This window comes from Vipera berus (genome assembly GCF_964194415.1).
Source record: "Vipera berus genome assembly, chromosome: Z".
Classification (NCBI taxonomy): Eukaryota; Metazoa; Chordata; class Lepidosauria; order Squamata; family Viperidae; genus Vipera; species Vipera berus.
In genome coordinates, this window is record NC_138205.1 from 106,954,027 (window position 1) to 107,098,205 (window position 144,179).

General features: G+C 40.6%; 1 protein-coding gene across 1 annotated transcript; it reads right to left on the reverse strand.

Moving 5' to 3' along the window:
• Nucleotides 1-20,960: 20,960 nt before the first annotated feature.
• LOC308679030 (macrophage mannose receptor 1-like) lies at nt 20,961-91,314 on the reverse strand (the record flags this gene model as incomplete). The annotated part of the gene is made up of 28 exons (XM_081346265.1): nt 20,961-23,448; nt 28,502-28,540; nt 29,919-30,137; nt 38,085-38,195; nt 40,762-40,914; nt 41,150-41,315; nt 43,124-43,353; nt 51,245-51,347; nt 52,897-53,042; nt 55,839-55,953; nt 57,502-57,644; nt 59,909-60,009; nt 61,625-61,692; nt 62,258-62,427; nt 66,548-66,583; nt 74,954-75,041; nt 80,499-80,698; nt 80,808-80,956; nt 82,266-82,381; nt 83,056-83,169; nt 84,154-84,311; nt 84,652-84,834; nt 86,696-86,835; nt 87,801-87,918; nt 88,663-88,827; nt 89,901-90,074; nt 90,436-90,837; nt 91,251-91,314. The coding sequence occupies 28 exons, from the start codon at nt 91,312-91,314 to the stop codon at nt 23,213-23,215; spliced, it is 4,107 nt and encodes a 1,368-aa protein (XP_081202391.1). The 3' UTR covers nt 20,961-23,212.
• Nucleotides 91,315-144,179: the final 52,865 nt, after the last annotated feature.

The window sequence follows — 144,179 nt, forward strand, 5'->3', positions numbered from 1 at the left end:
CTTCTGGAGTATTGGCTATTCCTGCCAGCTTGGTGTTATCTGTAAATCTGATGAGTTCCCCATCTATCCCCTCATCCAAATCATTAATGAAGATGTTGAAGAACACTGGGCCCAGAACAGAGCCCTGGGGCACCCCACTACACACTTCCTTCCATGTAGATGCAGTTCCATTGAGGACCACATGCTGAGTACGGCTGGCTAGTCAGCTACAAATCCATCTGGTGGTGATGCTGTCTAACCCACATTTTTCTATCTTATTAAGTAGTAAGTTATAGTCTACTTTATCAAATACCTTACTGAAGTCCAAGTAAATTATATCCACAGCATTCTTCTGGTCCTCTGAACTATATTTGAAGCACTGAACTATATTTTTCAAAGATCCTGGAGCACTGGGGAATTACCAGACTAAAAGCCAACATGGGTTTGTCAAAAACAGATCATGCCAGACAAATCTTATTGCATTCTTTGACCAAGTGACAAAATTAGTGGACCAGACGTATAACTTTGTTTGCCTCTAGATGTTTGCTGATTCGTTGCTTAATTATCTTTTCCAGAATCTTCCCAGGTACTGAGATCAGGCTGATAGGTCTGTAACTTCCTGGATCCATTTTTTTCCTTTTTGAAGATGGGAACTACTTCAGCTCTTTTCCAGTCCTCTGGTAGTTCCACAGTGCTCCAGGATCTTTAAAATATATAGTTCAGTGGTTCTGAGATCACATCTGCCAGTTCCTTCAGAACCTTGGGGTGTAGTCCATTTGGTCCTAGTGATTCGAACTCATCTAGGGTGGACAGGTGCTCACTTACCATTTTCTTGCCTATCTTAACTTGTGTTTCTAATCTGTATTTTTCGATACTGTTTTTTTATAGGTTGGACTACTTTTTTCCCTTTTTGTAAGTACAGATGCAAAAAACAAGTTAAGTAGTTCTGCTTTCTCCCTGTTGCTTGTGACTTTCTTGCCACTTTCTCTCACTAATGGACCAATCATTTTCTCAACTTTTGTCTTGTTTTTTACATGTTGAAAGAAGCTTTTTTCGTTTGTTGCAAGCCTTAGTTCATTTTGAGCCTTAGCTTACCTCACTTCATCTTTGCAGGCTTGGGTTATTTGCTGATATTCTGCCTTAGTTACGTGTCCCTCATTCCACTTTTTATAGTTGTCCTTTTTGTCTTTCAATTTATCTGAGAGTTCTTTATGCAGCCACGCTGGTTTCTTTTGAGAGCTGTTATTTTTCTTCTTCGTTGGTATTGTGCTAGACTGGGCTTTTATAATCTCACTTAACCTTTTTCATTCCACAATCTTATAGACAAATCAATTGATCAAATTAATTTTCAATCCAATACTTTATATAGTACATATCACATGACCAATCAATTAGAATCCAGGTTTCCTTCAAACTGCAGGCACCAATCCAGTCAGTCTTCAAAAATTGGACACTATTGAAGGAAAAGAAAAAAAATAGGCCAAGCGAGTGAGTTAAATTGTCTTATTGAGATTCAGTTTCTGTTCATACCATGAAAGTCAATGGGTGTCCTTGGGATAGTAATCATTTTTTAGCCCAAGCTACTTTCACAGGTTGTAATTTTATGAATATAAATGAGGAGAGAACCTGTGCATATAAATAAATGCATACCTATGTAATACGGTACATATATTTGTCTATTTTTGTTCCTTGGTAGAAGTTTCCATATATCTGTATTTGCAAATGTTGCCAAATTATGATGGCATTCAAACTGTTCTAATTCCAACAAAATACGTAAGTCAATTGGCAACTGGTTACTATTTAGGATATGTTACAACCAGTTCTTTTTTTAATGTAAATTTTATTTTATTTCCAAAGTTAAAATACAAGTGCTAAAAAAATAATCCAAGAAAAAAACAAAACAGGACCAAAAAAAGTGTAGAAAAAGTACATATATATTATGCCCTTTAGTTGAATACTGATAAATAAGTTTCAACAATAGTGGTGTCCCTCCCTTGTGAAACGGGACCACAATTTATAAACTACAACTCTGTTTATCTAACCAGTTTGAGCTACCTTGTATCTACTGTAAGAAAAAAGCAATTAACAGGTAAACCCAACAGCAAAGCTAAACTTCAAAGCACTCTGTTGACAATCTATTGTTGTATTTAACTTTCAGAAAGTAAGAACAGTTTCTAATCTAACTTAGCCCATTTTAGTCATTACCTCTGATCTATCCAGGATCAAATATCCTTGACTGATTCTTAATAAAAAAAACTTTTCCATAGAACTATAACTGTTATCTTTACATAGAATTTCATTTCATACCCCAGAATCCTAGATCTCTCTTTAAATATCTCCACAGTTTTTGTTGTAAAAAAAAGTTTTCCTACAAGTTGAAACACAGCATCTATTGTCTTCTAATTGAATATAGTAGGTCTATTCCACAATTTCCATAAGATTTTTTAAAGAAAGTCCAATTCACCACTGATCTATTCCACCATTTCTAAGCCCTTTAAATTCAAACCGCTTTCAGCCCTTTCCAGCAAGCCTGCAATTCTCAAACAAAGCTTCTTTTCTTTCAGTTCCGTCAGCCACAAATTGACTTCCAAGCTACCCAATTGCAAGTCTGATTTAGCTGCTGTTAGTTATATCTGAGTGTCATCCTTAGGTTGATTTATAACTGTTGTTAATTCATCAAAACTTTTATCTAAATTTTCATTCAGACCTTGTAATTTGAAAAGTGTTTTTCCCCAAAGCTTCCAACAAGGCTTTGACAGTAAGTTGATCTGATTTTCACCGTTCCTTTGTATCTCTTTTTGTGGGCATTATAAACAAGTATATGATACAGCCAATCATATGCTACAGACGATCCTGGGGCTTCACTTAGCAAGCAGCATTTTTTCTGCAAGCGAGCTGGGCAGGAACCCAGGATCAGTGCCAGGCTACAGCTGATACAGGCGCCCTTCCTTCCTTCCTTCCTTCCTTCCTTCCTTCCTTCCTTCCTTCCTTTCTTCCTTCCTTCTTTGTCCCTTCCTTTCTGCCCTCCTTCCCATTGTCCTGCGCTATGCCACCCAGACCCCAGCTTGGTTTTGGCAGGCACTGGTGCATTCTCACCACATGGAGCAGCCAGGCGAAGTGAACCGGTGACATCACGGCCCTCCCTGTGCACACGCAGAGGCAGAGGAGAGTGCATGCTTGAAGGTAGCCACACACCCGCCCCTCCTTTGCCCGGGGTTGCTGCTTGACCTGCCATGGGCAGGCATGTCGCGTGGCTGGCAGCTTTGCAGTAAATGAGTGAGCAAGCAAGTGGCATTTGGAAGCAACGGGGCAGTAAATGAGCAAGCAAGCAAGTGGCCTTTGAAAGAGATGGAGTGAGTAGGGGAGAGAGACTGAGAGAGATGCCTTTAAAAGAGATGGAGGAGTGAGTGAGAGCGAGTGGAGGCTTTTGTGAGCAAAGTGTTAGTGAGGGGGGGGCTTTTGCAAGCAAAGAGTGAGAGAAAAAGGGAAAAGTGAGGAGGAGAAGGGAAAAAGAAAAGGCACTTACTTCTGACTTCCTCTGTTGCAGGAGTAGAAGGAAGCATTAACATTGAAGCTCAACTTTTTACTTTTCCATAATATTATAAACTAGCCATTTCTATAACAACAAATGATTCTAACCAATAAAACCCCAAATACCCCCCCCCCTTTCTTTTTACTCATCAAGTTTCTGACACTTTGTTAAGCACTGGTGGTACTCAAATATTGTCATGTCCTAAAAGTGGTACAATTTCTGAAAAAGTTGAAAAGCCCTGATCTAGATTTCTGTTCTAAGGCAAATAGATGGTTGTCTGAGGATCATCCAGGGTCGTTCCTAGTTGCTTTTATTCAAATCGAGGGAGCGTGCTGCCAAACAACCAGCCTTGGCAGCAAAATCAGCTGTTTGTCAGTAGAAAAAAAATGTCCCACCACTAGCATGCCATTTTTGGGATAATTCCTTTATAAGTTCTTATATTTTTCATTTAAAAAGCTGTATTATTGTTACAGTTGTTGCATAGTCAGACAGATGTTAGGACTGAAATTGACATTTTTGTCCATGTATCAAGTCCTTCCCAAGGACATGAGATAAGCAACCGGTCCGCACAAACAAGAAAAGCCCCACCCACAGGATGCAGGCAGCACACAAAACCATGCGCCCTCCAGTCTGCGGAAAAACCTCTCTCCACGTAACTGGACCCTGGTGCCTAAAGGTTTGGGGACCTCTGCACTAAGGTACTCTAGGGTTCTGTCCTGCATGCAGGATTCTTCAAAATTTTCATAAGCGACTTAGAAGGGGATAGAAGTGATGGTCAGCAAACCTGTAATCAGACTAACCTGATTGCTAATTATGTCAAGATAAATTGGAAGTTCAAAAGAACTTGATCAAACTTGAAAATGTGGACATAATTAACAATATGCAGATTAGTAGTAAGAAATGTAGGAAAATGTAGGAAAAACAGATATACAGCTACAGCTACAAGATCCATTGGATCTTATGAGAATATCCTAATAAACTATTCTAGTCTAGGGTATCATGAAGATGACTTTTGATAAACTATTCAGAAACCATTATAAAAACAAAATGTGTAAAAGCATGCTTTGAGCTGAAAACAAAATGAAAGGAACTCAGACTGGTTTTTCTCTGGTGTATAAGAAAGGAGGAAGAGAAAATCCAGTCAGACTGGCATAATTTCATTACATTAATCTGTCAAAATAAAAAATAGCCCTAATGTTCTTTTGGAAACCTTTTCTTGATCTGAACAACCTTGAAAATCTGACATTGATAGATGAAGAGATAGAAGGCTGAAATAGTTTTACTCTGTGCTGCACTTGTCAGACTACACCTGTTATGATGTCCACTTTTAGTCATTATAACAAGAAGGATACTAAGAAATTGAAAAAAGTGCAGAGAAGATTGGTAAAGATGATGAAGAGCTTGAAAACTCAATACTATGAAGAATTGTCTTTTTAAAAAAACAAGGTATATTAGTCCAGAAAAGAAAAACTGTAGTGGGGTGGGGCAGTGGTGGGATTCAGATATGTGAACAACTGGTTCTCTGTGTGGATGCCGCTTCCGGAAACCTGTTCTGGGCCTGGGCAACAAAACATTAGCTACCAGTTCTGCCAAAGTGGTGCAAACTGGCTGAATTCCACCACTGGGGGGAAGGAGAATGATAGCAGTCTTCTGGTCTGCCACAAGGAAGAGAATGTAAATTTATTCTCCATTGCATCCTAGGGAGGGATAAGAACAAAAGATTGAAAGCTTTACAGAGACAGATCCAAACTCAAAATCAGGCAGAATTTCCTGACTCAGAGCTATTAGGTAGTAGAATAGCTTATCTCCTGGACTCATAAATGCTACATCTCTAAAGGTTTTCAAAGTTTGGACATTTGTCTGGAATGGCCTGAAGATTCTTGCCCTAGGCAGGAGAAGACATAGAAGAATTGCAAAAGCCTTTCCATTTCTATGATTTTATGAAATCATATGAAAATATGATCTTATGAAAACAAAGATTCCATATTTTTATGCTGTATATGGGATTGCTTTGGAAAAGTATTCAGAAACCTCAGGGGGTATAAAATGCAATGAGAGCAGTAATGTCTGCCTCTAAAATGGCATACGTTAGATTCTGCTACTCAAGATATATTGCTCAATAGTTTTGCTTCCAGCTCAATTCAGGATACTGGTTTGGCCTTTTAAGCCCTTCATGTGTCTGAGGGATCATCTCTTCCAAATTACGTCTCAGATCCAATAGAAAGGATATGCTATGGGTGCCATCTGTCAAGACGTTACATCTGGTCTGAGCCAGAAAATGCGGTCTTTCTAGGATGGCATGTAATCTGTGGAACAACATCGCCCCTGAGGTGAGATCAGTCCCCTCCTTAAAATGCAGCTATGTCAGGAAAAATGGAGAGCTAGTGAAATGGCTGCATCACACATAATATTAAAGATGCTCTCTCCTGGTTTTTTAACCTAATACAAATGTTTGTGTTACAAGTGTTAATATTTTTTTTATAGTTGTTTATTATTTCATGCTGCCCAGAGTTGCCTCTGGTGAGATGGCAGCTATATAAATGGGATGATTAAATAAATAAATATTTTACTCTTCTCCCTTATACTTTAAGAGATATATGGTAACTATAATTACATAAAGTTAGCTTGTGAATTGGTAATCTAATTTCTTAAGATTCCAAAGGGAAGAATAACAGGGATAGTGCACTCAGTTAAAAGAACACTGCTGCCCTCTCCTTCCTTCTCTGTTTGAATCTCTGAAATAAAACTGGATTGCCCCTGATAATTTAAGCCACCTACATCCCATCTGCCTCATGATTCATCAGAATGGCCTTGAAAAGTTCAACAAATAAATAAAATAAAATTTGTCATCAAATTTTGCTCCCCCTCATTTGTAAACTAAGATTCCAGTACCAGATGAATCAAATCCTAGGCTTTAAAACATTGCTTCTAGAATTAAATGACCTAAATCAAGAGGGGTTTTTATCTTTTTTTGATGCATGGCTGTAACTGATTACTGAAATCATATCTATCATGTGTGGCTCTAGTTATCTTCTATGTCAGCCTGTTCTCCAACTATGGTTGGAATGGTTTATTTGATAATATATACATATATTTAAGGAAAGTTTACACTGCATGGAGCAAATATACGGTAATTTAAATGCAATTTCAAGTACTCTATCTGCTTACTGCCCAATTATCAACAAAACAAATGACATAGTTGGGATTATTATTATGATGTAAATATTAAGAAATTGCCATTGTTGATCTAAGGTATACTGCCCTGGCAAGCTAATAAATATAGATCGGGCAGACAGATCAGACATGGAGGTTCACAATAAGATCAAATATACATGTGATAGGATCCCTAGATTAGAAAAATTGAATTTAACTCATATTTTGATCCCACATGGCAGAAATAGTATTCCATATTTTTAATAACTTGAAAAATGCTTTAATCTAGTTTATATAGGTCAATTACAACTTCCCAGTGGTGTGAAGTTGTATTTTCAATATATTTTTTATTTCTTCTATTTCTTTCTTCCCTTCCTTTCCCTTTTCTTTTTATTTCACTCTTCTCTCTTCAGCTTTGTCTTAATTTTCAGGCTATGTCTATCAATTATCTACTTCTTAAGAAGAATCAGTTTGCGCTATAAAGAGGAACAGCTTTATGAGATTGCATGACAAATTCCTGCAATTTTAATTATTTTAAATTCAAAGGAAAAGTAACTTTTGAATTGGATTTGAAAATGTACCTGTTACATGTAATTCATTTGTACTATTGAATGTCATGAAAATGTATTTCACAAAGAATCCTGGTGAGAGTAAATTGCTGCATCCAGACAAACTTTTTGCAGTCTTCTGGTAAGAAGAGCAACTGTTAGCTACTGCAAAGCATATTCATCAGCATCATTACTATTCAGTATGCTACTTCCTTCACCAGAACACTTTGGGAAAAAAAAAGATATTTAACAGACATAATGATCTTCCTGCACAATAAGGAAAATGGAAAGATAAAGAGAAGACTTTATCAGTGTGAATGTAAAGAAGGGTTGTTAAAATTAAAATTAACATACTGCCATATTGCCAGGTTAGCAACAGTGCAGTTGGGTTTGGAAAAATGTCCCCGTATTGAATGTTCAGTGTAGTGAAAGCCAAATGTAAGCAACACTGAAGTTTGGATTTTCTTTTTGATGTCTCTGGAATTCTACCTCGATCATTTCTGTAAACATATATTTAGGGCAAAAATTAAAGAACTGCTGGTAATAGCAACAGCCTAACCAGTATTCAGTTTTGTTTTGTGTTGTTCTGTTTTAACTTTTGCATGATTTACATAACAGACAGACAGACAGACAGACAGACAGACAGACAGACAGATAGATAGATAGATAGATAGATAGATAACCTTTATTGTCATTTTTTACTGTGGCCAGAATGGCACACATTAAAAATGATATTTATTTGCTTGCTCTCCAAGTGTACACATATATAACACACATTTAAACATACTATATACAACATATTTACACCCTTATAAATAAGTAACATATAAATATTAATCACTGTCCATCTTGAATACATAATACATAAATAAATAAATAATAAATAATGAAAGGAGGAAGCTTTAGAGTTTAGAAGGTTAATACTGTATGGAACAAAACTGACTGAATCTGGATGTTCTGCTTCGGATACCACGGAGCCTCCTCCCAGAAGGTAACAAAGAAAATAGGCTACGAAGAGGATGTGTGGTGTCCCAGACAATCTTGGGGACCCTGCTCAATCAACTCTTGTATGCTATGTCCTGGATGGAAGGGAGGGAACTGCCAATAATCTTTTTTGCCATCCTCACCACTCTCTGCACCACCTTCCTGTCTGAAGCAGTGATGTTTCCAAACCAGACTTGATGCTGTATGACAGGATGCTCTCGATTGTCCTTCTGTAGAAAGTGGTAATGCAAGGGGAAGGAAGATTTTTTATTTTTTATTTATTTTAATTCCATTTATATCCCGCCCTTCTCCGAAGACTCAGGGCGGCTTTACAAACTTAGCAGTAGCCTTCATTCTATGTATATGCCTGCTTATTAGGGCTTTTGCCCCCCCCAAGCGGCATTATTACAAAGTCAGCTTAATTGCCCCCAACAATCTGGGTCCTCATTTTACCTACCTCGGAAGGATGGAAGGCTGAGTCAACCTTGAGCCTGGTGGGATGCGAACCTGCACTCATTGCAGGCAGCTGGTGTTACTTAAGGAGGCATTAGCCCACTGCTCCACCAAGGCTCTTTTATTTAGATGTGTTTTAAGATGTGTTTTATTTATTATTTATTATTTTATTTATTTAAGATGTGTTTTATTTATGCAATGCAGAAAATGCAGGCACTGCTGTGCCCGCTTCACCAGTGTCTCGCTGTTGGGCGATCAAGCCAGCCTACTTGTTAACTGCACACTCAGGAATTTGATGCTGGTAACCATGTCCACAGGTGAATCATTAATGCACAGAGGAGTGTGGCTGTGCCTGCTTTTGTCTTTACTGAAAGATATAAAAAGTACAGTAGAGTATATGAATACTGAACTAATCTTTATAGGAATCTAGAATTAATTCCTAATCTTTGTATGTTTTCTCTGAGTGCTTCTATACATCAACCATCTTCAGCCCCAAAACTCTGAGAACATTTTTGCCCCATCCTGACGAGCAAGTGCTAAGTTTTGATATCACCTCTGTCTTAGAAAACACTGCAGAAAGTTAATATTCAGAAAGCAGCAGGCCCAGATAACATCCCTGGACGTGTCCTTAGGGAATGCGCAGATGAGCTGGCTTATGTTCTCACAGATAGGTTCAATCTCTCATTGCAGCAGACAGTGGTCCCATCGTGCTTTAAGACGGCCATCATCTTGCCAGTGATAATCATTGCCAATGATAATAAAGATTATCTTGTCTTGTCTTGTCTTGTGTCTTGTGTCTTGTGTCTTGTCTTACCTTACCTTACCTTACCTTACCTTACCTTACCTTACCTTACCTTACCTTATCTTAATAAGAAAAAAAATAAACACATTATAAAGAAGCACAACTTCGATAGCATGTAGGGGTGTGTGCACGTACATTACTGTACACATTTGTGTAAATAGGAGTTGGCAATACAGCACCCGTAGACACCAGGTTATCCACCAATATCGTCCTCAGTATTGTATTTTTCCATCTCTAGCCCTTTTCTGGTTGCAGGATTGTGCATGCAAGCATGACAATGGACCTTCCTCTTGGGTCATGTCTACGAGTCTAATCCCCAGTTAGTTATATATCTAAAGATATATAGGTCAGTCTTCTATTTCAGCATACAGGACAAAATAAGGGTGCAAGAGATTTGAAATTTCCCATAAATATTTGATGCCTAGAGTTTAATTTAAACCCTTCACATTAGGCACATAACTCTGTGCTGTCCATATGCAATTTGCACAATAGCATATTATAAGAGATTATAGATTTTATTTCATAATAAAACTATGCTGAAAGGCTATAAAAGTAGAACCAGTTCATAGTGGTTGCCAAATAGGAGTATAGAAAGTTAACTCTCTGTTGATATTGCAAAGCACACGGGATGGTTAAATTTGGTTTTTTTAAGGCTTTAAGATAATACAAAGAGATTAACACCAAAAAAATAGATCCCTCCCCTGTGCTGAATTCTTACCTTTAGTTAAAATAAAAAAGGAGGATTGTATATGACTCTGTGGCCTTTTGAATATCACAAAGCATTTAGCTGCCAGGAAATACAAAGTTTTTTAAAATCTTTGATGGTGCTCAGCCACCCAGAGAGGATTAGTTTATTTCTGTCTTGAAAAGTTTCTGGTTGCTATGGAAAGAAGAGCACTTAACTAAATGTAACAATGGAGGTGGACAGACATCTGTACAAGTTCTTCTTGGCAGGTTTCAGAATTCACATAATAAAATAAGTATTGCCATCTATTTTAAGTATCTTTGGTATTCAAACATATACTAGTTTATATCATCCCTAAGATAAAGAGACTGCTAAACAGCTTAACTCAAAGAGCTGAGAAAGTAATCGAGAACCACTGCTTTTCTATCCAGTTGTGCAGTTTTTATATGACATTCTTCTGCCACCCCCCCACCCCCAAATGGGAGAAATTTAACCTTTCTGATTTTATCTGCAGAATAAAGAGGAGGGTAACTGAAGGAACAAAAGTTTATCACTTGCTTTAAATCCTTATATTTAATTCGGATAGTGCTGGGAGATAAATTTTCAAGGAGAGGATATATTCTTTAATTGGAAAATAACAGTTTAGTTTCTATTAAGACAATGTTTATAATGAATCTCAATTGTGCTGAGATACTGAGGAATTATTATTTCTCCAGTTTTTCTTATCAACAAATTAACATCTTAGTTTTGGAGAACTGAATGTCCCAGTAGTCCTTGATGCAAAACAAAATATAGTGTTGCAGCTTCCAGAGTGCTTTTCAAAGAAACTTTTCCAAATACATTCTATTTGTCCAGTCCAGATAATCAAGGAACATCTGCTACAGGTTCTTTCTCTTCCAAGGTTTAATTCAAGCAGGCCACTGGCAAGTATCCTGTTTGTAGACTCCCCTCCTTTGAGACAGAGTCCCTTTCAGTAAGGCTAGTTCCCATTCTCTTGGCTTTCTGAAAACTGATAAAAGTTTGTGGTTTTTAAAAGTTCTTTGGAAATTATGTGGCTAATTATGTGGATTAGCAACTGTATTTTTTAAAATAAAGTTGGTAGGTTTAAGACTGGTATGTTGCTTAGATCACTATGGATCAAAGCAATCAATACATTCTACAGGTAAATATATACTGTATTGTATTACTACCTTTAGCAAACATGAAACAACAGCTTTGAGAATTTGCAGCCCATGGCCAGCTCCATAACTACAGTAAGCCTTCTGTTATTGCTATGTTTACTATCCAGTGTGAAGATATTTTAAGAAATCCTGAAGGCTTGTTGTGCTTTTGTACATTACAGTATGCTAATGAGGTATATTTATATATTAATAATAATAATTTATTAAACTTCTTTATTAAACTGTCCCTCGGTTCTCAACCACAAATATTCTTTGACACCAAGATTTTTTTATTTTCATTTTTTAAAATAGTTTTTGTTGACAATTCTGATTACAGTACTAAAAGCAAATACAAACTAAAATCAGAGAGAGAGAGAGAGAGAGAGAGAGAGAGAGAGAGAGAGAGAGGGAGGGAGGGAGGGAGGGAGGGAGGGAGGGAGGGAGAGAGAGAGAGAGAGAGAGAGAGAGAGAGAGAGAGAGAGAGAGAGAGAGAGAGAGAGAGAGAGAGAGAGAGAGGTGCCAGGAAAGAAAAGAAAAGGAAGAAAGTAAGATAAATGAAAAGGACAATATTTAAAGAAATGACTTTCAATGTTCATCATAACATATAAACAAACTTAGTATTTCTTCAGCACCATCAAAGTTTACAAACAAATATCGCTTCTTCCCACAACCTATTCCTAATCTATATAAATCGTTAATGTTTCCTGGTGTTGGCATAAACTCTGTAAAGGGTTGCTGTAGCTTTATAGATTTTTTTAAAATTTGTCACACAAACCAACTTTATAGTTCTTCCTTTATCTCTAACAGTCTTGATGTTTAATTCATCTAATGCAGTTTCAAATCACCCAACTGTGAGATTGTCTTTGGAGGGTATCAGAATAAGGCGAAAAATTAGTCTCAATTCTGTACATTCAAAGATGACTTAAGTCTGTCTCGAGTTTAATTGACAGAGTCTCCTCTCCTCCTCTAGGGGACAAAACTGTAACACTCCTGTGAATCCTAGACTCAGTTTTGTACTTCCAGAACAGACAAGGTGGTAGCATCCCACAAAGTATTTTTGATACATCTTTAGCTGGTCAATTGTATTGGCCTAAATCAGGGGTCGGCAACCTGAAAAAGCAACAGAGCCACTGGGAACCGGTTCCATCACACATAAAAAAGTGGGAGCCGTGCGCGTGCATCCACGCACGCGCATGCGCATAAAACAAAATGTTTTGCGCATGCGAAAAATGTTTTTTGCACATGTGCGTGTGTGGATACACGTGCGTGGTTCCACTTTTTTTTATGTGGACGCACCTGCACGCCAGTGGCGACGGGTCTCCGTGGTGATGGGCACTGGGTTGCGGCACCGCCTTCAGCCCGGGCGTCGCCGGAGCCACCCCCGGAACCTCCAAACTGCCGCCCAAACACCCGTTTGGAGACCTGCTGGTGCCGGTTTAGAAAGCTTTCTAAACCGGCACCAGCAGGTCTCCAAACCGCACCTCCGCCCGAACACCAGCAGGTCTCGACACGGGTGTTCGGGCGGAGGTGTGCGTGCACCTCTCCAAAGGTTTGGAGAGCTGCGCGTGCAGGTCTCCTGCGCGTGCAGCTCCGCCTGAACAGCGGTTTGGAGACCTGCTGGTGCCGGTTTAGAAAGCTGCTGCGGGCCGCGTCAACTTTCTAAACCGGCACCAGCAGGTCTCCAAACCGCACCTCCGCCTGAACACCAGCAGGTCTCGACACGAGTGTTCAGGCGGAGGTGTGTGCGCACCTCTCCAAAGGTTTGGAGAGCTGCGCGCACCTCCGCCTGAACAGCGGTTTGGAGACCTGCTGGTGCCGGTTTAGAAAGCTGCTGCTGGCCGCGGCAACTTTCTAAACCAGCACCAGCAGGTCTCCAAACCTCACCTCCGCCTGAACACCAGCAGGTCTCCAAACGGGTGTTCGGGCGGAGGTGCGAGAGAGGTGCGCGCGCAGCTCTCCAAACCTTTGGAGTGGTGCACGCACCTCCTCCCGTTCAGAGAGGTGCGTGCGCACCGGGCGACTGGGAGCCGCAGGAGACGGCTCAAAGAGCCGCATGCGGCTCCGGAGCCGCGGGTTGCCGACCCATGGCCTAAATAATGAACTGATCAAATTGGTAGTTTTATTTTCTTTATCTGCATTGACAATCAGCCTTCAGTTTAGGAATCAGATCTTGTTGTTTGGGATGCCTGGAACTTTAGTGTTTCTCTCCTCAACTTGGTCATGAGTGTTCTGTTCCAGCCTACGACCGGCCCTGTTGGAATGTCAGGGACAACCCCTTTTTATAAACAATAGGCTGGAACTAATCCAACCAAATTTATTTGCAAAAGCTAAACGAAAAAGTTCAAGCAAAAGTTAAACAAATACAGACCAAGACTTTATCAGAAGCTCTTCAAACGGTTGCCTTCAGCAACCAGCACCTCCCACACATTCCCCTTTTAAACAGCAGTCTCAAGTTGTGGCTTCTCATTGCCTTCTCCCGAGTTGCCTCATTGCTTTCCTTTGCTCAGTTCTGCTGGATTGCCTCCTGCTCCTAGCATCCCTGAAGAGAGCCAGCTGTGGACTGTCTTCTTCCAATCTTTCAGGCTCACACAGCTGGGTCTGAGGAGGAACAAGATGGGAGGGGCCTGGCTGAGAGTTCTGTGGTGTGTTGAGCCCCGCAACCTGACACTTCATGGGGGGACCACTACATGTATCGGCCCTGTGTATGGCACCCAACGGGTCTCGGGTGGCCTGCACCCTGCCTCCGACCCGTCGCGTCACCGGCCTGACCTTCTTGCTGCTGCAGGCCTTCCCAGATGCCTCCGTGTGCTGGTTGGCTTCCAGTCGCCTCCGGAGGCCATGCCTGCGCAGACGGGCCTTCCGGCCAGGCCTGCCAACTCCCAGCTGGTCCTGTCGCCCTCGGTTGCTCATCAGCTGGTCCCGGGCATGCTGGCAGCTGTGGACATGCGAACGGACCCATTGGCTGAGCTTGTAAGCTGTCAGACAACGTCTGGGGTCCCTGTTGCCAGCGGACTGCTTTCCAGGACCCAGGCAGACGTGGCTAAATGCCTGGGCCCACCTGGCCAGTTCGGCATTGGACAGCTGTTTGGCAGTGAGGCCCAGGAGGTTCCGGATGCTTTGGGGGGTCGTGGGAGTTAATTCGGGTTATAGGATACCTGGTGTGGCCAGATGTGGTGGGGTTGGATGTATGGGGTTCAGGGTGGGGGTTACCTGGGAGTACTTACATTATGAAGAGCAGTATGCCGGAGAGGGGAAAGGCGGACTAACGCACGCACATGGAGACTCAGAAAGGAACTGAAGGGGAGGGGAAATGTATATATGGCTGTGTGGGCGGATGTTGGCTTGTGATGTGGGGGTGGGGCTTTTGTGCCTGCTGGCCATTTATATGCGTTGGGAGCGATGTGCTGCCAACACTGACTTTATTTCCCTTTAAAGCTGAATAAAGCGACTTTTGGTTCCTGCTGACTGCTGTGTGCTTCCTCATGCGGACGTGGGTGTGACAGTAAGTCAGCATTGGCAGCATATCACTCCCAACGGGTATGCCTCCAAGAAGCTGACCACCACCAAGCAAGCCTGGGCGATCTGGAAGAAAGAGGCCTTTGCCGTTCGCTAGGCCCTGGAGACATGGCGACATCTCCTGGAGGGGGCGAACCACCCATTTGAAGTGTGGACTGACCATAAGAACCTGGAGGCCTTACAGACGCCTCGAAGGCTGTCACCCAAACATTTTCGATGGGCTCAGTACTTCCGCCGTTTCCAGTTCACAGTGAAATACATCCTGGGGGGAAGAAACCTCTTGGCGGACACACTGTTGTGTCTACCACAATATGACAGCAAGAGGGAGGAGGTGGTACAAGTGCTCATGCTCTCATATCGTTCGGAGGTGGCTGGGGATGTGGCCTGTATAGCAACAGACGAACTGCTCCATGACCTGAGGGAAGCACTCAAAGGGGATGACTGGTTGGTTGCAAGACCATCCACACTTTCTGATGACACGGGATGGTCTGGCTTGGCATGGGGATAGGATGTATGCGCCCTTGACGCTGAGACAAAAGGTGTTGTATCAGTGTCACGACGCCAGGCAGGCAGGGCACTTTGGGTTCCTGAAGACTCTGCATCTGGCATGCTGGCAATTCTGGTGGCCGCATATGAAGCGTGAAATTGAGGACTACGTACGGGGCTGTCATGTCTGTGCAACCACGAAACCCCATGTGGGAAAACCATTGGGGCTCCTCCAGCCGGTGGCTAACCCCACCAGGCCCTGGCAGGATATAGCACTGGACTTCATTGTTGACTTACTGGAGAGCCGTGGCTACAACGTCATTTGGACAGTCATTGACCTGTTTTCCAAGCAGGCACATTTTATGCCATGTAAGGGATTGCCATCAGCCCGGCAGTTGGCCTGGATGTTTATCACCCATGTCTACCGCTTGCATGGGGTGCCCCAACGTATCATCTCGGACTGAGGGGTGCAATTTACAGCCCGATTCTGGAGGGAGTTTGTCCACTTCATAGGATCCTCCCAGGGTCTTAGTTCGGCATACCATCCTTGCACCAACGGGGCGGTGGAGTGGGCAAATGCCATGGTGGAGTGATATTTACAGTGCTACATGTCTTATCAACAATCAAATTGGGTGGACCTGTTAGCGTTTGCCGAAGTGGCACATAACAACGTGGTCCATAGTAGCACAGGGTTCTCCCCTTTCAGGGTGGTGTCAGGTCATGACTTCGTTCCCATCGCTGAGTATGACCAGGGGAAGCCTCTCCCTGTTCACCCCAGGGAATGGATGGAACAACTGGGGGAGGTGTGGGGAGCAGTGAAGAAGGCATTGGAGAGAGCCGCAATGACGAACAAAGAGCAGGCAGATAGGAAACGGAGTCCCTTTGAACCCCCAAGGTGGGGGACCTAGTATACCTGTCCACCAAATATCTATGGCTCCAGGTACCATGTAAGAAACTCGGTCCCAAGTTCCTAGGGCCCTTCCAGGTGGTACAAGTAATCAACCCTGTGACAGTGCGGCTCCAGCTGCCGAAGTTCCTGGGTAAGATCCACCCGGTTTTCCACAGCAGCCTGCTGAAGCCTGCCAGAGTGACACCTCATGGGTTGGGGGAAGGGGCCCCTGGACCTGTTCATGGTGATCACTTTGAGGTATAGGAAGTCCTTGACTCAAGGGTAAGGAGGGGGAGAGTACAGTACCTACTCTTGTGGAAGGGTTATCCTATGATGGAGGCCTCATGGGTGACTGAGGTGGACGTTCATGTGCCCCACCTGGTCTGGGCATTCCACCGCAAGTTTCCGGGGAAGCTGGGTGGGGGATGGGCGGAGCCCTCCGGTTGGGTGGCCGGTCACTCAGATACAACCTCTTGTCTTCCAGGTGGAGCCTTGGTAGGGGGAGCTGCCTGTTGAGCCCCACGGGCCCAACACGTCATGGGGGGACCACTACATGCATCGGCCCTGCGTATGGCACCCAACAGGCCTCGGGTGGCCTGCGCCCTGCCTCCGACCCGTTGCGTCACCGGCCTGACCTTCTTGCTGCTGCAGGCCTTCCCGGATGCCTCCGTGTGCTGGTTGGCTTCCAGTCACATCCGGAGGCCACACCTGCGCAGACGGGCCTTCCGGCCGGGCTTGCCGACTCCCAGCTGGTCTTGTTGTCCTCTTTCGCTTGCCAGCTGGTCGCCACACCTGCACAGATGGTTGCTCCAGCTGGGCCTGCCGACTCCCAGCTGGTCCTGTCACCCTCGGTCACTCGCCAGCTGGTCCCAGGCATGCTGGCAGCTGTGGACATGCGAACGGACCCACTGACTGAGCTTGTTGGTTGTCAGACGGTGTCTGGGGTCCCCGTTGCCAGCAGACGGCTTTCCAGGATGCAGGCAGATGTGGCTAAATGCCTGGGCCCTCCTGGCCGGTTGGGCGTTGGACGGCTGTTTGGCGGTGAGGCCCAGGAGGTTACGGATGCTTTGGGGGTCATGGGAGTTAATTTGGGGTGTAGGATACCTGGTGTGGCCAGATGTGGTGGGGTTGGATGTATGGGGTTCAGGGTGGGGGTTACCTGGGAGTACTTACATTATGAAGAGCAGTATGCCGGAGAGGGGAAAGGTGGACTAACACACGCACGTGGAGATGCAGCAAAGGAACTGAAGGGGAGGGGAAATGTATATATGGCTGTGTGGGCGGATGTTGGCTTGTGATGTGGGGGTGGGGCTTTTGTGCCTGCTGGCTATTTATACGTGTTGGGAGCGATGTGCTGCCAACGCTGACTTTATTTCCCTTTGAAGCTGAATAAAACAACTTTTGGTTTGTCACCCGTTCCTGCTGACTGCTGTGTGCTTCCTCATGCGGACGTGGGTTTGACATGGTGCATCAGAACCTTCCTCTGACACCAAAGGCTCTCTAAACCCCTCCTCCTCCTCCTCTTCAAAATTGTCCGACTCAGCTGCCGAATCCACAGGCTGACGCTGAATCACAATAATGAGTGGTCATTCAAAAGTGGAATGCCAAGGCATAGGAAATATGAACAACTGTTTATTCACTGGAATATAATCTAAGCAATAAAAAACAAAACACCAAAATACCTTTGAAAATGAAATGTCTGTAAGTATACATATAGCAAATGAACAAAGATGCCTCATGAGTTTAGCACAATACATTTTTGCAATCTCACACTTCTGTTGGTTAAAAAAAATGCAGCCATGAATAAGCCTGAATTTTTCTATTGGGCATTTCTTTCAATATTCCTTTCTGAAACTCTTCTGTTGGCTGAGAATAGAAAGCATTCCCTATGTGCCATTTTCTCAGCAAAAGAATTTTGCTTTATTTATTAGCAACATGGGAGATTATTTCTAATGATACCTCTCCATAACATGCAGCTTTTTGATAGACTCATGATTACTTTGCAAGCGCCACTGAGAAACCAGAGAACAACTCATTTTGATGAACTTAGGATATGAGCTCTGAGCTTTCTTACTAAGCATAGCAATTATGATGAACAAGAGAGAGCCTGCCCACTTCAAATTTCCACTATGTTGTCAGTCTCATGTGCATATCTTTCATAATTAGATGCATGGGGATGCATTGCTTGTAACAGGATTTTACTTACTGCAGAAAACAAAATGATGGTGGAGTATAGGAGAAAAGTCTGCCAACCCTAATGATGCTATTTGAAGGAAATACAATTGGTTCTGAGCCAGGACAAGAACAAGAATGTAGAACATGGGCAGTTGCTTGAAAAAGAAGTGAAGTTTATTTCTGACAGCAGAATACAAGCAGAGTACCAGATCAGCAATCAAAAGTGAGTATACTGAGCCTTTCCACACAAGCTCCTTATATAGAAAAATCTTGGCTTTAAGAAATGCTTAGAAGGTGTAATTTATCAGTTCTCCAAAAGGGGGCACTCTGGGGTCAATTACAGAGCTATAATTTTCCATTTTATTTCCTGCTGGATTAACATTATAGATAAAAGTAGCAGTCTCATGGAGGAAAGGATCTTTTGTTTTATTAATGGGTGGAGTCTCTGACAACCTGAAAGGAATGTTTACCTGCCACCTTTGGCCAATTGCAGCCTCTTGGTCATGTTCGTTACCTTGTTATCTTTTTTTAAGTGTAATTTGTCAGCTTTTGCCCTGAAAATGGCAATAAGGTTGAGACTAAAGAACAAGGGAAGACTGAATGGCAAAATGTCTGTGCAGAGCATAAGAGGACTTAATTTCTCAATGCTTCTTAATTCAGACTATCCTGTAAGAATGTAATGAAGGTTTTCCTTCTTTATTCATACATATATCTTTCTTCCCTAACTAAGAATGAAAAGACATAATATTGAAATGGGATTTATCCATCTAAAAAGCAACATGCATTCCGGATTGTTTTTATAACATTTATACCTTTTCTTTTAGGGCAAGTGTTCCCAACCCCCGGTCCATGGACAATTATTAGTCAGCGGCATGCCAGCAACCAGTCCGCACAAACAAGTAAAGCTCCATCTGCGGGATTCAGACAGCACACAAAACCACGCCCCCTCCAGTCCACAGAAAAACTTCTCTCCATGGAACCGGTCCCTGGTGCCCAAAAGGTTGGGGACCTCTGTTTTAGGGTTTGGGTTTTTTTGCAGGGATGTGTTTGCCCCCTTTTTAAATTTAGAATATTTACCTCCTTTCAGAGAGTACTTTGATTGGGCAATCTTGTCATGTATTTAACATACTAAACAGTCACAGAGGCAGTATAATGGTGCAGTTAAATCTCTGCCTAATTTTTTACCTAATACAGGTAAAAAAACCATGGAGTTTTAATTGCATTGCCACAGCCACCATCTTAATTTTTTTTACTATACTTTACGGATATCCCTCTGGCTTCTTTTTTCCCTTGTTCATCCATATCTTTTAATTGTGTGTCTCATTCCCATTCCCTAAAGTTATACTATTAGTCGTTACTTCCTACTGATTGACAGAGAAGTAATGCAAATACCTACACATGCCTTATTGCAGTGGTGTCAAACTGTCAGCCCACAGGCCAGATGTATCATGCAGAAGCCGCACCCACCCCATTGCTGGCAATGGCAAAATCGTCCCGATATGTTGTGCAAAGTAATGTGACATCGTGAATTTGTCTGCCTTATTGCTTGTGTTAGTTTGTTTTAATGTCTCTCAAGGAAAAAAAGAACAAATCCTGACTTAAATTTTGTACTTTTTAATTGCTTAAACCAAAAGAGCCAAATTTTCAGTAAAGAATGTAAACTCAAATGGTTTCCCATATGTCTTAATCATTTCTTAATGAGTGGATGTTTTCTTTACTGAGTGAGTATTTTAACAGCATATTATGCTGGTTTCTAATATATTAAACCTGTTGCCAGAAAGCACAAAAGACCACCATGTCTCATATCCTTTCTCTGGCTTTGATCAGATAGTAAATGTATAAATGACTGTCATGTTGCTTTGCTCATACTAAGGTCCCAAATAGCTAAATCAAACTGATAATAAATTAACTGATGTTTGATATTTGAACTGTCCTGGAGTCATGTGATCATCTTTTGCAACCTTCTGGCAATAAAAATCAATGGGGAAGAGAGATTCACTTAACAACCATGCTACTAATTTAACACCTGCAGTGATTCACTTAACAACTGTGGCAAGAAAAGGTCATAAAATAGGACAAAATTCACTTAACAACTGTCTTGCTTAGCTACAGAAATTTTGGGCTTGATTGTGGTTGTACGTTGAGCACTACCTGTACTTGACATACTATTGTGATGTTTGTTATTAGTTGAACAATGCAGTGACCTTCAGAGTTCCTTTTTGAAGTTTCAAACTTCTGTGTCCTTGGTTCTGATAGAAAGGTCTACTGATCAAACTTCAGTAAACAGAAGATAACTGGTAGCCTTTTAGCTAGTTTTGCGGAATTGAGATCCTATTACACATTCAAATGCAAAGGTCACTATATCATATTAAACTAAACTAACCTTTCATTACCCAAATAAATGGCTTGTACAGTTTGCACCATTTGTAGCTTTCTTTTCTCTGGAACTCTATTATGGCTTCAATAAATTACAACCCAGTTGTTGTTCATAAGGTCATTTGTTGTGGAATGAAAGAAAGATGAAAGAAGAGCCTCTGATCTCGTCAGAGATTGTTGATACTCTTTCAACTCATTTTAATCTCTGATTTGTATCTTGAACATATCAACAAACAAATAAGTAGGTTGGAAATAAATGCAGATTACTATGTCAGGCTAACAGATAATCTAAATATTTTCATAATAAAATATCATCATTCAGCATTCTATTCAGCTTAGTCAGGTAGTACAGACCTTATTTTAAACCACGAAAATTTATAATGGCCAGCTTTGTTATTCTCCTAAATCAGAATATGTTTCATTTGATTTAGTATTTTGTGATAATCCTACTATTGTGAGTTGTAAACCAGACATGTCAATTTTGCGATGTCACGTGACATCGCGCAACATATCGGGACAGTTTTGCCATTGCTGGCAATGGGGTGGGCGTGGCTTCCATGTGACGCATCTGGCCGGCAGTTTGACACCCCTGTAACTGTAACTCAGGGCTCAAGAGTTTGTGCTATGCAAATAAATAATAGTTTACCTAATATGGTTAAACCATGCCCTTGGCCAGTTAATTTGATGATCATGAAGAAGTACACTCTAGATAAAAAGAAATGATGATGATAACAAACAGATGTTTGTTCCAGAAGATAGGGAAATGGAATTGGTCCATAAACAGAATTCTGGGAGTAACAAAGAGATGATGTTTGCATAAATATATCATTTACAGCATCTGTTGAATGACCTTGCAATCCCTTTTTGTCACTAGTCTCCCTCTCTCCAACAGCAATGGCCTTGTCCTGACCCCATCACGATTTATGCTGCCTTGAGTGCTTTTCTTCTGCATCCAAAAGATAAGAGGAATGCAGCAAGAGCCACAACAGTGCATCATTGTGTTCCTATTTGCAAGTTTCTATTTACCTCAAAAACAGCCAGGTCCTAAGAAGACCACTCATAAAGAAAGGCTCAGATATTGAGCATCAGCAGAATGTCTCCTAGCTCGTAAATATATATATTTACAATAACTCAAGGCAGTGAACATAACCAACACACCTTCTTCCTATCCCTCACAACAACAACCCTATGAAGTGGGTTGGGCTGAACCTAAGAAAGCGCTAGTTCTAGGACCAGAGTTTGTCTTCCCTGACAACCTGAAAATGTATGGACTTCATGTTCAAGCTTACTGGCTGTGAGGTAGAAGAAGGCTTTATCTAGGCATTAAGGTGGGCTATTCTTGGAAATTTCTTGACTCTCACATAAGGGAAACGTTAGAGACATAGAGGCTTTGACACACTAGTACTTGTGATTTCATATTTCAAACACTGATTTAGATGGCATAACATTTCATTTTGAAATCTTATATAAAGTTGGTTTGATGGGGCCAACTAAAGGAATCATAACTGATTTAATGAACCATTTGCAATTCATTGTAGTAGAAGATCCTTTAATAAAAACATTTGTATACTGTGTATGTCAGGGGAGGGAATTAATTTTCCCAAGGGACAAAATCAGAAACTAGGACTGTTGTGAGGGCTCAGTCTTAATTCTGCCACTGGCATCCAAGTGTTGGGAGATGAGGGAGTGTGGAGCCTTGCCACACCTCACCTCACCTTGCCTCAGCCTGACTGCTGCTCTCCTGGTGCAGGCACACAAAAAAGCTTTCACCAGCTGACTAAAGGAGTGAACTTGGCTTCTTCTCCCACATCTATTTACATTTCATTTTCTAAATTCCAATTGACCAAACATGAGCCAGACAGGGACAATCAAAGTTCAGCTGTAACCCAGGGTCTATAAAATGCAGTGTACAAAAGAAAAGCTTCTATGTTTTTCTTTTTAAAAAAATTGACAAAAGGTAAGCCTAAGCTTAAACTATCTGCTGAATTCTCACAGCTCCTTGGTTTCCAGTAAATTAAAAAAATATCCTTTTTTTTTAAAAAAATCTCTAATTTGAAAGTACACTATTCAGAATATTTTTAATCAGTAACAGTAATAAATTCATTTTTTTAATATCAGCAATGTGGCCAATTCACATTGTTGATAGGATCTAAACTTTTTCAAATACTGCAAAGTATAAATTTATAAACAGTGTAATTCAGTATTTTAAATTTTGAATGTATAGCATCCAATGGATCTTATCCTTGGATAGGGTGCCAACTGTATTTGTTAATTTAATTATTTGTTTTGTATAAGAGATTGTGAATCATTCTGAAGAATAACCATCTTGTCACTTTACAAACAATTGTCAAATCCAGCATAAACATGTGGTCTATTTCTTCTTTTGTACAAAATATAGGCTGAAAATTCTGTACAGCACCGATGAATATGAAGATAACTGAGAAAATGTTCACCACAACTGTGCCATTTGCCAGTTATATTTGTTCATTTAATTCTTGTTTGTCTCCAGGAGATTGTGAATCCTTATGTAGAATAACCACATTGTCACTATACAAAGAATTGTCAAACCCAGCGGAGACTTCTTGTGGTCGGTTTCTTCTTCTGTAGAAAATATAGGCTGCGATTCCTGCACCGATGGCTATGAAGATAATTGGCACAACTACCACCACCGCCGTCCCATGAGCTGATTGAAGTGCCACTCCTTTCTGCACTGAAATACCAGAGAGAAGAAAAAGGGGTTGAATACAGTTATGTTATGATAAAACTCTGACATTTCTTGTTTACATTGAGAAAGAAGCCAAGAGAGATTGCGTCCTGTCTAGTCGTCTAATAAAGGCAGAGCCAACAAGAGTCAACTACCAATCCCAGGAATTTACAAACTGTAATTCTGTAAAAGGGAGTAACTGCAATGCATTGTCTTTTCCCATTCATTACAGATCCCAAAGGAAATTGATACATATTGCCTGTGGAAGATAAGTCTTTGATGTAGAGATCAAGGCTAGGAAATGTGAGTTCTGCCACAGCAAAAATAATTATGAATTGCTATGGCTATTGCTTTTTGCTAATTATTTATTTGGGAACTGAAAATAATCAAAATTAATTGAAAACAATCACAGTTATTCAATCACATTAAGTGAAGAAGGAAGACTTTCAAGACTTGGTTTCATAAATATGATGAGATCACCCAAGTCAGACATGTCAAACTCGTGATGTCACGTGATGTTGCACAAGGTATTGGGACAGTTTTACTATTGCCAACAATGGGGTGGGCACAGCTTCCATGTGATGCGTCCAACCTGTGGACTGGCAGTTTGACACCCCTGATCCAAGTGATCTCATCTATGGCAGGGGAAGTTAGGGATACAGTTTTGGGCTTTGACACTGACTAGAACAAAAATTCTTAGAGATTTAATTAGATTTTTATACAGTATTATCTCTAGCTGGCTTATTTTTTTAAAAGTCTTTTCTCTCTCTCTGTCTCTCTTTAATTTCTGTGCTGCAATAAAACATGTTAGAGGTGACATTTATTTTTTGTGAAATATAAAAAGGTAAGGTAATTTGATGATATATCTCTAAAAATGTGATGGTTTATCATTGAAAACTGTGATATTTGGCAGCAGCTACCAAAATTTCAAGGTTGTCTACAATGATATTATTTCCAGTACATTCTGGGGGAAAAAAGAAAAGAAAGGTAATCCCCCAGATACGAGCATTTATTTAGCGATATTTCACAAAACTGAGGTTATTCAGAAAGAGTACTTACGTTAAAAATTCAAAATTGCAATCAAAACATGTGACCTGGATTCAGTCTTGGCTGCTGTGGTGCCATTTTAACTCTGTGACTTGCCTGGGCCTGTTTGGGCCTACCAAAAGCACACCTGGTGCGCCAGTTGCGGCCCTATCTAAGCCGGGATGATTTATGCACGGTCACTCACGCGCTCGTGACCTCTCGTCTAGACTACTGCAACGCCCTCTACATGGGGCTTCCCTTGAGGACCACCCGGAGGCTCCAACTGGTACAGAATGCAGCCGCGAGAGTTGTGTTGGGAGTTTCCCGATACTCCCACGTGACACCTCTGCTCCGTGAGCTGCATTGGTTGCCAGTTGTCTTCCGGGTGAGATTCAAGGTGCTAGTAATGGCGTTCAAAGCCCTCCATGGCATGGGGCCGGAGTACCTCAGGGAACATCTGCTGCCGGCATCAAGCTCCCTGCGCCCTGTGCGTTCCCACAGAGAGGGCCTCCTCAGGGTGCCACCGGTCAGAGAATGCCGTCTGGTGGCCCCCAGGGGGAGATCCTTCTCTGTGGGCGCCCCGGAGCTATGGAACCAGTTACCGGTTGAGCTCCGGACGGCGCCCGATCTGCGCTCCTTTCGCCGCGATCTGAAAACATACTTGTTCGAGCAAGCCGGCCTGGCCTGAGGGGGGATTGGTGGGGTTTTTATCATTTTTATTGGGGTTTTTATTATGTATCAATTGTATTTTAATCGGGCATGCATTTAATTATTTTTTAATTTTTGTAAATTTCTGTGTTTTATTCTTGCCCTGTACACCGCCCTGAGTCCTTCGGGAGAAGGGCGGTATAGAAATGATAATAAATTAAAAAATTAAATTAAATTTTTGTGTGCCTGTTCACATGGCCAAACAAGATCAGTTGATTTTTGTAGCCAGCACTGACCATTTGTTTTTGTTTTTCTGGAGCTGCATGGAAGATCTGCTGCTTGCTGGGCTTGAGACTACAGTACTGTAGAGAGCTAGAATTACCTCTGTAAGTATTTTAAAATATTCTTTTTTACTACTGTATAGTACTGTATTGTTTGTAATCTACTCTGCTTTTTATTGTTTGTAAGTACAATATTTTGCAAGATTGTTTGTTTGCATTTGCCTGAAACTTATAGCATGTGGCTGCTGCTGCTTCTCTCCCTAACATAGACCCACCAGAGATTCTGCTGACACTTACTGGAAGGAAATCTCCATCCCATTTTTGATTTTGCCTGGAGAGGCTTGTGCTGGTAAAAGGCAGTGGTTTTTTTTAAAGGTTTTAAATTTAAATTGCCTCCAGAAGTTGTTGGTATTCTCTCACTGGAGGCTTTTAAGAAGAGACTGGATAGGCATTTATCAGAAATATAGTACAGTACTGTGAGAGCAGTGGGTTAGACTAGATAAGTGATGGTGAACCTTTTAGAGACTGAGTGCCCAAACTGCAACCCAAAACTCACTTATGTATCACTGGGTGCGGGGTGAACATGGCCCATTGGGTGGGCGTGGCTGTGGTGATCACGGCAGACTGGGTAGGTATGGCCACCTTGATGTTGTTCATGGGGAGAGACACCTGTGGGGACCAGGCAGGGTTGGGGGGGATCCAGGGGGTCTCTGGTGGGTGGGATGGTGGGCAGGAGGCTCGTCCTGCAAGGCGAGCTAGGGAGGCAGGGCAGAGGTGCCATTGCTGCAGGGCAAGGCGAGGCAGGGGCCAGAGCGGCTGCTGCCTGACACCATCCCCCCCTGCACACAGCAAGCGCATTGGGGCCAACTGTGTCCATCAGCAGCCACAGCCTGCCGGCCCCTAGGTTTTGCCGTAACATGGCTGTTTGCCACCTTGCATGTTGCACCCAATGTGGCTGCCATGAGGCTGCGGAACAAGCTGGGTGGAGGTAAGAAGCCTGTATACTGGTTTCTTGCCACCGCCTGGCTTGTTCCATGGGCTCATGGCAGCAGCATTGGACAGCAGGTGGCAAACAGCTGGTTTCGGTGGGATGCAACTATTTGCCATCTCATGTAATGTGTCCAATGCTGCTGCAATGCAGCTCAGCTGAAAGTGGGCATGAAACAAGTGGGGCAGGTTTTCCCCCACCCGCTACGTGGATCGCGCTGCTGCTGCAGCCTTTCCCCCCACCTGCTACGTGGATCGCACTGCTACCACCACTGTTACCTCCTACCTGCCATGCGGATCGTGCTGCTGCCGCTACTCCCCACTCACCATGCAGATTGCTCTGCCACTGCTGCCTCCCACCCACCACACGGATCACACTGCTGTGCCCCCCCACCATATGGATCACACTGCCACCATCATTCCCCCCTACATATCATGCAGATCATGCTGCCACTGCTTGGAAAAGGCCTTTTCCAAGCTCCGGAGCTCACATCCATGGTTGCGGGTTGATTTTGCGGTGCGCCAGGGGCCCAGTCTGGGCTCCAGAGACCTGGGAAATGCTTCTGCCACCCGGATCTAGGGCTGCAAAGCAATTTTGCACCCCCCACATGGCCAATCCAAGCGGCAGAAACATTTTCCAGGTCTTTGGAGCCCGGATCTGGCCCCTGGCATGCTGTAAAATCGCCCCACAGCCATGGATGTGAGCTCTGGAGCTTTGGAAAAGCCTCTGACACCCAGATTGGCTGTGGAAAGGGTGCAAAATCACTCTGCATCCCTAGATCTGGGTGGTGGGTGGGGCCTTTTTAAAGTGGCGGTGGCGGCAGCACGATCTGTGTGGTGAGTGGGTGGGTGGGAACGGCGGTAGTGGCAGCACGATGCGCACAGCGGGGGGATGGCAGCAGTGTGATGCATGCAGTGGGTGGGGGGTTGGCAGTAGTGCGATCCATGTGGTGGGTGGGGGGAACAGCGGTGGCAGCACAATCCGTGCAGTGGGTGGGGGGAACGGCGGTGGTGGCAGCATGATCCACATGGCAGGTAGGGGAGAAAGGTGGTGGTGGTAGGGCGATCTGTGTGGCGGGTGGGGGATTTTGTGCCCCCTACGGCTGATCTGGGCAGCACAGGCCTTTTTCAGGCCTCCAGAGCCCAGACCAGGCCGCTGAGGCACCGCTAAAATCACTCCGGAAGCTTACCTGAACTCGTGCTGGCAGCTGCCTCTGCCATCCAGCCTGGATCCACCCAGTTCTTGCAGCTACTCCCTGACTCTCAGTGCAGAGAGAAAGAGACTGATAGCACAGGTGCACATGGAGAGGCGGAGGGGAGCAGCCAGGTCCCGCCTCCCTCCGGGGTGATGGCACACATGCCCACAGGGACGGCTCTGTGTGCCACCTGTGGCATGCGTGCCATAGGTTCACCACCATGGGACTAGATGATTTCAAGGTCCCTTCCATCTCAGTTACTGTTGCAAGCCAACAGTTCTGTAAACTCCACCACATCTCCCTCTGCATGCTTGCCTGGAGACGCTTAAAGCTAAAGCTACTTATTTAGTGGCAACTGCAATTTGGAGAGTTCTCCACCCCCCTCTGAAGAAGCTTGAGCTGCCTAGCAACAAATGGTGTTTGTTTTTTGTTTTTTTTTAAAAGCCTACTGCCTGCTTGGGAGGCATTTTACAATACTGTAATTCCTGAAACCTGAAACAGCTGATTTGTGGTAGAAACAGCCTGCAGCAGTGGAGGGAAAAGTCTCTCAGTTCAGGCAGCCATCAGAGGAAATGATAAGTCAAATTTCGTTAATTTAACAACCCATTTAATTCAATTAATGAGTTTGATTTAAAAATGTTGTAATATTGAAACTGATTCTTTTGATGATTACGAGCCTAATGGGCAGGCTCTGTTAGGCCATATACCTGTATAACTATTGTAACTTAACAATTCAGTGCAAATAAAGTAAGTCTTCATAACAACACTAAATATATTTTATCATCTAAATCTTTTAATCTACAAAAATATGTTCCTCCATATTTGAGTTATATATTTAGAATTTTCATGTCACAGCTATAGAAAATTTATTACTGAATTTTAAAAATAACATTCTTACCTCTTTTAAAATTACTTTCTTACCTGGTATTTCTGCAGGCTCTGCAGTTGATTCTTCAATAACTATAAAATAATCAAATATGTTTTCAGTATGCAATTACTGTATAAGCCTTACTGCACACTCTTAATTTAACAATAAACAAGGATATGCAAGGCAATTTTAAAAAAACGAATTCTCAATTACAGCAGATTTTTATACTGAATCATAGATTTTATGAAATGAAAAGAGACAATGATACACATTAAGACAACATTCAAAAATTTCTTAAAAGTTTATATTGTTTGATATGAATCTGAGTTTATAGTATATTCACATTCTAGACTGTGTTTAAAGTATCTACCAGGAATGGTTTAAGATACAAAAGGTGACAATAATATTTGAGTCTATGGGTAGAATAGACAACTAGAAATATAAAATTTCAGAGATAATAACAGATTAAAAGCAATCCAAAGTCTCCTACATTAGACATATGTCTAAAATGCTATGAAACAACATTGGGTAGCATTATCCTTGGCTGTTGATACTCTTTTTATTCAGTTCTGGGTCCTGGGAGTAATAGATCATTAATCTCATAAAACAGTTGATCTAATGATTAAGGAACAACAAATGATGGAAATTAATATTTGTTTATTAAAACTATACTGTTAAGAATATAACAATAGAAATAGCACCTATTGCTTCATAGTGCTTTACAGTCTTCTCTAAATGGTTTACAGAGTCAGTATATTGCCCCAAACAATCTGGGTCCTCACTTTGCCGACTTTGGAAGGATGGAAGGCTGACCCAGTTAGACTCAAACTGCCAAACTGCCAAACTGCAGTCAGCTGGCAGTCAGCAGAAGTCTGCAGTACTGCATTCTTAACTACTACGCCACCATGCCATCATATATATTATATAGATAATATACTTATCTGTATTAAAATGTCATTCAATAACTGGAAGCAAAAATCAATATATCTTGCCATTGATTCTGTTCTTACTCCTATTATATTTCACAGAATGCATTATTTGAAAAATAAACTAAGCAGAACTAATGTCTACTCACTAGAACTGAATAACAGAGTTGGAAGGGACCTTGAAGATCTTCTAGTCCAACCCCCTACTCAACTCTATACCATTTCAGACAAATGGTTGTCTAGTCTCTTCTTATAAACTTCCAGTGTTGGAGCATTCACAACTTCTGGAGGCCGGTTGTTCCATTGATTAATTATTCTACCTGTCAGGAAATTTCTTCTTAGTTCTAGGTTGCTTCTCTCTTTCATTAGTTTCTATCCATTGCTTTTTGTCCCTAACCCTAACCCAATTCTAGGAATCATTCTTTATATGTTTTAGCCTTCAGTCCCCTAACCACCTTGGTTGCTCTTCTCTGCATTCTTTCCAGAGTCACACACAAATATTATTTTCAATCTAATATTATGATAATTATCATGAGAAACTTACTTTTATTGCTTTTACATATAAATGATTTCAGTTGATGATGGCAGTGCCCCATGAACCATTTTCCAGAATGACCATTCATGTAAACGCACTTATCAAAAAAGCCATCGTTAACCTCTTCGCTATATTCATAGTCGTCATTATCAGACTGTAGAGATTTTAATTCATCTTCATTCCAGTTGACAAAAGCAATGTTATTATTATCTTGCCATAGCCATTCTCCTAATAAAAGAAAAAAATAACGTAATGATTAAAAAGGGAAAGAACTGCACTGTGATGAAAAGGTATATGCTATGGAAATACATTAACACTCACATTGGTGATTTTACCTAGTTGGAAACATCTGCAAGCAAACAACCAAGTTCAGAGAGCACTGTGGACTCTGCAGTTCAACCCTGAACTATAGTTACTGACTTCTATCAGAACCACGTATGGACATTAAATGCTTTACAAAACTTTGCAAATGGGAAGGCAAATCTCCACCAAGCAACAATTATTCCTTCTGCATGAATCTCTTTGACACCGTGGTGTCCAGTACACATTTACAATTGATCTTGGTCAAAATACAAACCTCCAATGAACTGCACACCTACATAGAAAATAGCTAAAACAAGTGGCTGAAAAATGATACATCTAATAACCATGGTTGCTCACCTCACACTGAACAAATACTAACACAGCATAGGTAACCTTAAAAACCAACAGGGAAAAACATGGCCCCAGAACACACAAAAATGCTGACAATCATCATTTGATATAGTTGTTTTATTTCTATTTGCACATCCACTACCAAAGCTTTTTTTTGTCCTTTTAAGTAACAATTGTTAAGACAGGAGTGTTATGTGGCAAGTGATTGTCTGCTTACATTCTAAGGTCTCAGAACATTTTAACTTCATCACTGTCTATTACTTTGTCTATTTTGCGATCCCACCAGCAATTGCTTGCAAATGGTATTTCTTGCAGATCTTCCAATGCAGCATTGCTGTTCCTTTGTCATGCCATTGTTTGTAATCAGTCTGTGATGTTCTTATAGCTGTTAATCAGATGGTCCATGTTTTTTTTCAGCTTTTTGCGTAGGCAGCATTTTCTCTGTGTTACTGTCTTTTAAATTCTGGCTTTGTTTGAATTTGTCCCTAAGGCTTGGTCTTGTGCAGTCAGAATTAGCCCCTCAGTATCTTTCTTCAACTTTCCTGCTCACAGACATTGCCAGATCTTGTTATTATCTACTTTGCCTGCATATTGGACATCCAGCACTTTGCTTTTCATGTCTCTTTTCTGTTCTTTGCTTGGTCTTTCTTGTATGCTATTTAAGTCTTTCCAGGATTCAGTAAGCCTTCATGGTATATTAGTTTCAATGTATCTTCCTTACTGTCCTTCAGATACTCTTCCAATGCCATTTTCTTTTCTTCAGTTGTATGAAACATTCCATGGCTGCCTATTTTCTTCAATAAATAAAGTCTGTCAACATGATGATGAGAATGAAGGGCATGATATACTGTAATTATTTTAATGGTTTTCCTATCCATGGCTTCTAGTTCGGCTTGAGTTTAGTCCACTATTCCAGCTGTGTATCTAATGACTAGAATTGCCCGGGTGTTGATTGCCTTCATGGTATTTCCTCCATTGAGTTTGGACTTTGAGTTCTTTTTAACTCTCTTGATGTATTAACCTCTAATCTTTTTCTTGACTTCAGTGTGCTTGATGTTGTCAACTTGAAGGATGCCCAGGTATTTATAATTATTTTCTTCATCTAAACTCTTGATATTATATCTATAGAGCATCTTCATTCCTTAACATTTTCAGGAATGAATTAGTTTTTCCTAATGATGGTGGCACATCTGTCTAGCAAAAGGTAGAAAGAGCTTTTTTACCACTATGTGCTATTAGACTGTATTACCATACTAGTTACCAATTTGAAAGTTAACAGATAATTGGTCTGTAGTTCCCTTTTGTTGGATCTTTCATTATCAGTTAGGTTTTGCCAGATGTTAATCAATATCCCATTTCAATTCCTTGCAGTATGTTGTTAGCTTGCTTAGTAATAAAGTCAGATGTTTCAATCAAAACCCATGCAATTCATCTTCACCTTGGGCTAACCAATCCTTGATTTTCCATCTCCCTTTCTCCACCATTTCTCTTGTTATTAAAAGTTCTTTCATGTAACCTTTTTATTCTTATCCTCCTCCTTTATCAAGCTGCATTCTTGTCAGGTGCAAAGAATCAGAACCATTTGTAAGTTAGCAGTATAGAAGATTTATTCACAATAAATACACAATAATCTGGACAATTAAATTTCAACACTAAATTGGTGTCAAATAAGAGTCAATGGAATTAAGGAGGGTTTGGACTTTGAGGGCTTGTGTGAATACAATGACTCCAAACTTTTACCTTCAATAATTTTTATTTGTTTATCAAAATACAAAGAGAAAAAAGTAATCACAAACTAGAAAAAGAGAGAGGGAAAAGAAAAAAGATAGTGTGAGAAAAGAAGAGAAAAGAAAATGGCACCAACTTCTGAGTCTCTTTAGCACAGTAGAAGATAATAACATTACAGCCACAACTTTTTGCTTTTAAACAACAAAATGTACAAACCATTTCTATAACAATAAACCTAACTAATTAATAAAAAAATCAAGTTTTAATTTTCTTTTTCATTGCAAGCACAAAATCTGGAAGCAATTTCAAAATAGATACTAGCTTAAATATATTCTCATATTTGGATAAAAGAGTCAGTTTCACCATCTCTGCTTCTTAAGAGCCTTGGTGGAGCAGTGGGCTAATGCCTCCTTAAGTAACACCAGCTGCCTGCAATTAGTGCAGGTTCGCATCCCACCAGGCTCAAGGTTGACTCAGCCTTCCATCCTTCCGAGGTAGGTAAAATGAGGACCCAGATTGTTGGGGGCAATAAGCTGACTTTGTAATAATGCCGCTTGGGGTGTATGTGAAAGCCCTAATAAGCAGGCATATACATAGAATGAAGGCTACTGCTAAGCTTGTAAGCCGCCCTGAGTCTTCGGAGAAGGGCGGGATATAAATGGAATTAAAATTTTAAAAAAAATATTGCTGTGGGGAATAATATATACCTCTATTGATTCATTAATCTTTATCCTAATTCATATTAAACTTCTCTACAGAAATTCAATCTTTTTTTTAATCCTAAAGGGAAAACAACTTTCCCTAGTTTTGATATTTTATTAACTTTAAGCAATACTCAAATATTATATATATAAAAAGGAAAACAAAACAAAACAAAGCAACAACAACAAAACCTTCTTTATTAAACCCAAACCCAAAACACAAAACTACATTAGGGATTTCACAGTATTACAAAAAGAACAAACAAACAAAAATAGAGAATACATTTACCAACTTATTGTATACATATGAAGCTCCCTTAATACTTTGTTTCAATACATATGTCAAAGCTTATAAAAATCTATCTTAACTAATTAGATCATTAAATTTAAGTCACTCCTTCCAACTTGTCTTCATGGAATGAATTTTTTTTTCTTCTCAAGGGTGACACTTTTCTTCAAGGAGTTCTCAGTCTGTAAAGTTTCCATCTCTAAAATGTCAATCATATCTTTTTTCCCCTCAAATAATTCTCGACCTTGTTGATGTCCATAAGAAACCCCACCAGACTTGACCTCTTAAGAGTTGTGAATTTACTTGACACTCTTGTTTTGGTTGCACTGGATTTTATTCAAACCATCATCATAATAAAAACTGATGTCAGATTTATATTCCAAAGGTGTTGTTGTTAGCTGCGAAGTCGTGTCCGACCCATCGCGACCCTATGGACAACATTCCTCCAGGCCTTCCTGTCCTCTACCATCTTCTGGAGTCCATTTAAGCTCACGCCTACTGCTTCAGTGACTCCATCCAGCCACCTCATTCTCTGTCGTCCCCTTCTTCTATTGCCCTCGATCTTTCCCAGCATTAGGCTTTTCTCCAGTGAGTCCTTCCTTCTCATTAGGTGGCCAAAGTATTTGAGTTTTAGCTTCAGGATCTGGCCTTCTAAAGAGCAGTCAGGATTGATCTCCTCTAGGACTGACCGGTTTGATCGCCTTGCAGTCCAAGGGACTCGCAGGAGTCTTCTCCAGCACCATAGTTCAAAGGCCTCAATTCTTTGGCGCTCAGCCTTTCTTATGGTCCAACTTTCACTGCCATACATTGCAACTGGGAAGACCATAGCCTTGACTATACGCACTTTTGTTGACAGGGTGATGTCTCTGCTTTTTAGTGTGCTGTCTAGATTTGCCATGGCTTTCCTCCCCAGGAGCAAGCGTCTTTTAATTTCTTGGCTACAGTCCCCATCTGCAGTGATCTTGGAGCCCAGGAAAATAAAATCTGTCACTACCTCCATTTCTTCCCCATCTATTTGCCAGGAATTGAGAGGGCCAGATGCCATGATCTTGGTTTTCTTAATGTTAAGTTTCAACCCAAGTTTTGCACTCTCCTTCTTCACCCGCAACAAGAGGCTCTTTAGTTCTTCTTCACTTTCTGCCATTAGAGTGGTATCATCTGCGTATCTTAGGTTGTTGATATTTCTTCCGGCAATCTTAATTCCAACTTTTGATTCATCTAGCCCTGCCTTTCTCATGATGTGCTCTGCATATAAGTTAAATAGGCAGGGCGACAGTATACAGCCTTGCCGGACTCCTTTCCCAATTTTGAACCAATCAGTGGTTCCGTGTCCAGTTCTCACTGTTGCTTCTTGACCCGCATATAGGTTTCTCAAGAGACAAATAAGATGGTCTGGTACTCCCATCTCTTTAAGAACTTGCCACAGTTTGTTATGATCCACACAATCAAAGGCTTTAGCATAGTCAATGAAGCAGAAGTAGATGTTTTTCTGGAACTCCCTAGCTTTCTCCATGATCCAGCGTATGTTGGCAATTTGATCTCTAGTTCCTCTGCCTCTTCGAAATCCTGCCTGTACTTCTGGTAGTTCTCGATCCACATACTGCTGAAGTCTAGCTTGTAGGATTTTAAGCATGACTTTACTAGCATGAGAAATGAGTGCAATGGTGCGATAGTTTGAACATTCTTTGGCACTGCCTTTCTTTGGAATTGGAATGTAAACTGATCTTTTCCAATCCTGTGGCCACTGTTGAGTTTTCCAAATTTGCTGGCAAATTGAGTGTAGCACTTTTACTGTACTGTCTTTTAAGATTTTGAATAGCTCAGCTGGAATACTGTCACCTCCACTAGCTTTGTTGTTGCTCAGCTTTTCTAAGGCCCACTTCACTTCACATTCTAGGATGTCTGGCTCGAGGTCAGTGACCACCTCATTGTGATTATCAGGGACATTAAGCTCATTCTTGTATAGTTCTTCTGTGTAATTTTGCCACCTCTTCTTAATCTCTTCTGCCTCTGTTAGGTCCCTGCCATTTTGGTCCTTTATCATGCCCATTTTTGCATTAAACGTTCCCTTCATCTCTCCAATTTTCTTGAAAAGATCTCTGGTCCTCCCTATTCTATTGTTTTCTTCTATTTCTTTGCACTGTTCATTTAAGAAGGCATTCTTATCTCTTCTAGCTATTCTCTGGAATTCTGCATTCAATTGGGCATATCTATGTTTTTCTCCCTTGCCTTTCGCTTCCCTCCTTTCCTTAGCTATTTGCAAAGCTTCCTCAGACAGCCATTTTGCTTTCTTGCATTTCTTTTTCTTTGGGATGGTTTTGGTTGCTACCTGTTGTACAATGTCGCGAACCTCTGTCCATAGTTCTTCAGGCACTCTGTCTATCAGATCTAATTCCTTAAATCTATTTGTCACCTCTACTGTATATTCAACAGGGATATGATTTAATTCATATCTGAGTGGCCTAGTGCTTTTCCCTACTTTCTTCAGTTTAAGCTTAAACTTTGCAAGGAGAAGCTCATGGTCTGAGCCACAGTCAGCTCCTGGTCTTGTTTTTACTGACTGTATAGAGCTTCTCCATCTTTGGCTGCAGAGCATATAGTCAATCTGATTTCTGTGATGACCGTCTGGTGATGTCCATGTGTAGAGCCGTGGTACAGATAGGTTATTTGCGTTATTCAGCAGTTGTAGCTTAATAGTTGATTATCAACAGTGAGTTGATAATCTTTTTTAATCTCCTCTGTATCACTAACAGCTTTAAACCCTAGGGAGTTTATTGTATATTTGAACATTAAATGTCTTTAATGTCTTTAATAACAGATTCCAGCTCAGTGTTAGATGTCTTCATGTTTAACTTCAGCTCCCTCTAGTAGTCAACAAATGTTATTTCTTTTTTTTTCCTCCTTTCCTTTTTCTGCCCAATCAGAGTTCATGAAAATCAGAAAATTTCATCCACCCACAGCACATGCTGCTAGACTACAACTTATTTTAAAAGTAGTAAATTAAAAGCCATGACTTTTATCCTTGTATTTCAAAAGAAAAAGTAATCAGGCTTCCTTCTTTTGGCTGCCTTCAGAAACCCTCTTCCTTGTCATTTTACAACAAAGGAGCCTCAAAGATGGTGTATAGCTTCAAAAAGGAGTATTAGGGCCTATGCCAGGGGTAGGCAACCTCGGCTCTTTTATGACTCATGGACTTCAATTCCCAGAATTCCTGAGTCAGCTGACTCAGGAATTCTGGGAGTTGAAGTCCATGAGTCATAAAAGAGCCGAGGTTGCCTACCCCTGGCCTATGCGATAGGTAAAGAGAGCCCCTTTTAGCTCATAAAGGTAATAATCTCATAAACTGATTAAGAAATAAAGGGCACAGCTTATTGTCCATTTGAAAAATAAACTCCAAAACGGCTGTTTTATCCAACTCCGATGTGATTTCTGCCCTGCCCTCCAGCTTCAGCTCACCGGCTGTTCTGAAGCTCGGCTTCTAAAATTGCTTGCAGACTGGGGCTGTTACAGAGGATCTTGAGGGATGATTCTGGGACACTCCCTAATCCAGGCGGGTCAGATAAACAAGAGAAGCCTGTTCCTTCTGTTGCTGAGTGAGAAAAATGGCAATCCAGAGAGAGGAGGTTTTCTGGGTGTGTCAGCTGCTGGCCATGTCTCTACCAGAGGTCAACAAAGATATTTAACTGTTGATCTCTTAATTCTTCCCCACAGCTGTGCATGCTCTTTTTCTACATATTTGTATATTTTTTAGTTGTGCTATAGCTGTGCACAGAACTGTAATGTACTATAGTTCGCTTATGTACTGTAATGTACTGTAGTTGCCTTATTTCTTGCAGTGAGCTGATGTTTATATCTGATTTTACAGTGTTGGCAGTTTTACTACTTATGCTATCTGTTTCTTTGTAAACTTAAATGCAGACAGCCTTAATCTGTTGCTTTTTTGTTGTTCTAGATGCTCATTTATTTCTGGTTTTAATTTTTCCTTTTTAGTTAGAGAGCTTTGTTTTTGCTGTGGAAAAAACAGAAGAGAGTGTGCCTGGTTTGTGAATAAAAGCAATTTACTAGTTATACTGACTTCCTCTACAGCTCATTCTCTCTGTTTGCCTCTATAGTCTGAGAGGCAATACTTCTGGCAAACAGCTACAGTGAATATATTAAATTGTATTATAAATCTGTGTTGATCTGATAACATCTGTTCTGTTATATCTGATTCTGGATGTTCTTTTTAAATTTGTACATTCTTTTTAGATAGCCTCTATTCTTGGAATTGATTTGTAATAACAGACATTATTTCTTTGTTTTTATTCTTTGTATATTTGCAATGGGTAAACAAATGTTATCTGACAATCCTGCATCTACTGGTCTTGGTTGTTCAGCCAACAGTTCTGGACCCTGTAGTCCAGGGATGTCAAACTGCCGGCCCATAGGCCAGACGCGACATCCGGAAGTCGCACCCACCCCATTGCCGGCAATGGCAAAACTGTCCCGATACATTGTGCAATGTCATGTGACATTGCAAGTTTGACATGTCTGCTGTAGTCCATTTATCCAGGAACTCTACGCCTAAATGTGATCCTTTTTGTCCAAGGTGATGTCTGATCCGGTATGAATCACATCTCACCATATTGTTTTTGGAGAGACACTCTTCATCCAGCATCTTTAATGAGACCTGTCTGGTATGCCTCTCATCTTCCCCAGGGCAAACAAGCCCCACAACGATGTCAAGATAGTGTTTCAATGTGTGTGTGTATGTGGGGGGTTATTATTATTAGCTATATAGATAAATATTAGTTATATAATTACCATCCAGATTTTTGAACAAGCCTATCCAATATTCTGCATCTCCAAGTTTTTCCATTTGTTCCTGTAAAAATTGTAATTCAGCTGAGTCTTCAATTGAAGTCAAGGTGCCACCTATGAAAGATAAAATGAATCAAAGAAGTTCACTAACAGGTTTGATTTCCACCCCGCCAAATAAGGGCCATTTCACAAGGCATGACCAATTATTTTGTCTAGCATAGGCAATAATTTTAGTTTTGAGTATTGTAAAGAAGCAAATAGTTCTGTTTCTAAAACTGATTAGATCTGTATTGCTTAATATGTGTAGGACAAAACCCATGGCAACTTACCGTATTTTCCGGCGTATAAGACAACTTTTTACCCCATGAAAATTCTCAAAAGTTGGGGGGTCGTCTTATACGCCGGGTCGTCTTATATGCCGGAAAAAAAAAACAAATCAGTCGAGCATCCCCGTTCTTGTAAAGCCGGGCTGCCCCGCGCAACCGAGCTATCTCCGGCGCGGCTCTGGGACACAGCTGGGCGGGAGCGTCGGGTGGCTCTCCCCACGCGAAGGCAGCGCTGCCCATCGGCTCTTGGCCCAAGGGGAGGGCCTCGCGCCCACCGGACTCACCTGTCACCAGCACTGCTCTCCCCCCCGCGGGGATGCGCTTCCGCCGGGCGGTGCTGGCCGAGACAAGCCAGCAGGCAGCCGCCGTGAGCACGGCGCTGAGGGGCAAAGGCAGGACGGCCTGGCCCAGTGCCTGCAGGACGGCCAGCAGCCCCATGCGCAGCAGCAGCCGCCAGCTCAGCAACAGGTCCGAGCGCAGGAGCCGCACCGCCAGGCTGCCCAGGAAAAGCAGCCACACCGAGAGGCTGCATGCCCAGTCCAGCTCCATGAGGGGCAGGGCGGGAAGCCGGCTGGGAAGAGGGACCGGGAGCACGGGCTGAGCGCACCTCGGCCGACAGTGAGAGGGAAGCGGCACGAGTTCTAAAAAAGAGGCTGTGGGCGGAGCTGCCCCGCCCTGTGCCCAATGGGAGAAGTTCAAGGCCTGGGGGGGAAGCAGGAGAGGCGCCAGCCGTGGCGGGGTGGCGGCTGCCCTCCGGCGCTACCTGCCGCCCAGGAAACGCTGCACCTCGGGGGCTGGCAGAAGTGTGGGAGGGCCGGCGGGGCCAGTCGGGCCTTCGCCTCCTCTGCGACGGACAGGGAGGGCAGGGCATGTAAGTATTTTCCGGCGTATAAGACGAAAAACCTTGAAAATCTTCTTAAAAGTCGGGGGTCATCTTATACGCCGGGTCGTCTTATACGCCGGAAAATACGGTATTCTTTGTGAATAATGATACTAAAAGTTAAAGCTGATAATTTAAGCAAACATCTGCAAAAATATATTTTGTACAATGTAATGAAAAGAAGGGAGCTTGGTGCTCTCTTGAGTTTGACTGTTTTCTTGCAGATGTTTCATTACCAAAATTTGATAACATCTTCAATGAAGCACTGATGATATTATCCGGTTTGGGTAATGAAATATCTGCAAAAAAAACCAACCAGGTTGAGAGAGCACAAGGAGCCCTCATTTCAACCCTGAGTTACAAATATTTATTGGAAAGACAAATTTATTTTGTTCTAAATTCTCCATAGTATTTGAGATGCCCCACCTCAAAGAATAAAAAGAATAAGGAAAACTATCAAGTCTTCCAAAGTAGCTGATATTTCAAAATATTCTATATTTATAAGATGCTTTTAAAAAAGCTTCAAAAGGACTAGAATTATTGCTTTCCAATATCATATATTCTATTGTTCTATAAAAGAGAATATATTAGAATGAATTTGTTATTATATCACATGCAATTTGATGAGTTCATGTGTCATTAGCCATAGAAACAGAATAAAATGATGGCAAAAAATAAATGACAAGCACTCAGGCACACTCTGTGTTTTTATGACCAAAGTATCTCTCTTGATTCACTCCCTGAAGCTGAACAGCACAAATGCATCATAGAATCATGGGCTGGTTCTAGTCCAACTCTCTGGTCAAGACAGGAGTCCTTATTTCAACCTGGACAAACGAATGCCTAAACTTTTCTTGAAAACCTCCAGCAAAGAAGCACCCAGAACTCTGAGAGGTAAGCTATTCCATTGGTTAATTGTTCTCACTTTCAGGAAATTTCTCCTTAGTTCTAGGTAGGATCTCTCTTTAATGAGCTTTCATCCATTGCTTCTTCGACTCTGGCATCTCCTGGTACAGCAATATCAATCAACTGTACACTTCGGTTCTCTATGACTGCGATATCTGGCGTGTTGTGTTCCAAATGGCAATCTGTATTATTATTATTATTATTATTATTATTATTATTATTATTATTATTATTATTCCTTCAATATTTCTATGTCAATTTTTATATGTCATTTTCCATCCCACCAGAAGGTTTTGCTTAGTGGAAATATTTCTTTTAGTAATTATTTTCAGTGGATGTATAAAATAGATATTTATTTCTCTTTATATTATTCTCATTATATGTGGCATCTTCCTACATCCTCATGCTCCTCTTTCAAGAGCTTTGTAAGGTAGAATATGATACGATAAAACTTGGGGTTGCTGGCTGAAGATTTCTGTATTTAAAATAATTGTAAATGTAGACACTAGCGAGATTTCTGTAAGCATGGAAAATTACTGTTTGTTATGTAGCTCAAAATGATACTAACCTATCTGACTACACTTCATGGACGCTTTTGGCCAATATTCCATTGAAGCATATAATTTATAACAATGACCTCTAAAAGGAATCCAAGATATATGGCTGTTTTTGGAGTTTGGGCATTTTCCTGGCAATTGTGGAATCTCAGTTGGCACCACACCTGTTATAAAACAATAAGTTTTCTTTATTAAAGGAAACACATATGTTTTAACAATTAGCCACTTACAAAATTATTAATAATAGTAATAATACACAGTGTAATGAAAAAATACAGTAAGATAAAATAAATTTCATATGTTTTTTAAAAAATATCTTGTTGATATAAGCCACTTTATGTACTAACTGAAAATTAGTGCAATGCACAAATTCTATTAAAATAGACTTAATTTGCTTACCATTGTATCTTTCGCAAACAGAGAAGTATTTTTCACTGCAATTTCCTGTTTTCCAATAACCATCAATGCCTAGGTAGACACAGGCTGTTTTATGCATTGGTTCCTCAGCAGCCCAGTTAGTGTACACCAGCCTCCAGTTACTTACCCACTTGTACACACCATCACTCTAAAACCAAAGTGCATAAGGAAATGCAAGAAAACATTTTATTTATTTATTTATTTATTTATTTGTTTTTTGTTTTTGTTTTAATTTAATTTAATTTAATTTTAATTTCAGTATCAATAATCCTCACTTAATATCTAACTGTGACAAGAATTTACACTGCTAAAGAAAGCACTCATTTAGTGAAACATGGTGTGACACACATTTAGCAACAGTAGTTCTGGCAGTCCTGGTTGTGGAATGAGCCAGCAGTGTGTGGCAGCACCCAAAAAAGCTAATGAAATCCTTGGTTGTATAAACAGAAGCATAGAATCAAAATTATGTGAAGTATTAGTACAGCTTTAGTACCGCCTTAGTAAGATGACACCTGGAATGACACCAATTTTGGTCAGTACATTACAAAAAAGATGTTGAGACTTTGGAAAAAGTGCAAAGAAGAGCAACTAAGATGACTAAAGGCCTAGAGACTAAAACATATGAAGAATGATTACAGGATTTGGGTTTGGCTGGTCTGGAGAAAAGAAGGACTAGGGGAGACATGATAGCGGTATTCCAGTATTTGAGCGGCTGCCACAAAGAGGAGGGGATCAACTTACAGTATTTTCCAAAACACCAGAAGGCAAGACAAGAAACAACAGAGGGAAATTAAGCAAGGAGAGAAGCAACCTGGAATTAAGGAGAAACTTCCTAACAGTGAGCACAGTTAACCAGTGGAACAGCTTGCCTTCAGACATTGTGGGTGCTTCATCACTAGAGGTTTTTAAGAAGAGACTAGATAGTCACCTATCTGAAATGGTAGAGGGTCTCCCGCTTGAGCAGGGGGTTGAACTAGAAGAACTCCAAGGTCCCTCCCAACTCTATTCTGATTGATGGTGATCATTAGGCAATGACTGAACCATCATTAGGCAACAACCTCGCATTTTTTTCTACTCTGCCACACACAGCTTTGCTTCAACTTCCCCTACACTCTCCCCCCCCACTGCAATTTTGGCTACTTCCCACTCTACCACTGCCCCATCACCTACCCCACCACCTCTCCACAACAACCTTGCAGAAGGCCAGCAGCTGTTTCAACCAGATGTGCCTTGTCAGCCACCGAATGAAAAAACAGGGAGAGTCAGCTCAGGACAGTGAGGAATGGCAGGGTAGGCATGGGCAGGGATGGAGTCCAGGCCAAAAGGGCAGGGGGGAGTTAAAGAGGTAGGGGGAGCTGATGCGCTTTCTGCCACCCTGAAAGTGGTCAGGCTGCCAAAAACCTGAATTTTGATCACCTGGCGCCAGGAGTATTACAATTGGAAGACCATCCATAGCTACCATTCAGCACTATCATAACTTCAAGTGACCACTAAATGAATGCTTGTTAAGTGAAAACTACCTGTACCCCTTTTTCATTGCCAACTGGACTCCATGTCCTCTTCCTTAACTGTGAGAAAAGCCACTCAGAGTTACTTAAATAGGAACAATATAAATCTTTTACAGAAATAAATCAATTCTGCGAAAGCATTTAGTCTTCAAGGTCCATGCAGAACATTGTCACATATATGTCATGTCAGGTGCCTCATTTATAACAATGATAAACGAGTAAATGCAATTTTTGCATTTATCACCTTAAGATCACAACCACAGTTGCAGTTTCACTTAGTGATCTCTTTGTTTAACAATTCAGTTGCCAATCCCAAATATAATTGCTAAACAGAGACCACTTGTAGTCATTCCACTTTCTAGTCTCACAAAATCCTGTTCTTGAGTTCCTTATCTATGTGACAATTTTTTCAAGTATGCAATTGTGAATATATAGATTCTGTTCTTACCTCTTTGCTGCTTAGTCCAATCCATACAGGCTCCTTATATTTGAGCACCTGCAGCCATATGAATGATTCTGTGTAGGGATCTACAATGCTGGCAAGTTTTAAATTTTCAGATTCACATTTCTTCCTTGCTTCTTCCCAGGTCATCTTGGGGCTAACCATAGAATAGCTGCTATTTCCATAACTGATATAGTGAGATGCTGGAACTGTTGGTTCAGAGTAAGGTGATGGACCTATTTTTAAATGTATATATAAATATATATTAGTCAAGACTGCCCCCAGTTCTAAAAATGAATACTGCTTTTGTTTGTTTCTGAAAACCCTTAATATTTAATTTTTATCCTTTCTTAAAATATCCTCCCAGTTCCACACCATGACAACACTTCATGCAAAAAAAAAAAAATCAAGAGCACATTAAATAAATAGATACAGTGAGTCTCTTTAAAGAGATCTTCTTGAGATATAATATTAAATGTATATCTTTAGTTAGCTCAAATATGTGAACTCATGAACTCAGGCCATCCGTTGAATACCAGTAAAAATATATTTAAATATTCAGGCTATAAGAACTTTTAATCTAATCTAATCTAATCTAATCTAATCTAATCTAATCTAATCTAATCTAATCTAATCTAATCTAATCTAATCTCTTCTTTAAATCTCTTGATTGTTTCATTAAATCTCTAATCTAGGCTTCCGGTTCTGCGCAGCTAGTGCACCAGCCGAGGGATTGAGACAAACCGATCCCTATGGCTGATTTCTCTCTATTTGGGGACCTTAAATGGGCCCAAAGCCACCTCGGAGAGGTGGCAAGGAAGGAGGGAAGCCCCGTCTATCCTGGGGAAATGGCAGTCAATCTGGATGTCTGGGAAAGCTCTCCAAAAAACGACAGAAAAAAGGCTAGCATCATTCATGAATCTAGCCCAAGCTACATGCAGCTGAAGCCAAAAAGCATTAAACTAGGAATGACTGTAAACAGCGTGACTGAACTGGGGAATAATATTGATTTTCTCTCTTCTACCTGACTGATTTCATGAGGAAAAAAACCAGAAGTAAAAATCCTCCGAAAGTGAGGTTGTGTGTGTTTGTCCCACCCTTCTCTAAACCATTGCTTTTCAATCAGTGGTACATGTACCACTACTGGTATGCGAGCACCTGGCTGGTGGTACATGGCGTCGCCTGCCTCCCCCTGCCTCCCCCACCTCCTCTCCACCCCCACCCCCATGCTCCGTTCCTTCCCAGATCACTTGCTGCTGGAAAGCATGCTGCTTGGCAGCGGCCTGCAGGAACCCTACAGAGGGTGGGCGCAGGCACAGAGCAAGACCCTGTCCTCCACAGAGACTTGTGCAGCAACCGGATTGACTTCTGATCGGCGCTTCTTCGGGTCACACATGGCCGGGAAGGCACGTCGGAATCCCAGGTACCAGTAAAGTGATCGGTCCACTCCTCCCCCATCGCCTCGCCAGCCACCAAACCCTGCCTTTCGAGCAGGAGCGGCCTTGCCCTGTTTGCCCTTGGCCACCTCCGTGGGTGCTGCTTTAGCACGGAGAGGGCAAGGCCGGTCCCCATTCGGCCTGCCATCCCCGGGAGAGCCCCACACAATCGCCTCGCCAGCTGCCGAACCCTGCCTTTCGAGCAGGAGTGGCTGTCAAGCCCCGGGCTCAACAATCAACTGGGTTGAGGGGGGGAAATCTGTGCAGCAGCCCAGCTACCTGGCCTGCCAGCCAATCAGCTGGGAGGCTGAGACTCCGGATTTGAGCCACCAATAGAGCGCACTGCAGGGAAGATGTGCCAAAGCTCGCCCCAGAGCCTCTGCTTCTGGAAGCCTGCTTGCAAAAAGCGGGGCAGGCGGCAGCAGCTGCTCACAGCGCCGGGCAAGAGCAAGCAGGGCAAGGCCGCTATGAAGCCCCAGGCTCGACAATCAACTGGTTGTGGGGAGGGAATCTGTGCAGCAACCCGGCTACCTGGCCTGCCAGCCACTCATTGCTCCGACGATCAGCTGGGAGGCTGAGACTCTGGATTTGAGCTGCCGACAGAGTGCAGTGCAGGGAAGACACACCAAAGCCAGCCGCTCATTGCTCTGCCGATCAGCTGGTTTGCTGCCTTGTCCTGTTTGCTTTTGGCCAGGACCATGAGTAGCTGCCGCCACCTGCCCCACTTTTTGCAAGCCCCATTATGCTGTGGTCACAGGCTTCCGGCAGTGGAGGCTCCGGGATGAGCTTTGGCGTGTCTTCCTTGCACTGTGCTCTGTCAGCGGCTCAAATCCGGAGTCTCAGCCTCCCAGCTGATCGGCGGAGCAACGAGCTGCTGGCAGGCCAGGTAGCCGGGTTGCTGCATGGATTCCCCCCCACACCCGGTTGATTGTTGTGCCCGGGGCTTGATAGTGGCCTTGCCTTGCTTGCTTTTGGGTGGTGCAGTGAGCAGCTGCCGCCGCCCACCCCACTTTTTGCAAGCAGGCTTCCAGCAGTGGGAGGCTCCACCTGCTTGCTTTTGCCCTGTTTGCTTTTGGGCAGCACTGTGAGCAGCTGTCGCTGCCCGCCCCACTTTTTGCAAGCTATGTGATGCTGCTGCCGCAGGCTTCTGGCAGTGGGAGGCTCCAGGACAAGCTTTGGCGCATCTTCCCTGTGCTGTACTCTGTCTGTGGGGGCCGCCTTGGGAAAGGTGGAAGCGCAGCTGTGTGTTGTGATTCAGGGTCAGCCTGTGGGTTCGGCAGTTGGGTCGGACGATTCAGAGGAGGAGGAGGGGTGTGTTGGAGAGCTTGCTGAGAATAATATTGAGGCTTCACAGAGCCCTCAGCCAGGCCCCTCCCATCTGGTCACGACACAGACCCAGCTGTGTGAGCCTTACAGCGTGGATGAAGATGACCCACAGCTGGTCCTGTTCAAGGACACCCGATGCAGAAGGCAGTCAATCAGGAGTAAACAGAGGAAGGCAATGGGGCACCTCGGAAGGAGGCAGAGAGAACCCACGCCCTGAACTGTTTAAAAGGGGAATGTGTGGGAGGGTTAGTTTGCTGAAGGCAACCGTTTGAATAGCTCCTGTTTCATGGTTCGTGTTTGCTCTCTTTGCTCTGTTTGCTGTTTTATGTTAATAAATTTGGCAGGCTTAGTTCCAGCCTCTTGCCTTCTTGTAAAGGGGTTGTCCCTGCCTTTTCTGCAGGGCCGGTAGCAGGCTGGTACAGAACACTGTGGTCTGGGACAGTCAACCACTCTGAGCCCTGTTTGGCCGGCTTTGTGCCTCCGTCCCCCAAGAGCAGCAGATTGTGATTTGCTGTCGTGTGCTTCCCCGAGTGTGCCTCAGCCCCGGATCTCCCCCCACCCAGGACTCCAGCTGCGTCTGCAGAAGGCAGCAGGGCGAAAGGCACTTTGGAGTGTTTTCCATCCATTCCGTGTGAAGGGCACCTTTCTGCCCCGCGGTCCACAGCAGCATTGTTGGCGTGCATGGATTGACTGTGAGCGAATGTGAGGTGTTTCTGTTACTGGAATAAAGCTTATTAAATGAGCTAGCAACCTCCGAGTATCGTTGATAGATCTTCCCTAACTTTCCTTGGGTGCTGCATAAAGAGTTAAAGTGGGCATCAGGTTTCTTGGTAAAAATGGATAAGGAAGGAAGGAAGGAAGGAAGGAAGGAAGGAAGGAAGGAAGGAAGGAAGGAAGGAAGGAAGGAAGGAAGGAAGGAAGGAAGGAAGGAAGGAAGGATGGATGGAAGGGAGGGAGGGACGGAGGAAGGAAGGAAGGAAGGAAGGAAGGAAGGAAGGAAGGAAGGAAGGAAGGAAGGAAGGAAGGAACAATGGTAGGGAGGGAAGGAGGAAAGGACAAAGAGGGAGGGAAGGAAGAAAGGAAGGAAAGAAGGAAGGGACAATGGGAGAGAGAGAGAAATAGAGGGAAAGAAAGAGGGAGAAAAAGAGAAAGAGGGAGAGAAAGAGGGAGGGAGAGAGAGAAGGAGAGAAAGGGAGGGAGAGAGAAAAAGAAAGGGAGAGAAAGAGAAATAGAGGGAGAAAAAGAGGGAGAAGGAGGAAGAGAGAGAGAAAGGAGAAAGAAAGGGAGGGAGAGAGAAATAGAGAGGGAGAGAGAGAAATAGGGAGAGGGGGAGAGAGAAAGGGAGAGAGAGAGATTAAATTAGTAACGTGGTTAAGTGCTTGTCACAAGGTTGCAAAAGGTGATCACATGACCCTGGAACAATGTGACCATCATAAATATGAATTTGTTGCCAAGCATCTGAATGTAAATCACATGACCCTGGGGATGCTGCAATGGTCATAGTTGTGAAAAATGGTCATAAGTCACTTTTTTCAGTGCTGTCGTAACTTTGAACAGTCACTAAGCAAATTGTTTTTTCTTTTTTCTTTTTGGTCAAGTTTTTGACACCTTGCTGGGCGACTGGTGGTACTCGGACATTGCCTTATCCTAAAAGTGGTACAATGAGTGAAAAGTTTGAAAAGCCCTGCTCTAAACGGAAGCAGCGAATTAAGTTTAGGGGGGGAATGAAAGGTGGACTGGTGCTGACATCTAGAGGTGGATGAAAATACTGCCCTAAATATACAGCCCAGAAAGAGAAGCCGGTTGTCATGACCTTCAAGGTGTTGATTAAACAAAGAACAGCTGGACTAGCTACAAAGTGAGAACTACAAAACTTAGAAAAAATTGACCTTCCTGGATTATAAATATTTTTTTAATTGCAACTTTAAAGTGATTGGCAGAGAAAGGACTTTGGTCATTATGGAGCATCAGATATCTGCCGAAATAACATACCAAGAAAAAATAAACATTTACCAGGAGGAAATGTTTGTTCTGTTACAACAAATGCAAATAATATTAACATTAAACCATGAGGAAATTAAAAATTAATTTGAAAATTTAAATGAATGCATTCTCAATTTAGCGTCACAACAATCAAATGATCAGAAAACAAAAAATGAGAGAGATCATGTAAAGCAGGCAACTGAACATAAGCTAGTGGAGACTCAAGTGGAGAAGGACTTACATGAATCATTGAAAATTGAAAAGATAACTCTAAAATCACAAAATAAATTTGAGGATAAGGAAAAAGATTTGACAAAATGGATTACTGAGCTGCTGGGAGTACCACAAGAAATGGGGAGACAAGGAATGATGAGAGAAATCTTCAACGAATATGAAGGGACAAAATCTTTTTACAAAGACATGATGTTTGATTTGTCTACTATATCCACTATAACATTTACAAGATTATGGAAAGACTCTTTGATGCAACAGAATATTAATTAATTAATTAATTAATTAATTAAACTTATATACTGCCTTTCTCTCGTAGGACTCACAAGGTTTATTAAAAAAACAATACAACAATTACAAAAATTAAAAACAATTAAAATGATTACATTAACCTTGAATAAATAAAAATCCCAATTAGCCAGGTCTTCAGGTCCCGGCGGAATGAGCGAAGGTCAGGGGCAGTCCTAAGCTCTACAGGCAGCTGGTTCCAAAGGGCAGGTGCACCCACAGAGAAGGCTCTCCCCCTGGGTATTGTCCACCGGCAATCTTTTACCGGCGGTACCCTGAGAAGACCCTCCCTGTGGGAGCGCACAGGACGAAGGGAGCTTGATGCCGGCAGCAGGTGCTCCCTCAGATATCCCAGACCCAAGCCATTTAGGGCTTTATAGGTCATCACCAGCACCTATTGATTGGGAGAGATGCTTGGCAAAAAAGAGGGCTAAAGTGAGAATTGAGGAATTAGATGATGGGGTTTATCAGAGGGAATATTTAAAAATTAAACACTTGTTTGAATATGGCTGAAGAAATCGAAAGATTTTAGTTTAAGAGGGATGAACTCTCTAAGTAAGACAGTATTTTTTTTCTTTTGTTTTTCAATATGGGAACTATAAAAATCTGTGGGATAATTAGCATAAAGGAAATGTTTTAGATATTTAAATGTAATTGATTTTAAGAAAATTCCAACGGTTAACTAAAAAAGGGAAAAATGTTTTGAACACAGTTAAAAGATTAGATGATTGGAGTTATTAAATGGAACATTTAAAGATTAAACATAGGTTTAATGATGGGTAAAAAGAACCAAAAAAATTGGAAATGTGTATATTAATTCAAGAGGGATACATATTTTAAGTAGTATATTACTTTCTTTTTTCTCCTTTTTTCTCTTTTTTTCTCTTTCTTTTTCTCTCGGGTCTTTTCTTTTTCTATGTCTTTTCTATGTCTTTTTCTTATTTTTTAAGATATGAAAATAGATTTAAATACTTTAAGGTAATTAATTGTGGGAAAATTTTAACCAGTAGAAATGTTTTGAACATTGTAGAGAAAATAAATTTAAATAAGAATTGTAAACAGGATTTGTGATGAGGCAACCAAGATGACCAGATAGAAAAGAAGCATGATATTGATGAGATTATTATTGGTAGAAATTTTAGAAAAATCTTTATATTTAATTGTTACTTATGAAATTAATAAGAATTGTATTAATTTAGGTTGCAAAGAGAATATTGTTGGAAGAAGAGAAAATCAAGCAAAGCTATAATGTAGAATTTGGAATATAGAAATTAAGCGATAGTGATTACTTTGTAAATATAAACCCAGGCAACACGCTGTTTACCAAATATCAAGATGTTTATATTAAAAAATCAATAAAATATTTTTTAAAAAAACTTTTAATCTAATCTAATGTAATCTAATCTAATTTAATGACCTTTAAATCTTTTGATTGTTTCATTAAATCTTTAATCTAACAGCAGGAGGAAGCTTTTGTGGAAATAGTTTTGGCCTTTTGGCCAAATAACTGATTCAATGCTACTAAAAGCCTTTGCTTCAGATATTTGGTATCATGATTATGTTTATTAGTTCACTTTATTTAAATACTTCCTGAGGTTGATGGTACTGTGATTTAAGTTTACAATTTCTATACATTCCTTCACTATGGACTTTCTTGGTTAGCATATTTGACTTATTGCAATCTTATTTGCCTCAAACGTGTTTGTTCATGTAGGTTTTTCTTTTTATATATATAATTTTTATTAAAACTTTTAAAAAAGAAGATAAAAAAATACAAACTAAAATAAAGTATGGAAGAGAAAATAAAAGTAAAGTAATCAAAGAAAAATAAAAAGTTCAATAAAAAACGATAAGAAAAAGGTAAAATAGATAATGGCTTCCAATATTTTTTACAAAAGTTATAATTACATATATATGCTTAACTTCTCTGTCTCTTTCAAGTTGCATTATATTATTCCACTTTCTAAGATCTATCCCTTCTAATCATCAAAAACATAGATCAGAAATTCTCTTTGTTCAAATTCTGATAGTGATCTGTACAAGATAATCTAAATTAAATGTTTAATTTAATTTAATTTCAGGTAGAGTAGTAGCCATTAACATTTATTACAAGATGCCTGTGCAAAATGCAAGGAAAAAAATTAAAAAAGAAGGTATACAACCAACTATTTAGCGTACCCTTCCAACATTTGGAAGCAGTAGAACTGCATTTTCTGAGATCTGCAAGTGGGCATCGCATATTGCCAGAGGTTACCATATGAGGACAAATCATGCTTTGCTAAGATTACTTGAAGGTGGGAGATACTTCTAATGTAATCTACCATATCCCCTGAATGGATCGCCCCATGATTAAGACAGATGGAGAGGAAGCTAAGTACTAGATTGCAAGAACACAAGTAAGACAAGGAGATCCGAACTTGTTGGTAACCTCATGTAATTAACAAGGATATTCAATTTTGTAGCTACTAAGATTGTTGGCCATGGAGGCAGAAAGATAGACAAGAAAATGATTGAAGCCTGGGAAATAGGTCCCTTGTCAGACAACAGGAGTGCTGATTTACCATCAGCTTATCAGGTACTTTGGAACCAAGGATGTGGCAGCACAAGGAAACAACAGCCAATAGCTGTCTATCAACATACTAATCAACCAATAGGAAGCCACACCCAACCACATACAACATAAATATGATGCAGACAGCAGCCTAAAGCACAAATTCTAGTAGAGAGAAGTTCCCTGAGGATAAACTCCAGTCTGAAAGCTTGGAAGACTAAACCTCTGGTCCCAGTGTCCAGTCCAGATTGGATTCTATAAATGAAATGTTCCTATTTTCTGAAATTGAATTATTGACTTTTATAAACTTACCAGTATTTTTTTGGCAGATGTAGTTCCTCTGAGATGAACAGGATCCAACTCTCCAATATCCTGCAAGCCTTTCAGGTTTTCTCAGCATAAAAACACAGTCACCCTACAATATTTAGGCATACCAAGAAAGCCAAACACAATCACTGGTTTCATGACTGGAACAGTCTTTCTGGAACCTTCCTTTATAATGTCCAAAGAGGGGGGAAAAAGTGTTTTTTGTTTCTGGTAACTACATAACATGATACCTATATAAGTTTCTTGTCATTATGTCCTATAGAGTCTAACACAGAAGCATCTGGAAGCATACAATAGAAGCACATTGAGCCTTCATCATCAAAGGAAGATGCTGCCACTGGCTATAGTGAAAAGGAAGTCAGTAGTCTCTAACAGCAGTCTTTAATAAATCTTTACAGTCAGGGTACTTCATGAACAATAATGGGTTGTGCAGAACATGCTATCTTAGGCAAAGGAACCATTTAGACAGTCATCTCTTCCCAAAAGTCCCAGTGTGCATGTTCACTCGGGACCACTATGTTTCTTTGACAACCCCAGCGAAAGTGATATCTGCATATGCACAATCATGTAGAGAAACTGGAGAAGCCTTCAAGGATATCACACTGGGCCTAGGCCCCAAGGTGGAAAAGGAGTTCTTTGCTCATGTCGCCACGCTTTGCCTTTTGGGATACTGTGCACAGCTTATTGGATATATCAAAGGTAAGCAACTATGATAATAAAAAAATGCCTGTGTATCTGAAGGCTGTAGCAATCTTTATGAATCATGCATTCTAAACTTGGCAGGGCCATTTATTCTCCATAATTATTTTAATTTAATATCTTTTAATTTTTTATTCTATAGTTTTTTATTTTCATTTTACTGGATCTTTTTTTTCTTTAAGCAAGTGTTGGCTATAATAAAATTCTCCCCAAAATAATATGCAATGCATATTTTTCATTCATACCTAGAAAGACAGGAGTAACATTGAATTTTTTTCCAGTATTATATCACCCCCTGTTGATGAGGAGAAATCATAGCAAACTTTATTTAACAAACAGAAAAGATCTGAAGTATCACCCTAAAGGGTAGAATTCAAGAACTTCTTATTTTATACTTGCATTTTGCCTCTGAAAATCCCATAGAAGGTTTCAGACGGAGTGCTCCTAAGCGGCACATTCTGCCTCCTTTGCCTAGGACAAGCTAAGCACTTGTGGTAAACAGAACTTTAGTGTAGACAGTTGCAGGAAAGTTGGGTCAAAGGAGTTAAATCTGAAACTTGATACATTCTCCTAGTGAAACTCTTATCCCATTGGCAATTTGGAGAAAAAGATAGAAAGGAAAACTCTCCCAGAGACTTTTAAGAGCAACTTTGCACTTTAACCACCTGGTTTAATTACTGTGTTTTGATGCTTAGATCATATTCTGAGCGCAATTGTTTTAAATTACTTTTCCCCCCAATAAGGGCTCTTTATAATCTCTTCACAATCATAATGCTTATTCTAGATCCTATTTATTCATTAAATTTATATAGCCAGACATCTCATAAAAAGAATCTCTTTATATATTTTCTGTATCATTACAGGAATTTAGCGTCAAGGATATTAACTACACCTTTGCATGGAAATAGAACAGAAAAACAAAAATGAACTGGACTTACATTGTATGAACGAGGTGACCCTTTGGCCCAGTTTGTAAAATAGACTCCACTTCCATCAGTCCAGAGAAAAAGTCCTTCCCAATTCTTGTCACTGAGTCCAATCCAAGCATCACCAGCAGCATTTTTCAAATTTATTGTGAGAAAAGCTGGGGGAATATATAACATACTTATTTTACAATAAAGTATTTTGCAGACCCATCACTTATTATATTTTGTTCCATCCTTTTTACAGCTTTCTTTGATTATATTAGATTTTAAAAAGTGCTTTACTGTACCAGATCAAACTCTGCTCACATACAACATTTATGACAGCCATCATTTCTATATTCCTATCTTAAGAACCTTCCAGTCACAATATGGAAGGAAATCAGGCAAAAATGCAAAGATACAGTTTGCTTTAAACTGCTGCCATAAATTCAGATATCCAGACTGTAGCTTCCATCTCATGTTTCTAATGTTTTAATAGCCACTCCTGTTGCTTGTCAGTATTTTAGAGCAAGAATTGCTCAGATGCTGACTAGCCTAAGCTATAGGATAAATCTAATTTTCCTCTTATTAGGTAGCAAGTCATTGGATATCTCTAGAAGAGTCACTAACTTTGTTGCAATTGCTGTCTCTATTAGATGCCCTACCATTTAGCAAACTTGGTGTTCAAGGTATTTTGCTTATTTATTTGTTAAATGTATTTGCTGCCTATCTTGAGGTGTGGCTTCTCAAGGCAGCTTATAATAATAAAAAGGAAGAAATAAAAGTTTAAATGGAACAGGAGTAAAATAATAGAATAATAAATAAACAATGAAAAAGAACAAAATGAGAATATATAAATATGATAATCAAAAAAGAGGGAGGAATGAAGAGCAAAGAGGTGGAGTCTGCCATTAATGTACTAGCACCTCCAACTATATTGATGTTATTATTTTTGCCCACTCAAGGTATCTCTGGGTGGCTAACAAAACTACTCCCAAACAATACAAGAGAAAAGAAAAAACCTACCATGAAATAGCACAGACAGGTCAAATCAAACCAATGAATAATAACCAGTGCTTTTTTTCTAAAAAAAAAAAAGGTGCCGGAACTCAGAGGTGCTGTCACTGGGAGTGATGCCGGTGTCTGTAGGAACCCCCTCTTGCTACGGCGCCGCCGCCTATCCTTTGCATCCCCTCCCCTGCGGCTTGGAGCCACAGGCCGTGGGGATTCTCCTCCCCACGGCTGCTGTGGGGATTCCCCTCCCTGCAGTTGCCACACCGCAGCCCATGGGAGAGAGCAGCACAGCTTGTGCAAAAGCTTTTTTTTTTTTTTTTTTTTGCAAAAAAGGTGCCAGAATGCCATTCTGAGCATTCTATGAGAAAAAAGCCCTGCTGATAACCACCTATTTGAAGGGCCCAAAATTCATCATAATTTTGTCAGTCACAATGGCAGAATGTAGGTTTTTTTAGATAAAACAGAGGAGCAGCTTGCCACTGCCTTCTATAGAGTATGAATTGATGTCTTTGCCATTATCACTAAAGTGACCATCTACCTCCAACATCTTTCTGTATCTCTGCTATGGAATATAGGTGCCTGTTTGCTTTAGCTCGGCTTCTAAGAGTATAAACAGTCATGATGTACTCTCACAACATTTTTGATCCATCCCTTACATAAACATCAATCTCCAGGATAATAAGGCTTGAGGAGACTCCTAGTAGTAAGTTACCCCAATAAAATTACCCCTTAATTCTTTCAATGTTTGCAGCTTCCTCAATTTGGTATATTCCAAGTATGTTGGGACTGCAATTCCTAGAATTCCTAGGTATCTGGGAACACATTTTCAAATTCCACATTTGAAAAGCCTGTTTATGGCATTATAAATTATAAAGAGCCTTGGTGGAGCAGTGGGCTAATGCCTCCTTAAGTAACACCAGCTGCCTGCAATTAGTGCAGGTTCGCATCCCACCAGGCTCAAGGTTGACTCAGCCTTCCATCCTTCCGAGGTAGGTAAAATGAGGACCCAGATTGTTGGGGGCAATAAGCTGACTTTGTAATAATGCCGCTTGGGGTGTGTGTGAAAGCCCTAATAAGCAGGCATATACATAGAATGAAGGCTATTGCTAAGCTTGTAAGCTGCCCTGAGTCTTCGGAGAAGGGCAGGATATAAATGGAATTAAAATAAATAAATAAATAAATAAATAAATTAAGTGCCTTAAATTTAAGGTAGACAATTGGATAAGCATGAAGGATTTTAGATATTCAACTATAAATGGCATTTTCTTGCTTAGCAACCAGAGATAACAGATTCCAAAACTAGATCATTTTCTTCTGTGATCTCTGTCTATGTGCTATCTCTTTCTAAGTTCTAAGAATATACATCTGTATAAACATCTGCCAGCCTATCCTCTAGAACATCCACTCCTCTTTTCATTTTAATGCATTAGAGAGAAGAGAAGGGCGGTATAAAAATTTAATAAAACTCAAACTCAAACTAACTTTGTCTAGCTAACATTGACTTTTTATGCTTGTAGAGGTATGCTTGTTCAGAAAAAGTGAAAACATTGATTATTTTTTATAAAAAGTTGGAATTGTAATTGAGCTGATATAACATGATATAGCAGAGTCATACCAATTTGCATCACATAAAAAGGTATTTAAAGGCCAGTGTTCTGACAGGTGAGCACAATTCGAAGCGCACTGAGAATGTCTCCTCGAACGGTGATGAAATGTTTGTAACCAAATTGCCAAGCTCGGAGTTCAAACCAACAGTCCAATTACCAACCTGAGCTACTAATATTCAAACACATTTCATTTTTATATCTTCCAGCTCCTCCCAAGTGGCAAAAGTTTATGTAAACTAGAAATTAGGAAAGAAGATTGGGCATAGTAATTGCTATAATACTATAATCAAGATGAGATTCCTGGATTTTAAAAGAAATGTTACTAATCAGTATGGTTTAGAGAAGTGACTGTACCTTGAACAGCTTTGTTTGGTATACTAGCCAGGTTTCCTTCTAGGTTTCTGCAGTGATCCCGTGCAGCGCTCCAGTTTTTCTTCTCTACTTCTCTGAAGCCAAATATTTGGAAGCACTAGAAGGATAAAAATCCCTCCAAAACTTTAATCAATCAAGAAAGGATTAATTAAATAAAAAGTAATAGAAGCAACCAATGTATATCATCAATCATGAAATGAAATCAGAAATTTTTTTAGCAGAGCTTAGGAAGTAATTCAGTATTAATAAAATTAATTTCTCCACTTTCTTTTCAGAAAAATGTAATCTAAGCTGTAATAAAAGTTAACATTTTATAATTTAATTATATGCATTGCTATCTGCTCTTTGGGTCTTAACTGACTTCCGTGTTTTTGTATTGATGATAGTTATTCAGCCAGGTTTGTCATGGCCACCTTACTTTTGGGAATACCCAGAAGAGAGGGAGACTGATGAAAAAAGAATGTGCCCAAATCTTTCAAAATCTTGGTGGCATTTATTTTATTTTTTTATTTTATTTTAATTCCATTTATATCCCGCCCTTCTCCAAAGACTCAGGGCGGCTTACAAGCTTAGCAGTAGCCTTCATTCTATGTATATGCCTGCTTATTAGGGCTTCCCCCCCCAAGCGGCATTATTACAAAGTCAGCTTAATTGCCCCCAACAATCTGGGTCCTCATTTTACCTACCTCGGAAGGATGGAAGGCTGAGTCAACCTTGAGCCTGGTGGGATGCGAACCTGCACTAATTGCAGGCAGCTGGTGTTACTTAAGGAGGCATTAGCCCACTCCTCCACCAAGGCTCAATTTGTGAGACAATTCAAGCAAAGAAGACTCTTCAGATGATACTGCTTATAGACATGTCGTCCAAAACTACAAATTACCAGATACCCCCCCCAAAAAAAAGAACTTTCATCGCCCTGTCCCCCCCTAGTCAGAGCTTTATGGATGCTTGGCAACCAGCTCACATTTATAGCTGTTTCTAGCGCTTCATGGTCACATGATCAGGATTTGTGACTTTTTTTTTTTGCTGGAAACTGATGTTTGCTTCTAGTTTCTGGCAAAAAATGTTTGCTGCAGAAAATGAGTTCACTTAACAAACAGGGATTTTGCTTAATGACTGCTCCATTTGCTTTACAACTGCCACATTTCCTTAATGACTGCTATAAAAAAAGTTATAAAATCAGGTCGGTCACATATTGACCCACTTAATGACAGGCATGACTTATGACCATAATTTTGGGGTTAATTATGATTTTAAGTTGAAAACTATGTGTAATAAATGTTAATAAAAATAGTAGGGAAATAGAATGTAAAAATATACTTTAAATTTCATTTAGATTTTATGTGAACAGAGCAAAAATGGCATTTATCTAAAATGCTAAATCTATTTCTAAAAACATGGCTCTTTTAGTATTGGTAGCATTTATATTTTTCATTGTTATTGTTGCAGGTATTTTGTAGCATGGTTTACTCTGTTCAAATATTTTACCTAATACAATAGATGTAATGTAGCACATGAAGATATCTCTTGCTGAACTACCACTGGTTATCTATGGCAGTCTCCATGTATTTAGCATACATATTGCCTTTAGGATGCTTGAACAGGGATGCTATCTCAAAATATTTATATTAGCTACATCCATTACCTTGTCATTAAACCAAAGCCAGCCTTCACTGCACCCTTTTGGAGTTGCAGGTAATGTGGGCGCTGCAGTTGTACGGACAGAGCTATTGTGTCTCTCACAGATGAAGCTTTTCTGATCACTACAGTTTATATCATTCCATACACCTGATCAAAGAAGTTATATTGTCAAGATTAATTTATTATTAGAATAAATAGCAATAGATCAGATATGTGTTGCAACCAAAATAATGAGGATGAGGATGCAATAGTACATACTGAAATCCTATAGTATTTTTGAAACAATAGAAGTAGTCCTCACTTACCGATCACTCATTCAGGTAACCATTCAAAATTACAATGGTACTGAAAAAGAAGATTTAGGACTGGACTTCAAAGTTGTAGCCATTGCCACGTCTCTTTGGTCACATGACTGTGACTCAGGGACACACATTTAAGACAATTGCCGTGTCCCCTGGTCAGACAGTTCTGTAGTGGTTCTCCTCCTATCTCCTGAGACGTTTGCAGTCGGTGTTGGCAGGGGGGCAGAGGTCGACCTCGAGGTCTCTCGTTTGTGGAGTTCCTCAGGGGTCGGTCCTCTCGCCTCTCCTGTTCAACATCTACATGAAACCGCTGGGTGAGATCATTTGTGGTTTTGGAGTTGGGTATCATCAGTATGCCGATGATACCCAGCTTTTTATTTCGACCCCAAACCACCCCAGTGATGCCCTCGATGTGATGTCCTGTTGCCTGGAGGTGGTTCGGGTCTGGATGGGGAGGAACAGACTTCAACTCAACCCCAACAAGACTGAGTGGCTGTGCATACCGGCATACCGGGATATTCAGAATATTCCATCTCTTTCCATGGGGGGTGAACTATTACCCCCTGTAGATAGGGCTCGCAACTTGGGAGTCCTCCTAGATTCACGGCTTACTTTGGAAGATCACATGGTGGCCGTGACTAGGGGGGCCTTCGCCCAGGTCCTCCTGGTGCGCCAGTTGCGGCTCTATCTAGACCAGGATGCCCTATGTATGGTCACTCATGCGCTCGTGACCTCTCGCCTGGACTACTGCAACGCTCTCTACATGGGGCTGCCCTTGAGGACCACTCGGAGGCTCCAACTGGTACAGAATGCAGCCGCGAGAGTTGTATTGGGAGTCTCCCGATACTCCCATGTTACACCTCTACTCCGTGAGCTGCATTGGTTACCAGTTGTCTTCCTGGTGAGATTCAAGGTACTGGTAATGGTGTTTAAGGCCCTACATGGCATGGGTCCGGAGTACCTTAGGGAGCACCTGCTGCCGGCATCAACTTCCCTCCGCCCTGTGCGCTCCCACAGAGAGGGCCTCCTCAGGGTGCCACTGATCAGAGAATGTTGGTTGGTGGCCCCCAGGGGGAGGTCCTTCTCTGTGGGCGCCCCGGAGCTATGGAATCTGTTGCCGGTTGAGCTCCGGATGGCGCCCGACCTTCGCTCCTTCCGTTGCGATCTGAAGACACAGTTATTTGAACAAGCCGGCTTGGCCTGATGGGGGATGGGTTGGGTTTTTATTGTCATTTTTAATATATGTATTTACTGTTTTTAGCTTAGGCATATGTTTAATTCTTTTTAATTTTTGTATTTTTGTATTTTTTATATGTCTGCCCTGTTCACCGCCCTGAGTCCTTCGGGAGAAGGGCGGTATATAAAATTATTATTATTATTATTATTATTATTATTATTATTATTATTATTATTATTATTATTATTTTCATTTATGACCTTCACAACTGGTATGCAACAATGAAACTCAATGGGAAAGATGACAGGTCATGGTCACATGACATTGTGTTTATTGACTGCAGGTAATTCGCTTAATGAACACAACTGAAACTATCATGATGATTCAGGCACAGTCATGTGTCTTTCATTTATGACTTACTTAGCAATGGAGCTGCCAGTCCCAATTGTAGGAAATTAGTGAGAACTACTGTATTCTTATATTTGTAATCTGAATGTCAATAATTCCAGAACATGGTTCTAAGAGATTGATAGGCGACTATAGCTATTTTGGAATGCATTTACTTTAATCCCTGACCATTGGCAAGACTATTTTGGGTTTATGAATATTGCAAATTGGTTTTCCCTAAGAATATATATGTAGTATTACGTTAAGTGGGTTGGATCTATGGATGAAACCATAAGTTCTTGATTGGAAAATAATATGCTATATGCTTGCTTGGAAAATGATATGCTGTAACAATGTTAATGTAAATATTTACATCATAACATAAAACAAGTTAATTAGAGTTACAAAATAATGTATTTTTAAATACTTTAATGATGGAATCTATAATACTATGTGCTAATTATTCCAAATTAAAGAATCCTGTGTCTTAATCTGAACATATACATACAGATAACTGTTGAAAACCTGAAATTTATTTTACTTGCCTGAATCATAATACATAACTACACAGTGTTCATCTTCATTGGTAAAGTTGGGTTCACCGGGGCCCCAGGCTTCATATGTCACTGGAGTTCCATCCATCCAGCTGAAGAAAAATATTTGACAGTCACCTATGATGCTCTGAACTCAAAATGACTATTAAGCTCAAGAACAGGTGTTCCAAAGCTAGCATATTTTGAATTTGAAATGTTTTGCACTCTTCCATTATTCAATCTCATTATTTAAAGACAATATAACCCCACCAAGTGGACAATACAAACAATGTAAAACAAAAGAAAATAAGCGAACAAACAAAGCAAAACAGAGTTGTATAGCAAATTTACAACTATTGAGAAATTACGGGTAGTCCTTGAGGTATGAGGCAGTTGGGATTAGGATCGCTGTCACTAAGCAGTGCAGTTGTAAATGTGACATCCTGTGATTTAATCAGTTAGCATTGGCGATCCAGGCAGTCGCAGTTATGAACATAATCCCAAAGTAGGTGAGGTATTAAGTGGAAAGCAGAGGTAATCACATATAAGGAGCATGAGGATACTGCAGAGGATATGGAGACGCCCTGGGAGGACATGCTTGAGTTGGGATGATGGTGCACTTCAGCATGATCTCAGGGAGGGGAAAGTGAGTTGGGGTGCATGTTCAAGCACAGGAAGGCCAGGGAAAAAGGCACATGCATGCATGTCTTCATGTCTGACTTTTCTTGTGGGAAGCTAGCAGAAAAGTTACAGATGCAAGCTGCTTGCCAAGGGGCCAAATTTTGTTAATGTGACCGCAGGATACTGTGACAACCGGAACTTTGAGGGCCAGTTGTAAATCCTTTCATCCACTGTCATTCTAACTTTGAACAGCCACCAAACAAATGATCGATATATCAGATTATCCATTATCTAGTGTTTTTTTTTAATAAAAAGAAATTTGGGGATTCGAAAACCAAGAATTGCCTAGTAACATGGCTACACAATATGACATATCGGTGCAATTTTTTTTAGGGGAATGTTTATTTTTGGCTTCCCATTTCAGTGAATGGATTTATGAACAAGCCAATTATGATGATATTTAAATAAATTACTGAGTAAGCTCTTTTGCATTAATTATGTTAGGAATTCCCCTGTGATTAATTTAGATGCAAATAATTATAATTTACAGAAAAGCAATAAACAAAATGCTATATGTAGCACCATCTGACAAGCTTCTGTTTTGTAATTTCCAACATGAATAGTAAGTTATTGCAAGCCAAAAAGATCTAAATATCATAAATATAACTTCTATTATATATTTTTTCCTGCATAGTCACAAAGTTGAAATGCCACATTGTTGTATAGAGTTAAATGTTTGTACTTGGATATTTTTTTCTTAATCAAATATCTAATGATACGTTGAGAGCTTGAGACAGATTCACAGCCTGCCTACTTTCACATTCCTCCCTTCTTTGCTGGCTTGTAGATAGGCTATTATTAAAAACTGAAGAAGTGTTTATCTTAAGAAACTGAGAAATAAATTGGGTTCCAAAGTAAAAGCATTGAAAATAGAGTTCTTTTCCCTTTCAGTAAATCTTATTAAAGAAAAACCTGACACAATCTTTTTTTCAGGAAAATTAGTTGTCTTATTTATATTTATCCTAGTTTATTATTAAAAATAATTTAAAAACAGAATTTAATTGCATGCTGCAGAATTTGTCAATCAGTTTTATGTATTTCACCTACCCAAATTTTTTGTCAAGACTCAAATATAAACCAATATAGAAATCAACATGAATTCCATAGCTGACAACCTAAAATGTAAAAGAAAGAATAGGAAATAAAAATAGTTATTTACAATGTACTATTTTTAATATAAAGTAATGAAATAGTGTGCCAATAAATTTAATTCAATTATTCTATAGAGCAAGATAGGATAGAATATTTTCTAGTATGTTTGTGTTTTATCAAACACAATGTATAATTAAAAATATTCTTTGCAAATCATGTTGAATCTAAACACAAAATTTTTTTTTTGAAATATGTTCTGCTTTTAACAATGTGTTCTTTGAAAAGATTATTCACTTATTGTGTCTTTAAAATTCCAGTGATATTAATTTAATGACCGTCATCATATTATATATTTTATCCAATAACGGATGTATATCACCACAAAAGCTAGGGAAAAAAATTCTGAAAACTTCTGCTCTTATATTATTTACACACACACACACACACACACACACACACACACACACACACACACAAACACAGATGCACACATACTCATGGATTATACATACATATCTATATTCACCCACATATATACTTTATAAAACTTTTTGTTTTGCATAGGTAATTATTGCATATATTTCTTACATATTTCCACAAAAATATTTTTTCTTGTTTACTCTCAATAGTGGTAAGATCACCACCATGTTGTTTGCAGAACTTCCGGGCTTTTTCTGCAGGCATTGTTTTATTACTGAAATAATACTCATTCCTTTCATATGCAATCCAGCCATCTTCAACTCTTTTATAACTATACTCTGCAAAAGAAGAAGTATAAGAAACAACTTATATGTCTAGAATCCCTTTGCATCCATCCCAGAAATCCACAAAGCAAAAAGAGCCACTTGAAGATTCCACGTTGTCCTTTTGAGCAAAGTTCTTCTTTCCAAGATCTTCTGAATATGAATGAGCACATGCAAATGACACATCCATATACAGTAATAGCTGGCAAACTGACCTCAACTGAGTGCTTCCAATAGCTGGAAGAGGCTTTTTTTTTAAAACAAAAACAAGTTTTATTGGTTTTTCAGTTAAAATCTACATATTTAGAAAGCATCATGGTGACTGGGTAATCAGAGATTCAGTAACAGAGTTTTCAGTACATAATTCAGGTTATATTATCAAAACATCCTTCTCAAATTCCCTTAACATTTCATAAAATTAGTTTAAACTAATAAATTTCTAGAAATAGCATGGTCAGTTAAAAAAATTGTCAATTCAATTTCATTGAGAGATGTCTATGTCCTGTTATTAAATTTTACCTAATTTTGATTTTAATTATATTATTCAAATTTAGTCTTTAACATCCCAAATAATATTCACAACCCAAATTTCCCTTATTTCATTATAAGAAAAACTATAGCATCTAACATGTACACAGTGGCTGAGTAGCTATGTTTTACCTAATAAACAATGTCTGTTTCACATCCTAATACATCACACGTTACTGACAGGACCACAGCCTATGTTTATCAATCTACAACTATTTATACATAACCAGATTCTGTTTTAAATTTTAGCTAATTCTTAATTCTTAAATAGAATAATTAAATGTCTTTTAACATCAAACGTGGGATCTATAAACCAAATTTCCATTATGTCAGTGCACAAATTATAATGTCTAAAAAAAGCCTAATAGATACATAAACGCATTCTAGTTCTATCTCATAAACATTTTGTATTTTAGATCCTGATAGATCACTGATTACTAAAAGGATAGCCTTTAATGGTTCTTCAAGAACTCACTTTTTAAATCTAACTCTGGCTTTCTTTTTTTGCCAATCAGGTTTCCAGACCAAGGCCTTTAAGTTTGTAATCATTATGTTATTGCCCTGTTAGTTCTAGTCTCTGTATTTGCTCTAAAAACTTTATCTTCAGTTCTGTCTGGATTCCTTGGAAGAGGCTTCTATGCAAATGTTCCAGAATACACAAATGTCTTTTCTGGGTATTAGATTCACTGGGATGAGTCATAGGGCAAACCAGTATAAAGTGAAGCAATGAGGAGGCCATTTTAATTTGCCTTCAGAACTAGGTGGAAACAGAAATGGGTTGTTGCCTTATGCAACTGCTTAGATCACTTGATTCAATCAAATCAATATCCAGTGCAACCACTTGATCAAAGGTTTGCATATTTGGGAATGTTTTTTAAAATTTTCCAATGATTTTTATGGATATAAAAATGCTCTACGTTTTAGTAACTCCTCTTTGGTTATAGCCATATTCTATATATGCTTGGGAAGCCCCTATTCAATTATTGTGTAATTCTACAATGAACTTAGCTGCAGCCATTTTCTTCATTCTATTTTTTAAAAAAAATCGTTTTTATTAGTTTTCCAATATTACAATAGTATCTTTAAAAAGCAACGTGGTGTCCGGGTTACAATAGTTCTATTTCAGATTAGTACATATTATTACAAATCTCCAAATTATTGTAACCAATACTTCCTCTCTCTCTTTTCCTTTAATACATGCTATCTCTTATCTAAATTAACATATTTCTCATTGTTATCCATCAGTCATTAAATAGTTTTCTTATATTTATCAATATTTTAGTATATTTTATATTTTAACATTCCATCTTTAAAACATCAAACACCTTATATATTTTTCTAGCTTTAACTTTACATTGATATTGAAATTAAACGTTTAATATTTCTCATTTTCATATTGCTAAATAACCTCCTTTTCCTTTAAACAATTTTCTCCAATACCTAGTAATGTAATCTAGTTCTTATTTATCTCATTTCCATATCCATATCAGTCATACAATATTTAGAATAATAGTCATTAAAATACCAATTGAAAGGAGGAGAAAGAAGAGGAGGACAATATAATATTCTTGTTTCTCATTTATAGTTTCCACATATTAAAAAATTACCAAAATTTCTTCCATTTCAACATTTAATACATCCTCTCATGTCTCTACATCCAGGTATATTAGTTACATTCTATCATTTTTAGCATATATACATCTTAACCCATATCATTTAAAGAACTCAATATTTCAATATTAGTATTCATAGATTTGTATTTTTTATTATTATTTTTTTTATTTTTTTTTAGTTAGTCAGTATTTTTGTCTACTCATCAAAACAATCTCTCTTAATCCCAATCCAATCCTGTCTATTTTGGTATTATCTATTTCAGGCCTCATAAGAATGTTCATATTTCTTCAATCTTATTCTTGCTTTCTTCCTTTGCCATGTCATTTTTCACTTCTTTGCCTCAGGGTCATCAAAGCATTCTTGTATTGCTATATCATATTGAAGTGGCCTTCCAGTCTCCACTCTTGAAGGATTGAAGCATCTGTCAACAGCACCAAATCCTCTCATTATTTTCACCTCTTGATATAATTGTCCTGGTCTAAATAATTTTTTCCCCATCTGTTCTCCATTATAAACTTGAGAAGCCTGCATTTGTTGAATATTTAATTCTTCTGCCAATGTATTTAATTGTTCAATTTCTTCTGTTAAGTTCTGTCCCAATAATATATTAGTTGTAATCACAGTTTGAGTTTGAATTTGTTTCATCAAGATGCTTTCTAATGCTTTTCCAAAAGCTTTTATTTCATCGCCAGCTGTAGAAAGGAACTGATAAGTTTGGTAAGATATTTCCCACATAGCATAGATTTGTTTTTGAAACTCTTCCATAGTGAAGTTTCACACCTGGTGTTCAAGGTTACTCTTATCTTGTTTTTCTTAAATATTTTCTTGATTTTTTTTTAAAGAGAAAGTCAGATTGCAATTTCACGTTTAGCCACTGGGTGTCCCCCAAGTACTTTGAAAATTCTTTTCTTTTAGTCCATTTCTTTCTTCAACTTTTTTTAAAAAAAAACACCCCTGGGCTTGTTCACCGCTCCCCCTCCCTCTCCACAGGGGGGGAAAGTACTTAGCAGCTTATTTAGGTGAAAAAAAGATTAAGGTATAAGAGAGGAATCTTACCCAGTCTCTTCCACACTGCTTTAATGTTGCCTGATGGTAAGTTTGACTTCGGCTGTCTGCAGCCTAGTAACTGGCCATATTCCTATGGCCAGTCTTTCATCCACCGGTACAAGGGGAATGCAGGCATTAACGGGGGGGAGGTTACAGCTCCCCTGTGTTTCTGCAAAAGCCCCTTCTGTCTGGTCACCCCTCCAGGGTGGCTCTTCAGTCCTTTTAGGACCCCCCAGCGATGCAAATCTGGACGTGGAAGACAGGAGCTATCCTCCAGACGTCCATGACAGCTGACTTGGCAAACTGGAAGCCTCCATTTTCTTCATTCTAAGTTCCCACCTGATTGGGAGGGGGATGGATGATTTCTACTAGTCTAAACATTTTACTGTCCCATGGGAACCAAGGTCATGTCTGTCAATTAGATAGGGGTGGGAGCATTTAGTTAGAAAGCCCGCCAAACTCTTCTATTGGGGAGCATAGCTAACTGCATAGTATTGAGTGGGGAGTTCAACTTTGTAATATTGTTGCTTCCTCAAGGGATCTTCAGACTTGGTTTCACTTTTGACTGTGCCGATACTATCTAACCAATAAACATTTTCTTTGACGGAATCTCAAGCCTTGGAGTTCTGATTTATTTGGTCTTGTCTATCAGAACCATGACATCTTGTCTGTGAAGAGGAGGTCAATCACATATGGCACTCTTCTTTCACTTAAAGGAAATCACAAATCTATAGCTTTACACCATCCAGAGCCAGTGTCTGGCTTTCTTCAGTGCTCTGAGAAATTGGTCTGCTTACAAATTCAATCATCACACATCATATTTTAGGAATGCTTCTTTATGTCATACAGCCAAATTTACCTCAAATCACACTAAAATACAAAGCACAGTCCTTGTTCCTATTAAATAATACATATAACATTTTTGACATTAAATTACTCAACATACCGAAGTTGTTGCTTGGTTCTGGATTTAAGGGTGAACCTGAAAAAATAAATATTTTAATTACAAAGACCTCAAGCTTAACCTTAACACGTTACTACTTATGGCAAAAGACAATTCTCAAAAACTGAAATGTTGTATAGCTTAATATATGTCTACATTTGTAAGTAAATAAAACCATAGACTGGATCCCAGTTTCCCTCAACACTCAAATGGCCCCCACTCTGGTGTTGTTTAGGAGATCCATGAAGACCTGTCTCTTTACTCAGGCTTTGGCAAGAAAGAGTAAGATCCCTCACTTCATTGCACTTGCCATGTTTTATCTTTCTCCTTTCTCTTTTACTGGTTTTATTCAAATTGCTTTGATTGGCACCACACAAATTTCATGAATTATTAAGATGATGATGGTGGTGATGGTTATAATTATGAAAGAAAAAGTATTGGCATCAATAATGCCTTCTTTGGAGTAAATTCATACAGATAATTATATTTGATATTGTACTATGTAACTTAATTAGTCATACAGTAAATAGAAATTTAAAATCTGCAGACTTAAAAGGGAATTGTATTTAAGATTCCTAAATTCCTCTCCCCCCCCCCAAAAAAGAGAAAAAGACAGACCATGTGAACTGTAAAACAAGTTTATATGGTCTCTCAGGTTTTACAGTTGAACAATATACTAATAAACTATTTGAGAATGAAAAGCATATTACCTCTTGTAACTTGACAAATCCAATTAAGTATCGCATGACAGTTTAAAGAATGCCAGGTTCCAGTATTTCCCCATATTATTTTGCATCGTTGATCAAAATATGTTTCTGAAGTCCCATGAAATGTTGATTCATAGGATAACTACAGTAAAAATTAAAAATTTTACTTTCTAAAAGCCACCAATTTTAACATGGAAAAAACCAAATGTATCATAATTACTTTTTAATGATTTGTGTCTGCATGTTTGATAAGTTTGACATTTTCAAGCCATTTCAAACTTCCCCATTTTTGTCTGTCTGTCTATCCGTCTGTCTGTCCATCCGTCTATCTGTCTCCACTTACAGATCATTGCAATCATAACCAGTTTAGTGGCTTACCTATTCAATTCCATAAAATAAGGTACCCAAAAAATCAAAGTAACAGGCAATTTACAATCTATGCCAAACATAATGCAATCACTTAGTGACTGCTGGAAGTTACAATAGACCACCCCCACAAACACATTTAATGAATATGTTGCTTGCTTAATGACTGTGTCATTCACTTTACAATCACAGCAAAACAGATTATAAAATAGGATATGGTCTCATGGTGACCTGCTCAATGACCTTTAATAATTTACAACTGTATTTCTGGGTTCAATTATAGCAATAGCTGTAGACTTCTATATATCCCTGTCTAAACAGTTTACAGAATCAGCATATTGCCCCCCAAAATCGGGACCCACATTTTACTGACCTCAGAAGGATGGAAGGCTGAGTCAACTTTGAGCCAGTGAGAATCGAACTGCTAGCAGTGGGCAGAATTAGCCTGCAGTACTTCATTCTAAACACTGCACTACTATGGCTCATTTATGATTGTAAGTCAAGGATTACTTATAAACAAATTCAAATCACTACTTTCTTAGAGGCAATACTTGACAACATTTTTTTATCCGAGATATTCAGAAAAGCCAGGTTGTAATCACCTTTCTAAAACCGAAAGTGCTCAAGCCGTATGGATCTCAAGGGGAATGCTATTCCAAAGGATGGGGGAAGCAACCAAAAAGGCTCATCTCTGAAGTTACTGAATATTCTCTGAAGGAAGGGAACCAAATGAAAATTTGGTCTATTCTACCACATCTTATGAAAAGGGATAAAGAACTGGAAAAATGGAGTCCCAGAGATACACATATTTTATCCATGCAGGTTTTAAAGTGAATAACTAGCAATTTGGATTATAGACTGTAACAATTTTTTATTTTTTTATTTATTTTTTATTTTAATTCCATTTATATCCCGCCCTTCTCCGAAGACTCAGGGCGGCTTACAAACTTAGCAGTAGCCTTCATTCTATGTATATGCCTGCTTATTAGCGCTTTCACACACACCCCAAGCGGCATTATTACAAAGTCAGCTTAATTGCCCCCAACAATCTGGGTCCTCATTTTACCTACCTCGGAAGGATGGAAGGCTGAGTCAACCTTGAGCCTGGTGGGACTTTCAGAGACAAGATGTTGAATGGATGAATTGTCTCTGTACCAGATGCTGAATTCTGGAACAACTCTAGCTTCTTTATGTAAATGTCCTGTGTAAAGGACATTTCAGTAGTCCAAATGAGAGATCAATATATGTATGACTGTGAATAGTGTCTCTCATTCTAAGAAAGGCTATAAATGATACACAAGGTGGAGTTGTGTAAAAGTTCCTTCTTGTCATAATTGCCTCAAGCATCAACTGTGAGCCAAGAAGGATAACTAGATGATGAACTAGTACATAACAGGCCAGATGGAATCACCCTGCAGTCAGTTGGCTTCTTAATTCCAAACTGCTCCATATTGCTGGGATTAAAATTCTATTTAAGTCTTTTTAATTTAAACTGTTTTTATGTTTATTGTTTTACCATTTTGTAAATCACTCAGAGCCTTATCAATGAGATGGGTGGCATATAAATTTAATAAATAAATAAATAAATGAGAATGTTCATTCCCTTCCAGAACCTAGCAACCTCCAGATATCAGGAAAAGGGGTTGACATCAACCATCATTCAGTGGCTGAGATGTAAAGTTGTGTATTCTCACCGATAATACTTAACCCTGGATCACATAAATAATCACATAAATCACGTAAATAATATTTAACCACTGGATCACATCCCCCACCAGTTTCAGCTAGATACTAAATAAAAGTGGGAAGAGTTGTTGTTGTTGTTAGCTGCGAAGTCGTGTCCGACCCATCGCGACCCTATGGACAATGTTCCTCCAGGCCTTCCTGTCCTCTAACATCTTCTGGAGTCCATTTAAGCTCACGCCTACTGCTTCAGTGACTCCATCCAGCCACCTCATTCTCTGTCGTCCCTTTCTTCTATTGCCCTCAATCTTTCCCAGCATTAGGCTCTTCTCCAGTGAGTCCTTCCTTCTCATTAGGTGGCCAAAGTATTTGAGTTTTAGCTTCAGGATCTGGCCTTCTAAAGAGCAGTCAGGGTTGATCTCCTCTAGGACTGACCAGTTTGATCGCCTTGCAGTCCAAGGGACTCGCAGGAGTCTTCTCCAGCACCATAGTTCAAAGGCCTCAATTCTTTGGTGCTCAGCCTTTTTTATGGTCCAGCTTTCACTGCCATACATTGCAACTGGGAAGACCATAGCCTTGACTATACGCACTTTTGTTGGTAGGGTGATGTCTCTGCTTTTTAGTGTGCTGTCTAGATTTGTCATTGCTTTCCTCCCCAGGAGCAAGCGTCTTTTAATTTCTTGGCTACAGTCCCCATCTGCAGTGATCTTGGAGCCCAGGAAAATAAAATCTGTCACTACCTCCATTTCTTCCCCCTCTATTTGCCAGGAATTGAGAGGGCCGGATGCCATGATTTTGGTTTTCTTAATGTTAAGTTTCAACCCAAGTTTTGCACTCTTCTTCTTCACCCACAACAAGAGGCTCTTTAGTTCTTCTTCACTTTCTGCCATTAGAGTGGTATCATCTGCATATCTTAGGTTGTTGATATTTCTTCCGGCAATTTTAATTCCAACTTTTGATTCCTCTAACCCTGCCTTTCTCATGATGTGCTCTGCATATAAGTTAAATAGGCAGGGCGACAGTATACAGCCTTGCCGGACTCCTTTCCTAATTTTGAACCAATCAGTGGTTCCGTGTCCAGTTCTCACTGTTGCTTCTTGGCCCACATATAGGTTTCTCAAGAGACAAATAAGATGGTCTGGTATGCCCATCTCTTTGAGAACTTGCCACAGTTTGTTATGATCCACACAATCAAAGGCTTTAGCATAGTCAATAAAGCAGAAGTAGATGTTTTTCTGGAACTCCCTAGCTTTCTCCATGATCCAACATATGTTGGCAATTTGATCTCTAGTTCCTCTGCTTCTTCGAAATCCTGCCTGTACTTCTGTTAGTTCTCTGTCCACATCTCTAGTCCTCCCAATTCTATTGTTTTCTTCTATTTCTTTGCACTGTTCATTTAAGAAGGCATTCTTATCTCTTCAAGCTATTCTCTGGAATTCTGCATTCAATTGGACGTATCTTTCTTTTTCTCCCTTGCCTTTCGCTTCCCTCTTTTCCTCAGCTATTTGCAAAGCTTCCTCAGACAGCCATTTTGCTTTCTTGCATTTCTTTTTCTTTGGGATGGTTTTGGTTGCTATCTTTTGTACAATGTTGCGAACCTCTGTCCATAGTTCTTCAGGCATTCTGTCTATCAGATCTAATTCCTTAAATCTATTTGTCACCTCTACTGTATATTCAACAGGGATATGATTTAATTCATACCTGAGTGGCCTAGTGCTTTTTCCTTCAGTTTAAGCCTAAACTTTGCAATGAGAAGCTCATGGTCTGAGCCACAGTCAGCTCCTGGTCTTGTTTTTACTGACCGTATAGAGCTTCTCCATCTTTGGCTGCAGAGCATATAGTCAATCTGATTTCTGTGTTGACCATCTGGTGATGTCCATGTGTAGAGCTGTCTCTTGGGTTGTTGGAAAAGAGTGTTTGCTATGACCATCGTATTCTCTTGACAAAATTCTATCAGCCTGTGCCCTTCTTCATTTTGTACTCCAAGGCCAAACTTGCCTGTTATTTCAGTTATCTTTTGGCTTCCTACTTTAGCATTCCAATCCCCCATGATGATAAGGACATCATTTTTTGGTGTTAGTTCTATAAGGTGCTGTAGGGCTTCATAGAACCGGTCAATTTCATCCTCTTCAGCACTGGTGGTTGGGGCATAGACTTGGACTACTGTGATATTGAATGGTTTGCCTTGGATTCGAACTGAGATCATTCTGTCATTTTGAGGATTGTATCCCAGTATTGCTTTTCCTACTGTTTTATTGACTATGAAGGCTACTCCATTTCTTCTGAGGGATTCTTGCCTGCAGTAGTATACCTGATGGTCATCTGAATTAAATTCACCCATTCCTGTCCATTTTAGTTCGCTGATACCTAAGATGTCGATGTTCAGTCTTGTCATCTCTTGTTTGGCCACGTCCAGCTTTCCTTGATTCATGGATCTTACATTCCAGGTTCCTATGGAGAAAAAATCTTTACAGCATCGGACTTTCCTTTCACCACCAGACACATCCATAGCTGAGCATCCTTTGGCCCAGCTGCTTCATTCTTTCTGGCGCTACTTGTACTAGCCCTTTGCTCTTCCCCAGTAGCATATTGGACACCTTCCGACCTGAAGGGCTCATCTTCCAGCGTCATATCGTTTTGCCTTTTGGTACTGTCCATAGGGTTTTCATGGCAAAGATACTGGAGTGGGTTGCCATTTCCTTCTCCAGTGGATCACATTTTGTCAGAACTCTCTGCTATGACCTTTCCGTCTTGGGTGGCCCTACCCGGCATAGCTCATAGCTTCATTGAATTACACAAGCCCCTTTGCCACGACAAGGCAGTAATCCAGGAAGGGGGTGGGAAGAGTATCAGGCACTAAAAGAATCCTAAATCCAAGTCTTAAAGCTCCACATACATGCCAACTGGAATAACTCCTTCAAAAAAAAAGATTGATGGCAATAGAGTGCTCCTCATTCTCAGTCCTTGGAGATGATCCAGAAAAATACAATGGTTGATGGTTACTAAATATCCATTGAGAAATCAAATAATATCAATGGGATTGCAATCCCTGTTCGTGGTCTTACCAAAAGTCCCATCTAAGTATGACCAATGTACCTCAGTTCTACTCACAGACCTAAGTATATTAAAAAGGTTCCATGCAATTCATTTATACCAGAACACTTTATACTGTAGCAAGAAATGTTGTAGATACATCAATAATTTTCTAATATGTTTGGATCATGTTATGCTTCTGAAAGAGTAGAACACATTTCCTCAAGGCATCTATCATCACCTAAGAATGCATTCATCATACCTCCTATACTAAATCCTTGTTACTTCTTTGTCACCTCTCTTTTGTCTTGCATACTGATACAGTTTTTTCTCTGACCATGACCTCTGCTTTTGTTGCTTTTCAGATATTATGAAAAACTATCTTCTTCATCTGGCAATAACCAGATGGCTCCAATGGGCCAAATGGCTCCAATAGGCCAATAGTAGTAACAGTGGTATTCACAAACATAATGCAAAAACCACATTATAAGGTATTCCACCTTATCATCCCCCAATTGCACCTTTATGACCATAAAGAACTACATGTCATATTGGATTCAATATTCTAGCCCTAGAGCAAGCGTCTAGACAATAGAAATAACTTAAAACATGTTTAGGAAAAGGACAACTCACCTTTCTTACTGGACATCCTCTCACTCCAGTAAAAATGGATAAAGGAAAAATTAGTTGGATGTGAAATGAAAGATTTTATGTAGTTTGTTGGCTTTTATAAGAACAATGAAATCAATTTTTTTCAATAGCAACCTGAAGTAAGTCTATAGAAACCATCAAAATAATTGGAATCAGATCAAATATCAATATCATATTATATTAAGATTTTTAATAGTTAGTTTAACAGTTAGATTATTATTATATGTCTATGAAACTTCACTACAAGAAATATTACTAATACTTCATTAAGTATTAAAAATACCAGCAACTTCACTTAATTTATGTTATAAGGCATGCATATTAATCATTTACTTACACGAGACCCATCAATCCAAGATACTTTTCTGTCAGAATTCATAAATCTTAAACTGATCCAGCCTTTTTCTGATTCTGATCTAAAATATAATAATTAGCAAATATGTTAAATATGTTTGATACATGTGTCTTGTTTAAATATAATACAACAGTTTTTTTATCTTGTTTTCTTTTTCACATAGAGAACATAAGCATGTCTGCAAAACAATAATTCCCATAATTATCCAATAATTCTTAAACATGGCATATGTCCTTATGGTTGCAATATGAAAGCTACTTGAGTGGGAATAAGTTCTGATGATTATTTATTTTATTTTATTAAATTTATATACCACCCTTTCCCATAGGACTCAGGGCGGTTTACAGGGCATAAAAAATGTCAATACAAAAATTAAGAACAATTAAAAAGATTAAACTAAATCCCTGAAAAATATAAAACATATAAAATCCTAGTTAAAACCCCAATTAAAACTCAGCCTGGGCCGGAAAGCTCGAAGAGCCAGGTCTTCAGGTCTCGGCGAAATGATCAAAGGTCGGGGGCAGTCCTAAGCTCCACGGGCAGCTGGTTCCAAAGGGCAAGCGCACCCACTGAGAAGGCCCTCCCCCTGGGTGTTATCCGCCGGCATTCTTTTACCAGTGGCACCCTGAGAAGGCCCTCCCTGTGGGAGCGCACAGGACGAAGGGAACTTGATGCCAGCAGCAGGTGTTCCCTCAGATATCCTGGACCCAAGCCATTAGAATGGAATTTATTTAAGTAGTCATGTATAAGCCTAGTTACCTTATTGAAATGATGATGGTAATGATTATGACTGAATCTACACTTCTAATCATTCATGAGTATTACTGTTGTAACCACTTAAGGACTTTTTTTATATATAAATGGTAATTTAATTTAATTTAATTTAATTTAATAATATTTCTATACCGCCCTTCTCCCGAAGGACTCAGGGCGGTGAACAGGGCAAGAATAAAAATACAGGATTACAAAAGTTAAAAAATAATTAAATACATGCCCATATACTAAAAATACATCTTAAAACCCCAATAAAATAACAATAACAACCCCCCCAGTCCCCCATCAGGCCAGGCCAGCTTGTTCAAAAAAGTATGTTTTTAGCTCGCGGCGAAAGGAGTGAAGATCAGGCGCCGTCCAGAGCTCAACCGGTAGCTGATTCCATAGCTCCGGGGCGCCCACAGAGAAGGATCTCCCCCTGGGGGCCACCAATCGACATTCTCTGACCGGTGGCACCCTGAGGAGGCCCTCTCTGTGGGAACGCACAGGGCGGAGGGAAGTTGATGCCGGCAGCAGGTGTTCCCTGCCATGTAGGGCTTTAAACACCATTACTAGTACCTTGAATCTTACCCAATAAGTTATTGACACAAAATTAAGTATTGGATCTCTGATTCAAAGTAGAGTGCCCTTAACGTGATCTTGATTTTATTCATTAATGCAGACCAGCACTGTTTTGAATATATGTGAGATTATAAAGTTTATGCTAGTTATATATTCCATTATGATGAAGTCAGTGTTCCAATAAACCCTTTGCTAGGAGTGTTTCTGCCTTGAGATATAAGAAATAAGCAGTTTATTATACTCACAGTTGGTTTAGAAGGCGTTCCTCTGCTTGATTACTAAAATAAGCCAGTTCTCCTCCAATTAATTTACAAAAGTCATATGCCTCATACCAAGATTTCCTTTCAGCTTTCTTCTTTTGATAGGCCTAAATGTGTATAAATATATCTCATTACAAATGACCATTAACTCTGTAGTATAACCCTTATGGTTATTACTTAATAATCTTTTCAAATAACCCTCCAACTTTCATATTTTCACTAGTATTTAAATTAATCTTCCTAACCCATTGATGTTAAAAAAATGGAAAAGTTAAAGGATGATTTTTTTTGCTGCTGCCATAACTACAGCTATGTAAATTACATGTACAGGAACATCTGATGGCTTTTCTGAGAAAAGATGTAGACATTTCCCCATCTCCCACAGATGATGATGATGATGATGAGGAGGAGGAGGAGGAGGAGGAGGAGGAGGACAATGACAATAATGATGACAACAACAAGAACAACAACTTTATTCCTGATCTCCTTTTGACTACCAAATGTCTTGGATAGTCCATCATTATTTCGGGATGGATATTGATCATTTTTGGAAACCCCATCCTAAATCAGTTTTTGACTATTAAAGCTATATGACTGAAAATCAGATAGGCAAACTGACTACCTAATCAGGCTATTTCCTTATGACTACTCCTTAAGAGTATTGTGTCAAAGGAATATAAGCTCCTCTTTATTACAATCCAATTAAAATTCAAGGCAGTAATATCAATGCCTGTAGCTCACCCTCAAACTAGTCTAAAGGAGAATTAGACAGCAGTGTATTGTTTAAGGTAGAAGGTTAGAAACCAGGAGACATTGTGTCTTGGTTTTTCCTTAGATACCAGTACAAAACCACCTGGGGAACTATGGGCCTGTCACTCCCTCTCAGCCATAGGAAGGAGGCAGTGGAAAGCCATTTATGAAAAGAAATTGCCAAAAAACTGCAGTGATTGTCCAGACAGCCTCTGAGAATCGATAGAATGGAATAGTAATAATAAAAAACAGTGTTTATGACAAATCCAAGCAAATGTAGTTGTGAAGAATTAAAAATGTATGAAGCAGTATTTCTTGGATGATTCAAAGATGACTGCAAGAAAAGTGCCAACTTCTAATGATTCTATTAGGGCCATAACTGTCTTAGACTTGTTCAATAATAATAGTTGTCATTTTGTTCGAGTTGGCTAGCACAATGTTTCTTGGGGCCCAGTATCCCAGGGTAGCTCAAGTAAATGAATGGGGATTTCAACGAATGAACCTTTATTATCAAAGTACAACATGTATACAGTGAGATTGGCTGAGCCTCCCTTCATGCCCCCCCCCACTCACAGTGACAACAAACCCACCATCTTGTTACACCATGTGAACTAATTGTACAACACACTGGCCTCGCAAGTCAATCATACATAGAGTTATTTCCCATTCCAGAGCCTGACAGCTCATGGATAGAAGCTGTTCTTCAGCCTGTTGGTATGGCTGGTTATACTTCTATATCTCCTACCCGATGGTAGGGGAGTAAAGAGGTACCGACCAGGGTGTGAGTCATCCCTGAGGATTTTCCTCACTCTTCCAAGGCAGCAGGCCCTGGCAATGTCATCCAGTGGTGTTTGGGGACAGCCCACAATGTTTTGTGCTGTGCTCACTACCCTTTGTAATATCTTCCTATCCCCAGCTGTCAGGCCAGCATACCAAACCACAATGAAGTGCGAGAGGACGCTCTCTATAGTAGACCAGTAAAAGAGGGTCATTAGTCATTGTTCTACCCTGCAACACTCTGAGGAAGTGGAGTCTTTGTTGGGCCTTTCTGGCCACCTGGGTTGTATTGATTTTACAGGTAAGATCTTCACAGAGGTAGACTCCCAGGAATTTAAAGGAGGAGACTCTCTCCACACAGCCCCCACCCCTGATGTAAAGTGGAGCAGGTTCCTCTCTTTTCCTCCTGAAGTCTAGCACCATCTCCTTTGTCTTGCCAATGTTCAGGTGCAAGTTGTTCTCTAAACACCATAAGGATAGTTTTTGTACCTCCCCCCTGTACACTGTTTCATCTCCACCTGTAATAAGACCCACTATGGTGGTATCATCTACAAACTTAATGATCGCAGAGGATGGGTCAGACAATACACAATCATATGTGTACAGTGAATATAGGTAGGGGCTAAGCACACAGCCCTGTGGCAAGTCCGTGCAAAGCTTCAGGAGGGTGGAGAATGGGGTGGTTCAAAGATCTGCTGGCTCTAAAAGAATAACAGAATAACATTTGGAAGGGGCCTTGGAGGTCTTTTAGTCCATCCCACTGCACAAGCAGAAGATACTATACCATTCTGGACAAATAGCTACCCAAACCAAGCCTTGCGACCAAAGTCAAAAATCACAAAAAAAGCTTCTTTCAACATGAGAAAAACAAGAAAAAAGTGAAGGAAATTATTGGTCCATTAGTGGGTGAAAGTGGCAAGAAGGTGACAAGCAACAGGGAGAAACCACAACTATTTAACACATTGTTTGCATCTGTCTTTACACAGAGGGAAAAAACAGACCAACCTATTAAAAATAGTGCCATAAAAAGAATAGAAACACAAGTTAAGATAGGCAAGAAAATGGTAACTCGTCCAGCCTAGATGAGTTCAAATCACCAGGACCAGATGGCTTACACCCCAAGGTTCTCAAGGAACTGGCATATGTGATCTCAGAACCACTGAACTATATTTTTCAAAGATCCTGGAACTGGGGAACTACCAGAGACTCCAGATTTGAGCCACCAACAGAGCACAGCGCAGGGAAGATGCACCAAAGCTCATCCTGGAGCCTCCACTGCCGGAAGCCTGCGACGGCGGCATAATGGGGCTTGCAAAAAGTGGGGCAGGCGGCGGCAGCAGCTCACGGCGCTGGCCAAAAGCAAGCAGGGCAAGGCCGCTATCAAGCCCCGGGCTTGACAATCAACTCGGTGGGTGTGGGGTGAGGAATCCATGCAGCAAACCAGCTTATCAGCAGAGCAATGAGCGGCTGGCTTTGGCGTGTCTTCCCTGTGCTGCACTCTGTCGGCGGCTCAAATCCAGAGTCTCAGCCTCCCAGCTGATCGGCAGAGCAATGAGTGGCTGGCAGGCCAGATAGCGGGTTGCTACATGGATTCCCCCCCACAACTGGTTGATTGTCGAGCCTGGGACTTCATAGTGGCCTTGCCCTGCTTGCTCTTGCCCGGTGCTGTCAGCAGCTGCTGCCGCCTGCTCCGCTTTTTGCAAGCAGGCTTCCGGCAGCGGAGGCTCCAGGGCAAGCTTTGGCACATCTTCCCTGTGGTGCACTCTGTTGGGGGCTCAAATCTGGAGTCTCAGCCTCCCAGCTGATCGGCGGAACAATGAGCAGCTGGCAGGCCAGGTAGCCGGGTTGCTGCACAGATTTCCCACCCCCAACCCAGTTGATGCTCCTGCTTGAAAGGCAGGGTTCGGCGGCTGGCAAGGTGCTCATGCGGGGCTCTCCCGGGGATGGCGGGCTGAACGGGGACTGGCCTCACCCTCTCCGCACTAGAGCAGCACCCGTGGAGGCGGCCAAGGGCAAGTAGGGCAAGGTCGCTCCTGCTCGAAAGGCAGGGTTCGCCAGCTGGCGAGGCGCTCGCACGGGGCTCTCCCAGGGCTGGCAGGTGATGGGGGAGGAGCGGACTGATTGCCTTACTGGTACCTGGGACTCCGACGCGCCTTCCCGGCCATGTGTGCCCTGAAGAAGCGCCAATCAGAAGTCAATCCGGTTGCTGCACAACAAGTCCCTTGGGAGGGCAGGGTCTCGTTCTGCGCCTGCGCGCGCCCTCTGTAGGGTTTTTGCAGGCTGCTGCCAAGCAGCATGCTTGCAAGTGAGCTGGGAAGGAGCAGAGCAGGGGGTGGGGGTGTGGAGGAGGTGGTGGGGGGAGGTGGGGGGGAGGCAGGCAACGCCGCATACCACCAGCCAGGTGCTCATGTACCACTAGTGGTATGCGTACCACCGGTTGAAAAGCCATGGTCTACTTGGTTAGTTTCTATCCTTTGTTTCTTATCTTGCCTTCTGCTGCTTTGGAAAATAGGATGATCGTATCTCCTTTGTGGTAGCCCTTCAAATATTGGAACACTGCTATCATGTCACCCCAGTCCTTCTTTTCACTAGACTAGACATTCCAATTGGTACAACTGTTCTTCATATGTTTTAGTCTCCACCTCCCTAATCTTTTTACAGACTCTTAGCATCTTTTTTATATATTGTGGTTTTATATAAGTGATTGTCCACTAGGACTCTTAGATCTCTCTAGCAGTTATTGCTAAGAGTATGTACCACCTATTCTATATCTGTACATTTGGTTTTTCTTGTCTAAGTGTAAAACCTTACTATTATCTACACTGAATTTCATTTTGTTAGATAGGGCTCAGTGTTCAAGTCATCAAAAACCTTCTGGATCTTGAGTCTATCTTTTAGAGTGTTGGCTGTTCCTGACAGTGTGTGGTGTCATCTGCAAATTTGGTGAGTTCTCTTTCTACTCGTCTAAATTGTTTATGAAGACATTGAAAAGTACTGAGCCTGAGAAAGAGCCTTGGGGTACTCCACTGCTTACTTCCCTCCATGCAAATGTAGTTCAATTAAAGACTACACAATGAGTGTGGTTTATCAGCCAGTTAAAAATCCATCTGGTGGTGATGCTGTCTATCCTACATTTTTCTAACTTACTAAGAAGTAGATTGTGGTCTACTTTGTCAAACGTCTTGCTGAAATCCAAGTATAATATATCCACTACATTTCACTTCTTCACTAATTTTGTCACATTGTTAAAGATCGAAATAAGATTTGTTTAGCATGATCTGTTTTTGACAGCATTACAGAAGCCATGTTGGCTTCTGGTTATAACTTTGCTTGCTTCTAGAGTATTCACAGATCTGTTGCTTGATTATGTTTTCCAGGAACTCCCTAAGTATTGATGTAAAGCTGATTGGTCTGTAGATTTCTGGATCCATTTTTCTGCATTTTTTTTGAAAATGGGAACCATAGCAGCTCTTTTCCAGTCTTCTAGTAGTTTCCAAGAGCTCCAGGATCTTTGAAAGATATAGTTCAATGGTTCCAGGATCATATGTGCCAGGTTGTTCAGAACTCTGGAATGTAATCCATCTTCCCTATTTTAATCTGTATTCGTATTCTGTCTTTTAAGTTCTGTTTTTGGTAGATTGTGCTATTTTTTCCCCTTTTGTGTGAAGACAGATGCAAAGAATGAATTAAGCAACTCTTGCTTTCTCCCTGCTGCTCATCAATTCCTTGCAATCTTCTCATTAGTGGAATGATTGTTTCCTTGACCTTATGTGTTGATAAAAACTTTCCATTATTATTATTTTTGACATTTGTTGCAAGTCATGTTCCAGAATGCTGGAAACTGGAACATGATCGGCTTCCAGCATTATCTATGATGCCTTCCTTGTTCTTCCAATCATTGTATTTCCTTCTCAGAGGAGGCTTAAGGGAAGGGAGAAGAAACTGTGATGCCAGCCCCTGTTGCAGTGTTTGCCTCTTGACCTGGCCTGACCTGGTTGAACAAGCAAATGCTTCAACTCCAACACTGGCTGACCCACCTTGAAGCAGACATTCCTTGTTGGACTTGCAGTCCATCCTTCAGGACATGGGGGAGGGGAGGTTGCTCTCGGGATTGGTGGAGGAGTCACCCCTTCAGCCAATTGCTTGCAAAGGAAGGGGGCCCTCTCCTCACAGTTCACAACATCCCACAGTCCAGCAGCATCTCCTGTTCTCATGGCAACGCAGCCGGGATTTGGGCCTGGCAGAATGGATTACAAAAGCCAGTTAAATTTAATGCATCTCCATATACAAGCTAAACAGGATAAAAGTTTTCCTGCCAGAATTTATTTGCTCGAGAGACTCCATACCGGGCATTTTTGCATTCCAGTGAGTAAATTGAATGGGGTCTCCATTGGTCCAGTTGAAAATCCCTGGATTCCCTACATCTGAAAGGCCGATCCAGAAATATTTTTCAGGATGGTATCCAATTTGGCTAGTCAGGAAGGCCTGCTCAAATCTGTGGTAAAAATAATTCAGATTAGGATGGTTTCTGATTTTCCCCATTGTTAGATTCTATGGATGGCTAATCTTAGTTCCAGTTTACACTTTTACTAGTCACCTCAAAGATTGTGGGGAAAACAGAAAGCAGGAATATCTATATATTAAAAAGGTGGGATAAAATTATCATTATTATTATCCTTTCAAATTTAGAAGTTTAACATCTTTTACAAACTCCCAATCAGAGCTAAGGGAGTATGCTTCCATGACCTTTGCTAATGCCAGCAGTTGAATCTTTCTTATAAAAAAGACTACAGGGCAGTGTTCTCTTGAAGGGTTAGGATAAGGCAAGTCTCCATTTTACTTAGGTCTCTTAGTAAATGCTGCCTGAGGTAAATATGAGTGTGGACAATGATAGGGCCTGTCCAATCCCTGCTACAATTAAAAATGTCACATGTGATAGCTCTCTAGACTTAGTCTGACCAGTGAGTTGCTAGTTGCAGTTATATCATAACATTCTCCCAACCTTGGCAGTTTTAAGATTGTGGACTTCAACTCCGCAAATCCCCCAGCTTTTTGTCTAGGGCACAGGTCTGCAACTTGCGGCTCTGGAGCCGCATGCGGCTCTTTCAGCCGTCTCCTGCAGCTCCCAGTCCTCTGCTATGTGTAGTCCCCCCCAAAAAAAGTGGGACTAAAGAAGTTCAATCAATCAATTCAAATATGCAGGGTAGGTGCATATCTCGTCTTGGCTCCACTCTTCAAACCCTGTTCTGTGCATGTGCGCATGTACGCGCATGCGCACACATTTTTTTGCGGCTCCCAGTTTTTCGTTTTGTGAGGGAACCGGTTCCAAGTGGCTCTTTTCACTGTTTCAGGTTGCTGACCCCTGGTCTAGGGTATTCTGAGAGCTGAAGTCTACATATCTTAGGATTGTTGAGCTTGGGAAACAATACAGCAGTGGTCTCCATACTTTTATGATCACATATCCTTGTCAAAAGAAAAATTAACCATGTAATTAAATTCAACTATATTTATTTATTTATAAATTATATCTATACTATTTTATTAGTGTGTTATGTACATTATAAAACATAACCCCAAATACCATGTTATATTTTATATATATTGTATATTAAGTTTTAGTTGCTAATTTTTTATTTTTGAGAAACAATAGACATCCTAATATTTTCTCCTTGCACAAAAATGGATCAAGTGTATACCAAATTGGAGAGCACTGCTCCAAATAATTCTTCATAGCATACTAATATAGCATTTCTATCTGGAACATTGTAAAGATATTTAGTTTTGTCCCTTTCACCATATTTTACCTATTCTCCACAGAGCTCAGAAATCCTTGGTTTGTTTCACAAGATGTCTTTGCGTCTGAAAATGTTCCAGGTGTCTTTCCAATTAAGTAACAATAGAAACCATAACTTTTCCAGCCCTGTTGACATAGCATACATACACACAGAACTATATTAGCCTGGATTTATTTATTTATTTTTCACATTGCTATCCTGCCCCAGTTCAAAGACTCTTGGATTAACTAAGTTACCTTGATGAAAGTGCATTTTAAAATGTTTTAATGTTTATATTTTATGTGGTACAGAGTGATAGTCCCACTATTCTACCTTTTGAACCAAGCATCAAAAAGTTGCTGTGAAATCAATAAATCTGGATAGATGTAAATTCATAACATTCTAATTCGGTATCTGTATCTTTAGATTTCCTTAATGTTGTAAGAAGTTTTCTGCAATTTGGATGTCCAACAAATCTGTCTTTATGACCTGTTATGCTATCGGTCAGTTTTCAGATTCAGCTCAATCCAAACATATTCCTATTCATAAAAAATATATCAAAATGTATTCTTTCTGCTAAGCCATTGCCTCAGGTATTTTCTTCTTCTTTTTTATGACATGGTAAAGATGAATAACTTGTCTTCTTATAATATTGCAGAGAAAAATCTTTCTAATTGTGGTTCTTAAGAGTCAATATCAATATTAGGAGTGGAGGGGAATGTTCATCTCGAGACAAAATTAGCTTTCCGGTTGGTATGTCCAAAATTTCATAACAAAAGAAATAGATCAAGATCAAGAGCTACAAAATTTTTAGGCCTACTTTTTGGCATTTTGAATCAGCAACTTCATCTGTTCTCGGAAGAAATTCTGAAGGGTTTTTTTTACAGATGTATCCTAGTTCCTCTTCACAGAAATAATCTGCCCAGTATCCATTCTGAGGATGGAAAGGTAAGCAAACTTTATTGAAAAGGAATCCATTACTTTTACCTTTTCCTATTTTTTTGATGATTTATGTAATTTTTGCTTTTTTATGAGCTGGACTAATGCACAGTGCTTGTTATAGTTGCATTTATCTAAAATCTTGAATGCCTGTCTGTTTGTTTAGCAGTCCTCAGACTCTTCTGTAATTACAAAGTTATAGAGGAAGCCAAAAATAGGCTTTATGTTGCCTATTTTCCCTCAGAACAATGTTCATCAATGTGACTAACCTTGCTTACTTTACTCAGTTAATCTATTTATTGCTATCTTCTGTTTCCCCCAAATTACTAAGTGATGTCCTTACAAATCAAATTAATAAAATTTGCTCAGTACTAACAGTAACCCAACAAGCAAATATTAATAACACAAAAGTAATATAACAACATTATATTTAAAATAATGTTCTGGGATGAGCTCCAGAATATATGTACATCCATAGTTATTTAAAATATTAACCTAGAAATTTCAGATATATTGCAGTAGAACAACAAGACTTTACATTAACCCACTAACCAAATAAAAAAACCTTTAACCCCCTTTAAAGGCTCTTAAAATGGGAGCGTTTCTGAAAATAGCATTTCTTAAAGTGTCATCATAGACCCCTGTATCTACAAAATCAGAATTATTTGTCAACTACACTGAAAAATAGCAGAATATTAAATTCCATCCACAATTGTGAGACATGATAACAGCAGAAAATATGTCAATTTTAATTTATAATATGATAAATATCAGTAACTTGTAGAAGTAAAAGTTCTTTAGGGATTCTCCATAATTTTTAAAAGTGGAAAGTATCCTTGAAGGAAAGAAGTTTAAGAAACATTGATCTATGGAATAAATTATGTTATGGAAGAATACATTGCATCAAATAAATCTGTAGACAGAGAGAACTGAAAAGGAAAAAAATCTCCACTAGACAATTGAGGGTTCTTATTGTTACCTCCCCACTCATGATGACACAGTCTTCTTGCACGTTGCTTGTAAGTGTGGGTTCCCCTTTCTGCCATTTGATGAATCTCACTGTAGTACCATCACTCCATTCAAAATATGAAGACGTCTTTTGGTCATTTAGGCCTATCCACAAAATATCTGTTGGTTCTAAAAAGACAAATTCATTTTATTCATTTGCTCTGAAATGTAATGAATGAAATCCAGAGGTTGTATATACTGTAACGCCCCAGCCCATAGCACTTTGTGCTATGTTGGTCGGGATATAAGAGAATCTATATGTGAAAAAATTGCCTGGCAAATGTCTGTGCTAATCTGCTGGGGTTGTACGCAGCAGTTATAGTGTGATTTACAAATATTTTAAGACCTAAATAAATACTCTCTTTTTTTTCTTCTGATAGAAACCTCAGCAGTGATCCCTTTCTTTTCCTGGCATCCATGTACCCACAGAGTATATGAAACAAAAAATAAGCCTTCTAAATATACTTACTGTAGCCAAGTTGGGAAAAAACAAAGCTGTGTTCCTCAATGTCATGTATACTTAGTAAATGTCCACCATCCTTTTGGCAGGAGACTGATGCATCCTTCCATGTTTTGTGATCTCTGTTCAGATGGTAACAATGCTTTGCATATCCAAGCCAGCCATCTGGACATTTAATTGGCTTAAGATCATCTAAAAAGACAGTAATTATATACAAACCATCAAAAATTCAAAGTGGAGGTAGGAGGAAAATCTTGCTCTCATTAATTAATTAATTAATTCAATAAATGGAATTTAATAGAAGCAAATCTGACAATTTATATTAAAGAAGAGAGTAATTTGTCCATTGTCATAAGGATATTTGCCAGAGAAGTCATCAAGATTTATTGTAATCAAATCTAATTTTTCAAATTAAATTTTCATAGATCAGGTAGATACTTTTTATGCCCTACATAAAAAAGCATTCTTTTTACAGTGCATGTTAATTGGCATGACTATTTTTTAACCAGACTGTTGCTTTCCTTCAAAGTTTCCATCTTAATTCATAGACATTTACAGGGAATAAACTTTTTAAAAATAAATTTGGCAGCAAAGCTAAAACTATGCCAGTGAGTAGAGAAAAAAAGGTAAAGGTTCCCCCGCACATGTGTGCTAGTCGTTTCCAACTCTAGGGGCCGGTGCTCATCTACATTTCAAAGCCGAAGAGCCGGCGCTTGTCTGAGGACGTCTCTGTGGTCATGTGGCCAGCATGACTAGATGCCGAAGGCGCATGGAACGCTGTTACCTTCCCACCATAGTGGTCTCTATTTTTCTACTTGCATTTTTACGTGCTTTCGAACTGCTAGGTTGGCGGAAGCTGGGACGAGTAATAGATGCTCACTCTGTTACGTGGCACTCGGGATTCGACCTGCCAAACTGCCAACCTTCTGATCAACAAGCTCAGTGTCCTAACCCACTGAGCCACCACAAGAGTAGAGAAACGTATATATAATTAATAGAGGTAATCCTTAATTTATGACCACAGTTGGGCTGGATTTTGCTATTATGGCACAAATCATGGTTTGTGATTGCAGGACATAGCAACTGGTCATAAAGGCAAGCTAGTTGCCAAGTCCTTGAAGTGCAGTTAAATGAATTCAGGAATGCAGGTGAGAAGTGATATGACATTTTATGATGGCTAGCAATGTTTTTAAGCACCTGGGCTCTGGGTCTGTCTTAATTTTGAATGATTATTAAGTAATTTGTCATAAGATGAGGACTGTGCAGTTGAGGATCATTCTTATGCATGCTTTAGTTATGAAAATCTTCAGGATTTTCTCATGTAGGAGATGTGCTACATTTTATATTAAAATTTTCTGAAATAAAATTGATGATAAATATTTTTTCCTATTCCCACAGTTTCTTGAATAATCAGAATAATTATGAGAATTCAGCATTTCCCCCCTCCCCAGTTATAAAAGTACATGTATACAAAGGAGTTTTAGACTGCCTTGTCTCCTGCCATTGGCTGGACCTCTTTGCCCTAAGCAAAATTGTTTCTGCATAAAGTCCATTCAGAATCTGAATCTTTGCAAGTTCTCCACTTCAGGTAGATCTATTCTTTCATATTACTCTAGATCATCAGTCCCCAATCTTTGCGGCTTGTTGGCCCAGTAGGCAGGAGGGAAAGGGGACCTGGGCTGTACAAGCATGCACATGCACATAGCCATTGCACAAGTGATGAGCCGGCAGGCATGCATGTAACTGAACTTGCATGAGCAGCGGCTGGCACACATGGGTGTAAGTGCCTACTGATCTGCAATTCATGCAGGTTCAGCTGCGCATGCACATGTGCACCCTCCAGCCAGCCACTCACATGGCCCAATTCTGAATAGGTCATGGTCTGGTAGTGGACAATGGCACAGGCACTGAGGACCCCTGCTGTAGATAGATTACTCTGGGATCAAAACCATCACTAGAAAAGAATGCAAAAATGTTACTTGGGGTATGAGTGCCATGCACATCAGTGAAAGAATATTTATTCAGTTTACTTAATTTCCAGTTTACAACCTACCTGAAGAAGGTGGAGATGCTTGTATTGAAGAGTTCATTCTTTTACAGATGTATCCACATTTCTGTTCACACAGATTGTTTGTCCATTTGCCATTCCTACCCTGCATCAATCCACAGTTTTTTCCTGTTTCTAAAGAGGGGCTACCTGTAAGACAGAGTGAGCCAGATTGTCCAAGATGATAACATTTTTATCTGTAAACAAATCAAAACTGTTTTTCTGCCTTGTTCTTCAATTGTATCTCAAGAACAATGTATCTGTGGCTGTGCACCTATCATTTGGGCAAGGCATTGTACTGTATGTTCTATCCAATTAGCCATTGTGTAATTTCATATGTTATGGAACCAATGGTAGCATGTGACATATGCCACTTTTCCTATTGTTCTAATGCTAATTATTAGAGCAGTGTAGTGCTTTGAAAGGATGCTTCATTTCAACAAAGCTTCAGTGCAGTCCCTCAGAGCAAGACAGTCAGCCAAAATGGTATTCTCCTTCAATGAACTGGATTGTAGTAGCTTCCTACCTTCAATCAGTCACCCCTTTAATCAGATCAAAGGGGCCAGCCAGATCAAGCCTGTACTGAGGCAGAAACATTTTTCAGGTCAAGGCACAGTTTCCCTATCCACTGTCATGAGTGACAGGAGTCAAGTGGCACATGATGAGGAATGGAGCCTCCTTGCACGGGCCTACAAACCCTACATAAGAGGATTATTACTCCATTCAGCTAAAAACAGCTACTGAGCCTCTTTTCAGAGTTTTCTGTCAGGATTGGGGGACTCTTCAGGGTGATGAAAAAAGTGAATGCGACTATACTGTAAAAATCAATATTTATATACTTCTAGTACACTTCATACAAGAATGCTAGCACACTTCTAGAGAAAGTGTCAATTAAATCAAAAACATAATAAATATTTCAATAATATATATATGTATTAATCATTACAGAAAAGACTACAAAGTTTTGTTTTTAAATGCTGCCCTGACCTATTTAAGAAAAACTGTTTTGGACTGAACAATACAAATTTCCAAATATTCTAATCTTAATATCCTTAAATGTTTATACTTTTCTTTATGAAATACTAATGGCCTTCCAACTTCTAACATTTACTCACCTGGAGCCCAATTTAAATATCTTAAAGGCTGGTCATTAGTCCACTGCCATCCACTTTCAAAATCTGGGTTATTAAGACCAATCCAGTAATTGGCTGCAAAATTATTTGTTAATCCTATTTGAGAAAGAAAATCCACATAATGAGCAGCTCTGAGGCCGAAGAATAAATAGACAGACAAATACAATGAAATTCAACCTGAGCTAGAACTATCATCCAGGGAACTCTGGAAGTTTGGCATTCAAACAATTAACCACCAATAGACACATAGAAATAAACCACATTTACACACCATTCAATTAAAAAGTTAAGAAGAAAACAAACAAACAAAAAAGAACATATCCTCTTCAGCCACCAACACCCAGATAAGAAGAGACTAATACTAAACAATTAAATAGAAAACAATACCATAATCTTGGAATTATCAAGGGGAAAACCACACTTCTCCCTACACTGATAGGGCAAAGTACTATGATAATCAGGGAGCAAATATCACACTTAGGATGTTGCCTAGTTAGGTAATGAAACAATCAAACTCAGAAAGCACCAAGAACTCCACAGTTCAACCTGAGCTACAGATATTTTCTTCTATTAATAGTTATATATTAATGACAAATCAATCAGATAAACTTTCATCTTTGGATTCCAAATTCAGTGGATGTCAAAACATTTGGCTGTTGGAAGTGGATTATTCAAGTAAGATTGTTTGAAAGCATCAAATATTTTTCAGAAGATAATTTCTCTGAAGGAAAAATGATGTTTCTTGTATGAAGCTTTTAAAATTGCTACTACAATTGAGAAAATATTTATTATGAGGAATGCCTTTATAAGCCTTTTAAGAAATGTTTTGTTATGTGATACCTGTCAAATATGCTTGCTCATATAGTTCGTTGATGCTCAATAATTCTGAATGTTGCTGCTGACAGCTTTTTCTTGCTTCATCCCAGGTTAGAGCTGAGTGGGAATTGATCTGATAGAGGTCTCCTGTCCAGTGATTTTTGATCCAGAAAAAGTCATCGTTTTCATCTGTAAGTATAATAAAAAATAGAGTTATATGATTATGTAGTTGCAGTACTTTATTGGAAATTGTTGTTATAAAATTGGAAGACTCTGAGTGGATTGAAACAAGAAACCAATATAAGGAGAAATTTCAACATATCATTATCAGTGATAATCATGATTTGATCAAAATTTGGGCCGTAATTATAAAAGAATAATTAAATGCATCACAGTAATTGTTAAATTGTAGTTATTTCACATGGAAGAAGATAGTTAAAGCCTGGGCTTCCAGAAATTTTCTGGAAGAGGAACTAGGGAACAGGGTATTAATGGGAGAAACTTGAACAAAGAGATCTGAAAGAACAAATCGCAACAGAAACCAGTTATAGAAAAGTACTTCAGAGCAGAAAAGATTGCTCAATGAATTCTTTAGAAGCTGGCTGAAATGAGGCCAGATGGCTTGAAAAGAAGTCCATTATGAGCTTATTTTTATAGAAGATTCTCTTAAATAAAAGGAGCAAAACCAAACATGTAAGAGATAATACCTTTAAAAATGATTAACTAATTTCATCCATTCTGTTCATTTAGAAAGGATTCAGTTGTGATACTGATTCTATACATACTCCTCAAAAATCAGAAAAGTTATTTTGGAGCATTGTTATAAATAAACTCAGGTTAAGGTTATTCTGATGGTAGGGAATTCCAAGTAAACTAATGCTGATGTAGAAATAATATCATTAAGTTCTGATTTTCTGGGAAAGGTAAAAAGTTTTTTCTACATGCACGATGAAACAATCTATTGTAAAAGGCTTGTTTTTAATCATAGATATGTATGCTCCCTTGCATGAGAGTCATTTTGGATAGTGCTTAAAACACCAGGCTAAAAAAAAAGAGATCATGAGTTTAAATCCCACATTAGCCATGAGAGCCAGCAGGGTGATTTGGGGTCAGTCACCGTCTCTCAGCCCAATACCCCTGTTGTTATAGAGAAAGTAGGATGACAAAGGTGTGTTGTTATGTTTTCCACCTTGTGTTGTTTGTAAAAATAATAAAGTGTGGTAGAAATAAATAAATAAATAAACCATCAAATTAGAGTTTACCTTTTACTGGACAATATCCAGTTAAAAAGTCTTTGTCCACATCTGGAGTTGTTCCACACCAAAGCCGTTTGTGGTCATCATCATTATTTATGCATTCAGCATACCATTTATTCATATATTTGAAAGGAAATACGCAAGGTGCTCCAAAGGCATTTCCTTCTATAGTGAACAGAGCTATAAAAAAAATCAAACATATTCCTGTTAAATTGAGAAGTACTGAACTGAGAGTAGAAATACTGTTAAAAAATATTTCAATATTTAGTTCTGAGGATTAGAAATTGTTTGTGTACAATACATGTAACTATATTTACTTCACTCAGGGAACAATTTTCAGAGTTTATATCTTAGAATACATGCCATTTTTTTCTCGGATGACTTTAAAAACAACACTACTATGTTAAAAGTAATAATATAATTTGAAATTATACCTTTGCTATCCAATTTACTCCAATTTTCAGAAAAAGAAATTCAAAGAGAAAAAAAAAGAATTCAGGTAAGCAAATGTAGCAAGAAGAAATAATATTCTGACATTTACCTTCATATTTTTGGGTACACAAGCTCCTCTTTGTTCCATAGATCTTCCACACACTTTTTGTGGTGATTTTTTTTGATAATATAATCCCATTCTCATGCCCATTAGCAGGATTTAAAAACAGATCTTGTTTTGCAAGAGCAAGTACTGTGTCATTTCTGCATTCCCATTTCTGTAATTCAGTGGTTTCATTGCATGGGGACAGTGCAACTGGAATCATGCTTGTTTTTGAAGGCACACTCAGGCATAGCTTCACTGCCATATTTAATAAATGATAATCAGACACCCATTTAAAATGTTGCCAATCATTGTGCTTGTTACAGTTGTCGAAGGTGAAGGAACGAGATTCTTGAAGTTTTAGGCAAAGACCAAGATTTTCATTGTACATCAAAAAAGTGTCACTGTCTATAAAATGAACCAAATAATAATAGCAATAATAAATGCTGTATGTGTAATATATATATATATATATAAATGCTGTATGTGTAATATAAATAATTTAAACACTGAAATAATTCTATTGTATCACAGCTTTCATCAATTTAAATTTAGCACTTTGTATTAGTTATTCTTACTATAATATACAAACAAGTAGATAAAAATACTTCTAAAATGTATAAAAATGCTTTATGATGTTAACTTCTGAAAGATTATTTAGAAGCAATCAGTAATTATAGATAATGCATGCATAGATTACTGTTTGGAAAATAACAGATAATAACTGAAAAACTGTGAATTTTTAACAGAATAATTGATATTTACACAATTGATTTAAATACATATATTTAAAAACAATTTAAGGAGTGAATAACACTTACCTGATATTTGAAAAACTGGTTTAATGAGAAATAAAAAAATTAAGAACAAAAATAATATAGGCATTATAAACAATAAAACATTCCAGAAAACTACCCTGAAATTAAAAACCAACTGAGGTAGCTACTTTTCAGGAATGTCTTTATATATGAGTAAAGAAGAAATCTTTACTTCTGTCTTCAGTCTTACGAAATGTGATTTTAATAAGGAGGACTATAAATAGTATTTGGCTTCTACGTAAAAGACCTATTAACATAGAAGTTTCTTCAGGAATTTACAGTTAACCATTATTCATACATCTATAATACATACTGTACATGTATATTAAATATTCCATTTGAGAATAAGAAACAGTATACCTGAAATGAAATGCTATTTATTTATTTAGTCAGTGATCAGCAAAATCTAAAATACTTGATCTACTGATGAATTAAAGATAAACAATGGAAACTCTCCCCAACCTTTTTTGAATTGACTGAAATTTTAGATTTGATTTATATATGCTGATGTAAAAATGGACCTTTTTTCAGAGACATAAATCCATTTCTAGCATTGATATGAGAAGGATTACTAAAAATTTGGTTCACAAGACAAATAAAACTAATATTCTTCCAAAAAAAATTTAAACCATAATCTATAATGATAGTACACCTTAAATTCAAATTTCAGTCCTTTAAATGGAAACTAATTGAGTCTATTTTGCAGCAACCACAGCTTATCAAAGAATGAAAGCAAGTACTCTGTGTTTTATTTATTTATTTTATTTTATTTTATTGAATTTATATACCGCCCTTTCCTGAAGGACTCAGGGCGGTTTACAGGGTACTTAAAACATTGATACAAAAATTAAAAACGATTAAAAAGATTAAATTTAATCCCTGAAAAAAAATTAAAAACCCCAATTAAAAACTTCAGCCTGGGCCGGAAAGCTCAAAGAGCCAGGTCTTCAGGTCCCAGCGAAATGAACGAAGGTCGGGGGCAGTCCTAAGCTCTGCGGGCAGCTGGTTCCAAAGGGCAGGCGCACCCACAGAGAAGGCCCTCCCCCTGGGTGTTATCCGCCGGCAATCTTTTACCGGCGGCACCCTGAGAAGGCCCTCCCTGTGGGAGCACACTGGACGAAGGGAACTTGATGCCGGCAGCAGGTGTTCCCTCAGATATCCTGGACCCAAGCCATTTAGAGCTTTATAGGTCATCACCAGCACCTTGAATCTCACCCAGAGGGCAACCGGAAGCCAATGCAGCTCGCGGAGTAGAGGTGTTACATGGGAGTGTCGGGAAGCCCCCATCACAACTCGCGCGGCCGCATTCTGCACCCAGCTGAAGCCTCTGAGTGGTCCTCAAGGGCAGCCCCATGTAGAGAGCGTTGCAGTAGTCTAAACGGGAGGTCACGAGCGCATGAGTGATTGTGCGTAGGGCATCTCGGTCCAGGTAGGGTCACAACTGGTGCACAAGGTGAACCTGGGCAAAAGCCCCCCTGGTCACGGCTCCTATGTGATCTTCAAAATTGAGCCATGAATCCAGGAGGACGCCCAAGTTGTGAGCCCTATCAACAGGGGGGGGTAATACCTCACCCCCCCATCGTTAAAGATGGAATAGTCTGGTTAACCCGAGATGCCGGTATGCACAGCCACTCAGTCTTGGCAGGATTGAGACGAAGCCTGTTTCTCCCCATCCAGACTTGGATGGGGTTTTGTTTTAATAGCAATTTAACCTAAGTTGACAACAACAAAATATGAGAATATTTTCTACAATATAATACACTGATTAAAAAGGAAATGGATGGGAAAATTCAAAAAGTGTTAGATGAAATAAAATTGAAGGAAAGAAAATTTCAGAAATCACCAGAAGATCAAATATACTAGGTTCTAGGATAACTTGTCATGGCCAACTCACCATGGCCAACTCATCACAGCCAACTCACCATGGCTAACTCACCACAGCCAACTCACTATAGGACAACTTGTTGCCAGAAAATCCATTTAGGGTAACTCAATGGTTATCCACCATTGTTTCTTCTACATTATTTCCATTTTTGTCGAAGAAACAATGGCAGATAACATTTATTGCATTGAGTTATCCCATGCAGAATTATCCCATGGCGAGTTGTCATGCAGACAGTTGCTGTGATGAGTTGTCCTGTGGAGAGTTGGCTGTGGCAAGATGGCTGCAGTGAGATGGCTGCACTGGGTTGGCCATGGCAAGATAGACCATGCAGCCTACAAGATTTTAAAGAAAGAGAGGGGTCTTGGTTTGCCAGAGCTCAGATTGTATTATGACGCCTGGTTTTGGTATGATCAAGTGATTGGATAACTTTGGAAAACTTAAGGTTATTAAATCTTGAAGGTTCTGATTTGAGATTTGGGTGGCATGGCTATTGGTGGTATGATAAAATAAAAGTTAACCCTGGTTTTAAGAATAATATTATTAGGCAATCAATTGGGTGTGTATGGTGGAAGTACAAAAGGCGATTAGCTGATAAAGTAGCACTATGGTTATTATCACATGGACTACATAGTAAAGAGATGCTACTTGAGTCTAAATGAATCACTTATCATGATTTATTGATATTTTAAAAAGAGGGACCTAAAATTAAAAAAGCAAGCAAGTACAAGTGAAGAATTTAATTGTGATTGGTTTACCTTTTATAGAATTTTTGAAAGATTTAAACTTGATAAAAAATATTTGTTTTTGCAGGATATAAATCTGAATTGGATATGAACTTACATTCTGGAGATGACCATCTGATTGCTAAAGGCTGTAAAGTGTTACTTAATCTGGAAGAAGAATATGTTAAAATTTGTATGATACAATGGGCAAAAAATATAGTTACAACATAACATTAGATCAATGAGAAAATGCACAGACCAGCAGCTTAAAATTTACTATGAATTACAGTTTGAAATAAAACTTTTATAAAATGATGTATTGCTCATATTTAATTCCAGACAAAAGTGGTGAAAGTGTACCAACAAGTGCTGGAAATGTAATCAAACTCCAGATATATTTTATCATATATAGTAGTCTTCTAAGTATGCTAAATCAATCAATCAGAATAGAGCTAGAAGGGTCCTTGGAGGTCTTCTAGTCCAGCCCGCTGCACAAGCAGGAGAACCTATACCTTTTTAGACAAGTCACTGTCCAGTCTGAAAAACCTCCAGTGATGGAGCACCCACAACGTCAGAAGGCAAGCTGTTCCGCTGATTAATTGTCTGCACTGTTAGGAAGTTTCTCCTTAATTTCAAGTTGCTTCTTTCCTTGATTAGTTTTCATCCATTGTTTCTTGTGTTGTGTAAATATAATATTGGGTATAAAAATCATATGGGGTAAAATCATATTGGGTAGATATAATGATGATGAAAAAAATATTTAGAGTACAAATGCTAATAAAACCTGAAGCCTTTCATCTAGTATTATGGACAAAATGATAAAAAATAATTTGGGACATTATTTCTTTACATGGTGACTGCTGCAAGGATTGTGTATGCTAAGTATTGGGAAGAAAAAGGGATGCTGAAGAGTGATTTTAAAACTGAAATGGTTGAACAGGCAGAGATAGAGAAATCAACTGCATTGATTAGAAACAATGACTTAGATTAGATTACAGGAGATTGGAAGCCGTTTGTGGACTTTCCGTGCATTAAATATAATAACCAATGGTTAGCAGAGGGCTTCAAAGATTATTTTTATGCTTGGGATTACCTGTTGTTATATATAGTAAACAGATTTATTTATTTATTTATTTATTTATTTATTTATTTATTTATTTATTTAGTTATATTTATATACCGCCCTATTCCCTGAGGACTCAGGGCGGTTTACAGGGAATTAAAAATCCAAAATACAAAAATTAAGAACCAAATTAAAAAATATTAAATTGACCCTGTAGTCGATTAAAAAGAACCCTAAATTAAAATTTCTCCTCAGTCTGGGCCCGAGAGCTTGAAGAGCCAGGTCTTCAGGCCCCGGCGGAATGATCGGAGGTCGGGAGCAGTCCTCAGCTCCACCGGCAGCTGGTTCCAGAGGGCAGGCGCCCCCACTGAGAAGGCCCTATCCCTGGGTGTCACCCGCCGGCAATCTCTTACCGGCGGGACCCTGAGCAGACCCTCCCTGTGGGAGCGCACTGGGCGAAGGGCGTTTGATGACGGCAGCAGGTGTTCCCTCAAATACCCCGGACCCAGGCCATGTAGGGCTTTATAGGTGATAACCCATCATAGGTGATAACCAGATGATGGGTTAACGGATTGATAGATGGACAGATTACTACATCAGTGACATTTTTGTGCAACATAGTATTTTTATTAGATATAAATGGGAAATTAGTATAGATAGGAAAGTTTGTGTGTAAGGGGAGGGAAGAAAAGAACATTCCAGATATTTCAACATTCAACCACAGTGACAATTTATATTTAATGTTAGTGTTAATGATATATTTGTCATTTGTTGTTTTTTGTATACATGTTTTTTATTTTGATTGTCAGCATGTGATATTTGTTTTTTCTTCCTTTTTTTTTACCAATTTGGATTTTAACTTTGGAGATAAATCAAAAAATATTTTTTTAAAAAGAAAGAATTAAAATACTTGGTCAGCACATGCTATAATTCAAACCAAAGACACATTTCTCTACCTCAGCACAATGTTTCTTAACGTCAGCAACTTTTAAGATGTGTGAACTTTAACTTCCAATGTTTAGCAGACAAACATTTAAGAACTCTTCAGACTTGATTGATATGAAGAACCAGTTCCTCAAAAGAAATCAGAATTGTTTTTAAATAGATGAGCAAGAACTTCAGATATTAGGGAATTGTAACGTAACTTTTTCATCAAGCTTATCTGCCACAACAATAAGAAAAAAAGCTTTAAATGACTCTGGCAGCAGCTGTGGAATCAATGTAAACTATGTTTGGAGAGGAATTACCTTTGTTTCTCTGCCACCTGTTGGGCTAATCCTTTAATAAGCTAAAGTAGATCCATACAGTCAACACTTGACTCTGATTCTAGACCAAGATGCTGGTTTCTTAATTGACACTCAGCAGAATTACTAGAGGGTCCATTGCCATCCTGCTAATTCTTCATTATTTACAGGAGATAGTGGTAAGTGAGCCAAACAAGCTGACAGGCTGCCCTGTGCAGAACATGACTGTATATCACAGTCTTTGCTGTTATTTAGCTTAGCGGGCATATGGCAAAGTTTTTCAAACATTCAATAATAAAAAAAAACTTCATTACAGATTAAAATGAAGTCATGTGAAACAGTTCATTAACCTCTGTGTAAAAGATTTTTCCTTTATATTTTTCAGCAGACTCATTGCTTAGTGTTTCATAACCTTGAACATGCAGTTGCTGAACTTTTGGGCATCTCTGTCCAGAACACAACTGTATCTTTGCTTAACTTTTATAAGTTGCCTGGCAAATTCTAGAAGTGCCTTTCAGAGGGTGTTCAAACATTGGGAACATGTTAAAGTTGAAGAAAGCCATGTTACACAAGCTTAATCTTTAAGAGATACTGAGAGGAAGGGAAGGTGAGGATGTCATGGAGGACAAGTCTTAAGATGGTCAAAGAGAGGATACTAAAGAGATCACCAGGATAAGAGATTTAATCTTCTAAGCGTTTGGACTCATACTGGAACCATCCTCAGGGAACTTCTCTCTATATATGTGCGCAAGACAGTTCTATGCATAATGTTTATGTGATGCCTGGGTATGTGTGGCTTTTACTTATTAAATGGAGTATTGATGGCCAGCTATTAAACTGTCATTTGTTGTTGCCATGTACTGCTTTATCCCTGATCCTAAATATCTGGCAGGCTGATGGCAAATCAGCACTCTTGTTGATTGACAAAGGGCCCATTTCCCAGACTTCAATCATTTCCCTATTTTTGTCCCTGCTTGGCCAACAATCTTAATAGCTGTGAAATTGAATGTGTGTTACAATATAAGGCTACCAATGAGTTTGGGTTTCCTTATTTAACCACTTGCTCATGTTCTTGCAATCTGGTGGTTTGCTTCTTCACCTGACCTTCATAGTCATGGGGCAATCCACACAGAGAATATGGTAAATTACATTAGAAGTTTTTCCCACTTCCAAGCAATCTTTGTAATGAATGATTTGTGTTCGTATGGTAGCCTCTGAACAGTGAGTCATGCCCACTTGCATATCTCAGAAGAAAGCATTCTGCTTTCTTCCTTTCTCTCCCCTGCATGTTGTGCAGGCATCTTGTGATAAATGCATTCTGCCTGAATTGTTTACATAGGTACCTGCTCTCCAGTTGTTTTGCTTGCTGGGTACCACAGTGGGTTCTCACCCTGCCATATAGTATTGTGATGCAACTTTTTAAAAGGTGATAATGGATGTTTACTGTTGAAATTCAAAATGTGTGGAGTATTGGTGATCTTGCTATATACCATGGTTTCTAGTCTTCCATCTTCCCATTGGCTAGCCGTTTCTTCCCCTACTGAGAATTGTATGTCCAGGAAGATGGAGTTTAGTAGGGTATGAAAGTCTTTCAGCACATTTTTTTTAATGACAACAAACCTGTCATCCACATAGTGGTGCTAAAATTTAACTGTGTAATTTTGAAATGCACTGTGTTCTAGTTCACATGAATGTTTCTGCAATGATTCCTGATATTGGGAATGCCATGAACTTTTTATTTGCTCATATATTTCCCTGTTAAAGATGAAGAAGGTACATTGACAATATTGGGGTAGCATCATGATTTCTGTTCTGGTTAGGTTATTCTGATTGTGTTGTAATCTCCTGTTTTTTTATTACTTCGCATCCTAAGTGGGGAGGGTTGGGTGTTAATAGGGAAACTACATCAAAGGAAACCATTATCTCATCAGGAACCATATTTAAGCTTTGTAATTGTGTCAAAAATTACATGGATGATGTGACTGTGGGTGGAGTCAGTAAGCTTAAGTATTGTGACAGCCATTTAGCCAGGTTGTAGGTAAGAATATCTAAAATAGGTCTGAGGGGGACCCTTTTTTGTGTATCTTGTGGAGTCTGTAAAATCTTGTTGGGCAGCATCTGTTCCTCTCATTTTCTACCATTCCTTTTCCATTATACAGTTGTTTTGTTTAAGTTGGCTGAGATAAGCATTCACTTGTGTGACCACTGTTGTCATAAATTCTATGCACAGAATAAATGTAGTCATAAACACTATCCACATAAATATTATTCACAGAAGAGCCCAATGCATACATAGAGAGAGAGAGAGAGAGAGCTTCTCTGAAGATGGGCTCCAGCATGAGTCCAAAAGGTTGGAAGACTACATTTCTGGTCCTGGTGGTGGATTGAGACTGGATACTACATTATACTGGGACACATATATTTGCTTTCATTTATGTCTTTACATTTCTAAAACAGTAATTTTTTAACCTTGCAATTGCTAGTAATAGGCCAATAATTTTCAGCCAATTTTCTTTTTCTTATTTCTTAGAAACACTTGTGTAACTTGTATTTCTCTTTTCTCTGGTTTCACTCTTGAGACTTTGATGATAAAGCACTGATTCAGCACAGGAAAAAGCTAGAACCCACTGTTCTGTCTAAAGGAAACAAGATGACTCTCACCCCAAACTTTCATGTTATGAAATGTTTCAATGGCTGAAATATAGAAATATAGCTTATGGAATGTAACATTTATGAGAAATTGGAGTACCAAACCTGGAAAATTATATAGCTACATATTATAGCTATAAAAAGGTAGATTCTCTCAAGATTAGGTTTATTCCTGGTGAGGGCAGGATCAGTTTCACCAAAGCTTCCTTGGCAACAATAGTTTAGACCAGTGATTTGCATTAATGAGGTGCAATTCTGCTCAGCTTTTTTCAGGAACAGCCAAGATCGATTAAATCAGTTAGCTGAACATATTACAACTTTGAAGGTATTGCGAAACAAAAACAAAGCATGATGTTGTACTTTTATTGTATTTTCATGTTTTGATGGATTACTATGCTATGCTATGCTATACTATCTGCAAGTAGTCCTTGTCTTACAACCATAATTGAGCCCAGCTGGATCACTATTACTTCCAGGTTCGTCTCTATCCCCTCTTGATGCTGTATCACAGCATCCATCACACTTTAGTTCACTGCCACTCCTCCTGTGGCCATCCCAATGACTATTTTTACTCCCAGCAAACTCTTCAGATTGGCAGCTTTCACATAGGAACAACCAAATCAGGCCCTAAGGCATTCAGGGTGGGTCAGAACTAGCCCTATTGTGTTTTACATAGTGAGTCCAGCTTGATTCCTTACTTGAGCTCTTCTCTCAGTTGTGTTGGTTGTCTACCATTCATCAGCAGGAAGTTCATTGGACTTACTGAAAAAAAAAAGAATATGGTTTTCTACTGCAATGTTTCTCAATGTTTGACAACTTTAAGATGTGTAGACTTTCCACAGAATTCCCCAGCCAAACTAAAAAAATTATAGAATAAGAAATATCTATCTATGTAACAAAACACCATACTGAGCATATTTTGCTAATCTTTCTGATTGAAATAATAAAGATTATAAATTTTGAGCATCAGATTAGAAAATTATTAATTTCCAATGGTGAGCTCTAATTTACTATTTAATAAATTCAACCAAGAAGCTTTTAAATAAAATTTGCTCTAGGAAGGGAAATGCCATTTTTTTAGATCCATGTAACTATGAAAAGAGTTGCTTGAATGGAATGACTTTTATTAGGATATATTCAGCATATATTTGTTAGGATATATATTGTTTTGGATCTTCAATGTATATTGAGGAAGTGAAAGAGGAAGAGAAGAAAAGTCATTGCTAGCAATTTTTCCCTTAAAATGAATTCCCTATTTATACTACATAAGCAAAACTGAAGCCCTCCCCTCCTCAGTGCTTTGTTCTTTGAGGTCTTGTAGGGACAGAAATATTACTTCCAAAGGTCTATTGAATTCAATGAGAATAATACCATAGCAGTGTAAATAATGTTATTTGAATGACATCATCACTATACAAATAATGTAAATTTACACAAGTAACATAATTTGCTTTGCTTCCTCTTGTAAGGAGCAGGTTCTCGTTTTAGCTTCATAACAAAACTACAAACATAACCATGACTCATTTGATAAATCGGAAATGGAAACTCACACAAATGATTAGGATTACTAAAATTTGAAGAACTTTAACAAAGCTTCATTCAAAGCAGCTTTGGAACACATTTTCAAAGTGGATCACTGCTCATCTGCAGATTTTTCATGCTAAATGAAATTTTTGGGGAAGGTGATTTGTTTTACACTGAGCCCTACACAATGGAAGAAATGAAGGTGGAGGGGCAGGAAGAAGCAGACCCAAGGCTAAAGAGAACTATTATAACAGAGATCAGTTACTTCAAGGCCATCAAGAACAATTAGGTGTTCAATGATTCAAAAAGATGGAAAGAAAAAGCTAAACTGAAAATCCACAATAAACGTTCATATATAAAATGTGTCCTTATGTCTATTGACTGCATTTTTAATCTTCTGTACACATATAGCTCCATTTTTGTCTACACTGAGAGCCAAAGCTTGCACAGTGAAGTGCCCCTATGCTAGAGAATTGAATAAGGGTTTGTTTAGAAAGCTGAAATGTTTGGAAAGCTGAAATTCTCAACCCTGACTGATGTGAAAACAGACTGTTGTTGTTAGTTGCGAAGTTGTGTCCGACCCATCGTGACCCCATGGACAATGTTCCTCCAGGCCTTCCTGGAGTACATTTAAGATCATGCCTACTGCTTCAGTGACTCCATCTCTGTCATCCCTTCTTCTATTGTCTTCAATCTTTCCCAGCATTAGGTTCTTCTCCAGTGAGTCCTTCCTTCTCATTAGGTGGCCAAATTATTTGAGTTTCGACTTCAGGATCTGGCCTTCTAAAGAGCAGTCAGGGTTGATCTCCCCTAGGACTGACCGGTTTGATCGCCTTGCAGTCCAAGGAACTCGCAGGAGTCTTCTCCAGCACCATAGTTCAAAGGCTTCAATTCTTTGGCGCTCAGCCTTTCTTATGGTCCAGCTTTCACAGCCATACATTGCAACTGGGAAGACCATAGCCTTGACTATATGCACTTTTGTTGACAGGGTGATGTCTCTGCTTTTTAGTGTGCTGTCTAGATTTGCCATGGCTTTCCTCCCAAGGAGCAAGCGTCTTTTAATTTCTTGGCTACAGTCCCCATCTGCAGTGATCTTGGAGCCCAGGAAAATAAAATCTGTCATTACCTCCATTTCTTCCCCCTCTATTTGCCAGGAATTGAGAGGGCCGGATGCCATGATCTTGGTTTTCTTAATGTTAAGTTTCAACCCATGTTTTGCACTCTCCTTCTTCACTCGCAACAAGAGGCACTTTAGTTCCTCCTCACCTTCTGCCATTAGAGTGGTATCATCTGCATATCTTAGATTGTTGATATTTGTCCCAGCAATCTTAACTCCAACTTTTGATTCATCTAGCCCTGCCTTTCTCATGATGTGCTCTGCATATAAGTTAAATAGGCAGGGTGACAATATACAGCCTTGCCGGACTCCTTTCCCAATTTTGAACCAATCAGTGGTTTCATGTCCAGTTCTCACTGTTGGTTCTTGACCCACATATAGGCTTCTCAAGTGACAAATAAGATGGTCTGGTATTCCCATCTCTTTAAGAACTTGCCACAGTTTGTTGTGATCCACACAATCAAATGCTTTAGCATAGTCTGACCGGCCATACTCAGCATGTGATCCTCAATGGAACCACATCTACATGGAGGGAAGTGCATAGTGGGGTTCCACAGGTCTCTGTTCTTGGCCCAGTGCTCTTCAACATCTTCATCAATGATTTGGATGAGGGGATAGATTTGGAACTTATCAAATTTTCAGAAGACACCAAGCTGGCAGGAATACCCAACACTCCAGAAGACAGGCTAAAGATACAGGAGGATCTGGACAGACTTGAACACTGGGCATTATCTAACAAAATGAAATTCAATGGTGAAAAAAGTAAGGTTCTACATTTAGGCAAAACCCCCCAAATGTACTGGTATAGTATAGTGGGTACCTTGCTCAATAGTACTAACTGTGAGAGGGATCTTGGAGTCCTAGTGGACAATCACTTAAATATGAGCCAGCAGTGTGTTGCAGCTGCAAAAAAGTCAACACAGTGCTAGGCTGCATTAACAGAGGGATAGAATCAAGATCACATGAAATATTAATACCACTTTACAATGTCTTGGTAAGGGCACACTTGGAATACTGCATCCAGTTTTGTTCCCCACGATGTAAAAAAGATGTTGAGACTCTAGAAAGAGTACAGAGAAGAGCAACAAAGATGATTAGAGGTCTGGAGGCTAAAACATATAAGGAATGGCTGTTGGAATTGGGTATGTCTAGTTTAATGAAGAGAAGGACTAGGGGTGACATGATAGCAGTGTTCCAATGTCTCAGGGGCTGCCACAAAGAAGAGGGAGTTAAGCTATTCTCCAAAGCACCTGAAAGCAGGACAAGAAGCAATGGATGGAAACTAATCAATGACAGAAGCAACCTATAACTAAGGAGAAACTTCCTGACAGTTAGAACAATTAACCAGTGGATCAATCTGCCTCCAAAAGCTGTGAATGCTCCAACACTGGAAGTTTTTAAGAAGAAACTAGACAGCCATTTGTCTGAAATGCTGTAGGGTTTCCTGCATGAGCAGGGGGTTGGACTAGATGACCTCCAAGATCCCTTCCAACTTTACTATTATGATTAAGCAGAAGTAGATGTTTTTCTGGAACTCCCTAGCTTTCTCTATGATCCAGCGTATGTTGGCAATTTGATCTCTAGTTTCTCTGCCTCTTTGAAATCCTGCCTGTACTTCTGGTAGTTCTCGATCCACATATTGCTGGAGTCTAACTTGTAGGATTTTAAGCATAACTTTACTAGCGTGTGAAATGAGTGCAATGGTGCGATAGTTTGAACATTGTTTGGCACTGCCTTTCTTTGGAATTGGAATGTAAACTGATCTTTTCCAATCCTGTGTCCACTGTTGAGTTTTCCAAATTTGCTGGCAAATTGAGTGTAGCACTTTTACTGCATTGTCTTTTAAGATTTTGAATTGCTGGAATACTGTCACCTCCACTAGTTTTGTTTTTGCTCAGCTTTCCTAAGGCCCACTTCACCTCACATTCTAGGATGTCTGGCTTGAGGTCAGTGACCACCTCATTGTGGTTATCAGGGATGTTAAGCTTGTTCTTGTATAGTTCTTCTGTGTAATTTTGCCACCTCTTCTTAATCTCTTCTGCCTCTGTTAGGTCCCTGCCATTTTGGTCCTTTATCATGCCCATTTTTGCATTAAACATTCCCTTCATCTCTCCAATTTTCTTGAAGAGATCTCTGGTCCTCCCTACCCTATTATTTTCTTCTATTTCTTTGCATTATTCATGTAAGAAGGCATTCTTATCTCTTCTAGCTATTCTTTGGAATTCTGCATTCAATTGGGCGTACCTTTCTTTTTCTCCCTTGCCTTTCACTTCCCTCTTTTCCTCAGCTATTTGCAAAGCTTCCTCAGACAGCCATTTTGCTTTCTTGCATTTCTTTTTCTTTGGGATGATTTAGTTGCTACCTTTTGTACAATGTTGCAAACCTCTGTCCATAGTTCTTCAGGCACTCTGTCTATCAGATCTAATTCCTTAAATCTATTTGTCACCTCTACTGTATATTCATCAGGGATATGATTTAGTTCATATCTGAGTGGCCTGGTGCTTTCCCCTACTTTATTCAGTAAGCCTAAATTTTGCAACGAGAAGCTCATGGTCTAAGCCACAGTCAGCTCCTGGTTTTGTTTTTACTGACTGTATAGAGCTTCTCCATCTTTGGCTGCAGAGCACATAGTCAATCTGATTTCTGTGTTGACTATCTGGTGATGTCCATGTGTAGAGCCGTCTCTTGGGTTGTTGAAAAAGAGTGTTTGCTATGACCATCGTATTCTCTTGACTAACTGCTGTCAGCCTGTGCCCTGCTTCATTTTGTACTCCAAAGCCAAACTTGCCTGTTATTCTGGTTATTTTTTTGCTTCCTACTTTAGCATTCCAATCCCCCATGATGATAAGGACATCCTTTTTTGGTATTAGTTCTATAAGATGCTGTAGGGCTTCATAGAACCGGTCAATTTCATCCTGTTCACAACTGGTAGTTAGGGCATAGACTTGGACTACTGTGATATTGAATGGCTTGCCTTGGATTTGAACTGAGATCATTCTATCATTTTGGGGATTGTATTCCAGTATTGCTTTTCCTACTCTTTTATTGACTATGAAGGCTACTCCATTTCTTCTGAGGGATTCTGATGGTCATCTGAATTAAATTCACCCATTCCTGTCCATTTTAGTTCTCTGATTCCTAAGATGTCGATCTTCAGTCTTGTCATCTCGTTTGACCACGTCCAGTTTTCCTTGATTCATGGATCTTACATTCCAGGTTCCTATGGAGAAAAAATCTTTATAGCATCAGACTTTCCTTTCACCACCAGACACATCCACAGCTGAGCGTCCTTTCGGCTTTGGCCCAGTTGCTTCATTCTTTCTGGCGCTACTAGTACTAGCCCTCTGCTCTTCCCCAGTAGCATATTGGACGCTTTCAGACCTGAGGGGCTCATCTTCCAGCGTCATATCTTTTTGCCTTTTGGTACTCTCTATGGGGTTTTCATGGCAAAAATACTTGAGTGGGTTGCCATTTCCTTTTCCAGTGGATCACGTTTTGTCAGAACTCTCTGCTATGACCTGTCCATCTTGGGTGGCACTACACAGCATAGCTCATAGCTTCATTGAATTACGCAAGCCCCTTCACTACGAGAAGGCAGTAATCCATGAAGGGGTGAAACCAGATACCCAGAAGCAAAATATTAACTGCAACTGTTAATATTTTTGTACTTAGACAAATGTTCTTATCTCAATATAATCTCCATGAATGCAGAAAGCGTCATCATTGAAATGGTTCTTCAAAATGAATGCCAATGCTAAAACCATCAATTACTAGACCATGTCAATTACAACTGAGATTTGGAGGATAGTTTGTGGGATAATCGGATGAGATGATCATACCTTTGTCTGCATGCAAAGTACCTCCACAACCTGTATAAAAGGAATGAAAATGTATTAAGAAGGAAAAACTGAATTTTATTTAACTTGCAACCAAATTCTATAAAATTGTTGTTGCTGTCAACTAAGAATGTCAAATCTTTGAAGAAGTACCCCCAATAAACAAAGATTATTTTTGAATGAAAACGCCAGGTTCATATAGTAGGTTTTTTTTAAGGTTCATATAGTAGTTGCCAAGCTTCCGACAGATGAACTCTTCAAAGAACTCTGAGGCATTAACATTGGATGTTCTTGCTTTGACAGTAGTTTTGCACAGAATAGCATAGGAAAGATTAGACATTTACCCTTGCATAATTTTTTTTTAAATATACTGAGAATCAACTTTTCCCTTTAGGACAGTCTGCAGCATTTTAGTCATTGTGAGCTGTGCTTATTGTTTTAGGAAGGAATAATGGCCATAGGCACAGCTGCCTAGAACTGGAGTTTCTGGAACTAGGGATTTCATTGTTAATGAAATCTTCAATATAAATCTCTCTAAGAACAGCTCATGATGGCAGTAATATTTTTACCCCTTGAAGCACTGTGACCAGCCATTTTGTATTTTGAAATTCTGATTTCTTCTCATGGATTTCAGACCAAAGTATTGCCTTCACCTTGAAAACTTTACTTGGCTTAACTTATTGGATTTTTCCTGTTTGCCTGATTCACTAACTTTGACCAAATGATCTGTGAAAGATCAGGGCTACCACTACATTTCTGATTCTATTGTTCTGTGCTTAGAACAGATTCACAGAAGAAATATGTTGAAATTTTTTTATCTAGACTATATCTTCTGATTATATAAGACCATAATATTTTACTGGGTTTTTTTTCTTCCCTTCCTATATTTTTAAACATAGAGAGGAAGTACAAGTGTAATTTTAAAAGGTACCAATAATGTTTTTTTGTGGAAAGAAGCATTAAATTCAGCTTCTGGGGGCAGGAGGTTTCGGCTACATACAGTGGATAGAACTGACTATTGTCTCCAATGGAACAGAATGAATTGGCATGATCTTAAACTTTCCATTATTTTATTTATCTATTTAGTTAGTTATTTTGTAAATAACTAAAGGCAGCAAACATACATAATACTCCTTTCTCCTCCTATTTTCCTCACAACAGCTACACTGTGAGATGAATTGGACTGAGAAAGTGTAACTGGCTCAAAGTCACCCAGCTGGTTTTCATGCCTAAGTCAGTCTTTTGGGTTTCTAGGACAGCGCCTTAACTGCTACTATGCTGAAGTGGCTCTCTGTACTAGTTACTTGTCACAGGAACGATCTTTGATTTGGAGAAGTAACATTATGACTTGAAATTCTATCTTCTTTCATCAGTTATTGTTTTGGGCAGCCAAACAATATTACTTATTCCAAACCATACCAATCATTCAGCTGTGATGTCAGTGTTTGGAAGAGAACTGCCTTGTAGAACATGTTGTACATTTGGAATCTATGGACTGATAGAAATGAAACTTCATTCTTCATTTAATTTTCAGAGTAAGTCTGGTCTGAATAGAATAGAATAGAATAATAACTTTATTGTCACTTTGAATATACACTAATCAGCATACATTAAAATAAAATTTCGTTGCATATACATTTCACAGGGAGCAACATGGGCCAAGGACTGATACTTAGTTGATCTTCATTTTAATTATACTGTATAATTGGGCAGGAGTGGACATACAACATCAGGCAGGGGCACATTTTTATTTGAGCATTATTGAGAGTTCATAACCCTGATCTCCCATTGCAATCCTCACTTTACAAAAATGCAAGTGTGTCTCACAAGTTTATCATCATTGCATGAGCCATGCAAATTCAGGAGGTTGAACTCTACTGTTGAGTCTTGTGCTCTGATAAGCCATCTGCAATATGCAAAATTTCTGTATACTTTGAGAGCCAATCTGGTGAGTGCAGGAAAAAAGGTGTTTCACCAGCTGTTAGGAGACCTCCACAGGCACCTGCCACCAAATTAGGAGAAAGAAAAAGAGTTCCAGTTTAATAGTTTGTTTCTCTTCTTCCTAGGTACACTAACTTCACTCAATTCAGAAGTAGCACCCTTTGGGGACCCTGTGCTTTAGTAGATGTTTCCCAATTTCTTTGCTTCATCTGTTTCCCAATTTCTTTGCTTTATTGTGATAAATCAGAACTTTGTAATTAGTTATGTCTCCATGGCAGCCATATATGAATATGAAAACTTTCCTTGATGAACCTGATTGCAAAAGTGGCCATAAAATGTTTTTAAAATCCCAAACTGATTCACTAATCCAGGGCTTTTCAACCAGTGGTAGGGGTACCACCTGTGGTACATTGGCACCTGGCAGGTGGTACGGGACCATCCTAGAAAAGTGGTAGCAGGCGGGGGGGAATGAGCTGAACCGGTGGCAGCACTGCACAAGCCTGAGTGAGAGAGAGCTGGAGCTGCAGGGCTGTCAGGGCTCAGTGGAAGCGCCAGGATCAACGCTTCTTTGGGGCTGTCAGGGCTCAGTGGAAGTGCCAGGATCAGTGCCAGGCTCCAGCTGGAGCTCAGTGCTGATCCTGGTGCTTCTGCTGAGCCCAGAAGAAGCTCCAATCAGCTGGAATGTTGCAGCATCTCCCAGGGTCTTGTGATTTACATTCAGATGCTTGTCAACTGATCCATATTTATGACAGTCACAGTGTCCCAGGGTCATATGAAGTGACTAAAACCTGTTGCAACCACCCAGCAGTTGGGGGGAATAAAAACCAAACACCCCCACCCCACCCCTGCTGCCAATTCTCAACAGAAATGCTCACAACAATGAAAACCTCAGACAGGAGGAAGAGCACTGCTGGGCGGGCAGGCAGGTGTCTTGCTCAGCTGTGGCTTGGGGGGCACTTTTCTCAGTACCATTTTAACTTCACACAGTCACTAAGCTAACTGTTGTAAGTCGAGGACTACCTATACTTCATCACTTTCCCCCCCCCTTTTTTTGGTCATCAAGTTTTTGACACCTTGCTGGGTGACTGATGGTACTCAGATGTTGCCATATCCTAAAAGTGGTACAATGGGTGAAAAGGTTGAAAAGCCCTGCACTATAGAGGGACGCAGGATGCTGAGCTTGTTGATCAGAAGATCGGCAGTTTGGCAGGTCGAATCCCGAGTGTCGCGTAGCAGAGTGAGTGCCTGTTACTCGTCCCAGCTTCTGCCAACCTAGCAGTTCGAAAGCACGTAAAAATGCAAGTAGAAAAATAGGGACCACTACGGTGGGAAGGTAACAGCGTTCCGTGCGCCTTTGGCATCTAGTCATGCCGACCACATGACCACGGAGACGTCCTCGGACAAGCGCTGGCTCTTCGGCTTTGAAACGGAGATGAGCACTGGCCCCTAGAGTCAGAAACGACTAGCACGCATGTGCGGGGGAACCTTTACCTTTACTTTACCTAATCAATAGGACTATACTAGAAAGTCATGCAACTTTCACATAAAGGAAAAGTGCATAGATACTTGGAAAAAAGAAGCACTTTCTTCCCTACCTGCCAGAAAATAAGGTTAGTATTTCCCATATCTTCCTGTATCTTTTCCATGGAGAGGGAAACTAGGAGAACTTTTCTTTCTTTTTGGGCATACAGGTAAGGTGGGAAAAGCAGTTATTTCTAACTTGGTATTAAAAAGCATCCAGTGCATGGCAAAGCAACAAATGAAGACCTTACTTATCCTGAACAAGTGTTCTTCTCTATGTATTTGAGGGGCTGCCATGAAGAAGAGGGGGTCAACTTATTTTCCAAAGCACCAGAGGGCAGGACCAAAAACAATGGATGGAAACTAATCAAGGAGAGAATCAGCCTGGAATTAAGAAGAAACCTCTGAACTGTGAGAACAATTAACCAGGGGAACAGCTTGCCTTCTGAAGTTGTGGGTGCTTCATCACTGGAGGTTTTTATGAGGAGACTGGACAGCCACTTGTCTGAAATGGTATAGGGTCTCCTGCTTGAGCAGGGGGTTGGACTAGCAGACCTCCAAAGAGACTTCCAAGGTCCCTTCCTGCTTTATTTTGAATTGAAAAATGTAAAAAGAAGTAGGGAGCTATCTTCTCTAGTACTATCAACAAAAGATATGCTAACAGTTATTCAAGGAATATAGCATATTTATGTTTCCCCAAACAAGGTTAACAATAGAAAAGAGGAAGGGAGACAAACCTATAGGCAAGTTATTTTCAGCATTTGTTGGTGCTTCCATTGCATACCAGTCCAAAAGAAACCCCTTTCCATTTGCGTAAGAATCAGAGATGAATTGGAGAGTGACAGTTTCCAGAGGAGGTGAAAGAAGATGGAGCTACCCCACAATATGTTCCAATGAGACGTGAATGTATGTTTGGCCCATCATAAATCTGCAGGAATAGATCAAGATTTGAAATTATTGTTAAAATGTCCATAGTTTATGTATATATTAGGAAAAAAGTGAATAATTTGCTTTAATTGGCTATTGAATACATCTGAAAATTACATATTTCACAAGTAAAAATGTCTTTTGTAAAATTAAGGCTGCATCTGAAGTCTATCTGTATTTGTATGTCCAAAGCATCAGAGGGCAGGACAAAAAACAATGGATGGAAACTAAATAATAATAATAATAATAATAATAATAATAATAATAATAATAATAATAATGATGATGATGATGATGATGATGATGATGATGATGATGATGATGATGATGATGATGATGTTGTTGGAAGGGACCTTGGAGGTCATCTAGTCCAACCCTCTGCTCAGGCAGGAAACCTTATACCATTTCAGGCAAATGGCTGTCCAGTCTCTTCTTAAAAACCTCCAGTGTTGGAGCATTCACCACCTCTGGAGGCAGCTTGTTCCACTGGTTAATTGTTCTAACTGTCAAGAAGTTTCTCCTTAGTTCTAGGTTGCTTCTCTCCTTGACTAGTTTCCATCCATTGCTTCTTGTCCTGCTTTCAGGTGCTTTGGAGAATAGCTTGACTCCCTCTTCTTTGTGGTAGCCCCTGAGATATTGGAACACTGCTATCATGTCACCCCTCACCCTTCTCTTCATTAAACTACACATACCCAATTCCAGCAACCGTTCCCTATATGTTTTAGCCTCCAGCCCCCTAATCATTTTTGTTGCTCTTCTCTGTACCCTTTCTAGAGTCTCTGCAACATATCCAAAACATAATGACAGCTGTCATAGGCCACTTTAACGCGGCCGCACTGACAGCTGTCAAAGGCAACGCACGCGCAGTCGCTCCCGCGGCCTACAAATACACGCGGCCGTTTGACAGCTGTCAAACGCCGCGCATGCGCGTTGAGACTCGAACTGTCAAAACCGCGGCTAGCCCACAGCGGCAGCCGCGAGCTGTCAAAACTGGCGCATGCGCTGTAACGGCGGCTAGCTGTCAAAACGCCGCCCGCCCGCCAAAACCAGCTGACGGGATTCCCTCCCCGGCTAACACGCTTGCGCTGTCACTGGGGAGATTCTGCACTACCAGCTGACCCATTGGCCCCTGTCCTTGGCGGGAAGAATACACACAGCTGATTTGCTGCCCCGTTTGGCAGCTGCCTATATAAGGCATGTTTTCCCTTGTTCCGTTGTCCGGGCTGACTAAATAAACCTGTTAAACGAAGACGCGTCTCCCTCGTCCTTCCTGCCGCTAACCCACCTGGCGACGAAGGTGGGATGCCGGTACTAGCTGAAGTCACGGCCCTGGAAAGTTGCTGTCCGGTCAATCGCTGAAGTCACTAGCTAAGTCACCGACCGGACAAGCCTACCATCCGGGCGCCCTAAGTACCGCGGACCCAGCATGGCAAACCTAGGACACGTGAGGGAGTTCGACGTCCGGCACCCCAAAGGATGGGAGTCGCATTGGGGCCAGGTCGAGGGGTACCTCCTCGTGAACAAAATCACGGAGGACCGCCACAAGGCCGCCACGCTCCTATGCCTCAGCGGGCCAGCAGTATATGACATCGCTGTTGGCCTCTGCAGCCCGGACCCAGTCGCCACAATACCGTATGCCGAGCTCACAGACCGCCTCAGCAAACACTTCATGCCAAGGCGGTCGGAGCTGTATTGGCGACTCTACTTCGCCCGGCGGAAGCAGCAACCAGGTGAAACCTCCACCGCTTTCATTGCGGCCGTCAGGCACGCCGCCCGCAAGTGCCATTTCCCCGACCTGGAGGACCGAATCCGCGATCAGGTCATCGCCGGTCTCTAAAACGTGCGTCTGCAGAGGAAGCTTGTGGCAAGGCCCACAATGGACCTTGCAGAGCTCACTCTGGAGATAATGGCGTACGAGGACAGCCATCGCGATGAAACAGAGGCGTCCGGCGAAAACTCGGGCACCTCCGTCCATCAAGCCCGGGAGCTTGACCAAGGACCCCCGGAGCCTGACTCCGGGGTCGATGCAATCCTCTCCCGCTTCAATCGGATGGTCGCCGGCCGGGAAAGGAACCGCAACCAAGAACGACAGACAGCCCCCAACATGAAGAAAACGCCGACCAACACCAGGGCGAAGTGTGCAAGCTGTGGCGGAAGCCATGCCAGAGCTACCTGCAGGTTTAGGAACGCGAAGTGCCACGGCTGTGGCAAGACCGGCCACATCCGATCAGCTTGTCGCAGCCTAAACCGGGAGACCCTCCACGACCTCGATGAGATCCCTGCAGGTAGGACCGCCCCTCCCCGCCCTCCCTCGGGGGTTGTAGGGTCCGTATGCTCCCTAACAAAAGCTCCCGCTAACAACATCCCCAGAGCCAAAGTAAGAGCGTGGGTCAAAATCCAGGGAATCCCCTGTGAAATGGAGGTCGACTCAGGATCCTCCGTTTCCATCCTGTCAGGGGACACTCTCCAGAGAATAGCTAACAGAACAAATCACCGCATCCCCATCCGACCCTCCAGGGTCATGCTGGCAGACTTTCAAGGGGCGCAGATAGACTTAAAGGGACAGGCCGTTTTGAAGGTCGATTTTAAAAAAATTTCAGGCCACTTAACAGCCCAAATAACAAAACAACCAAGAACTAGCCTAATCGGATTAGACTGGTTCGAGGCATTAGGCATTCGCCTCGAAGGGACAAACCGTATCCACACCAATTCTTTAGAAAATATCTGCAAAAATTTTGCAGATGTGTTTGACGGCTCGCTAGGCAAATACAACGGAACCCCTATCGACCTCAAGTTCAAACCGGAGATAGGACCAATCAGAATAAAAGCTAGGAAAGTTCCTTTCGCCCTAAAACAAAAAATAGACAGAGAACTAGACCGCTTGCTCAAATTAGGAGTCCTAGAACCCACTGACAGCGGAACTTGGGAAACCCCCATCGTGACACCTGTCAAACCCAACGGGGAGGTGAGAATATGCGCGGATTATAAAGCGACCCTCAACCGCGCACTCAATCCCCATGCATACCCAGTCCCATCAGTAAGAGATGTTCTCTCGGAAATAGGGTCCGGCTCTATTTTTGCCAAATTGGACCTAGCACATGCTTTCCTGCAACTCCCAGTAACCAGGGAAACAGCAGATGCCCAAACCATAGTGACGCACAGGGGGGCGTTCAAAGTGAACCGCCTCCAATTTGGCATCTCTGTGGCACCTGGAATATTCCAGGAAGTCATGGAACGAACTCTCAAAGGCATCCCCGGAGTCTGCCCGTACTTTGATGACGTTCTCATCGCGGGCGACTCCACCCACTCACTAGCAACCAGGCTGCATGAAGTCCTTACAAGGTTCCGAGCAGCAGGATTAAAACTAAAACGTGAAAAATGCTCAATAGGAGTGCCCTCCACAGACTTTCTGGGATACAGAATAGACGCCAAAGGCATTCACCCCACCAATGCAAAAATTCAAGCAATCCAAGCCGCACCCCCCCCTAAAAATAAAACGGAGCTCCAGGCATTTCTAGGGCTCCTGAACTTTTACCACTCTTTTTTGCCCGGAAAAGCCACAATAGCGGAACCACTCCATAGACTTTTAGACAAAGGAGCCCCCTGGCAGTGGACCTCACTTCATAACGACAGCTTTAAACAGCTAAAACAATTACTCTCTAGCGATACAACCATATCGCATTACAACGAAACCAAACCACTATGCATCGCCTGCGATGCTTCACCTTATGGCATTGGGGCAGTCCTCAGCCACTCCCTCAACGATGGCACGCAAGCCCCAATCGCATATTACTCTAGGACACTTTCAAAAACCGAGCGCAACTATGCGCAAATAGATAAGGAAGCCCTGGCCATAGTAGCTGGAATTAAGAAATTCCATGATTACCTCTATGGCAGACCTTTTACAATCTATACAGATCACAAACCTCTCCTGGGCATATTCACATGGGACCGCCAAACCCCGCAAATTCTATCCCCGCGAATGCTTCGCTGGACCACATTCCTATCTGCTTACTCTTATCAATTAGTCTACAAGCCAGGAAAGGAAATGTCCCATGCTGACGGCCTCAGCAGGCTCCCATTACCTCAAATAGACCCAGACCCAGCCCCAGCCGGCCATGTCCTGGCCATACAAGAACTCTCAGAATGTCCAGTAACAGCAAACGACATCGCACACGCCACAAGCAGGGACCCCACCCTCAGCAGGGTACTTTCATGGGTCACATCAGGATGGCAATCATCCTGCCCCTACCCCCCCATCCAACCATATTTTGCTAAACGCCACGAACTTTCTACCCACTTAGGCTGCATCCTCTGGGGATGCAGAGTAATAGTCCCATCATGCCACAGGACCAAGGTTCTCCAAACACTCCATGAGGGTCACCCTGGCATCTCAAGAATGAAGGCTCTGGCACGCAGTTATGTCTGGTGGCCATCCTTAGACAAGGACATTGAGCAGCATGTAGCCGGCTGCTATCTCTGCCAGCAAACCAGACCCGCCCCACCCCACGCTCCAGTTCACAAGTGGGAAATCACTTCCAACCCCTGGTCCCGCATCCACCTCGATTATGCAGGACCATTCCAGGGACAAACCTTTTTAATCATTGTAGATAGTTACTCTAAATGGCTGGAGGTTCTCCCGGTTTCAAGCACCACCTCAGGTGCCACCATTCAGGCATTAAGGGGAGTCTTTGCAACCCATGGTCTTCCAGACGTAATAATTACTGACAATGGACCTCAATTTACCTCCCGTGACTTCCAGATCTTCACGAGGAGGAACTGTATTAGACACGCAACATCGGCCCCGTTCCACCCGTCCAGTAATGGCCTCGCAGAGGTCATGGTGAAGACCACCAAAGACTCTCTGCGCAGATTGGTCGTCGGAAACTGGCACCGTCGACTCGTCCGCTTCCTCCTCGCACACCACACCACCCCCGTGTCCACCACCGGGAAATCTCCAGCAGAGCTAAGATGGGGTCGCCGGCTGGTAACCCGACTTGACAGACTGCACCCAGACAGGCCAGCGGCCGAAAAAACAAACAACCTGCCACACAAAACATTCACTCAGGGACAAAATGTCTGGGCCCGAAATTATGGGGGAAGGGATAAATGGACCCAGGGGGTGGTTCTCGATCAAACCGGCCCCCTGTCTTACACCATTAATGTGGGCGGGGGACTCACACTTCGAAGACATGCAGATCAGCTTCGACCCAGGTCACCCCCCAACACCACCACGCCAGAAGCGGCGGCGGAAAATTCCGAACCCCCCAGCACCATTTACCCGGAAGATATCCCTTGTCCTGCAGATCCGCCGCCCATCACCCCCGAGGAGGCCCCCGCAACCATAAAAGAACCTGCACCTCGCAGATCCACTCGTCAGAAGAGGCCACCAGCATACTTGACGGATTTCGAATGGGCCGGAAGTTCGCCAACAAGTTCCAACACCAGTTAAAAGTTTACTTCGAGTTATGTGTTCAGTTCAAGGGGGGGGGAAAGGGGTGCAACATATCCAAAACATAATGACAGCTGTCATAGGCCGCTTTAACGCGGCCGCACTGACAGCTGTCAAAGGCAACGCATGCGCAGTCGCTCCCGCGGCCTACAAATACACGCGGCCGTTTGACAGCTGTCAAACGCCGCGCATGCGCGTTGAGACTCGAACTGTCAAAACCGTGGCTAGCCCACAGCGGCAGCCGCGAGCTGTCAAAACTGGCGCATGCGCTGTAACGGCGGCTAGCTGTCAAAACGCCGCCCGCCCGCCAAAACCAGCTGACGGGATTCCCTCCCCGGCTAACACGCTTGCGCTGTCACTGGGGAGATTCTGCACTACCAGCTGACCCATTGGCCCCTGTCCTTGGCGGGAAGAATACACACAGCTGATTTGCTGCCCCGTTTGGCAGCTGCCTATATAAGGCATGTTTTCCCTTGTTCCGTTGTCCGGGCTGACTAAATAAACCTGTTAAACGAAGACGCGTCTCCCTCGTCCTTCCTGCCGCTAACCCAGTCTCGACATCTTTTTTACATCATGGTGACCAAAACTGGATGCAGTATTCCAGGTGTGGCCTTACCAAAGCATTGTAAAGTGGTATTAGTACTTCACTTGATCTTGATTCTATCCCTCTGTTAATGCAGCCTAGCACTGTGTTGGCTTTTTTGGCAGCTGCAGCACACTGCTGGCTCATATTGAAGTGATTGTCTACTAAGACTCCGAGATCCCTCTCACAGTTACTACTATTGAGCAAGGTACCACCTATACTATACCTATGCATTTGATTTTTCCTGCCTAAATGTAGAACCTTACTTTTTTCACCATTGAATTTCATTTTGTTAGATAGTGCCCAGTGTTCAAGTCTGTCCAGATCCTTCTGTATCTTAAGCCTATCTTCTGGAGTATTGGCTATTCCTGCCAGCTTGGTGTCGTCTGCAAATTTGATGAGTTCCCCATCTATCCCCTCATCCAAATATAATTAAGGAGAGAAGCAACCTGGAATTAGGGAGAAACTTCCTAACAGTGAGGACAATTAACCAGTGGAATAGCTTGCCTTCAGAAATCGTGGGCACTCCATCACTGGATGATTTTAAGAAGAGACTGGACAGTCAATTGTCTGAGATGATATAGGAGGTTGGACTAGAAGACCTCCAAATAAATTCTTATTTATATTTGTGTTTTTACAGCTGGCTGTAAGATCATTTAGGAATGCTCTAATTATTCTATGTTTTTCTCTAAAACCTTTGAAGATGTTTCCAAGCCATTTACTTGGAAATAAAAAGCCAGCATGTTGGCAGTCTAGACAAGCTTCCGCAAATCTGGTGGGGTCATACTAAATGCATAACCCCAGATAGTCTTGCATAGACTGCTTTGAACAATGGGAGATGTAGTGCAATATACTCTATTAAAAAGTACCCCAAATAGAAAGAGTGTGCTTAATAATTAACTTGACAGGTTATGATAGAAACAGTAGATTCACAAGCCAAGTTAATAGTATATACTTTTATATGTTTACCATGACCAAAAAAAGATTGTCATTCAATTTGCATTTGTAGTATTACCTCTTATGAACAGTTAGACTTTGCAGAGTTGAAGAACTTAATACGTTACTACTAGGAAGTATCTCCAGATCTTTCCCAGGGTGAGGGATGACCTGCAATTAGCAAATCATATCTACCTGTATTGTTTTGTAGTCTGTATAAATTAAATTGTATGAACCTGAAGAAAGATAGATTTGCTTGATTGGATTTTTGATGTTTTCACATTGAGAATATTTTATAAAATCAATAGTTTGTTTTTCCCTGTTTAGAGCACTAATTCTGTATTGTCTAGAGGTCTATTATCTTGCTGATTTCATTCAACAGTTTTCCCAATTCTCTGGTGAAGAAATTAGAAGTTGTCTTGGGGGGAAAAAAAGTAATGTGCTAAAGAACTGAGCATAAATCTCTGTGGACCTTTCAAAATGGTTGGCCTTCACTACAACAAATGTGGAATTCTTCCAGATTTCTTGCATGATAACCTAGACTAGGATATGACTTTTATTAGGATATATTCAGGATATATTTATTAGGATATATATTGTTTTGGATCTTCAATGTATATTGAGGAAGTGAAAGAGGAAGAGAAGAAAAATCATTGCTAGGAACAACCAAATCAGGCCCTAAGGCATTCAGGGTGGGTCAGAACTAGCCCTATTGTGTTTTACATAGTGAGTCCAGCTTGATTCCTTACTTGAGCTCTTCTCTCAGTTGTGTTGGTTGTCTACCATTCATCAGCAGGAAGTTCATTGGACTTACTGAAAAAAAGAATATGGTTTTCTACTGCAATGTTTCTCAATGTTTGACAACTTTAAGATGTGTAGACTTTCCACAGAATTCCCCAGCCAAACTAAAAAAATTATAGAATAAGAAATATCTATCTATGTAACAAAACACCATACTGAGCATATTTTGCTAATCTTTCTGATTGAAATAATAAAGATTATAAATTTTGAGCATCAGATTAGAAAATTATTAATTTCCAATGGTGAGCTCTAATTTACTATTTAATAAATTCAACCAAGAAGCTTTTAAATAAAATTTGCTCTAGGAAGGGAAATGCCATTTTTTAAGATCCATGTAACTATGAAAAGAGTTGCTTGAATGGAATGACTTTTATTAGAATATATTCAGGATATATTTGTTAGGATATATATTGTTTTGGATCTTCAATGTATATTGAGGAAGTGAAAGAGGAAGAGAAGAAAAGTCATTGCTAGCAATTTTCCCCTTAAAATGAATTCCCTATTTATACTACATAAGCAAAACTGAAGCCCTCCCCTCCTCAGTGCTTTGTTCTTTGAGGTCTTGTAGGGACAGAAATATTACTTCCAAAGGTCTATTGAATTCAATGAGAATAATACCATAGCAGTGTAAATAATGTTATTTGAATGACATCATCACTATACAAATAATGTAAATTTACACAAGTAACATAATTTGCTTTGCTTCCTCTTGTAAGGAGCAGGTTCTCATTTTAGCTTCATAACAAAACTACAAACATAACCATGACTCATTTGATAAATCGGAAATGGAAACTCACACAAATGATTAGGATTACTAAAATTTGAAGAACTTTAACAAAGCTTCATTCAAAGCTGCTTTGGAACACATTTTCAAAGTGGATCACTGCTCATTTCCCATAGTCACTCCACTGAAAGCCAATGGGAAATTCACATTCGCGCTGACTATAAATGCACATTAAATAAGGCTCTTGGGTAAGAATTCCTGGGTTTCCGAATTGATGCTAACGGCATTCACCACACTGATTCTAAAGTGAAGGCCATTAAAATGGCTCCTAGGCCCAAATCAAAAGGAGAGCTTCAAGCATTCTTGGGTCTCCTAAATTTCTATCACACATTTCTACCTCATAAGGCAGCAATAGCAGAGCCCCTCTAGACTTTCTTCTAGACAAGAAAGCTCCATGGAAATGGACTAACCTACATGAAAAAAGTTTCCAGGAATTAAAAGCACTACTGTCAGAAAAGTCCACTGTAACTCACTACAAAGAGTCTATACCTGTATGTCTTGCATGTGATGCATCTCCCTATGGGGTGGGGGCAGTTTTAAGTCACATAGAGAAAAATGGGAAGCAGGTTCTTGTAGCATTTTACTCAAGATCTTTGTCCTCTGCTGAGCGCAACTATGCTCAGATTGACAAAGAGGCCCTGGCCATTGTTGCTGGAATAAAAAAATTCCATCATTATTTTTATGGCAGGGATTTCACAGTCTACACTGATCACAAACCTCTGTTGGGACTGTTCACAACAGACAAACAACCCCCCCCCCACATACTATCTCCAAGAATGTTGAGATGGTCTATTTTCCTATCTGCATACAATTTTAAATTAATTCACAAACCGGGCAAGGAAATGGGCCATGCTGATGGCCTCATCAGACTACCACTGCCACTAATGGATCCAGACCCGACTCCTGCTGCTAGAATATTGTCCATACAGGACATACCTGAGTTTCCTCTCTATGCAAGGGATATTTCCGCTGAAACTGCCACAGATAAAATACTTAGTAGACTGTTGTCATGGGTAAACACGGGCTGGTTGGAAAAAAGTCCAGGCTCAGAATTTCAGAGCTATTTTGTCAGGAGGCATGAGTTATCTGCCCATAAAGGGTGCATATTATGGGGAAACAGAGTCATAATTACCACTTCTCTAAGAGATAGGGTTTTGCAATCATTATATGAAGGCCATCCAGACATTGTCAGAATGGAAGCTTTAGCTAGAAGCTTTCTCTGGTGGCCTGGCCTTGATAAGGACATTGAAGTAATTTCAGTTCCTAATATGACTACTGCTAGGACCATCCAGGTGCTGAGAAAACTCTTTGCCACATATGGGTTGCCAGATGTCTTAGTTTCAGACAATGGGGCCCAATTTACTGCTGCTGAATTTCAGGCTTTCCTTAGAGCTAATCTCATCAGACATGCAACGTCTGCACCTTTTCATCCATCTTCTAATGGTCAAGCTGAACGCATGGTGAGGATAACAAAGGAGGCACTCAAACGCATTGTCACAGGTGACTGGCATCACAGATTGGCAGATTTTCTACTTGCCAGCATTCTACACTCTGCAGTGCTACAGGCAGAAGTCCTGCAGAACTGTGTTGGGGGAGGCAACTGATCACTAAACTGGACAGGTTGCATCCAGATAGAGTGGCAGCAGAAGCCTCTCAGCCAAAACCCCCGAGGGGGTTGCACATGGGCGATTGGGTTTGGGCCAGGAACTATGGTCATGGGAATCTGTGGGTTCCTGGTCAAATCACCAAGGCATACAGACCCCTATCTTATAAAGTGGGGTTGGAGGGAAGGAGAGTTGTCAGAAGACACATTGATCAACTCAGTAAATGGTTTCCAGAATGGCCACTAAGTGAGGACTGCATCATAAATCCCTCCCAAGGTCCTCAAACTTGCGGCCAAGCCAGCCCTCACATGGACTACCAGGACTTCTCTTTCTTAACTGAGATGGAACCAGAGGGAGAACCAGGGAGCTCTGGAGTGCAACATGGATCCCTGAAGGAGCAAACCAACTGAGCTTCAGCAACCACTGTGCCTACTCTGCCAAATAGTCTGACTCTGGGGTGGGCCAACCTGGAGAGGCCAGCCAGAGTGCATCGAATCCCCTTGACTCAGGATCACAAAGGGACGCAGGTCTACCCAGCCCACTGGGTAAGCTGGTAGACACAAAGTGATGGGAACTCCAAGACGTTCCTCTAGGGCACACAAGCCTCCATCATATCTTGCAGATTACATTGTAAAATAAAGAGTTATATGTTATTGTACATTCTGTTGCCACTAGAATACAGAACAAATGCTTTGATATAACTGTCTAAAAAATGCCTATTTGGCTAGCCTATTCATTCAGACGTTGTTTAATAACATTGTAATCCACCTTGTTTTATTATTATTATTATTATTATTATTATTATTATTATTATTATTATTATTATTATTATTATTATTACTATAATTATTATTATTATTGTTGTTGTTGTTGTTGTTGTGGTTGTTATTATTATTATTATTATTATTATTATTATTATTATTGCTTTTCGTAGTATGTTGGACACTGAGTCTTAACACGTTGAGACTCATTGGTGTTATTATAGTCTGAGCTAAGGGGAGAGGGGTGTTATGTACTGGACTTTTGAGGGAATACCACGTGGGTTGCTGGAGCAGCTAATGGCTCTCCAGCAACCCAGACTACAAGTCTCTTATATTTATATTTACATTTATTAACTTTTTATACCGCCCTTCTCCCGAAGGACTCAGGGCGGTGTACAGGGCAATAAATATTGAAATATACATACAAAAGTTAAAAAAGAATTAAATAATTATGCCCAATATAATACAATGATTAATAACAATATTAAAACCAAATCCAAACCCCAACCCCATCAGACCAGGCCGGATTGTTCAAATAAATAGGTTTTTAGATTGCGTCGGAAGGTTGGGTGCCGTCTGGAGCTCAACCGGCAAGCAGTTCCATAGGTCTGGCATGCCCACAGAGAACGCCCTCCCCCTGGGGGCCACCAATCGACATTCTCTGATCGGAGGCACCCTGAGGAGGCCCACTCTGTGGGAGCGCACTGGACGGAGGGAGGTTGACGCCGGCAGCAGGTGCTGCCGTAGGTAATCCGGACCCATGCCATGTAGGGCTTTATAGGTCATTACCAGCACCATGAATCTCACCCGGAGGGCAACTGGCAGCCAATGCAGCTCGCGGAGCAGAGGTGTAACATGGGAGTATCGGGAGATCCCCAACACTACTTGCGCGGCTGCATTCTGCACCAGCTGAAGCCTCCGAGTGGTCCTCAAGGGCAGCCCCATGTAGAGAGCATTGCAGTAGTCCAAACGAGAGGTCACGAGTGCATGAGTGACTGTATGCAAGGCATCCTGGTCTAGATAGGGCCGCAACTGGCGTACCAGGTGAACCTGGGCGAAGGCCCCCCTAGTCACAGCTCCTATATGGTCTTCTAAGGAGAGCTGTGAATCTAGGAGGACTCCCAAGTTGCAAGCCCGATCTACGGGGGGTAATAACTCACCCCCATAGTAAGAGATGGAATAATCTGCATTTCCCAAGATGCCGGCACGCACAGCCACTCAGTCTTGTCAGGGTTGAGCTGAAGCCTGTTCCTCCCCATCCAGACCCGGACCGCCTCCAGGCAACGGGACATCACATTGAGGGCATCACTGGGGTGGGTTTGGGTTGAAATAAAAAGTTGGGTATCATCAGCATACTGATGATAACCAACTCCAAAACCACGAATGATCTCACCCAGAGGCTTCATGTAGATGTTGAACAGGAGAGGCGAAAGGACCGATCCCCGAGGAACTCCACAAATGAGAGGCCTCAAGGTCGACCTCTGCCCCCCTGCCAACACTGACTGCGAACGCCCCAGAAGGTAAGAGGAGAACCACTGAAGAACTGTGCCTCCCACTCCCAACCCCCTGAGACGCCGCAGCAAGATACCATGGTCGATGGTATCAAAAGCCGCTGAGAGGTCTAACAGGACTAGGACAGAGGAACAACCCCTGTCCTGAGCCCGCCAGAGATCATTCACCAGCGCGACCAATGCCGTCTCCGTGCTGTACCCGGGCCTGAAACCTGATTGGTACGGGTCCAGATAGTCAGCTTCCTCCAAGAACAAAGGGAGCTGATGCGCCACCACGCTCTCAACAACCTTCGTGAGAAAGCGAAGGTTGGAGACCGGATGAAAGTTATTTAATACAGCTGGGTCCAGGGCAGGCTTCTTGAGGAGGGGTTTCACCACCGCCTCCTTCAAGACGGCGGGAAAACTACCCTCACCCAAAGAAGCAGTTATCACTGCCTGGAGCCAGCCTCGTGTCCCATCCCGGGCTGCATAGACCAGCCAGAAGGGGCACGGGTCCAATAAACACGTGATGGAGCTCAGCTTCCCCATGATCCTGTCCACATCTTCAGGAGTCACAGGATCAAACTCCTCCCAGATAATATCGACAAGACTGCCCTTGTCCTCATCGTCAGACTCTGCCCAGTCGGAGTCCAAACCGGTCCGAATCCGAGCGATTTTGTCCGACAGATGTTGACTAAACTCCTCGGGACGACCCTGCAAGGGCTCCTCCCTCACCTCCTGATTAAGGAGGGAGCGGGTCACCCTAAACAGGGTGGCCAGGCGATTATCTGCAGATGCGATGAGGACGGCAAAGTGATTAGACCTTGCCGTCCTCATCGCCGCGAGATAAGATCTCGTAAAAGACCTTAGTCGCAACCGGTCGGATTCAGATCGGCTTGATCTCCAACAGCGCTCTAGGTCCCATCTCCGACGCTTCATCTCCATGGAAAACCATGGAGCCCATTGGGATCTGCATGGGTACAACTCGGTCGAGTGCCTCCATGGCTGCCCTTTCCCAGGCTTCCACTAGGGCATCAGCCGAGCTGTGAGCAGAGGAGGCAGGTGGGGACCCAAGCACTGCCTGGAACCGCTCAGGGTCCATTAAGCGCCTAGGGTGGAACCATCTCGCTTCAACAACCCCACGACGGGGAGTGGCAAAACGGAAGGCCAACCGCAGGAGGTGATGATCGGTCCATGACAGGGGCATGACAATTGGGGAACCCCCACCCAGATCATCTAACCACCGTCCAGATAGAAAAAAATTGCAATTGGCTATCCCCAGGTGGCAATGGTTGATTCAAACCTATTGGCTGCCACCTAGGGGCTAGACTATATATATTGTGGCTGGTTGCAGGCATTTCCCTCAGTACAGTCACAGCATGAAATAAAGTTACCTGTACTCTGTTCGTATCTTCATTCCTGCGTCAAAGAACCCACTATTTAACAGTTCCCATTAGAAAAGTGTGCCACAATATAGTGTGTCGATCAGAAGGTTGGCAGTTTGGCAGGTCAAATCCCGAGTGCCGCATAGCAGAATGAGTGCCTGTTACTCGTCCCAGCTTCTGCCAACCTAGCAGTTCGAAAGCACGTAAAAATGCAAGTAGAAAAATAGGGACCACTACAGTGGGAAGGTAACAGCATTCCGTGTGCCTTTGGCATCTAGTCATGCCGGCCACATGACCATGGAGACATCCTCGGACAAACGCTGGCTCTTCAGCTTTGAAACGAAGATGAGCACCGGCCCCTAGAGTCGGAAACGACTAGCATTTAGAATTTAAGCAAAGCTGCTGCTTCTTTTATATAAGGTAACGGTAAAGGTTCCCCCGCACATGCGTATGTGCGGGGGAACCTTTACCTTTACCTTATATAAAAGAAGAAGCAGCTTTGCTTAAATTCTGAACTAGGCACACTTAAAAAATATAAGCAAAGAACTCAGTCCAGAATGTTTCGGCTCCAGTACCTGGTTTACCTGATTTTATTAACTTCCCATGTCCTTCCAAATGTGTTATTCACCTTATCAAAAAATGTTATATATTGTGGTATGCTGTTTCAAAATAGTGTGTTTTTGTCTTCTAAAACCTTCCCCCCCACCCCCAAGAACCTATGGACAGGCCCTTTTGATTTAAGAGATCTTCTAACAGTCTCTTAATGTATACGGCGAGGAGAAGGAAGGGGGGGAACGCGCCTTCTCCCTCGCCGGGGCTGCTAGCCACGGCGAGGAGAAGGAAGGGGGGGACGCGCCTTCCCCCTCACCGGGGCTGCTAGTGGCTCCGGAGCCGCAGGTTGCCGACCTGTGGTATAGGGTTTCCTGCTTGAGCAAAAGGTTGGACTAGATGACCTCCAAGGTCCCTTCCAACTTTATTATTATTATATTGTAGATTACTGTTAAGAGAGGAGGAAGAGCAGAATATTCTTTCATAAGTTTTCATTCATATATTTGATATTGTGTAATGACACTTCACAAACATTGGGGTTCGAATAATTACCCTGCAAGCAGAAGATCAGCTAGGGACAAGATTTGTGCTTCCCATTCCCTAATTCATCTGCATAATCTAAGGTGGCCAGGTTATCTAAAACATAGATAGAGGTTGTTTTTCACTTATAACCATCCATTTAATGACTGTTGAATTTACAATGGCACTAAAAAGTGATTTATGAGCGGTTTTCATACTTATAACTGCTGCAACATTCCACGGTCATGTGATCAAAAGTCAGACACCTGGCAACCAGTAAATATTTATGATGATTGCACTGCCTGGGATCATGTGATCACCATTTGCAACCTTCCCAGCCAGCTTCTGATAAGCAAAGTCAATGGAAAGCCAGATTCACTTAATGAACAAATGATTCATTTAACAACAGTTGTCATTCACTTAACACTATAGCAAGAAAGATCATAAAATGGGGCAAAATTCACTAAACAATTGTCTTGCTTAGTAACTGTAATTTTGGCTTTAATTGTGGTTGTAAGTTGAGACTTACATTACAGTAAATGCAGAATTCCAAAGAATAGCTAGAAGAGATAAGAATGCCTTCTTAAATGAACAATGCAAAGAAATAGAAGAAAACAATAGAATAGGGAGGACCAGAGATCTTTTCAAGAAAATTGGAGAGATTAAGGGAACGTTTCATGCAAAAATGGGCATGATAAAGGACCAAAATGGCAGGGACCTAACAGAGGCAGAAGAGATTAAGAAGAGGTGGCAAAATTACACAGAAGAACTATACAAGAATGAGCTTAATGTCCCTGATAATCACAATGAGTTGGTCACTGACCTTGAGCCAGACATCCTAGAATGTGAAGTGAAGTGGGCCTTAGAAAAGCTGAGCAACAACAAAGCTAGTGGAGGTGACAGTATTCCAGCTGAGCTATTCAAAATCTTAAAAGACGATGCAGTAAAAGTGCTACACTCAATTTGCCAGCAAATTTGGAAAACTCAACAGTGGCCACAGGATTGGAAAAGATCAGTTTACATTCCAATTCCAAAGAAAGGCAGTGCCAAAGAATGTTCAAACTATCGCACCATTGCACTCATTCCTCATGCTAGTAAAGTTATGCTTAAAATTCTACAAGCTAGAGTCCAGCAGTATGTGGATCGAGAACTACCAGAAGTACAGGCAGGATTTCGAAGAGGCAGAGGAACTAGAGATTAAATTGCTAACATACGCTGGATCATGGAGAAAGCTAGAGAGTTCCAGAAAAACATCTACTTCTGCTTCATTGACTATGCTAAAGCCTTTGATTGTGTGGATCATAACAAACTGTGGCAAGTCCTTAAAGAGATGGGCATACCAGACCATCTTATTTGTCTCTTGAGAAACCTATATGCAGGCCAAGAAGCAACAGTGAGAACTGGACACGGAACCACTGATTGGTTCAAAATTGGGAAAGGAGTCCAGCAAGACTGTATAGTGTCGCCTTGCCTATTTAACTTATATGCAGAACACATAATGAGAAAGGCAGGGCTAGATGAATCAAAAGTTGGAATTAAGATTGCCGGAAGAAACATCAACAACCTAAGATATGCATATGATACCAATCTAATGGCAGAAAGTGAAGAAGAACTAAAGAGCCTCTTGTTGCGGGTGAAGAAGAAGAGTGCAAAACTTGGGTTGAAGCTTGACATTAAGAAAATGTTATTATCCAGGCTTTTTATCGGGAAAAAATCCAGATTGCAGGCCAAGATATTATGATTTTAAAGGAGATACCTTCAAAAATTCTTAGAAAGAGGAAAGACTTTGCCTTTTTATCTGATGAGCTTAAGAAGCGACAAATCCAGTTCAGATGGGAAATACCTATTGGAATTGTGGTAAATTATGCAGGGACCAGATACAGATTGGATACAATTTTAAAAGCAAAAGATTTCTATACTAAGGTCCTGAAAGCAGGTTTACCACCGTCTCCCTGAATTAAAAGAACAGAAGCAAGACAAGATGCTAAACAATTGAGTGAAGGGGCAATGTTATTGCCTCTCGAGGAGATGCAGAAGGTGGAGGCCATGGAGCAGAGTTTGGCATTAAAGGAAGATCCAAAAGAACATAGGATGACAAGAGTTGCATATAAGCGTATGGAAAAAGAGCAAAAACAAAAGCCTGTAACTGGTCCAGCTACGCAAGATGCGGGTGTTTCAGAGCCTGTGGGAGGAGCACGTCCTAAGAGAGCAACAGCTGATCTTCAGGCCTTGTTCCAAAGGCTCATGGTCACCAGAGATGGTGAAGTTCCTGACATGGAATGTTAATGGGTTAAATTCACCACAGAAAAGAAAGTATTTTTTTATCTGAAACAACATAAAAATGACATTGTTTGCTTACAAGAGACACATATTGCATTAAAAGATCAAAAATATCTGATTAATTCCCGATTGGGAACACATTTTGCATCTTTTGCTCCGGACAAGAAGGCTGGAGTGGTTATTTACTTAAGAAAAGACTTCTCGGCAAGATTGATTGAATCGGATAAACAAGGGAGATATGTTAGTATTGAATTAATACTACAAGGAAAGAAAGTTCTTCTTATTGGATTATATGCTCCAAATCAACAACAGCAAAAAAAAAATTAAATTTTTACATCAGAGACTAATTGAACTGGATTACAAATCTGTTATTATGATGGGGGACTGGAATGGGGTTTTGGTGCCATCTGAAGACAAGAAGGGATGTTCTAAAAACTTTTTTAATTCAAAATTACCTAAAGCTTTTTTTGATTTAAAGGAAGATTTGGAATTAAGAGATGTATGGCGGGAAAGGAATATGAGAGACAGAGATTTTACTTTTTTTCGGATAGACATAAATCTTTCTCCAGGATTGACTTTATTTTGATTACTACTGATCTTTCTTCTTCGGTTAAGAACGTTAAGATTTTTCCAAGGACAATGTCTGACCATAGTCCTGTTTGGTTGGAGTTCTTCGCTGAAGACGCTAGTAGGAGATCCTGGAAGCTGAATGAGAATTTATTTACAAATGACTTGTTTTTGCAGAAATGTAGAGAACATATGAAAGAATTTTTTGTCACAAATATGCATAAAGGTACCTCGATGGAAATGGTTTGGGATGCTAGTAAAGCCTATATGAGAGGGGTTTTGATTTATATGAATAATGCTTATAGGCGTAAGCAAATGCAAAAACGTTTAGATATTGAGGAAGAGATTAAAACTAAGGAGAAAAAGCTCATTTTGAATCCATTGGATAATAATTTAAGGATCTCAATACATTTATTGAAAGAACAATTTAATATGCTACTGGCTGATCAAGTAGCAACTAATTTGCGCTATGCCAAACACAATACTTCTTGCAACGCCAATAAGCCTGGTAGATGGTTGGCTTATCAATTAAGGAAAAAACAGAAATCACGTACTATAGATAAAATAGAATATAAAGGCAAAGAAGTCTACCAACAAAATTTGATTAAGAGGAGTTTTTTTAGATTTTTACTCGAAATTATATTCTAAAGAAAATATACAAGCTTTAGATATAGACAAGTATTTACAGGGAGCTCATTTTCCAAGACTTTCACAAGAACAACAACTTGAGATGAACTGCCCAATTACATCAGAAGAAATTTCTTTAGTTATTAAACAGTTGAAACTGGGCAAGGCTCCGGGAACGGATGGATTAACAGCAATTTACTATAAAAAGTTGTTGCCTGAAATGATTGAACCCTTAAAGATTTTGTTTAATGAAATTCAGACTGGAGGTGTAGTTTCTCCATCATGGAGGACAGCTTTTGTATCGTTGATTCCAAAGGAGGATCAAGACCTTACTCAACCTAAAAATTATAGACCTATATCGCTTTTAAATATAGATTATAAGATTTTTGCTAAAGTATTGGCCAATAGATTAATGCAAGTTTTGAAACAAATGATTCATAGTGATCAATCGGGATTTATATCTGGGAGGTATATGAAATATAATGTAAGACAAATTGTTAACCTGCTTGAATACTTGGATAAGAACAACCAAGTCCCCGCAGCATTGATATTTTTGGATGCAGAGAAAGCCTTTGACCAATTGAATTGGCAATTTTTATTTAGAGTTGTTGAGGAGATGAATTTTGGAGAAGGTTTTCTACATGCTATTAAAGTTATATATCAACAACAAACTGCACAAATTATAGTTAACGGGGGATTAACAGAGACCTTTAAAATTGAAAAAGGTACAAGACAGGGTTGCCCCCTATCACCATTATTGTTTGTTTTAACATTAGAGATTTTATTAATCAAAATTCGAGAGTCCTCTATGATAAAGGGAATTAAAATAAAACAGAATGATTATAGATTGAGAGCTTTCGCTGATGACTTGGTTGTGACAGTATCCCAACCGTTACAGTCAGTTATAGATTTGATGGAAATTATAAATCAGTATGGTAAGGTTTCTGAGTTTAAGGTGAATAGCAATAAGACCAAGATATTATCTAAGAACTTATCTATGAGTGAAAGGGATATGTTATCAAAATTAACAGGTTTTGAAATAGTGAAGAAGGTTAAATATTTAGGAGTATATATTGCAGCCTCAAATGTAAAATTGTATAAGAATAATTATGAAACACTATGGTCGAAGGTACAAGGGGACTTAAATAATTGGAAAAAATTACAATTATCATTACTGGGAAGAATTGCAGTTGTTAAAATGAATGTTCTACCAAAGTTTCTCTTTTTGTTTCAAATGATACCTATATTGAAAAAGGATGCCAACCTTGATCAATGGCAGAAGGGTATTAACAAATTTATTTGGGCGGGGAAAAAACCAAGAGTTAAATTTAAGATTTTACAAGATGCTAGGGAAAGAGGGGGACTCAAGGCGCAAAATTTGAAATTGTATTATGATGCGGTTGCCTTGACGTGGGTTAGTGATTGGCTTATAAGCAACTACTTAGATTGCAAGGGACTGATTGGCAACTTAAATCATTAGAGGAGTTAAGACAAGAAAACATAAGTTACTCTTGGTTTCAATATACCCAATTGAAAGTTAGGTGGAAGTCAGATCAAAAGGTTGGCATCACAATTACAGATCAAAATTTAGTAAAACAAATTAGAGATTTAAATTGTGCACATATAAAGAGGATATATAATGCTTTAATTGAATTGGATTCGGAAACGGAACTGGTTAAAGACTGTATGATAAAGTGGTCACAAAATATTCAGGAACCAATTTCGTTGGACACTTGGGAGATAATTTGGGTTAGAAATGTTAAATTTACTCAGGCTCAAAATTTAAGAGAAATTTTTTATAAAATGTTTTATAGATGGCATCTGGATCCCAAGAAGTTGTCTAACATGTATCCTAATTTACAGTCTAAATGTTGGAGATGTGGTAGTTTAGAAGCTACCTATTTTCACATGTGGTGGACTTGTAGAAATATAAAAGCTTTTTGGATCAAAATTTGGTGGAACATTCAAAAGATTTTTAAGAGAAAGATAAAGTTTTCTCCGCAATTGTTTTTATTGGGTATTGTGGTAGATTGTGATGTTAAAGAAACTAACTTGATGTTGAACATGATAACAGCAGCATGGTTACTGGTGGGACAATATTGGAAGAAGGATAGTTTTCCCACTATAGAAGAATGGGTGTTTAAAGTTTCGAATCTTGCAGAAATGTCTAAGATTTCTGCTTATTTGAAAGATCATTCACAGGAAAGATATATTTCAGTTTGGAGGAGATGGATAAATTATATTCAGAACAAATATGGGACTAAAAAGTTCCATTTAGCTTATGAGTAGATTTTAGTGGGATATTGTTATTGGTACTTTGTTTGTAGTTATGTTAAAGGGGAGTTAAAGCACATTATGAATTTATTTATTTATTTTATTACATTTATATACCGCCCTTTCCCGAAGGACTCAGGGCGGTTTACAGGGTGATTAAAAAACAAAGATACAAAAGTTAAAAACAATTTTTTAAAAAAATATATTTGTCCCTGCATAAATAAAACCCCAGTTAAAATTAAGATTGATTCTCAGCCTGGGCCAGAGAGCTCGAAGAGCCAGGTCTTCAGGTCCCGGCGGAATGAACGGAGGTCGGGGGCAGTCCTCAGCTCCACTGGCAGCTGGTTCCAAAGGGCAGGCGCACCCACTGAGAAGGCCCTATCCCTGGGTGTCGTCTGCCGGCAATCTCTTACTGGTGGCACCCTGAGAAGACCCTCCCTGTGGGAGCGCACTGGACGAAGGGAACTTGATGCCGGCAGCAGGTGTTCCCTCAGATATCCTGGACCCAAGCCATTTAGGGCTTTATAGGTCATCACCAGCACCTTGAATCTCACCCGGAGGGCAACCGAGAGCCAATGCAGCTCGCGGAGTAGAGGTGTTACATGGGAGTATCGGGAAACCCCCATCACAACTCGCGCGGCAGCATTCTGCACCAGCTGAAGCCTCCGGGTGGTCCTCAAGGGCAGCCCCATGTAGAGAGCGTTGCAGTAGTCTAAACGGGAGGTCACGAGCGCATGAGTGACTGTGCGTAGGGCATCTCAGTCCAGTTAACTGTATATTATGCATAATTTTTATTTAGAATATGATTATTGTAACTATAATCCTGTATTTAGCTCTGGGAAGTGGGGGGGAAGTGGGTGGGTTTGGGGTGGGAGGGATTTGGGGATATGTTGTAAAATTTTGTTTTTTTAAACTCTTTAATAAAAAAAACAACCTAAGATATGCAGATGATACCACTCTAATGGCAGAAAGTGAAGAGGAACTAAAGAGCCTCTTGTTACGAGTGAAGAAGGAGAGTGCAAAACGTGGGTTGAAACTAAACATTAAGAAAACCAAGATCATGGCATCTGGCCCTCTCAATTCCTGGCAAATAGATGGGGAAGAAATGGAGGTAGTGACAGATTTTATTTTCCTGGGCTCCAAGATCACTGCAGATGGGGACTGTAGCCAAGAAATTAAAAGATGCTTGCTCCTCGGAAGGAAAGCCATGGAAAATCTAGACAGCACACTAAAAAGCAGAGACATCACCCTGTCAACAAAAGTGCATATAGTCAAGGCTATGGTCTTTCCAGTTGCAATGTATGGCAGTGAAAGCTGGACCATAAGAAAGGCTGAGCACCAAAGAATTGAAGCCTTTGAACTATGGTGCTGGAGAAGACTCCTGCGAGTCCCTTGGACTGCAAGGCAATCAAACCGGTCAGTCCTAGAGGAGATCAACCCTGACTGCTCTTTAGAAGGCCAGATCCTGAAGCTAAAACTCAAATACTTTGGCCACCTAATGAGAAGGAAGGACTCACTGGAGAAGAGCCTAATGCTGGGAAAGATTGAGGGCAATGGAAGAAGGGGACAACAGAGAATGAGGTGGCTGGATGGAGTCACTGAAGCAGTAGGCGTGAGCTTAAATGGACTCCAGAAGATGGTAGAGGACAGGAAGGCCTGGAGGAACATTGTCCATAGGGTCGCGATGGGTCGGACACGACTTCGCAACTAACAACAACAAAGTTGAGACTATCTGTATAGGCCTTCTGTGCAATATTAAACTTTTATTGAGCAGTCTAGCTGCATATGTTCAGCTTCTGAATTCTCATATGTGCAGGGAGAAGAAGTGGAAGGAGGTTCAAAGCAAGTACTGGGGTCTTCCTTTCCCATGCATATTTTCCTGCAATACATTGAATAACTAATTAATACTCAAACCTTGATTCTGAGTGCTTTGAAATACTAATTCATCTGGTATTTCTTCAAATAGGCCATCTCTGAATAGTGAGTTAGTCCTTTCTCTTTATAGTCCACATCCTGAGCTAATGGATGAAACTATGTGAGATATTCCCATACCAAATGCTTAACCTGCTATAGATGTCACAACTGAGACTCACCTGCTTGATTGAATCCTCAAAATAACATTAATGTAGATGTACTTCATTAACAAGGAGTGCTCATTGCATCACCTCTTTCATTAGGCTGTTCCTAGATTCTTGATGGAAAATTTGCGTGATCTCAGAGAGATATATCATTGTAAAATAAAGGCAATATCTGTTTGGTTATTTGGTTATTATCCTATTTCTCTGCCAGGACAATGAGAAAAAGCTCTGGATGACTCTGGCAGCAGCTATGGGATCAATGTGAACTATGTTTGGAGAGGAATTATCTTTGTTTCTCTGCCACCTGTTGGGCTAGTCCTTTAATAGTCTGAAGTAGGTCCATACAGTAGACACTTGACTCTGATTCTAGACCAAGATGCTGGTTTCTTAATTAATAGTCAGTGAGATTCATAGCCATCCTACTAATTCTTAATTATCTGCAGGAGATGGATATCTTTTCATAGCAAAGGCAGTATGTGAGGTCAAAGAATCTGTTAGCCTCCCCTATATGAGACTTGATTGTAAATATTTGTAAGTGTTTGCTTTTATATACCTTAGTGGGCAAATAACATTCAGTAATAATAATAAATCTTTATTGCAAATTAAAATGAAGTCATACAAACAGTTCATTGTCCTTTGTGTAAAAGAGCAATGTCCTCTTAAAGCAATTATATTTTATTCAGCTTTATATGTTTAGCAGACTCATTGTTCAATGCTTCATAAACTTGATCAAGCAGTTATTGACCTTCTTGACATCTTTACCTAGATCACTGCTGGATCTTTGCTGAATTTTCACAGTAAAGATAATGCCAACTGAGAATTCTAGAAGTTTATGTTCATACATCGGAACATGTTAAAGTTGGAGAGAACTGTGTTACATAAGATTTAAGAGAATACTGGGAACAAGGAATTATACAAAAGTCTTCATGAAGGATGTCATAGAGGAGAAGTCTTGGGATGGTCAGAGTGAAGATTCCAAAGAGCTTAAATTGTCTTTATATTTCTAACAACTTGTAAACTTCTAATCTTCTAATTATTAGTAGTAAGGCAACAATTTTCAGCCAGTTTTCTATTTTTTTTATTTCAGTCAATTTTCTTTTTTTCTTATTTCTTAGGAATATATACAGTATGTAATCTATATTTCCCTTTTCTCTGGTATTAGTCTTGAGACTGATGATAAAGCACTGATTCAACACACACAAAAAGCTAATGTGCACATTTCATCCTAAAGGATGACTATGAAGCAAGAACTTTTATGCTATTTGAAATGTTTCTATTGCTTTGAATTAAAATTTGTGAAATATAACATTTACCAGTAGACTTTATAAGAAACTAGATCACCAAACCTGGAAAAACCTTAGAGTTACTTATTATTATAGGCTGCAAACAGTAGCAAATGAAAGCAAATATATCAGTTCCAGAATAATGTTGCAAGATCCAATCTGAGTCAGTCACCAGAACCAGAAACTTATTCTTCCAAGCTTTCAGACTTGTGCTAGAGCCCATCCTCATGGATTTTCTCAATCTCACACTTTGTGTAGATTGAGAAGTTCCCTGAGGATGGGCTCAGCATGACTCTGAAAACTTGGAAGAACAAACCTCTAGTCCTGATGACCTACTCAGATTGGATACTATAAAAAGTAAGTTACCTCAAGATTAGAATTATTCCCGGTGATAGAAAGAACACTTTCATCAAAGCTTCCTTGGAAACAATAGTGCATAGCAATTAATTGCCTTTGCCATCTTTCAGATTGCAGGATCCAATCTGGGTCAGTCACTAGGACCAGAGGTTTTGACCTCCAAGGTTTCCGACCCATGCTCCCATGCTGGAATCCGTCCTCAGGGAGCTTCCCCCTAGCAAAATGTGTGTTCTGGGCTAGTCCAGGGGTGTCAAACTGCCGGCCCACGGGCTGGATGCATCATGCCAAAACCGTATCCAACCCATTACTGGCAATGGGGAATAAGTCACGATATGTCACGACACATCATGTGACGTCGTGAGTTTGACACCCGTGGGCTAGTCTATGCATGATATTTATATAATGCCTGGTTGTGTGTGGATTTTTAGTTGTTGACTGGGGTGTTGATGGCTGATTATAACTATTAAGTCAATGGCTGTTGTTTCCTTGTGCTGCCAAGCCCTCACCTCCTAAGTACTTGATAATCTGATGGTAAATCGGCACTCCTGTTGACTGACAAGAGGCCTGTTTCCAAGGCTTTTTTGTACCTAGATTGTTTGTTTGTTTGTTTGTTTCAATTACCAGACTAACTTGCAGCCTGTGGTTTCCTGGTCATCTCCCATCCAGGCATTACAAATCTACTTAGCTTTTTTCAGGAAAAGCCAAGATCATTTAGGTAAACTACTGTAGCTTTGAAAGTATGAGAAACAAAAACAAAATATGATTTTATACTTTTATTGAATTTTCATGCTTTAATAGATCATATTTTAGTTTGCTATGTGTAACTAGAAAATAGTTTTGGATTGATTTGGATTGCATTTTATATGTATGGAATGTATTATTAATGTAGTAACTCAATAACAGGTTGGCTATCTAAGTCCATCATTCTGTTTTCACAGAATAGAATACAGAATAACAGAATTGGAAGGGATCTTGAGGCTTTCTAATCCAACTCCTTACCTGCTCAAGCAGAATACTCTGTACCATTATGGACAAACGGGTGCCAACTGCTTCTTTAAAACCTCCTGAGGTAAGCTATCCATTGTTTAATTGTTCTAACTCTCAAGACATTTCTCCTTAATTCTAGATTGGACCTCTCTATATATTATCTTCCATCTGCTACTTCTTGTCCTGCCCTCAGATGCTTTGGAGAATAGGTTTACTCCCTCTTCTCTTGATATGGTTTTGGAGTTGGGTATCATCAATATGCCGATGATACCCAACTTTTCATTTCGACCCCAAACCACCCCAGTGATGCCCTCGCTGTGATGTCTCGTTGCCTGGAGGCGGTTCGGGTCTGGATGGGGAGGAACAGACTTCAGCTCAACCCTGAAAAGACTGAGTGGCTGTACATTCCGGCATCCCGGGACATTCAAAATGTTCCATCGCTTTCTATGGGGGGTGAGTTTTTACCCCCCGTGGGCTCGCAACTTGGGAGTCCTCCTAGATTCACGGCTTACCCTAGAAGACCACATAGTAGCTGTGACTAGGGGGGCTTTCGCTCAGGTTCGCCTGGTGCGTCAGTTGCGGCCCTATCTGGACCGGGATGCCTTGTGTACGGTCACTCATGCGCTCGTGACCTCTTGTCTTGACTATTGCAATGCTCTTTACATGGGGCTTCCCTTGAAGACCACTCGTAGGCTCCAACTGGTACAGAATGCGGCCGCGAGAGTTGTCTTGGGAGTTTCCCGGTACTCCCATGTTACACCTTTGCTCCGCGAGCTGCATTGGTTACCAGTTGTCTTCCGGGTGAGGTTCAAGGTTTTGGTGATGGTTTTTAAGTCCTTACATGGCATGGGTCCGGAATACCTCGGGGACCACCTGCTGCCGGCGTCGACTCCCCTCCGCCCTGTGCGTTCCCACAGAGAGGGCCTCCTCAGGGTGCCTCCGGTCAGAGAATGCCGGCTGGTGGCCCCCAGGGGGAGGGCCTTTTCTGTGGGCGCCCCGGCCTTATGGAATCAACTGCCAGTTGAGCTCCGGATGGCACCGGATCTTCGCTCCTTCCGGCGCGGGTTAAAGACCCATTTATTCGACCAAGCTGGCCTGGCCTGATGGGGGAATGTTAGGGTTTTAATGTTTTTTTATATTTTGATTGTTTTAATTTGGGCAATAATTTAATCCTTTTTAACTTTTGTACTTCTATTTATATGCCCTGTTCACCGCCCTGAGTCCTTCGGGAGAAGGGCGGTATAGAAATTCAATTAAATAAATAAATAAATATCCCCTCAAATATTATTTTTTATTTTTTTATTTTAATTCCATTTATATCCGGCCCTTCTCCGAAGACTCAGGGCGGCTTTACAAACTTAGCAGTAGCCTTCATTCTATGTATATGCCTGCTTATTAGGGCTTTCACACACACCCCAAGCGGCATTATTACAAAGTCAGCTTAATTGCCCCCAACAATCTGGGTCCTCATTTTACCTACCTCGGAAGGATGGAAGGCTGAGTCAACCTTGAGCCTGGTGGGATGCGAACCTGCACTAATTGCAGGCAGCTGGTGTTACTTAAGGAGGCATTAGCCCACTGCTCCACCAAGGCTCTTATTAGCCAATTGCATTCATATCACCCAGTCCTTCTCTTCATTAAACTACAGATACCTACTTCCCTCAACCATTCAGTTTAAGGTTTAGCCTCTGGTCCCCTAATCATCTTTGTTGATCTTCTTTGACTCTTCCTGGAGTCTCAAGATCTTTTTTGTATCATGGTGATATCACCATTAATATTTGGTAAACAGTGTGCTGTCTAGGTTTGTATAAATACAGGTTTGTATAAATAATCAATAATTTAATTTAATTTTTATAGTTCCATATTCCACATAGTAATTTTCCTTGATGTTCTCTTCTTCCAATAATATTCTCTTTTATCAACCTTAAATTAAAACATTTCTTGGTAAAAAAATTTTTGAAAAATAACAATTAAATATCTACGAATATCCTCCACTTCATTATTAAGCTTCTTTTCTAATAAATCATCAAGATCACCTTGTCATAGATCCTGTTCTCAGTTAAATTTATTTTCCCCACAATATTCAAAAGTAAGCATTTTTACTTGTTAAAATTTTCTTAGAGTTAATTACTGAAATCTTTTCCCTCATATGAACCATCCCAACACTTATATTTTTCATATCTTGAAATAGAAAGAAGAAAGGACAAAAATAATATACTATCTAAAAAAGCATAGCCCTCTTAAACTAAAATTCCTTAATAATCAATGTTTCATTTTTTAAAACATATTCAAATCTTCAAAATACATTATATTTGAATATTTAATACATTTCCCTCATATAAATCTTCCCACACATTTTTGTATTTCTCATATCATAGGCAAAAAAATACTGTATTACTTAAGGAGCATATCCCTCCTATGGTAAGATTCATTTGTATTCAAAATTTTATTTCTCTAACTGTATTCAAACAAGTGTTTAATCTTAAAATATCCCATCAAATGAATCCCATCATCTAATTTCTTAATTCTGGCTTTAGCCCTTTTTTTTTGCCAAACATTTTTCCTAGTCAGTATGTTCTGTTGAATCCCAAGATATTCCCATGGTTTTGTAGATATTGTTGTCAGTACAAAAGCTAATTAAAGTATTTTTGTGAAGATATTCCTCAGAGATCTTTTTCTTTTTTTCTTAGTTTCTCCCATCACCTTTTTTCTCTCAAATTCTTGAATTCTTGATATATAGGTTGTCTTTTCCATGTCCAGTATTTCCTGGATGTTTTTGTCCATCTGAATCCTTCCATTATTAAATTCCATTTCAAAGTTTTCCCCGCTAGTTTATATTCAGTTATCTGCTTCACATGATCTCTCTCTCTCTCTTTGTTTTCTGATCCTTTGTGATCCGTTGTGATGTTAAATTGAGAATGCATTCATTTAAATTTTCAAATTCATTTTTAATTTCCTCATGGTTTGAAATTAATGTCATTTGTATTTGTTGTAACATAACATACGTTTCCTCTTGGAAAGTATTTATTCTTTCTTGATATATTCTTTCTGCAGGCCTCTGATGGTCCATAATGACCAAAAATCCTTTCTCTGCCAATCACTTTAAAGTTACAGTTTGAAAAATATTTACAGTCCAGGAAGGTCCATTTTTTCCTAAATTTTATAGAGATAATCCATAATGTTTTCTTTTCTTTTATTACAGCTGTTAAAGCTTTGAAGGTCACAATAACAAGTTTTTTTTCCTGGGTTGTATATTTAAGATAGTATTTCCACCCACCACTAGATGTCAGCACCAGGCCATCTTTCAATTTTCAAAACAAATAAACCATTTATCTTCATCAATAATCTTTTGCCAGGAAACTCTTAATAAATTCCATCAATTTCACCTTTTCCAAGTTTAAATCTTGTATTAATTTTATTTCTGTGTATTTTTATTCCCCATAAATTTAATTTGCCACTTCCGTTTAGAGGAGGATGGAGCAAAGAAACCCCTCCTCACTTTCGGAGGATTTTTACTTCTGGTCTTTTCCCTTTTTTCCAGGAAATCAGTCAGGTAGAAGAGAGAGAATCAATATTCTTACCCAGTTCAACTACGCTGTTTACTATCGCTTAATTTAGTGCTTTTTGGCTTCGGCTGCATGTAGCTTGGGCTAGACTCACGAATGATGCTAGCTTTTCTTCTGTTGGTTTCTGGAGAGTTTTTCCCAGATGTCTGGATTGACCGCCGTCTCCCCAGGCTCACCAGGGCTTCTCTCCTTCTTTGCCACTTCTCTGGGGTGGCTTTTTGGCCCATTTAGAGTCACCAAACAGAGAGAAATCAGCCGTAGAGTGCAGAGCCCCATAATCCCTTGGCTGTCATGCTAACCACACAAAATTGGAAGCCTGGACTCCAACATGTATATAATTATCATTATCGTCATCAGCAGCAGCAGCAGTAGCAGCATCACCATCATAAAGTTGGAATGGACCTTGGAGGTCTTCTAGTCCAACCCCCTGCTCAGGCAGGAAACCCTATACAATTTCAGACAAATGGTTGTCCAATCTCGTCTTTAAAAATTCCAGTATTGGAGCATTCACAACTTCTGGAGGCAGGTTGTTCCATTGATTAATTGTTCTGTCAGGAAACAGTTCTAGGTTGCTTCTCTCTTTGATTATTTTCCATCCATTGCTTCTTGTCCTGCCTTCAGGTACTTTGGAGAATAGCTTGATTCCCTCTTCTTTGGGGCAACCCCTGAGATATTGGAACCCTACTATCATGTTGTTGTGTAGCCAGTTCTTTGCAGGCAATAAGCAAGATGGAAGGTTGCAAACAGGAACATTGCTTTATTGAAGCAAACAGTAACAGAACTAAAACAGAGGCTACTGTGCAGCCACTTACTATATGGTTGGCCACTAGGTGGTGGCCAATAGGTTTAAAGGAACCCATTCCTGCCCCAAATCATCCAATGATCTTCTTGGAGACAACAAGTCTGGCTTAGTCAGTGACTGTTACACAGACACACCATTGAGCAACCTTAAGCAGCATTCAAACAGACACGTGAAACAGTTCAAGTAAAATCCCAATACATTACACCCCTCACCCCTAGAATGTACACACATTATTTAACAATATAATTTTGAAGATATTGTGTTCTATGCGACCGTTCAGAATGCCTGGGGCATCCAGGCAACTCCTGATCTACCAGCTTGCTTGCCGGGCTGGGTAGACCAGGACTCTTAGATTCACGTGAGTCGGATTGATTCGAGTTCCTTTGGCTGGCCATTCCTGGTCGGCCCAAACCAAAGTCCAATGAGGTAGCTTTGTCAGCGAGGCTGCTGCCTTGTTCGGTTTGACCTTCACCATCAGGAGACCCATGTTGCACTCCCGGACTGTGTCCATCTATGACCACCTCCCGTTGAAATGACTGAATGAATCCTCAAAGCATGTGAACTGCTCTGTTAGTCTGCCAGTTTCCGGCTCTGGTTATGGACCCACTGTGAGGTCCTTGCTTAGTGGCTGTTCTGCGAAATGCTTTCACAGCTGATCAATATGGAGGCAAATGACTCACCCCCTCCATCCAGGGCCACCTCATAAGAAAAGGGTCCTGAGATTTTGACAATTTTTCCCAGCACCCAAAGTTCCTATGCCCATAGTTCTGGGCCCACACTTCATCACCCACTTGCAACCCCCTTGGTGTCTGCTGCTACCTGGTCAGGATGCAACCTGTGCAGTTTTGTGATTAACCTTTTTCCCCAGTGAAGCTCTGTGGCTCTTGCTCATTGCTGTGCAAGGCGTACTGTGCTGGCAAATCAGCCAGCCTATGGTGCCAATCCCCAGACACAATGTGCTTAAGTGACTCTTTTGTCGTACACACCATGCGTTTGTCCTGCCCATTCATTGAGGGGTGAAAGGGAGCCGACGTTGCATGCCTTATGAGATTAGCCCTCAAGAAGGCCTGAAATTCTGCCACTGTGAACTGGGCCCCATTGTCCGAGACTATGATGTCCGGCAACCCGTGTGTGGCAAAAAGTTTCCTAAGCACCTGGATGATCCTAGAAGTAGGCATAGTAGATATAGGAATTACTTCCAACCATTTAGAGTGGCTGTTGACCACTATTAAAAACAGCTGTCCCTGAAAGGGCCCAGAGAAGTCAATGTGAATCCTTGACCATGGTGTATGAGTCTCCTCCCACCAGTGGACAGGGGCCTGCGGCATATCTAGTCTGGACTGTTGACATGTGTAACACCTGTGTACTTGGGCCTCGATAGCCTTATCTAACCCTGGCCACCAAAGGTAGCTCCATGTGAGTGCCTTCATCCAGACTATGACCAGATGGCCCTCATGAAGAGACTGAAGCACATGGTGGCTTAATGAACTGGGGACAATAATCCTACTCCCTCATAAGATGCAGCCTTTATGAGCTGAAAGCTCATGTCTCCGTGTGAAGTAGCTCTAGAACTCTGGTCCAGGGCTATTTTTCAGCCACCCGGTGTGAATCCATGACATTCTGCTTAGAATTTTGTCTGTGGCAGTTTCTGCAGCAACATCCCCAGCATGGAGGGGAAGTTCAGGCAAATCTTGAATTGACAAGATGCTGTCAAATCTGGCTCCACGTGTGGCAATGGCAGATGGCTAAAACCATCTGCATGGCCCATGTCTTTGCTAGGTTTGTGAACCAGCCTGTAGCTGTAGGCTGACAAGAAAATGGACCAACTTAACATTCTAGGGGAAAGTATTTAAGGCACCTGCCTTTCTGTGGTAAACAATCCCAACAATGAGTTGTGGTCAGTGAAGACCGTGAATTCCCTGCCATACAAATATTCATGGAATTTCTTCACCCCAGCCACAACGGCCAGAGCCTCTTTGTCAATCTGAGCATAATTGTGCTCAGCTGAGGACAATGTCCTTGAATAATAGGCAATGGGGACTTGAGTCCTGTCACTTGATAAATGGCTTAGTACAGCCCCCACCCCATAAGGGGATGCGTCACATGCAATGCATACAGGCAAGTTTTCATTAAAGTGTGTAAGCACTGAATTTTAGGACAGTAGTGACTTTACTGCCTTAAAGCTATTTTTGTGAACCTTGGTCTACTTCCACAGGGTGTTTTTGTCTAAGAGCCAGTGTAATGGCTCTGCCACTGCGGCCTTGTTAGGGAGGAACGCATGATAAAAATTCAGGAGACCCAGGAATGCCTGGAACTCTCCTTTGGATCTGGGGCTTGGTGCCAGCTGAATTGCCTTCAGCTTGGACTCTGCCAGATGGATGCCCTCAGCATCGATACAGAACCCCAGGAATTCAGTGGAAGGGACCCCAATTTTACACTTTTCCCTCTTCAGCTTGAGTCCCGCTGTGCGGAACTGTTGAAGGATGGCTTTGAGCCACCTTGCTAGCACCTCAGTGGACTCGGCAGTGATGAGCATATCATCAAAATAGGGGCAGACCCCCGGAATACCCTTGAGCGTATGCTCCATAACTCCCTGGAAGATCCCTGGGGCTACACTAACCCCGAATTGGAGGCGTTTGACTCTAATGGCTCCCCTGTGTGTCACAATTGTTTGTGCAGCCACTGTGGCCTCATCCACAGGTAACTGCTGATAGGCCTGTGCCAAATCTAATTTAGCAACACGGTACCCCCTTGCAGCAATGCCAAAATGTGGATAACGACTGGCACCGGGTACGCATGCTGCTGTAGTGCCCGGTTAATGGTGCACTTGTAATCAGCACACATCCTGATCTCCCCATTGGCCTTAAGTGGCATGACAATGGGAGTTTCCCATTCACCCCCATCTACAGGCTGTAGTACCCCCTGACTGACTAGCTTGTCTAGCTCTGCATCGATTTTGTGTTTTAGTGCAAATGGCACTCGACGGGGCTTGATCTTAATGTGCATTATGGAAGGATGAAGCTTAAGGGCTATCAGAGGGCCTTTGTATTCTCCCAGGCTTGTGTCAAAAACATCTGCAAATTCCTCACATACTGATACCAAGTTTGCCGCTTGTGTCTGGTGGATCCTGATTACTTGAATACACAATGTATAAAAATAATCAAGCCCAATTAAACTTGTTCTCTGGCCTCCACCACAATTACATCTAGGAGCCCCGAAAACCCCTTGAATTTGATGCCCAAAGTGGCTTTGCTTTTTACATCTACTCGGGAATTCTGGATGTCGGTTAAAATGATGTTGGATGGCCTAAGCTTGGCCCACCTCTTGCTGCAGTTGCACACAAACCAGAAAGTCTCAAGTGAAATAATAGATACAGCTGAATTAGTGTCCAGTTCTATCCTGCAAGGAACGCATTGCAGCTCGACTTGAAGCCGAAGTTTTGGTTTAAGGGGGCAGTGAGCTCCCATGCAGCAGACACTCCTGCGACTGGAGCAGAACTCTACTCTATGCTGTCCCGGTGCCCAGTACCTCTCCTGTATGGGTTGTTCAGTTGACGGTCCTTGTGGCAACCTCTACAGATGGCTGCGATGTGGCTGGATTTCCCACAGGCCCGACATATGGCTGACTGGAATGGGCAGTCCACTTGTTGGTGGCAGCCACCACAGCCCAAACATAAAAGGAAGGGAACTGCCTTGTAAGGGGGCTTCAGTTCCTTGTCATGGTGCCGTTGGATCTTGTTGACTTCATGGTCAGAGTTGACGTCTTCTTGATGTTCAGTGTCCTCATGGTGGACGGCTTCTTCATGTGGAGTGCTTTTGGTGGGCTGTAATGCCTTCACAGCTGCGCCAGTGGCTTCATCCACCATAACTTCTTTTAATGCTTCTTGGAGCGAGAGAGTCTCTTTCATGAAAAGTTTTTCTTGGAGCTCTCTATTGTTAGTCCACAGACAAGACAATCTCGAAGCCTTTCTTCCAAGTCCAAAAATTGGTAGAGGCGCGAAGCTTGCCTCAACACTGCGATGAATTCTGTGGCCATCTTGCCGGGTTGTTGTACTTGCTGTTCGAAGGCATACCTCTACACTATCACCAACAGCTTCCATTGGAAATGGTCACCAAGCCGTTTCTTCAGGTCCGCGTAAGTAACAGACTCCAGCTGGGCTGGTGCGACATAAGTTCTCCATGATGTCAAACGTTGCAGACCTGCAGACACAGAGAAGTGTTGCAGCCTTCAGGCCATCTTCGGTGACTTGGTTTGTGCATAGGTAGTTCTCTACTCTTGAAATGTAGGATGACCATCTCTCCGGGTGTGTGACATAGAATTTCTCGAGCTTTCTAACCTTCGACCTGGTGAGAAGTCTTCACAGCTCGTGTTTCGTGTTGCCTCTTGCTGCTTCTTCTAGTAGGCCCTGGCACTGGTCCACAGGGTGAGGTGGTCTCTAGCGTGGCTTGCTAGGCAGACTGATGGGGGGAACGCAGTCCCTGCCAGGTGCTGTGCTGGCCTCACCAATAGTGACTCCAAGCTCATTCGAAGAAGCAGCATCCCACCTTCGTCGCCAATGTTGTGTAGCTGGTTCTTTGCAGGCAATAAGCAAGACGGAAGGTTGCAAACAGGAACATTGCTTTATTGAGTCAAACAGTAACAGAACTGAAACAGAGGCTGCTGCACAGCTACTTATACAGTTGGTCACTAGGCGGCGGCCAATAGGTTTAAAGAAACCCATTCCCACCACAAATCATCCAATGATCTTCTTGGAGACAACAAGTCTGGCTTAGTCAGTGACCGTTACACAGACACACCATTGAGGAACCTTAAGCAGCA